Here is a 134,859-nt window from a genome sequence, read left to right on the forward strand (position 1 = left end):
AGTTGGTGACAAATAAAAATTGGTCGCCGTGGAATTATTTAATTATATTTGGTGCTATTATTTATTTGAATTCAAATAAGTTAATTTACTAAGAAATACACAATTTTCGGTTAAAGACGGGAAACTTAATTCATATGTCAGAATGAAATGATATACAAGTCTTGTCCTTGATTTATGTCTCATAAAAAAGGGGGACTTAGAAATTAGAAATAGCTTTACTAAATCATTTTTATTTGTCTTTATTAGGCGAAAAAATGTACGAGAACACTTACATTTAGACTTTTGAAAGCCATGTATTAATTAATATATGAAACTATCTGAAGATAACTCTACCGAAGCGGAATATAATATGTATGAATAAAGAAAAAAATATTTTTGTAATGGAATCGAAAAATTACGAATAGATATTCTTTTCAAGTGTGATAAACGTCAACCAAATTTATTCATAATGGGGAACGTCCTTATTAAAATCTGAGACAACTATAATAATCGTCGTCTCCCAACGTATATATATACTTAAATAACTATTTGATCAACGATGTTTAAAATTAAAAGACAACGAATTTAATGTTATCTTTCCCTATTTTTGAATGTTATTATAAGTCTGTTCAACTTGCAAGAATACCCCTAAAGCGGACAAATATCCGACAAGCAGTTTATTCTTTAAATTGCTGTCATTGAATATCAAGAAAGAAAATAAATCCCGAAATTGATACTCAATAGTTTTCCTAGAAAATATTCACATTCCTTGGGGATTATTAGTGTACGTCCAGTTGCATATATTTTACATGAATGTTGGAACAATTGTGATGATGACGAATTTCGTCCTTTATTCGAGAACAATTTAATTGATATATAAATCTGTGAGTTTACTATGTTCTTAACTTCGATGAACCAAAGCAAGTTATAAATTGACCTGTATTTAAATCAAATTGTTTCTTTTTTTTTCTTCTTCTTCTTTTGGTATACAATAGTCTATCGAATTTGTTGATTACATACTGTTGGCATACATGGACTAGTCTATTTACAAAACTTTTACCACAATTTACACAAAATGTATGTTTCTTTCTTATGTTCAATGTATACATGTATACATATTTTAAATTGCGCTACTGACTATAGTTCCGTAACTTTCTACCAGGCGTATGTATACACGAATCGTCGACAAGTGCGCACATTTTTTTAGATCAATAATTCTGGTATGTTCCAATCTGTCCTAAACTATTGACAACGAGTATATATTACATTTTCCCAAATAACCCTTGGAAAAATATGTAAATAGATTTGTATTTCTTCAATTATTTTTTTTTGTATTATTTTTTTTTTATAAATAATATTCTTTACACCAGAAATGTTATTTATAAACAAGCGTATGAGTTCAGTAATGACTAGTATATTATATCACTTTCGGACACGCAAGACAAAAATGTATATTATACATGCACCTGATAGTTCAAAATGGAAAGTTATAAGTAACGGTCGTGTACACTGATCACACCTACAGAAGTGAAACGATGCATGAACTTGCAAGCCCGCCGGACAGGAAATCGATTGAATACCTGGACGTGTCACCTTACACCCCTTCCAATACCTTTGGGAGTAATACCTTTAGCCATGCTGGTGATCAGATAAGGGAAGATCCGAATTTATTTAAATAAAGTTTATTACTTGAAAGAATTATGAACGAATTAGATTTTCGAAAACAATTTCCACGGAACACTTATTTATCATTTTATGATTTGAACTTTGACTTTTTAACTAATTACAATATTATCAGTTTAAAAATAACAGACTATATGGTTATTTAAAAATATAAGACCATTTTCCGTATCAAGTTAGTCAGTCAGATAAAACAACCGTACGATTGTCAAGATATCGACACGCAATTACGACTACATCGTTTACTGTAGATTTGTTCCTTTGTGGTTTATTGACATATCGGGATTTTTCATCGGAGAAGGTGACAAGATGGCGGAGAGTAGAGAGCTGATACTCAAAATTTAAAATCGATGGTGATCTCTTATTTAGCGGAATAAAACTTTAATATCTATAAATTTGAGCATTTTTATACAGAATGGACATAATATCAATTTTTGATTTTTTTGCGAAGTTTCCCTTTAAGAATTTCTAAATGCGACAAAGAATAAATAAAGTTAAGCTAAATTTAACAAAGAATGAATGAAGCGTCTATTTGTAACAAAACTTCAAAATGTTTTTCATTAAAAATAAAATTATTGCCATATAAAAATTCAAATATTAAAATAAGGCTTTTCTTAATAAAAATTCAAATAAGAATTTTTAAGCAAAATTACACTGTGACAGTATCATTGTCGGAAGGACAGTAAGACGAGTTTCTGACGTCAATTGTTTGCGTTGCAGCACGTTCACGTTTTCCTGTTTGCAGAATTCTAATGAGTTGATTCAGCTTTTAATTCCTGAGTTTTGGCAATATGGAGATGCAACATTTTTTAAATGATTAAAGTGTGTCCAAGGATTGAACGAACTGTTTCACAAAGAAAACAAACCGGAAAAAATCTTTTATTGACTCGAATTTCTCTTTCTGAAATTTCGTGCGATCTAAAAATTCTGGTATGTTCAATAACCACAGGTAAGTCAGATGGTTTTTTTTTAAAGGGAAAGACATATGATGAGCATGAATAGTGGTTGTATGAGGATCAAACATTATTTGGTGAAAAAAATCTACAAAATGAGTGTTGCGTTTTTAAAGCCAGTCAGTATATGTTGGAGCTGCTATACAGTCCTGGTATATATGATGAGTTTATTTATATGCAACCAGACACAATAACACTCAGTTTCGTATCGATTTAAAATAGTTCTTTAACTGGTACTCGAATACTTCACTTATCTGTTGTCGTCCATCATCGACACTTTTTGCAAATTCCGTTTATACTGTTCAAATTTGTGACAAATTCCTCCATATAGTGAATATAGTTTATTCATATTTTATTATGGGGCCGGATCGACGTGGGCCGGATCGACTTGGGCCGGATCGACTTTGGGCCGGATTGACTTGTGGCCGGATCGGTTTGGGGCCGGAACGACCGGATACCGGTATACGTATGTCGACATTCGATGATTTCATACTGTTGGCATACGTGGACTAGTCTATTTACAAAACTTTTAACCCAATTTATTCAAAATGTATGTTTCTTTCTTATGTTCAATGTATATGTATATTTTAAATTGCGCTATAGTTCGTAACTTTCTAACCAGGTGTATAAACGAATCGTCGAAAAGTGCGTACATTTTTTTAAATCAAAATTTCTGGTATGTTCCAATCTGTCTTTCACTATTGACAACGAGTATATATTACATTTCCCCAAATTCACCCTTGGAAAAAAAATGTAAATAGATTTTAATTTCATCAAATCTTATTTTTTGGGTATTATTTATATTTTTATGAATAATATTCTTTACCAGAAATGTTATTTATAAACAAGCGTATGGGTTTAGTAATGACAAGTAAGTCGGAGTTGTATATTATACATCTGATAGTTCAAAATGGAAAGTTATAAGTTATCGGCCGTGTACACTGATCAATACCTGCAGAAGTGAAACGATGCATGAACTTGCAAGCCCGACAGGAAATCGCTTGAATACCTGGACGTGTCACCTCACACCCCTCACAATACCTTTGGAAGTAATATTCCTTTAGCCATGCTGGTGATCAGATGACGGAAGATCAGAATTTATTTGAAAAAAGTTTATCACTTTAAAGAATTATGAAAAAATTAGATTTTTGAAAACTATTTTCACAGAACACTTATTTATGATTTCAACTTTGACTTTTTAACTAATTCAAATATTAACAGTTTAAAAATAACAGACCATGGTAATTAAAAAAAATTAAGAATATTTTCCGTATCAAATTAGTTAGTCGGATAAAACAACCGTACGATTAGATCTGATTGATGCCAGGCTACCGTACGATTGACAAGATAACGACACGCAATTACGACTACATCGGTTACTGTAGTTTTGTTCCTTTGTGGTTTATAGACATATCGTTGTTATTAATCGGAAAAGAAGACAAAATGGCCGAACGCAGAGAATTGATACTCTAAATTTAAAATCGATGTTGTCATGATCTCTTATCTAGCGGAATAAAACTTTAATATCTATGAATTTGAGCATTTTTATACAGAATGAACATAATATCAATTTTTGATTTTTTTGCAAAGTTTCCCTTTAAACCATTATTTCACAAGGAACAGAGAATTATCTAGATTAAGAGTTTTTTAAGAGTTCTAGAAAATGGAAAGGTTTAGACCATGGAATGTTACTCCAGTGTTGTCATTAGTTTTCTTCTGAAAACAGGCCTTCCGTTAGACATACATTATTTATTGTGACCATGATGTATAAAATTGAGAATGGAAATGTGGAATGTGAGAGACAACCACCAGACCATAGAACAGACAACATGGTTACATGTATAATTACACCCCTGCATGTATGGCCACACCACTGTGATCATGTATGTATGGTCACACCACTGTGATCATGTATGTATGTTCACACCACTGTGGTCATTTTTGTATGGTCACACCACTGTGATCATGTATGTATGGTCACACCACTGTGATCATGTATGTATGGTCACACCACTAGTGTGATCATGTATGTATGGTTAAACCACTGTGATCATGCATGTATGGTCACACCACTGTGATCATGTATGTATGGTCACACCACTGTGATCACGTATGTATGGTCACACCAGTGTGAGCATGTATTTATGGTCAAACCATTGTGGTCATGTATGTATGGTCACACCACTGTATGGTTACAACACTCAGGCTCTGTGGTTTAAATTATAATATTATGATCATGTGCATATACTATTATCTTTATAATACATTTTGTAACCCATCAGCTAAGACTTACCTTTACATCAGTTCTGCTCTTGATATGAGATATTTATATTCAATTTCATTACAAGGCAAGTATCAGTAATGACTTGTTACAGGTCACCAGTTGCATATAAAGGAATTAAAAGTACTTTTTCAGGTGTGTGTCACTTGTTGATGAACCCATTGAAAACATGAAAGGTTCAAATATTTACAGATAATATGTGATTATTGTCTCAGGATTGGAGATAATCTATTCATGTAATTCACCACCGTCTTGTTTCGTTGTTCACTTTTGAGTGAATTTAGATATGTTTATTTGTGATGTATCCTGATATATGTACTACACTAACAGTCCAGAGTTAGCTAAACCTTCTTATATAATCATTACAGGTACAAGAACAATAAGCAGGTAGTTCTGCATCTCAATCGTAACCATTACACTAGTATATGTTAGAATCAAGAGACAACACCTTAATTAAAATTGTTTGACAAGGCCAGGGATAAAACCGTTGTGTTCTTTTTTTAAATAATGCATTTCTGACAAGAAAATGTCTATATGAAACCAAGGATTTGTATAGTACTATACAAATCCTTGTTGAAACAAAGTTTGAGAATTTTCCTGTCCAAAATCTAGTACTGAAAACTAATTTGTAGTGTTTTCTGTGTACATGTTTTCCTTTCAGCTGTGCAATAATTGCAAAATTAGGTGTAACAAATCTGACAGTATACAGTGTGATCTCATCTATGCATGTCCACAATTATTCATAGAATAATTTAAAATGTTGAACATTAAGGATTCAGTATGTGTATAACGGAAATTTGTTATCCAATGTTGTTGATCATGTTGATAATATTGTTATTTTTAGTTTTAAAAAAAAAGAAGTACATGCAAAATTGTTAACAAAATAATAATAACGGCCACAAATCTGAATTTTGAGCAAATATACAAAATTTCGACCTCATTTTACTCAAAAAGTAGCACATGAAGGTATATTTTTTTTACATATTTGATTTAATCAGGTAACAAATAGCCTATATCCAAATTTTCACGAACTTGTAAATACAGGATCAAAACTGTATCGTATGCCCTTAATAAACAGCTGTGCTGTGGGTGCATGATACGCCTGCCACATTTTCAAGGAAGAAAATTCAATTACTTGTCAATGTTATATAAGAAATTTATGAAAATTAAAAGGAAGCTTACATTAATAGATAAACTCAATTCACTAAAGTTTCAAAAGAATTGCTGAAAGCATTTCTGAGTCAACACTTTTACACCCAAATAAAATTACAAAAAGAAGTATTCATTTCTTAAAATTTTAGTTCCATTCATCTATTTGTAAATATGTTTTAAATTTTCTTTCAGTTGTTTAGAGAGCTGCAAGGCATTACTGATGCAAACAGGACTTCATTTCTAACCCACAGTTATAACCATGGATTACAAAAAGGGGCAGTGGAGGTTAAAAACGCCAAAAAAAGAAACAAACTGCAACAGTGCTTTATGATGATAGCTGGTATCAATGACCTTGATATATGCAAAAGGCTGTACCCAGATGGTATAAGCGGAATAGAAAAGTATTTAGGTATGGACAGCATGTAATTCTAGAAATCTTTTGTCCAAAAAACTATATTTAACTGTTCCACCCATTTAAAAAAAAAACAAGTGACTATAAATTAATGTATGAAAATCAACCATCAATGACAACCTCATAAATGTATGCTCCTGACTTGATATAAACACATTAATAATGAGCAATGTTTTATGCTCAACCCTTCCCACTGTCATTATGTCAGAAATAGTGAAACAGCTAGTACAGAAGATGAGAAGTATAAAATGACAAAATCTGTTAAAAGGGACTGTTACTGAAAACTAGTTTAAATCCAATTTCAAGGACTGATACTTAAAACTAGTTTAATTGTCCAGTCAATCTAGCATAAATTTGACCCCAACCTGAAAGTAATTGCAACAGAAGATTTTTAAGTTTTAATCTTTAGCATTATACCCCAAATATACACAGACAAAAGTCCCATAAAATCTAACTGGAGGAAAACTAAAAAAATCACAATATTTAAAATTCCTATGGAGATTTGCATTGCAAAGGGAGATAACTCTTGCAAAAAATGCAGAAATTTCAATAAAAATTGATACAAAATTATAACTTTACCACTTCTATTCATCAGAATGTATTGAATCTTGATTTTTAGCGGTCTTTAGAGAATAACAAACAACTCTAAAGGTGTTTTCATATATTTTATCAAGCTATAATCTAGATTTCGTAATTCATTAGTTGACCATTTATTGAATTTTTCAACATGTCAAGGTAAAGAATCTCAAATTTAATAAAAATAATTAAGCATGTATTCCTCTTTTTGTGGTTTAAAGTTTCTTTAGATAAGTAAGTTGCTGAAAAAATATAATATACAGATGTAAACAATACCAAATTTTCACATTATTTTTTCAAAATCGTTACAAAGCTTCAAATTTACAATTTCTTAAATGAAAAATGCACGAAAAAATAAAACTACCCATAACACTTCGGTTTAGTACATTTCATGAGCAGAAGATTATATAATTTAGTCAAATACAAACTTATAACCCCATCAAAGTATCAAACTTTACATAAATTTCAAGAAAAACATAAAACAAGAGTGCACACACTGAAATGTCTCGCCTTCTTTAATAATCATTGATATTATGTTGATAGTCCTAAGTATAAAGCGTTATTACAACTGTCATATAAACTTAACATTAAACAAGATAGTTAAACAAAGACCAATGAACCATGAAAATGAGGTCAAGGTCAGATGAACTATGCCAGGCAGACATGTACAGCTAACAATGCTTCCATACAACAAATATAGTTGACCTATTACTTATAGTTTAAGAAAAATAGACCAAAACACAAAAACTTAACACTGTCCAATGAACCGTGCAATTGAGGTCATGGTCAAATAAAACCTGCGGGACTGACATATAGATCATAATATATTTCCATACACCAAATATAGTTGACCTTTGGCTTATAATATTAGATAAAAAGATCAAAACTTTAAAACTCAACTTTGACCACTGAACCATGAAAATGAGGTCAAGGTCAGATGACATCTGCCCCCTAGACATGTACACCTTACAATCATTCCATACAACAAATATAGTAGACCTATTGCATATATTATGAGAAAAACAGACCAAAACACAAAAACTTAACTATAACCACTGAACCATGAAAATGAGGTCAAGGTCAGATGACACCTGCAAGTTGGACATGTACACCTTCCAGTCCTTCCATACACCAAATATACTAGCCCTATTGCTTATAGTATCTGAGATATGGACTTGACCACCAAAACTTAACCTTGTTCACTGATCCATGAAATGAGGTCGAGGTCAAGTGAAAACTGTCTGACGGGCATGAGGACCTTGCAAGGTACGCACATACCAAATATAGTTATCCTATTACTTATAATAAGAGAGAATTCAACGTTACAAAAATTCTGAACTTTTTTTTCAAGTGGTCATTGAACCATGAAAATGAGGTCAAGGACATTGGACATGTGACTGACGGACACTTCATAACATGAGGCATCTGTATACAAAATATGAAGCATCCAGGTCTTCCACCTTCTAAAATATATAGCTTTTAAGAAGTGAGCTAACACCGCCGCCGCCGCCGGATCACTATCCCTATGTCGAGCTTTCTGCAACAAAAGTTGCAGGCTCGACAAAAAACTGACCAAAAAAAGAATCATTTTTGCAAGAGTTATCTCCCCTTCCAATGTTAAATTAAAAATATTGATTTTGTGTTTTCCTCAAGTTAGATTTTATGGGACTTTTTTCTGTGTATATAAAGGGCATAATGCTATAGATTAGAACTAAAACATTTTCTGTTGCAATTAGTTTGAGGTTAAATCTTAGTTTGACTGGATTATAAGGGCATATGATACAGTAACAGGGGAGGTAATGCCGTTGCTAACTTGAATTGTTATTTTTGCAACGTCAAACTATGACTTATCGGGAGAAGATTCAGTTTTCCACTGATTTTTATCATTCAAACATATTTGACTTGTAAAAGAGTTACTGGACCCCTCTTTTTAAAATGCAATTTGGTTTGATTACATATACAGCAAAAACTGATGATTTTTTTTTCTACAATTGTGATTATTTGATGAGTATGAGTTATTTGAAAAGAAAAAAATTGCACAAACTTAAAGGACACTTAAATAAAACAGAATTTTGAAATAATTTAACCCCAAAAAAAATTGTTTTTATCTTTTTTTTAAACAAAAAAGTTATCTATTTCTGTCGGATGGAAAAAGTATATATCCACAATTCAGAATTTTGAACAAATATATAAAATTTTTACCTCATATTACTCAAAAAGTAACACATGAAGGTCTATTTTTTTATTGCATATTTGATTTAGTCATGCAAAAAATAGCCTATATGTCAAATTATATACTTTCTATAAGTTTATATATATATATATTTATATGTTTAGCTACAACCAAAGAGATTAATGTAATAAAAATTTGTTTTTTTAATCCTTTCAGAACTTGAAATGCCTGGTGCACATATACCGCACATATTCATCGAGTATTGCAAGAAAGCAGTGGACAGCGGGCACATAGAAGTAGGCCCAAAGGATTTCCAACCTGTTATCAAGTTCAACATAAAAATTGGAAATATAGATAAATCTGGAGTCGGTGAAAGCTGTAACAAACAAATTGAATCAAAAATGTTTACAAGAATTGATTAAAAATAAAATGAAAATAAAAATAGACTTTAAGAATTTAAGTGAAAATGAGCACACACTGCAGAGGATATTTGCTATGAAATTGAAAATGATAATGATAATTTTAATTGTAGTACATGTAATGATAGTTTCAGAGTAGATGATTCTGGTCTTCCTGAATCTCTTGACATTTCAGAACTTCAGGATACTGACACTTCTATAAGTTCTATCACTGAGAGTAATTTGGAAACTCAGCCACCATGTAACCAATCCCAAGACTTGTTTTGAATATAAAAGTATATAGTGAATTTTTGTTTGTTTGTTTTTTTTGTTGCTGATAGGTTACTTTATATATAAATAGTATCAATGTAAAACAGTCTTTAAAAAAGAGAGTAATTAAGGACCATCCTTCAGAGTATTATACATGTATTTTCTTTCAAAGAAATTAAAATTTGCCTCATATATATGCACAAACTGCTATATTTGAAGACGAAGGTATGGAACATTTTTTGTTGATGTTAAATATAACTAGAGGCTCTCAAGAGCCTGTATCGCTCACCTGATTCTACTTGGGTTTTTGAAATCATATAAAAAAATATAAAATTTGGCTAAAAGTGACAACACAACCTTATTTATAAGGAAAGGAACATGTTTAATTTCATTCAAAAGTCCCCCACTGGCGGCCATCTTGGATGACGGATCGGCTACAAAGTAACAACACTTGGTCAGCACCTCATAAGGAACATTCATGCCATGTTTGGTTTTATTCCATTCAGTGGTTCTCTAAAAGAAGTCATTTGTATGCATTTCCCATAGGGTCCTATATTAAACTAAGTCCCCTGCTGGCGGCCATCTTGGATGATGGATCGGCTACAAAGTAACAACACTTGGTCAGCACCTCATAAGGAACATTCATGCAATGTTTGGTTTTATTCCATTCAGTGGTTCTCTAAAAGAGATCAAAAGAAGTCATTTGTATGCATTTCCCATAGGGTCCTATGTTAAACTAAGTCCCCCGCTGGCGGCAATCTTGGATAATGGATCGGCTACAAAGTAACAACACGTGGTCAGCACCACATTAGGAACATTCATGCCATGTTTGATTTCATTCCATTCAGTGGTTCTCTAAAAGAAGTCATTTGTATGCATTTCCCATAGGGTCCTATGTTAAACTAAGTCCCACACTGGCGGCCATTTTGGATGATGGATCAGCTACAAAGTAACAACACTTGGTCAGCACCACATAAGGAACATTCATGCCATGTTTGGTTTCATTCCATTCAGTGGTTCACTAGAAGAAGTGATTTGTATGCATTTCCAATAGGGTCCTATGTTAAACTAAGTCCCCCGCTGGCGGCCTTCTTGGATAATGGATCAGCTACAAAGTAACAACACTTGGTCAGCACTCCATAAGGAACATTCATGCTATGTTTGGTTTCATTCCATTTAGTGGTTCTCTAGAAGAAGTCATTTGTATGCATTTCCAATAGGGTCCTATGTTAAACTAAGTCCCCTGCTGGCGGCCATCTTGGATGATGGATCGGCTACAAAGTAACAACACTTGGTCAGCATCCCATAAGGAACATTCATGCTATGTTTGGTTTTATTCCATTCAATGGTTCTATAAAAGAAGTCATTTGTATGCATTTCCCATAGGGTCCTATGTTAGACTAAGTCCCCGGCTGGCGGCCATCTTGGATGATGGATCAGCAACAAAGTAACAACACTTGGTCAGCACCTCATAAGGAACATTCATGCCATGTTTGGTTTCATTCCATTCAGTGGTTCTCTAAAAGAAGTCATTTGTATGCATTTCCCATAGGGTCCTATGTTAAACTAAGTCCCCCGCTGGCGGCCATCTTGGATGATGGATCGGCTACAAAGTAACAACACTTGGTCAGCACCCCATAAGGATAATTCATGATATGTTTGGTTTTATTCCATTCAGTGGTTCTCTAAAAGAAGACATTTGTATGCATTTCCCATAGGGTCCTATGTTAAACTAAGTCCCCGGCTGGCGGCCATCTTGGATGATGGATCGGCAACAAAGTAACAACACTTGGTCAGCACCTCATAAGGAACATTCATGCCATGTTTGGTTTCATTCCATTCAATGGTTCTCTAAAAGAAGTCATTTGTATGCATTTCCCATAGCGTCCTATGTTAAACTAAGTCCCCCGCTGGCGGCCATCTTGGATGATGGATCGGCTACAAAGTAACAACACTTGGTCAGCACCTCATAAGGAACATTCATGCCATGTTTGGTTCCATTCCATTCAGTGGTTCTCTAGGAGAAGTTCAAAATGTAAATTGTTAACGACGACGACGACGGACGACGCCGGACGACGACGACGGACGACGGACGCCAAGTGGTGAGAAAAGCTCACTTGGCCCTTCGGGCCAGGTGAGCTAAAAATTAGATGGTTTTTAAATGATACTTCTACCACTGCACCAACAGAAATTTTATTTATCCTGATATTAGTCAATTGTTAGATGATTTGTATACATCTGTCACTAGATTGTCTGTCAGTCCTACAGTTCATTTGTGTCTATTTTTTTCTTAATATATTTAAATATTTAAAGTAGTTTTGATTTGGAAGAAAACAAAATGAGGTGGGATGAAATAAACTAGGGTTCTAGGTCCCAAGGTTATGTTTAAATATTGCTTCAGGTTCATGGCAGATTACTTTTTTGCAAATTTTACAAATTTCTTTTTAATAAAAGATTCAAGGTCTTTTTAGATGGGATTTTATGTAACTCGATCATTAAACCAAAAAAGCTGTCAGTTCAATTAGACCATGTTGGAGCCATCTTCATATTTCTAATGTTCTTAATTGCATTATGGTTATCCAGGAACTTTGTGTTTTGCAGAAAAAAATGTATCTTTATTGTTATGCTTTGTATATCATGTATATGTATAAAATAAGAATATATTTGTTTCTTATCAGTGTCAGTTACTGATTTAGAATCATAGCAATAAATTACTATATTGTTATTAAAACTCTTTGTGTTTGTTTTATTGCAATTAAAGTTGCTAGCAGTTACAAGTAGTTGAACGATTGAAATGATCATGTAAATACTGTGTAATCTGCCTTATCCTGAGTATTCCAACATTCTGCTGAAACCAACACAGTTTCATGTTCTGATCATATACCTATCCTTGTAGAAAAAAAACCTGAGTTTTCAAACACCCTGTTTAATCCAACAATTTGTTCTGGTCCCCCATTGTGTATACCCAGGTTTCACTGTACTAATTGGCTACTTTAACAGATATCTTTATCAATTAAAGTGATTGTAGATCCAGCACCAAAATCATATGCAACTTTTGCTTTGTCCAGTAATTTTAACCATGATTTGAGTGTTAGTTGAGACAATAACAACAATTAGTACTAGCAATTATCATCTATGATGTTCTTTTTATTTCATCAGAAAAAATAATCAATATATAGAATTCAATCATTACTCCTGGTATTAGCTTTACCTGTATATATATAACTAGTTGAAACAACATCAACATAAAAAGTCGCATTTCAATGGACATATCACACAACCTTATCAGTTATTGTTTCCTTCACTCTCAAAGATTCCATTCTGCATACACCAACAAACAAGTAAAAAACATATGGTATAACCTGAAAGACAGTGGTGTGACCATACATACATGATCACAGTGGTGTGACCATACATACATGATCACAGTGGTGTGACCATACATGCATGATCACAGTGGTGTGACCATACATACATGATCACACTGGTGTGACCATACATACATGATCACAGTGGTATGACCATACATACATAATCACAGTGGTGTGACCATGCATACATGATCACAGTGGTGTGACCATACATACATGATCACAGTGGTGTTACCATACATGCATGATCACAGTGGTGTGACCATACATACATGATCACAGTGGTGTGACCATACATACATAATCACAGTGGTGTGACCATACATACATGATCACAGTGGTGTGACCATACATACATGATCACAGTGGTGTGACCATACATACATGATCACAGTGGTGTGACCATACATGCATGATCACATGATCACAGTGGTGTGACCATACATGCATGATCACAGTGGTGTGACCATACATACATGATCACAGTGGTGTGACCATACATGCATGATCACAGTGGTGTGACCATACATGCATGATCACAGTGGTGTGACCATACATACATGATCACAGGGGTGTAATCATACATATAACCATGTTTTCTGTTCTATGGTCCCGTTGTTGTCTCCTTGACACATTCCCCATTTCCATCCTCAATTTTATACAAGGTCTTTTTTCAGAAGAAAACTAATGACAACATTAGGGTAACATCCCATGGTCTAAACCTTTCCATTTTCTAGAATTCTTAATTAACTCTTAATCTAAATAATTCTCTGTTCAAGGTTGTTTTAGCAATTTTCTCGAAAAGTAAAGAAGACAAAACGAAATTTTAACAGTATTAACCTGGAGTCAGTGTCACACTCCTAGAACATTGGGACAAGACTAGACACAATATTCCAGCTTTGAATTTGGAGTGTGGTTATATATTTGACAGGGCATAGGCTTGCAATGGGCATTCCCATGGGAAACAATTTTTCTTGTTGATTTGATCCATTTTTTCATATGAGGCTAACTTTATACAGGAACTTCTTAGGAAGAAAGTAAAGAAGTTTGCATTTTAATTTAATCAATGGTTTTATAAGGGCATTCTGGCTTCCTCCACCAATGTAGATTGTTATCCTCACTTCACTTTAAATCATAGTACCTTAACTACTTTGGAATCCTTATCATTTTATATCCGTACTTATTATAGTGATTTTGAGGGTAAAAGTGAACCCAGAATTGAAGTGTCATCAGATTGAAAGTATCCTGAAACAGTACTGTTAAAAACAGTACTGAATAAACAAAAAGTATAACATTACAAGTTTTCTGTCTTGCCGAACAGTACTGATATATACAAGGGTAGAAATGAACCAAATAAACGTGAGTAAATTCTTGGTAGTGTATAGAAATGATAGACATGTGTTCAGAATTTGTGAAAACCATGTAATAAAGAATCCACAAAAAAAACCATTTTTTTCCTGCATCCACAAAAATTGGTACCCATGGAAATAAAATTAATCCGCAGTACACAGGTAGTTTGCCATAAAAAGGATTTCATACAAAAAGATTCAACAACTTATATATTGATTTTGTATTAAATACATCATTTAACATTTTATATCATATTAACTGCACAAAATTACATAAATGCAGAAACAACACAACCATAAAAATATCAATATATTGGTACAAGGTAAGAAAGTAACTTCTTAAGTATCACAATGCAAGCATCATAAGCATTTAAGCATTTTAAAATTTGTCAGGTTAAAAAAATTGTTTTATATAAAAAATATTGGAATGTTTTGCTTACAATATTGCAATCAAAAACAGATCACAGAATAAGAAAAACATACATTCATTACAGCTGATTGCATTGAGTGTGTAGGCAAAGGTAGTATACTTGGTATGCTTGCTTGCTAGATGAACCATGAAGTCATTATTAGGTTAGGTAAACTTCCATCCTTTAAGAGTAAACTAGTCTGACAGATAACCAAATATCTGTCTCTATGACTAGGCTATTTCGAAAGGAGGGTAGTATAACTTGTCTATTAATGACTTCACTGTTCAGCTAGCAAACTAACCCAGATATTACCTTTTCCTACACACTCAATGCAATCGGATGTAAATGTGTACATAAAACTGCACATATATTTTGTAAAATGTAACAACCCTATACATTTTCTACAAAAATACGAATATACGAATATTTTATTCTCATAAACATACATAGTTACAGAGAAATTAGTATACAATTATAATATAATAATATAATAGTGCATGCGTAAATAAATATGGAAAAAGACAGTTCATTTAATTGTGTATGTTAAACACAATTTAACTAACCAGGAGGGACGACAATTGATAATACATGTTTAATGAATCTTGCTAGTTTTTCTAATACAATAATGTCAGTTGATGAGAATAACTGATTAAATTTTGCAGTATTTGCATTTTTTTGACAATATTTCGGTAACAATTTCTTTCTTTCTGAACTAAAAAAGTTACAAACTAAAATATAATGGTACTCATCACCTATTTCATTTGAGTTACATATAATGCATGTTCTTTCGTCTCTTTGAATTTTATGCCATCTGCCCGATTCAATTGGCAAACGATGACAGCCACATCTGAATTTACATATATAATACATAAGATATGTGGGTAATAACGATAAATAACGTTCAAAACAGAATTCATTCTTAAATATTCTATAACAAATTGTTTTACTTGAATTAAAAATGTCAGACGACCATTCTTGCTTAAATTGGTCTTTTAATCTAAGTTCTACACAGTTTTCTATCCATTCTGTAGAAAAATAAGACTGGGATCTCCATACATTTGATAGACCACAGTTATCAAAAATGCTTTTAACAAATTTCAACCATTTGTTTTCAAAGCCATAATTCTCAAAATATACAAACAGCAATTTGTAAAGAATTGAGGAGATTTTTTCCTCTTCACCATTTACTAATCTACACCAAAATTTTATCATTCGCATCTTAACTGTTAGCGAGATCGGAAATCGTCCGAGTTCTCCATAAATAATGCTATTTGGCGTTGTCTGCTTTAGGTTTAATATGAGCTTGCAAAAACGCAAGTGTACTTTTTCTAAAACATCTAAATTTTCAAAACCCCAGATCTCTGAACTGTAAAGTAATACTGGTAAAATGGATTTATCGAACATATCTAATTGACATTCAATTGATAAATTATGTCTTCGACATTTTTTTAATAAACTATACATTGCTTTTGTTCCCTGGTCTCTTAAATATTTTCTTGTGGTTAAAAAAGATCCACTTCTTGCAAAAAATACACCAAGATACTTGTAGTCTTTGACAATTTCTATTTCTTTATTACAAAAATAAAATTTTTCTTTTTCTGAAATTCTTCCTCTAGAAAATATAAGAATTTTTGTTTTTTCAATATTAACTTTCAGTTTCCAATTTTCACAATAATTTGAAAACGTATCCAACATAAACTGTAAATCCTTGCTTGATTCTGATAACAAAATAGTATCGTCTGCATATAAAAACAATAGAATTTTAAGATAGATCGTTAACTCATTTTCAATATCGCAACTGATTGATTCTAACCCTTTTATATTATGTTCTTCTAAATATGATTGAAGATCATTAAGATACAATGAAAAAAGTACAGGAGATAGATTTTCACCTTGTCTAACTCCTAGTTCACACTTAAAAAACCCTGAACATTCGTCATTATGTCTAATATATGATTTAATACCTTCATACATATTTTGAATAATACGTAAAAATCTACCATTTACATTATTTTGCAAAAGTTTAAAAAATAAAGAATTTCTATGAACAAAGTCGAACGCCTTCTCAAAGTCCACAAATGCACAATGGAGTTTTTTCTTTTTAAAACGCAATAGCTCAAATAAAGCATATAAAGAAAAAATGTGGTCATTTGTAGAAAAACCACTTCTAAAACCAGCTTGGTTTTGATGTAATAACATGTATTCATCAAGATAATTATTTAATCTAGTGTTCAATACCGAGGTAAATATTTTCCCCAGGCAAGACAACAAAGTGATAGGCCTGTAATTTTTTGGATCTAACTGGTCGCCTTTGTTCTTAAAAATCGGTATTATTATACCAGCAAGCCATGCTTCAGGCACAATACCTGTTTCAAAAATTAAGTTAAATAAAAGTACATATATGTCACTCATTTTCTCAAAAGACGATGATATATATTCATTTATAACATTATCTTCACCCGGTGATTTGTTGTTTTTTGAAGCTTGTATTGCCTTTTTTATTTCTTCAATCGTTATATTACAATTCAACATATCATTTTGTACATCATTTACATCATTTTGTATATCAAAGTCATTTTGACCATCAAACTTATTTTTATTTAAATCTTTGAAAAAATCTAGCAATACATCTATAGAAATATTTGTATTTCTTTTTCTTCGACCTTTGTTAAAAATTTTCCAAAACTCTTTGGGATTTTTTGATCTCATTTTTTTCATTTTTATTCTCATCTCTCTATTAAAATTAATAATATTTTTATCCAGAGTTCTCTTATATGCATTTTCTGTCAATTTCAATCTGCTCTTAAAAAGGTTTGAACCATACTTTTTGTATAATCTCTTTGCTTTACGATAATCCCTTCTAGACTTTTTGCAATCTCCGTTAAACCATAGTTTGCTTTCTTGACAATTACGTGTATCAATTACCGGCCTCTGTGTTCCTAAAGTTTGTTCTGCAGACTGCAAAAGTATAGAAGTGACTTCTTGTATAAAAGTATCAATATCATATTTAACCACAGTTTCAGTATCACTAATGGCATCGAGCAGATTTGAATGCAGAGATGCAAGTTTTTCTTGATCTATATTACTCTTGAATAATTCACTTTTTTCTTGTTTCCATGGTTTAATTCTTGGAAATGATTTTTTATTTGTACTCTTTTTTCCAGAAAAACTATCATTTAGACGTAATGTAAGTGCAAGTGGTGAATGTACATCTGAATAAAGCTTATTGAATTCAAATATTTCAAAATCATGTACAATTTGTAGCAATAAAGAAGTACCAACAACATAGTCAATTACACTGTTATTTTTACTTGTTGACATTCCAATTTTATCCTTTCCAACTCTACCATTAAAAATAAATAAGTTATTATCTTTGCAAAAACTTATAAGCTTTCGACCAAAACTGTTTATGACAGTGTCTGGGCTGTTTCTTAATCTTGACAAACCCATGTCATCTAAAATTGTAACGTCAGTAAACTCACTGATATCTAAAACATTTTGTTCAAAAAAATCGTCATTTGCATTTAAATCAACATAATCGGGCAAAATTCCCGTACGTGCATTCATATCTCCAAGTAAACAAATAAATTCAGAATTTTTATTTAATCTTTGAAATTCTAATTCAATTTCAGAAAAAGCATCAACTGATGAATAGTTACTACTCTCAGGTGGCACATAAATAATACCAAAAATTACATTTTCAGATGTCTTCAAAATTACTTTGTCAACACTGAACCATAATACAAATTTACATTCAGTATCAATAGGTTTTATAAAATCTTCTAAGTAACTTTTATAGCCTAAAGCTATGCCACCTGATTTATTTATAAATTTCTTTCTATTCTTATATTTAAAAACATAGTTATCTAACATTAAATCATCAAAGTCATCAAGTTTAGTTTCAGTTAGACAAATAATATCGAAAGTATTGAGTAAAGTTTGAAATTCTGGGTATAATAGTTTTGTTTTCAACCCACATACATTTAAAGACAATAGGTGTAGATTATTATTAAAGTCTGAGCTAAAATTTAAATGTTCATTTTCAAGGTCGTCAGTTCCGCGTGAGTAACTAAATTTACTAGAAGTTTCTTTTGATCCTCCACGGTTCACCTATTCACCGTTACCATTTTTCTTCTTTTGGGGTCCTCTGCGGGGAAAATGCTTCGGTTTGGCTCCTTGTTTCTCGTATCTTGTGTTTGCTGGGTTGTTATCTGTTTCCATGTTGTGGTTAGTTCTGTCGTCAGGAATAAATTCTTTGCCATCTATGAATAGTCTGTCGCGTTTAAAGTGTGCCTTCTTGTGTTGTTCCTTTGCCTCTTTAAAGTATGGCCATAGTACCTTGCGACGGTCGTTTACCTCTTTCGGGAATTGTTCACTAATCCCATAGTTTTTCCCTTTAAGTACGTTTGCATTTTTCCGAACTAGTTCTCTATCGTTAAACGATTTGAATCTGCAAACTATTGGCCTAGGTTTTTTGTCTGCTCTACCGAATCTGTGCGCACGGACGAATTCAATCGGGTTTGATAATTTAAGTTCTTTTATCATGAATTGTTTTAAGATTTCTCCCGTCTCTTCGCTTTCTTCGTTGTCGCTAGATTCTTGAATTCCCGAGAATATAAGATTTTCTCTCATAGAACGTGTTTGGAGATCTAGATGCCGTTCACGTAGATCGTTTAGGTCTGTAGTCAAGCGATTAAAGTTTACGCCAATCTCTTCGTTATATGATTTAATGTCTGAAATGTCAGTTTTCATATCAGCATCTTCTTTTCTGCCGGCCTCGTATTGCGCACCCAAGAATTCTAAGCTGTGTTCCATTTCACCTACTCGCTTTGTTACATTTTCTACCTTTAAAACCATAGCACTAACCGTAGATTGAAATTTGTCGATTTTTTCAGTCAAAGAATCTATTGAAGACAGTTTTTTGCACATTTCGTCAACTTTATTCGCCAGGTTGTCAATTTTCATACTATCTGTTGGTTGGTTCATAGTAGAGTTACAAACTGGTTGTGGAATCGGGCCTTGTGGGGTGTAAGGAATGCCATAGAAACCAGACATCGGAGAACTTGGATTTTGGATATTTTGAAATTGTTGAAGATTTCCACTTCCTTGCAGTACTGGGGAGCTAAAATTTGGTGTGAAGTTTGGTGTGAAAGAGTTCATTGCATTATTGTTGTTCATAATCAAGTCTTTCTCGGTACAAGTATCTTTGACTTTGTTTACCTTTTTACCTTTGATAACATTGTGAGCACAGTTCTGTTTACCAGGTTTCTCACTACTTGAATTTTGCACATTTGAATTCCTCCTTTTCCTTCCATCGTTTCCTTTCTTTTTCGAATTCATATATTAGTTAGTCCAAAATGTTCAAATAAAATGCATTGATAATTTCCAATAGCAACACGAAATGTCTTATTTTACTAGGTTTATCGCTCTAGAAAAAAACCCAACCATCTTTGTTCACACATGCGTATATAAAAAAAATTAAGGCCTTGATTCCATTAATCAATATAAATTTAATGAGTTTTGTCAGTGTTTGGAAATATTGTCAGATTGGCTTGGGTGTTTAAGGACCTTGCTGACCCTTAAGAATTTCACATGGTTGGTCTATATTGTCATATAACAAACATTTTTACCCATATGGGAATCCAGAAATATTGAAAATCGTTGACTTTAGTCAAGTAATCTATATTTTGCAGGCCACAAATAATTTTATTCTTTATTACAAAATTCTCATTTTCCATTTACCATAGAATTTGTACTTATTAAAGGCAATACATGTATTAACAACATCTATTATAAAGGATGTATGGACAAGAGGGTTATCTTTCCAACATGTGATATGAATTTGACCCCTGTTTTGTAAAATAATGATATGCTTGGTTGATTTTTTTTTAACATAATAGCTCAGAAAGTAACAGGAAGATTTGTAAACCAAACTGGATTCATTCTTTACTTTTAATCAATCCTAGAACACAAAAAGCTTGGCAGATAAGCAGCAATAAAAGTTTTTGAAAAACCCAACCTGGATATCGAATTGAAGATCTCAGATGCAAATATTTCTATGTTAACACTATAAATATGCATGCTTTCACTCAAAAATCAGCAGCAGTACTGCAAAGGGGATTTCATACAGCAACATCATAAATAGTATAAGGGAAAATAATATTTTAATTACTATTCCAAACTTGAGTAACTAACAAATGCAAAAAAATGGAGAAGACGTTACTAAGTTGTATAACTTAGGTCTAATCCATTTGTCATTTTGAAAAAAAAAATATGTTTAATCTAAAAAAAATGCCATGTGAAATAATCTCTCTTTATAAAAATATCTAATGTAAGGGTAGAGACCATATTGAAACTGGAATACAATATAATAAAAACTTAAATACAATATTTGAAACTAGAATACAACATTTGTAACTAGATTACAATATTTGACACTATAATACAATATATGATTGTCCTGTACATGTACCATGTGTACTGAGAGATCAAATATTAAAATAGAAAACATTAAAATAATATCTAAGATGTTTTTCCTTTCATTGCATAAATATATTTAAAATTTTCCTTTATCATAAAAGGTTGCTGAGTTGTAGTGCTATGATTCTTCAACAAGTTCAATATCTTTTTCCCATTCCGTGAGTAAGGTTTTAGAGACAACTTTCATATTCAAGTATTTTTCTAGCACATTTCTAATGTCAAACTATGCATCTGTTATTATTTCACAGTTAGAGTCAATTGTTCAATTATGCCAACTAACCTATGCTCAAACAGCTTAACTCATTCACAAAAAAAGACCTCTAAATTTGTCTATGGCTAGGAATCATTGGTAAAAAAATTCATGTTCAAGCAATAAACAAGTGTTGCTAGATATATATATTTTAAATATTTTAAATATATACATTAAAATGTATTTAATATATATAATATAAGCATATTTGAATTGAAGGTCACACCAAAAAGCATACAATTAGGAGATAACTGTATTGTATTTTAAGCTCCGACAGCATCAATTGGTAATTTGATGGTCGCAAATTAAGTTTACTGGTGACACGTTAGCAGAGACAGTAAACTGTAATTTGCGACCATCAAATCACCAATTTATGTCGTCGGAGCTTAAAATACAATATTGTTATCTACATTCTAATGAAACTGACAGAAAACAACATCAAAACATGTATTTAAAATCTGTCATATATCGGCTGCGTTTGCACATACATTCCATAGCATCAATTGTCAATTGAGGCCATGAAAATTAGTGACGTTATCCAATCAAAATGAACGTTTCAAACTTTGTTGCATTAGAATTGTCAACTATTAATTGGACATGCATGGTTTAAACAGTCAAACACTTTTTACAATTAAGGCACCATTTCAAAATTGCACATTTTCATCATAACAACAAACAAACATTTTATACTAAAATATATAATTTTCAAATCTAGCTTAAACTTCTTGCTTAACAACAATTTTCATGTAAATTCTGTATAAATAATAAATGTAAGAAAACATTTGATCCAAACTCTTAATACATCTCATCTGTACATGGTAATATCAATGTTTAAATAATGGAATCCAGTCACTGTTCAGGAGAAGTTTGTCTATAAAAAGGTATTTATAACAAAGCAATCAATTAGAAGAACAAAAACCATTTCCATACTGAATTGAAAATATCGAATATACTAAACTATAAATTAAAAAAAAAAATGTCATATATCAAGTCATATTTCTAGTCATGTATATTTTGAATGAGTAACTTTTTGTCATTTAAATGTCATTTTTCTTGTAAACATTTTTAAAACACTAGCAAAAAGATTAAAGTTACCTCAAAATTTGTTTTTTAAGGCAATAACATTTTACTATCAACTATTTTTATATATTCAATCTAACTTATAACCAATATGACCAAAATTACAAAATACATCAAAAATGCCAGCAGAAATCTTGGATGTAAAAATATATAATATTGTCATATTTTCAGAAAAATAGGGAAAATATACATATTTCACAATACTGGTTCAATTTTAACAAATTTGATATTAGATTGGTTTTGTCATTGCAGTATATAATGCCGGCTGAAATCACCAATATTTTTAGAGTTTCTTCTGATGTCATCTCTTCCTGAACAACCTTGAAGCAAGACAGACTAGTAAACATACACATATTGCCACTAAATATCCATATAACATTTTATATCTCGCTGGTGTCCATAAAACTGTATAGGACAATTCACCATTCTTTCCTGCAAAAATATTCAAATAAAATTGTATTTTGCTAAGCTAGTTAGTCTATGGATATTAATATCTACAGACTACTGTTTGTAATATTTTAAGAATAAAAAAGAAGATCATATATATGTATTGACTTACACCTTCTTTTTTTCAAGGTACATTTTTGTACAATGATAAAGTTTTATCCTTGCTGTTCATTATAAAGAATGGCATTTTTATTTTAACAGACAAAGATGGGTATCCTCAAATTCTGCGATCATAAAGTTAACAGAAAATTAATTGCTATTTGACTGTGTTGGGCATACCAATTTGTGCATTAGTTTAAAAAAAAATTGGGTGAATAAAGCTAAAGTTAAGTGTGGGGGAAAACTGGAACAGAGGAAAAGACAGTCAAGGGTAATACTTTTAAGTACTTGCATAAAAATGGAAATACATTAATGATTATAGTCAGTGTCTTCAGTTCGACAACAACACGTTAATATAGATGTGGGCTGCTTATATTTTGAGGTACGTTAGTTTTAAATTATATTAGCCTTCTTTCGAGGATCTTGGATATTCATTTCATTCACGATTATGAATGTAGTCTGAAGAGAAAGCTGCATGTTTACTTAAAAATGTGGTTATTTACAAGTTTCGCTGTCAGCATGATGTGGGCAGTCTGTTGAAACTTCCTTTGAATTAATTTTTCACGTTAACACTATTTTACTTGCTTATAAACAATCCAATCTTTATTAGCTATTGACTTTATAAAAATAGTTTCACGTCGACAGTTTGCAGACTGACCAGGGATGCATTCATGCCGGTCAAATGTTTAAATTTGGGATATCGGTGGTCAGAAACCATGATCGACCATGCAACGTAAGCAGTAGAATTTGTTAAAATGTCCGAACAACATGCCGGCTGAGGCCCGCCACCTTTCACCTATGCCTTTATCACCCCTCCGCCCTTTAATTAGTCTCGTATGCAAACACCTTAACATTTTCTTTAAATATCTATTAGGTATATTTGTACCTTAATCTTAAAATCGATCGCATGTTAAATCATTCCTTATTCCAATTTATAACATATTGTAGAAGTAAAACAAAGAATTATTCAAAATATATAAAATTGAGAATGGAAATGGGGAATGTGTCAAAGAGACAACAACCCGACCAAATAAAAAACAACAGCAGAGGGTCGCCAACAGGTCTTCAATTTAGCGAGAAATTCCCGCACCCGGAGGCGTCCCTAATTATTCAAAATATATGCATGCATGACTCTATGCATCATACTTATGCCTCAGTCTGTATTTAGTAAAATTGTGTAAGCATTCACATGAGATATGTTATATGTGAGAAATATTATTTTTTATCATGGCCATAATTTATTAACAACTTAAAGTTTTCATTTATGGTTTTAAATTTGATGCTAAGTCATTATAGTATTATTTTTAAATCATCCCTTTTAGTGTACATTTGAATTTTTTGTCCTATCTTTTTTTAATATATAGACATAAGACTAAATTACATATGTACTTTTAATATTGATTAACTATAATAATGTGTATCTGAAGTATATGTGTGTTTGTGTAAATCTTTTCAAATTTTGACACACTTGTTATAAAACAATTTACATCAACAGATCAATCTTAATTGTGTAATTATTGTAACTTCTTTTGCAGATTGATTTACAACTGGCACTAATAAGTTGACAGTTAATGCATAAAGAGTGTAGTTTCTATGATATAAGGTCTACACAATTCAATGTAAGTATTAATTGTATTATAATTAATGATTCCCTTCAGTTCTATATTTCATATACCATTTTGTATAATCTTTATCTGTTTTGCTCATTATTCTCTATTCTTTGTATTTCAACATACCATCATTCTCTTTTATTATCAGTGTTTTCTTAAACTTTAATGTCTCAGCCTTTAAATTTTCACTTTTGCCCATAGGGATTATTACATGATTGGTGTATCTATTCTGTAAACACCATCCAGACCCTCAGTTTATGTGAATATATATAAGTTATCTGGTGTCACACTCACCCAATCTTGATTAATTCATATTGATTATTAATAACAAATTGGCAAAGCAATGTGATGGGTGAATATCAGTTAAAGTAAGTTGTACTTACAAACTTTATTGTACTTTTACAGATAATTCATCAATTAAACTTTGTGTCAAGTTTTCTTTTAATTCAATAATAATTAAGGAATACACAAATGTGACAACTTTGACTGAAGTTTTCTATTTGTATCATAATATGAATACCAATTACTTTTAAATGCCATTAATGGTTTACATATTTTTTTCAGTACATGCATGAAGATGACTTGGAGGCAATGGTGTCATACATGTTAGTTTTAACTATAATAGCCTAACTGAAATTTGAAAAAAGTTATCAGAGAAAAAGAGTGACCACTTCTTTCTTATGAAGATCAACACACACAAGGAAATTATCAGACAATTTGTAACCAGATATATGGGGGCAGTTTTAGATATATGCATGAAAAGAAAGTGAAATCAATATTTTTTTTAGATAAAAGCTTGATGATATATAACAAAAATATTAAAACCGTGTTGAATATGAAAACCCCATGCCATGTCACATGTAACTTTTGGAATGCTGAAATTTTCAGTATTACAATAAAAGGAAGGATTTGATTACTGTTAAAACTGACTCTGGAACATTCAAGACAAAGAAATAAAGAAATAAAAACATGAGAGGAAATGACTGTGCACTTCTTTTTTGAAGGATCAACACACAAAAGGAAATATTCATATCATTATGCATCATGTGCAGTAGTTGAGATAATTTTGGATATATACATAAAGCTGTGAACTAAGTGATCATTATAATTCAAACATCATATGTGGTACCTGCATGTACTTATTGTACATATTGTAATTCACAACATTTTACATGGATATATAGGAATATTATTTGCATGATACATGTGAAATAAAAAAAGACAAGTATATGAATAAAGAATTATCTAGTACAGCATTATCATATGAAAACCAACAGGATGATACATGTATATATGTCCATACATTTATTATGGATCATGGAAACCTACAAGGAAGTATTGTATGCATTGTTATAAGGATTATTAGTTTAAATTCAATGTGACATGTGCAATTCAATGTGACATATGCAATGCTTTTTGTTTTAATTTTGAGCAAACTATTTGAAATGAATGAAAAATTAAGTTTCTTTGACATTGAAACCTTTAGCATAGTCATATTTGTATGTAATAGGCATGCAGATAATACTCATACTGAACTCAAGGCTTTCACATGCATACAACTTTATTGAATAAACAAATAGATTTATCTCAAGGAAATTTCTTTTTTTAATGTTTTTTTTTCTATAATAATTTACTGTTTTGTACTGGAAAAAGTGCAATCAATGAATGATGCACGTTCAAAAAATGAACATAGCTCTAGAAATTATTGCTTATAGCTGATATAGTTTTAAAAAAGACCCATTCACACATGTGATGTGAAAGTAACTGATCCTTATATTAATTAAAAATGTTTTTAAGTAAAAAACATTGAAAAAACTTTTATAGGGCTGAATAGATAAATATTTCTCATAAAACATGAGTTTGATAGAAGGGGCTACATACTACCATGCACTAGTGCTTGTTTTAAAAAGTGTTTTCCCTATCAGGAGAATCATTTTGTTTTAGAAATACTGTTATGTCGTTCGTCATCACGTTATTTCACTATGGCCTATGCTAAACCTTGGTAATCTAAAAGTCGTAAAGACCCTATGATATTCAAACTTAAGGAAGGAAGCAAGATAATATTATTTTCAATCGGCAGATATGACACACATATGTTTAAAAATGAACATTTGGTTACGAAAACCCTCACAAAGTATAACGTCAGAGTATCCCCCCTTTTTTCTCTTCGTATGCACGGTGATTCTTTAAAGATTCATGAACAACTCAAGTATGAAAATGTGGATAAAAAAACATTATTTTACATCTTTAATGTGTTTATCTCTAGTCAGAAACTATCAAAATGTCGATTATTTCTTTCCCTGCATTTTTACACCGACAAGGGGAATAATCGATCTGAATCAATTCAGTGTTTAAATGTCGCCGAGTAAGGACTTGAATATCATTCATCTATAAAGATCGCATTGGCACACCCCGTTAACATTTATTGATCTCTTTATAACTTGGCATATTTATTCTTGAAAAGCTCATGAATACGAAGATTGCTGTTTCTTGTTTTTAAAATGAATATAACATATCTAAAATTGGCAAAATAGTTGACTTTTGGTGGGGCCACGGTTGGATTGTATGTCACTTCTGTTATTTTTTATTATAAAAGGGCACATTTAAAGAATGAAACAGCTGTTACGGGAAAGATAACATATTTGTCAACCAAATACAACTTTATTTTTATTCATTTGCCTAGTTCTATGGGGTGTGCCAGGCTCTTGAAGTTGGACGTTCACATGCCATCTTTGAATGCTGCCCGTTACCATGGCAACCAGATGGAGGGTTCTGAGACACCAGAAATTAAAACTTTGGATAATATTAGGGATGATAAAAATAAGTTCTGGGTATGAAAGTTTCTAGACAAATTTCTAAATAATTTCAAATTTCATTAATTTTTTTATGAATAAATAGCCGATTTACTCTCGAACAGCATTAACCTATCTGCGTGTTACAGTAAAGAATTTTGGATTAAAACTAATTCAATTTATTGAAAAGTAAAACACAACCACGCAAATTATATGTAATTAGAACGGTCAACACATTAAATTAAATATTTTAATAATCCCTTTCATTTCATTATAAGAAAAAAACAGCACTTAAATATTATAATGTAACTCTAATTATTCTACAATCAGTCATGCCAGTTTTCATATCAGGACAGGTTTCAAAACAATTTATTTAAGATAATAAATTTAACTATTAAATTAAAAAGAATGTTGACCAAAAAAGCCCAAACTTTGCATTTCAAAAATTTAATCAATAAAAAAACATAAGTAAGAAGATGAGTTTTAAATGCAAATGACTCATTGTTTATTATTTTCAGTTCTCTTGTAGTGAAAACCTCCAAAATATGCTGATTTAAGATTTTTCTCATGTACTAACTGATTGTCCATTTTGATTCTTTTCACACTAATGATAGTTGGGATTTGACTAAAGCTATGCTGTATGGGTTTTGCGCAAGAAGCCATACAGTTGCCTAAAGTTGCTAATGTTCTAGGTATTTATAAATCTGGTCTCGGGTTGAGAGTAACTGTTGTCTCATTGGCAATCATATAATTTTTTCATATTATCCCTGTTGACATTTTCTAATAACATGGCTATAACGCATGCACATTGTTTATCAAATTTATCTACATTCTTATTTGAGTATCCTACTTCCATTATCAACTGACTAATTAAAGCCACACCATATCCTATATTTATCTACTTTTAAGTGTCATTTCCCCCATATTTACCTATTTTTTAGAGTGTAACTTTTCCTGTCTACTTACTAATTATAGCCACACCATATCCTATATTTATCTACTTATAAGTGTCATTTCCCCCATATTTACCAACTTTTTAGAGTGTAACTTTTCCTGTCTACTTACTAATTATAGCCACACCATATCCTATATTTATCTACTTATAAGTGTCATTTCCCCCATATTTACCAACTTTTTAGAGTGTAACTTTTCCTGTCTACTTACTAATTATAGCCACACCATATCCTATATTTATCTACTTATAAGTGTCATTTCCCCCATATTTACCAACTTTTTAGAGTGTAACTTTTCCTGTCTACTTACTAATTATAGCCACACCATATCCTATATTTATCTACTTATAAGTGTCATTTCCCCCATATTTACCAACTTTTTAGAGTGTAACTTTTCCTGTCTACTTACTAATTATAGCCACACCATATCCTATATTTATCTACTTTTAAGTGTCATTTCCCCCATATTTACCTATTTTTTAGAGTGTAACTTTTCCTGTCTACTTACTAATTATAGCCACACCATATCCTATATTTATCTACTTATAAGTGTCATTTCCCCCATATTTACCAACTTTTTAGAGTGTAACTTTTCCTGTCTACTTACTAATTATAGCCACACCATATCCTATATTTATCTACTTATAAGTGTCATTTCCCCCATATTTACCAACTTTTTAGAGTGTAACTTTTCCTGTCTACTTACTAATTATAGCCACACCATATCCTATATTTATCTACTTTTAAGTGTCATTTCCCCCATATTTACCAACTTTTTAGAGTGTAACTTTTCCTGTCTACTTACTAATTATAGCCACACCATATCCTATATTTATCTACTTATAAGTGTCATTTCCCCCATATTTACCAACTTTTTAGAGTGTAACTTTTCCTGTCTACTTACTAATTATAGCCACACCATATCCTATATTTATCTACTTATAAGTGTCATTTCCCCCATATTTACCAACTTTTTAGAGTGTAACTTTTCCTGTCTACTTACTAATTATAGCCACACCATATCCTATATTTATCTACTTATAAGTGTCATTTCCCCCATATTTACCAACTTTTTAGAGTGTAACTTTTCCTGTCTACTTACTAATTATAGCCACACCATATCCTATATTTATCTACTTTTAAGTGTCATTTCCCCCATATTTACCTATTTTTTAGAGTGTAACTTTTCCTGTCTACTTACTAATTATAGCCACACCATATCCTATATTTATCTACTTATAAGTGTCATTTCCCCCATATTTACCAACTTTTTAGAGTGTAACTTTTCCTGTCTACTTACTAATTATAGCCACACCATATCCTATATTTATCTACTTATAAGTGTCATTTCCCCCATATTTACCAACTTTTTAGAGTGTAACTTTTCCTGTCTACTTACTAATTATAGCCACACCATATCCTATATTTATCTACTTTTAAGTGTCATTTCCCCCATATTTACCTATTTTTTAGAGTGTAACTTTTCCTGTCTACTTACTAATTATAGCCACACCATATCCTATATTTATCTACTTATAAGTGTCATTTCCCCCATATTTACCAACTTTTTAGAGTGTAACTTTTCCTGTCTACTTACTAATTATAGCCACACCATATCCTATATTTATCTACTTATAAGTGTCATTTCCCCCATATTTACCAACTTTTTAGAGTGTAACTTTTCCTGTCTACTTACTAATTATAGCCACACCATATCCTATATTTATCTACTTTTAAGTGTCATTTCCCCCATATTTACCTATTTTTTAGAGTGTAACTTTTCCTGTCTACTTACTAATTATAGCCACACCATATCCTATATTTATCTACTTATAAGTGTCATTTCCCCCATATTTACCAACTTTTTAGAGTGTAACTTTTCCTGTCTACTTACTAATTATAGCCACACCATATCCTATATTTATCTACTTATAAGTGTCATTTCCCCCATATTTACCAACTTTTTAGAGTGTAACTTTTCCTGTCTACTTACTAATTATAGCCACACCATATCCTATATTTATCTACTTTTAAGTGTCATTTCCCCCATATTTACCTATTTTTTAGAGTGTAACTTTTCCTGTCTACTTACTAATTATAGCCACACCATATCCTATATTTATCTACTTATAAGTGTCATTTCCCCCATATTTACCAACTTTTTAGAGTGTAACTTTTCCTGTCTACTTACTAATTATAGCCACACCATATCCTATATTTATCTACTTATAAGTGTCATTTCCCCCATATTTACCAACTTTTTAGAGTGTAACTTTTCCTGTCTACTTACTAATTATAGCCACACCATATCCTATATTTATCTACTTATAAGTGTCATTTCCCCCATATTTACCAACTTTTTAGAGTGTAACTTTTCCTGTCTACTTACTAATTATAGCCACACCATATCCTATATTTATCTACTTTTAAGTGTCATTTCCCCCATATTTACCTATTTTTTAGAGTGTAACTTTTCCTGTCTACTTACTAATTATAGCCACACCATATCCTATATTTATCTACTTATAAGTGTCATTTCCCCCATATTTACCAATTGTTTAGAGTGTAACTTTGTCTACTTACTAATTATAGCCACACCATATCCCATATGAGGCACTCCCATTCTATAACTACATGTAGGTACCATGATTTCTGTGATGGAGAATGGTTTCTCTGTCAGATTTGTTACCATCCATCCTGTCATGTCTTCTATGTTTCTCTGTTTTACACTCCATGATGAGTCGTCATCTTTCATACAATCATTGCACAGAAATACAGTGGCCTGTAAATTTCAATCAGACAGTATTTTAAAATGTGTAGGTTTTTAAAATGAAAGAACCTTCAGTGAGAAAGCTTAAATATCCCATGCCCTACGTAATGTTGTACCCTCCCGAAAAAATGGTCTTTGTTTCAACCTTCTTATTTTTCTATTCATCAAGCTCAGTCATCATTTTGTGATGTGTTGTCACCTTCATTCATAATTGAAAAGAAACTGCAAAAAAAAATTGAAAGCACTACCATGGTAAAAACAAAATTATAACGGAAGGACTGATCGGATTGAAATCGTTATGTCATAATTAAACACAGCAATCAGAGTTCCTTTTATATTCTCCAAATACTGTTTGGGATTGTTGTCTTTATAAAAATACACCCCATATATGTTCCTTCTAAAAGTTTATGACAAAAACAGCAATGTTACAGCATTAAGTAAAATTTAATGATGAAAAGCTCATATAAAATAAATATGTGCTGATCCTGAATAGAAGTAAATAGAATAGTTACAAAGCATAAAAAATACACCCTTTTCCACAGACATCAGAATTGTATAAGGTGAGTTGCAATCAAAGGGGTATGGAAAGCAGCTGTCATATTTGGAGTTGAAACCTTTTTAAATAGGGCTCTCTCAGTTATCAAGAATCAACAAATTGAGGTTGCCTCGTATAACAGGAAATTGTTTCAAGATTTGATATGCAAACAAAACTTACATGGAAGTTAATAAAAAATTCACCAATAAAAGTAAATGTCAGGTATATGGAAACAAGACAGTGACCAAGTATTACCATTAACTAGAAACAAATAGGGAAACAAATAGGGTAACAAATGACATATTCTAAAACATATATGTATTGTATAAGCCATTTTATTTATCTACAAAGACTGGTGACAAGAGTTTTCTATCTTGGTATTACACCTTTATGATCATGTGTAGTTTGTATTTGTAAAGCAGTATTCAAATTGAAAATACTTTTCAACAACTTACCTTATGCCAGTGTCCTGAGAAAATCAAGTGAGGACGGACTTGTTGCAAGATCTACAAAATTAAGTAAAGAACTAATAATATTTAATTTTTAGAAACTATATACTGCTACATTGACAACAACTCTTAAGAAAACTGCATCTTTTATTGACAACCCTATAAAACATCTGGTATCCACTTAAGGGAACTCTACCTGCACAAAACATAAGAGGCGTTGGTTCAGCAGCTCTTTATTTATCTTTTAAGAAACTAGTATAAAAATTCTTCATCTTTTAAATTTTCTAAGTAAAATATCTTACATTAGTTTCTTATAAAACTATTAACATAATTAAACTTAAATTTGTTAAATATGTGATATAACGTCAAATATAAAAGCAACAAAATAGCTTAATAATAGAAACAAATATTACAAGAATATAAACTATTAAAAAAAAAATATTGACAAAAAAATAACGGTTGTGTTTTGGCAAACATAAAAGATTAGCATAGAAAATAAAACAAATTCTGTTTTCAACAAATTTTGATCAGGTAACGTGTACCGAGTAAAAAGTGAAAAAACTTCTAGTTATCCAAAAAATGTTTTATTGCACTGCTTGAAACACATGTACGTTATTTTGTAAAACGTTAGACAAATAACAAACAATTTTTATTGCAAAAAGTAGAGTAAAAAGGATTGTAGCAGTTTAATAACAAGCATAAATAATTTCAACATAGTTATCCATAAAAAGTTAGAAACACATGTATATTCTTATTTCAAACATTAGATAAATAAAAGATATCAGTAATTAACATTGAAGCATAAATATTTAAAAGTGACATGAGAAATGCTAAAATAACATAAAGCAGCATAAAATATGTAAATAATTATTCACTAAGGTAATTAATGGAAGCTCTGAAGATATTAGAATGTGCATTTTCAGTTACAAGACTTGGTGTTTTCCATATTTATGTGGTACTACAAATGAAAAGTAAAAATTCATGAAATCAAAATACTGTTTTCAACGCTTCAACTTTTCAACCGGATTAAAAAAAATCTGCACATTAACATTTAACTTGCACTTTTTTTTCTTTTTTTAAATAATTCCTAAGGGGATGCTTTCCTGCATATGATGTCAATGCAGACTAAGCAAACGGTAACCTCTAAAGAAAATGTATTAGGAAACAGTAACCCTTTATATTTACAGTCTACTAATGGGTTCCTCCGTGAAATTAAAGCAAATGAATAAAATAGATCTTAAACAAATCAACAATGCATTGTGATGTAGCAACATTCAACCATGCTTTCTATTCTTGAGAAAAACCTACAGGATTAACTCTCATTTTGTCTCTGACTAGAACAGATAAATGGCTGACCAAAACATGGACAGGGGAGGCTTTTCTTGGCCGTACCACCCACACCATATCTTCTGGATTCTGTAATTATATTGGTTCATGTTAAAAACTATCAATAAGAGGCCTTTTATGAACATGATGATAGAGATACTTGTAATGCAACAGTTTTGTACAATTATTTTAGGTCAAATTCATAGGGTATACTGCCAAGTTTATTTTAAATTTTGGAGGGTATCTCTGAAATTGAATTAAAAGGTAAAATGTTTTGAAAAATTTTCTTATCCAAAACAATTTATTATGATAAGTAAGGAAACTAACAGTTAACCAATCTAAAATATCACTGTTGCATTAGAAGTATGTCACATTACAATTGTATTACCTCAACATGTATTTTACAGGATTTTAAAGTTTTAATCAACTGGCAAATATACAAACAAAAATGATTTTTTTTGCATATTCACACATTATAAATACATTACTTATATGCATATTGTGGAAGTGAAATTATTCAAACATTTAAAAAAAAAAAATCATGTAAAATACATGCAGTGTTCTCCTTGCTGCTTTATGCTACAAAAAGCATGAATATGTTAGGCAAGTTTAGAATATAAAAGTAAGATGATTAGACTTGTTTTTGCAGCCACCAGATTATTGTTTACAATATATCCATTTTCACACATCTGAATATGTTTTTTTTCCATTGAGTTCAATTTTAAACAATTAAAATTTTCGAGACTAATATGACAATCGTTTAATTATTTAACTTGGTCAAAACTATTTTGACTGTTGATTCATTATTCATTCCATACTTTTTTCACTAATTTCATAGGTTCAGATTAACCTAATCTTAAAGTTCGATGAATGAAAATTGGTTTTTTTCAGACTTTGACAAAATCCTGAAATCAAACATCTGTGAAAATACTTGTTTCCCTCAATCCACAAAAAGATATTAATCCACAGTATTCAAATGTGTGAAAATTGATATCTGTACACATAACATACAGATTTTAAATAGTACTCAAAGACTTGAAACCTACAGAAATAACAAAAGGTTTATCTCTTGGTAAAATAGTGTTGTGTGTGAGGAAAATATGAATACCAGGACCAAGTTTGTTTCCAAATGATGCCGCAAGCATTCTTTTCTCAAGAAATCTTGGCTCAGGAAACTGCATATCTAACTGTAAAGGACAAATATAGATTTCAAAGAGTATTTGGCACCAACTATGTCAACTTAAATTAAACAAAGGGTTTTCATGATTTTAGAAATGCTTGCTTAAAAGAAATTTGTAAAGTTCTTTTGAGACCTATGAATCAGAGTATAATAAATCATTGAAAGGGATAAATAAAGTTGTAATTTTCAAAGAATATTATTAATATCATTTATATTTTTGAGTCTTTCATATTCTAAAAATATATATTTTTGAAAATTATAATTTTGTTTTTCAAGTTTGTTTACTTTAAGAGAGATTCAATGTTTTTATATAAAGTTGATTTAAGGAATAATAACATCAACTAGCAAATGATTTTATAAACTATTAAAAACAAATTCAGGGAATTAAAATATTTCATAGTACTAACAATGCCCAATGAAAATGAATGTTTTCCATGTACAAGTATTTAATAGGTGTTAATTCTGACATCACAAATTCAAAAAATTTGAAACAATGGAAATAAAGTACTTTCCTGAAGGGGAGATAATTTAAAAGAAAAGAATGAGTATTCCCCCCTTAATCATGTTGTTAAAAGGCCTATTTATCATTCTTAGCTTTGCAACACAACTACAATCAGCTTAAATAATAATGACCAAACAAAAAAATGTGACTATACAACCATACCTTTATGTAATCTATGAACCCAAAAGTAGACACACCAGTCATATTTTCAAAATGTTTTACAAATCTTTCCTCTTTTTTATGTGTTCTGAAGTCTCTGCCTTCTCCACCTATATCATTGTCACCGGGAATATATATCTTCTAATTAAAAAATAGAAAGCATGTAATATTAAGATACATCAAATTCAATTATATTGATCATATTTAAAGAAAAGATCAAGAGGCTCTTTAGAACATGTGCTGATCTCCTAGGTTATGCGCTTCTTCAATCTCCAACATTGCAGACTAGAATAGAATTCATCTAAATCTTTCTTGTTGATCTTGTAAATCTGATAATTTTTTCTGTTTACAATTTCATTCTATCTTCTTTAAATTTTGTCAAAAACACAAAAAAGGGTGAAAAACATTTTCATTTACGGACATTCACTCCTATTATATCCCTATTGATAATAGTAAAATTACTTTAGTCTTTCGTTTGTCTTTTATTTTATTGATAAATAAAAAGATTAATATAATCTGGAATCTGTACTAGAAAGATCACTTGTAATGTCGCAAACATGTTTTAGTAAACATGGTTTTAAGACAAAATAGATATGGGCAAAAGCCAATTAATTGTATACTGTCACTTCACTGTAAATTCAGAAATGTTTGCGAATTTTTGATTTTTGTGAAAAATGGGAGAGGGTTATAATCGCAATAGGTTAAACTCGCATTTTGAAATTTGTTATATGAATTAAAAAGGATTTTTCTCAATATCTCAAAAAATTTAAATGACATATTAGTCTAAAATGACAAAAATGCAATAATAAATGCATGCAATAATTTCTGAAATTACAGATCTTATACATGTACTTACTTTAGTATATTGAGCTGGTGAGAACACATCGTTAAATCTTTGATAAGCATAATAAAACTCCTCATCTGAAGCTGTACTACCCTCGTCAATCAAATCACCCAGGAATAATATAATGTCAGGTTTTACATGATGATAGACTAAGCCAAACGTTCGGGTTAAATATCTACAAAAAATGAGAATAACTGCTATACAAATTCAAGATTATGTTACATGTTGATGGCTTATACATGTAATGCACTGGTTTACAAGATCAGTAGAAAAAAATTGTGCCATTTATCAGTACTCAATAGATTACTTCTTTCTCTTAAGATTTTTCTATTTACAAACTTTGAAAAAGTTTTTTTTTATAAATCAATGAAGATGCAGGTATACTATTTTTTTTATCATCATTTCTTTTTTATCTTTAATATTTCAAATTTTGAGTTACCGATGTTTGTTCTACATGAGTAAGTTGCATGGCAATCTGAACTTTTCTGCAGTTGAATATTGGTACGGAATTGTTATATTATGTTTCCATGATTTAAGCTGCATAAAGATTTGTTATAACTAAATATCTTTAACACATTATTATATTGTGTAAAGGGATCTTAATATTTTTAACTAAATGTGTTTTTTTACTACATTTATAACATGTTTACTACATGCATAACTGATAACAGGAACAAATCTTTACCAATACCTGTCACCTTTTCAAAGTATCTAAGAGGACTGGGAATGATAATCAGGCCAATATGGAAAGGCCATATTTTAATCTGTTTACCATATACATATGTATATGTACTTCAAATGAATGAATGATGAAATATACCTAGACTCATTTACTCGTGGCAGCCTGGCCACTTGATATTGTATAACTTTACTATAGGTACATTAAAAAATTTGTTATATACCTATCTATGTCCCATCTAGAAAATGCTCCTATGGGAAACCTTGGTTCCATCTGGTACCCTTGTAGCTGTGGATCAGATACCAGTAAAATAACTTGCTCTTCTTCATAATTTCTTAAAAATAAAATTTTAAAACATTTTCAAATTCTGATATTCTAAGAGATATGGTTTTAAACGAGGACATACAAAGGGAGGGATGGACAAAGTGAATGCAGTACTGTATATTACCAAATCTGTGAGCAGGGATAAAACGAAAAACTGAAAGTTTATAAAGCATACATCTGTTCATCTTGTTCACGCAACTGCAGTAAAAAATATGTTTATTTTCTTAAAGATATGATCATGTCATTTATCAATCTAACATTTCAGAATTCTGACAACTTGGATGCTTCAATCTGGATGTCTAGATAGTGCAGCAAGTAATATTTCATTACTGACAGTGACTGTTGTATAAATAACACTAGAACACACCCGCGAAATCGCAGGCATTCAGTGCGTAGTTTAAAGTATGTGAAGTGTTGTTGGAAGAATTTTGTAACATACAGAATGACTGGAGAATTTCAGCAAAAGTATCATAAGTCATAGGTCATTGTGGACAGGAAAATGTTTTTTTCCCAAAGTTTCCAATTTTTGGTTTTCTATCAATTTCAATATGAACATTCATTTAGTATGTTATGAACATTTAAGTAAGGAGCCTGTTATTCAGTGGTTGTTTATGTGTTACATATTTGTTTTTCGTTCATTTTTTGTACATAAATAAGGCCGCTAGTTTTCTAGTTTGCATTGTTTTACATTGTAATTTCGGGGCCTTTTGAAGCTGAGTATGTGGTATGGGCTTTGCTCTTTGTTGAAGGCCGAAGGGTGACCTATACTTGTTAATTTCTGTGTAATTTTGGTCTCTTGTGAAGAGTTGTCTCAACATGGCAATCCTACCACATCTTCTTATTTTTTTGTAATCAATGAATTTTATAAAAGATTTAATGACTGGAGAATTTCAGAAAGGGTATCAAAAGTTCACATGAATAATTTTAGCGCTTATCTGTATATTATAGACATTCATTACTATATAAATAAAGCGTATTTACTTTCAATTATAAGTTTACTAATCGATCCATGGTGATCATTGATATAGTATACAGACCCTCTCTATTTAATAAACTATGTGACCGCCGTGGATAGTAAACTTAAAAATGATAGCAGATAAAATTCTGAAAATACACTTTATTCGTAGTATGAAATTATGTATGTTCAAAGTATACAGAAAAACGCAAACCGGAAGTCCAATCTAACTTAAAATTTCGTCCAATGACGGGACAATATCCGGATAACTTTTTTCTCGTTTTTCTCCTAAGACAACTCAATCTGAATAATCATATGAATGGATGACAAATGTGACTATGCACTGTACCTATAGGACACAGAGGTGTGTTGATTAATTTATTGTGGAAAGAAGAGAAGCGACACACAAAATGAGGTCTTCTCGTTTAATAGTATAGATAACTGTGAATTTACTTTTTTTTGACTTGATAGGTTACCATGAAGTACAAAGAATTTCCAGTTAAACTGGTAACAGCAAAATCCTTGCTAAATGTACATATAAAAAAGAAGATGTGGTATGATTGCCAATGAGATAACTCTCCACAAGAGACCAAAATATCACAGAAATTATCAACTCTAGGTCATCGTACAGCCTTCAACAATGAGCAAAACCCATATCGCATAGTCAGCTATAAAAGGCCCCAAAATGACAATGTTAAACAATTCAAACGAGAAAACTAACGGCCTAATTTATGTACAAAAAATTAACGAAAAACAAATATGTAAGACATAAACAAACGACAACCACTGAATTACAGGCCAGGCACATACATACAGAATGTGGCGGGGTTAAACATGTTAGCAGGATTCCAACCCTCCCCCTAACCTGGGACAGTGGTGTAACAGTACAACATAAGAACTAACTATAAAAATCAGTTGAAAAAGGCTAAACTCATCAGATGGATAAAAATACAAATACTACAAATAAATGTGGACATGGATGGGTACTTGTACATCCCAACAACAAAAAGACACTAAGTACAGATCTGAGAGTACTCACAACTACTGACAGCTAGTTCAAAGCCACTAACAACTAATAAAAAAATCATGCATCTAAGACTAAATGTACATAAGGGACTTGGTGTCAGAATAGTCAACAGAGAGGTTGTAAGTTAAAACCCCATAGCAGGTGTAAGCAACTTCTTATCTAAATAAACTAGGATTGCCAGTTTTCCTGCTGAAGTTTGTTGTTCTCTCTGGCTTCCTAAACCAATCAAAATTGACCACCTCCCCATATAACTAAGAGTGAGTAAATTGGTGTAAAACAGCATTAATTGATTATAAATGTACATGATGTACATCATATCAGTGATAATTAGATAGTAATCCATATATACCTGTAATCATCTAGACCAATATCAGGCCATCTGAAACTCTGTATGATGTAAATAAAACATTCATTGAACAACACAGTACCAATAACTATTGTCAATATAATAGATTTGGGTGTCCATTCACAGGCAAAATTCTTCCTTGCCATTTAAACCAACTGGACATTCTGTTAAACCATTGTTTGTGTATGTAATACCTAAAAAGAGAAGTAAATTCTTAAATTATATCTTTAACACCTCCTCATTGGTCTGTTGGTCAAAAGCAAGTTATGTGGATATAATGCTACCAAGTCATACACAAAAATGAAGTAGAAAGCGATCTATTTTGTTTATTTTTTGTATGTGTTCTTACTTGTCTTATACATTATGTCTTATAAAACTACTCTGAGTACAGACTTACCTGTGAATTTGGAAAAGTTTCCATGCCTAGCATCCACTAGATATATAAAAGTTAAATGCATTTTGTGTTTAAGAAAGATTGGTTTTTGATGGGCATTTTTTTCCTTTCTGCAGAAGGTGTAAAAATAAACAAACACCTGAATTATTTTGATTCTGTCCACTCACTGACTCAGATAAACTCTTTAACTCACCTGTAGTTGTGAAGATACCTCTTGTCCATGTCAATTAAGGACAATCACAACAATACAATCCGTTTTTTTACCTGAATGAGCATCTCAAAGTTGTACCACAACTTAGTTAATTTTCACACCTTATGCATGAAGGAAAAAAAATGCCCATCAAAATCCAAAAGAGATTTTATCTTTCTGAAACACAAAATGCATTTAAGGGCATACAATACAGTTTTGATCCCGTATTTACAAGTTGATGAAAATTTGCATATAGGCTATTTTTTACCTGATTAAATCAAATATGTAATAAAAAGTATACCTTCATGTGTTACTTTTTGAGTTAAATGAGGTCGAAATTATGAATATTTGCTCAAAACTCGGATTCATGGCCTTTTTTTCCCTTTCGAAAGAAAGACATAACTTTTTTGTTATAAAAGATAAACACAAATTGTTTTTTGTTAAATAATTTGTAATTTCTGTATTATATGAGTATTCAAAAAAATTATGCACTTTTTATTCAGAAATGACTCATATCTATCAAATGGTCATGAATTGAGAAAAAAACGTTAATTTTTGCTGTATATTTATCCAAATTAAAAAAATTGCACTATTTACAGTTTTATAAAATTTGGTCCACATAATCTCCGGTGTCATATGGTATTTTGAACCCCATGGTAAAATGACCCCGGGGTCAAAATACCGCTATGGTAAATTGAACCCCCCCATGGTAAATTGAACCCCCCTGTTATTTTAATTCTAGATGATTAATAAAACATTTAACATTGTATAAAAGCTAATCAAATATTAAAAATCATTAATACAAGAAGGGGAGGTCAATTTTCAATGATTGGTTAAAAGAAAAATATTTGCTTGGTATAAGTGTTCTGAAGTCTTAACCAACAAAATTTCAATCAAAAAACTTCTGAAAGCATTATAACTAGACCATGTAGCTTGGACACTTTAATTCTTTGAAATTTGTAATATTTATATAGAATGGTAGACTTAAGTTTTAATTCTCCATGGTAAAAAAAGGGGGAGGGGGTCAAATTACCATGGCTCAGTTAATCTAAAAAGTAAAATTTTCAAAACATCTTTTCAAGCTACTAAAATAAATACAAACTTCTTATTGGAGTACAATAAATATGGAAAGGAGTTACAGTAGCTAGATATTTTAGCATTAAAGGTCTTTAGATGTATAGTAGGGGGCTCAATATACCATGGTAGGGGGGGGGGGTCAAAATAACATGGCAAAGTTAAATTTTCGAAACATCTTTTCCAGCATGCTAAATACATACAAACTACTTATTGGAGTATTATGATTATGTTAAGGAATTAGAATAGCTAGAATTTTTGAAATTCAAGGTCTATAGTAGGGGGTTCAATATACCGCAGGGGGGTCAAAATACCATGGCTAAGTCAAATTTTCAAAATATCTTTTCCAGCATGATTAATACATACAAACTACTTATTGGAGTATTATTACTTGGTTAAGGAATTAGAATAGCTAGAATTTCTGAAATTCAAAGTCTATAGTAGGGCGTTCAATACACTGCAGGGGGGTCAAAATACCATGGCTAAGTAAAATTTTCAAAATATCTTTTCCAGTATGTTAATACATACAAACTTCTAATTGAAATATTATAACTATGTTAAGGAGTTAGAATAGCTAGAATTTTTGAAATTAAGTACATGGTAGGGGGTTCAATATACCGCAAGGGGGGGGGGGGGTCAAAATACCATGGCTAAGTTAAATTTTCAAAATATCTTTTCCAGTATGTTAAATGCATACAAACTACTAATTGAAATATTGTAACTATGTTAAGGAGTTACAAAGATTGAATTTTTGAAATTCAAGGTCTTGAGTAGGGGGTTCAATATACCACAGGAAGGTCAAAATACCATCATGGCTAAGTAAAATTTTCAAAATATCTTTTCCAGTATGTTAAATATATACAAACTACTTATTGGAGTATTATAACTATGTTAAGGAGTTAGAATAGATTGAATTTTTGACATTCAAGGTCTTGAGTAGGGGGTTCAATATACCGCAGGGGGGTCAAAATACCATGGCTTAGTAAAATTTTTCAAAATATCTTTTCCAGTATGTTAAATACATACAAACTAATTATTGGAGTATTATTACTATGTTAAGGAATTAGAATAGCTAGAATTTCTGAAATTCAAGGTCTATAGTAGGGGGTTCAATATACCGCAGGAGGGTCAAAATACCATGGCTAGGTAAAATTTTTAAAATATCTTTTCCAGCATGATTAATACATACAAACTACTAATTGGAGTATTATTACTATGTAATGGAGTTAGAATAGCTAGAACTTTTGAAATTTAAGGTCTATAGTAGGGGGTTCAATATACCGCAGGGGGGTCAAAATACAATGGCTAAAATAAAATTTTCAAAATATCTTTTCAAGCATATTTAATACATACAAACTTCTAATTGAAATATTATAACTATGTTAAGGAGTTAGAAAAGCTAGAATTTTTGAAATTCAAGGTACATGGTAGGGGGTTCATTATACCGCAGGGGGGTCAAAATACCATGGCTAAGTAAATTTTTCAAAATATCTTTTCCAGTATGTTAAATGCATACAAACTACCTGTTGGAGTATTATTACTATGTTAAGGAATTAGAATAGCTAGAATTTCTGAAATTCAAGGTCTATAGTAGGGGGTTCAATATACCGCAGGGGGGTCAAAATACCATGGCTAAGTAAAATTTTCAAAATATCTTTTCCAGTATGTTAAATACATACAAACTACTTATTGGAGTATTATAACTATGTTAAGGAGTTAGAATAGATTGAATTTTTGACATTCAAGGTCTTGAGTAGGGGGTTCAATATACCGCAGGGGGGTCAAAATACCATGGCTAAGTAAATTTTCAAAATATCTTTTCCAGTATGTTAAATACATACAAACTACTAATTGAAATATTATAACTATGTTAAGGAGTTAGAATAGCTAGAATTTTTTTAATTAAGTACATGGTAGGGGGTTCAATATACCGCAGCAGGGGTCAAAATACCATGGCTAAGTTAAATTTTCAAAATATCTTTTCCAGTATGTTAAATACATACAAACTACTAATTGAAATATTGTAACTAAGTTAAGGAGTCAGAATAGATTGAATTTTTGAAATTCAAGGTCTATGGTAGGGGGTTCAATTTATCGCAGGGGGGTCAAAATACCATGGCAAATTAAATTTTCAAAATATCTTTTCCAGCATGTTTAATACATACAAACTACTTATTGGAGTATTATAACTATGTTAAGGAGCTAAAATAGATTGACATTTTAAAATTCAAGGTCTATAGTAGGGGGTTCAATATACCGCAGGGGGGTCAAAATACCATGGCTAAGTAATATTTTCAAAATATCTTTTCCAGCATATTTAACATGTTTAATACATACAAACTACTCACCCTACTATAGACCTTGAATTTCAGAAATTCTAACTCCATTACATAGTAATAATACTCCAATAAGTAGTTTGTATGTATTAAATATGCTTGAAAAGATGTTTTGAAAATTTTATTTTAGCCATGGTATTTTGACCCCCCTGCTGTATATTGAACCCCCTACTATAGAACCTGAATTTCAGAACTTCTAGCTATTCTAGTTCCTTAACATAGTAATAATACTCCAATAAGTAGTTTGTATGTATTTAACATACTGGAAAAGATATTTTGAAAATTTTACTTAGCGATGGTATTTTGACCCCCCTGCGGTATATTGAACCCCCTACCATGTACCTTGAATTTCAAAAATTTTAGCTTTTCCAACTCCTTAACATAGTTATAATATTCCAATTAGAAGTTTGTATGTATTAAATATGCTTGAAAAGATATTTTGAAAATTTTATTTTAGCCATGGTATTTTGACCCCCCTGCGGTATATTGAACCCCCTACTATAGACCTTGAATTTCAGAAATTCTAGCTATTCTAATTCCTTAACATAGTAATAATACTCCGATAAGTAGTTTGTATGTATTAATCATGCTGGAAAAGATATTTTAAAAATTTTACTAAGCCATGGTATTTTGACCCCCCTGCGGTATATTGAACCCCCTACTATAGACCTTGAATTTCAGAAATTCTAGCTATTCTAATTCCTTAACATAGTAATAATACTCCAATAAGTAGTTTGTATGTATTTAACATACTGGAAAAGATATTTTGAAAATTTTACTAAGCCATGGTATTTTGACCCCCCTGCAGTATATTGAACCCCCTACTATAGACCTTAAATTAAAAAAAATTCAAGGTATTCTAACTCCTTATCATAGTAATAATACTCCAATAGGTAGTTTGTATGTATTTAACATACTGGAAAAGATATTTTGAAAATTTTACTAAGCCATGGTATTTTGACCCCCCTGCAGTATATTGAACTCCCTACTATAGACCTTGAATTTCAGAAATTCTAGCTATTCTAATTCCTTAACATAGTAATAATACTCCAATAAGTAGTTTGTATGTATTAATCATGCTGGAAAAGATATTTTGAAAATTTGACTTAGCCATGGTATTTTGACCCCCCTGCGGTATGTTGAACCCCCTACTATAGACCTTGAATTTCAGAAATTCTAGCTATTCTAATTCCTTAACATAGTAATAATACTCCAATAAGTAGTTTGTATGTATTAATCATGCTGGAAAAGATATTTTGAAAATTTGACTTAGCCATGGTATTTTGACCCCCCTGCGGTATATTGAACCCCCTACTATAGACCTTGAATTTCAGAAATTCTAGCTATAGATTCTAATTCCTTCACATAGTAATAATACTCCAACAGGTAGTTTGTATGTATTTAACATACTGGAACAGATATTTTGAAAATTTTACTTAGCGATGGTATTTTGACCCCCCTGCGGTATATTGAACCCCCTACCATGTACCTTGAATTTCAAAAATTCTAGCTTTTCTAACTCCTTAACATAGTTATAATATTCCAATTAGAAGTCTGTATGTATTAAATATGCTTGAAAAGATATTTTGAAAATTTTATTTTAGCCATGGTATTTTGACCCCCCTGCGGTATATTGAACCCCCTACTATAGACCTTAAATTTCAAAAATTCTAGCTATTCTAACTCCATTACATAGTAATAATACTCCAATAAGTAGTTTGTATGTATTAATCATGCTGGAAAAGATATTTTGAAAATTTGACTTAGCCATGGTATTTTGCCCCCCCTGCGGTATATTGAACCCCCTACTATAGACCTTGAATTTCAGTAATTCTAGCTATTCTAATTCCTTAACATAGTAATAATACTCCAATAAGTAGTTTGTATGTATTAATCATGCTGGAAAAGATATTTTGAAAATTTGACTTAGCCATGGTATTTTGACCCCCCTGCGATATGTTGAACCCCCTACTATAGACCTTGAATTTCAGAAATTCTAGCTATTCTAATTCCTTAACATAGTAATAATACTCCAATAAGTAGTTTGTATGTATTAATCATGCTGGAAAAGATATTTTGAAAATTTGACTTAGCCATGGTATTTTGACCCCCCTGCGGTATATTAAACCCCCTACTATAGACCTTGAATTTCAGAAATTCTAGCTATAGATTCTAATTCCTTCACATATTAATAATACTCCAACAGGTAGTTTGTATGTATTTAACATACTGGAGAAGATATTTTGAAAATTTTACTTAGCGATGGTATTTTGACCCCCCTGCGGTAAATTGAACCCCCTACCATGTACCTTGAATTTCAGAAATTCTAGCTTTTCTAACTCCTTAACATAGTTATAATATTCCAATTAGAAGTCTGTATGTATTAAATATGCTTGAAAAGATATTTTGAAAATTTTATTTTAGCCATGGTATTTTGACCCCCCTGCGGTATATTGAACCCCTTACTATAGACCTTAAATTTCAAAAATTCTAGCTATTCTAACTCCATTACATAGTAATAATACTCCAATAAGTAGTTTGTATGTATTAATCATGCTGGAAAAGATATTTTGAAAATTTGACTTAGCCATGGTATTTTGCCCCCCCCCCCTGCGGTATATTGAACCCCCTACTATAGACCTTGAATTTCAGAAATTCTAGCTATTCTAATTCCTTAACATAGTAATAATACTCCAATAAGTAGTTTGTATGTATTTAACATACTTGAAAAGATATTTTGAAAATTTTACTAAGCCATTGCATTTTGACCCCCCTGCGGTATATTGAACCCCCTACTATAGACCTTAAATTTCAAAAATTCTAGCTATTCTAACTCCATTACATAGTAATAATACTCCAATAAGTAGTTTGTATGTATTAATCATGCTGGAAAAGATATTTTGAAAATTTGACTTAGCCATGGTATTTTGACCCCCCTGCGGTATATTGAACCCCCTACTATAGACCTTGAATTTCAGAAATTCTAGCTATTCTAATTCCTTAACATAGTAATAATACTCCAATAAGTAGTTTGTATGTATTTAACATACTGGAAAAGATATTTTGAAAATTTTACTAAGCCGTGGTATTTTGACCCCCCTGCGGTATATTGAACCCCCTACTATAGACCTTGAATTTCAGAAATTCTAGCTATTTTAATTCCTTAACATAGTAATAATACTCCAATAAGTAGTTTGTATGTATTTAACATACTGGAAAAGATATTTTGAAAATTTAACTAAGCCATGGTATTTTGACACCCCTGCGGTATATTGAACCCCCTACTATAGACCTTAAAGTAAAAAAATTCAAGCTATTCTAACTCCTTATCATAGTAATAATACTCCAATAGGTAGTTTGTATGTATTTAACATACTGGAAAAGATATTTTGAAAATTTTACTTAGCCATGGTATTTTGACCCCCCTGCAGTATATAGAACCCCCTACCATGTACCTTGAATTTCAAAAATTATAGCTTTTCCAACTCCTTAACATAGTTATAATATTCCAATTAGACGTTTGTATGTATTAAATATGCTTGAAAAGATGTTTTGAAAATTTTATTTTAGCCATGGTATTTTGACCCCCCTGCGGTATATTGAACCCCCTACTATAGACCTTAAATTTCAGAACTTCTAGCTATTCTAGTTCCTTAACATAGAAGTAATACTCCAATAAGTAGTTTGTATGTATTTAGCATACTGGAAAAGATATTTTGAAAATTTTACTAAGCCATGGTATTTTGACCCCCCTGCGGTATATTGAACCCCCTACTATAGACCTTAAATTAAAAAAATTCAAGCTATTCTAACTCCTTATCATAGTAATAATACTCCAATAGGTAGTTTGTATGTATTAATCATACTGGAAAAGATATTTTAAAAATTTTACTAAGCCATTGTATTTTGACCCCCCTGCGGTATATTGAACCCCCTACTATAGACCTTAAATTTAAAAAATTCTAGCTATTCTAACTCCATTACATAGTAATAATACTCCAATAAGTAGTTTGTATGTATTAATCATGCTGGAAAAGATATTTTGAAAATTTGACTTAGCCATTGTATTTTGACCCCCCTGCGGTATATTGGACCCCCTACTATAGACCTTGAATTTCAGAAATTCTAGCTATTCTAATTCCTTAACATAGTAATAATACTCCAATAAGTAGTTTGTATGTATTTAACATACTGGAAAAGATATTTTGAAAATTTTACTAAGCCATGGTATTTTGACCCCCCTGCGGTATATTGAACCCCCTACTATAGACCTTGAATTTCAGAAATTCTAGCTATTCTAATTCCTTAACATAGTAATAATACTCCAATAAGTAGTTTGTATGTATCTAACATACTGGAAAAGATATTTTGAAAATTTTACTAAGCCATGGTATTTTGACCCCCCTGCGGTAAATTGAACCCCCTACCATGTACCTTGAATTTCAAAAATTCTAGCTTTTCCAACTCCTTAACATAGTTATAATATTCCAATTAGACGTTTGTATGTATTAAATATGCTTGAAAAGATGTTTTGAAAATTTTATTTTAGCCATGGTATTTTGACCCCCCTGCGGTATATTGAACCCCCTACTATAGACCTTGAATTTCAGAACTTCTAGCTATTCTAGTTCCTTAACATAGTAATAATACTCCAATAAGTAGTTTGTAAGTATTTAGCATACTGGAAAAGATATTTTGAAAATTTTACTAAGCCATGGTATTTTGACCCCCCTGCGGTATATTGAACCCCCTACTATAGACTTTAAATTAAAAAAATTCAAGCTATTCTAACTCCTTATCATAGTAATAATACTCCAATAGGTAGTTTGTATGTATTAATCATGCTGGAAAAGATATTTTGAAAATTTTACTTAGCCATGGTATTTTGATAGCACAAAATGATTTAGTTTTATTAACTGAGACCCATGTTGGTTATGAAAATCATTTGAAATTTGATAACTTTTTGTACTATCCATTCTGCAGACCAAAATCTAAAAATAACAGATATTTTGGTGGTCTAGGGATTCTCATACGTAAAGAAATTCGTAAAGGTGTAAATTTTTTGAATAACGGGACCTCAGAATACCAATGGCTAAAATTGAAGAGAGAATTTTTCAATTTAAACAAAGATATATATTTGTGCTTGATATACTATGCTCCCAAAAGCCAAACAGACCTACTGGAGATAATAGAAAAGGATATAACTGATAGTTATGGGTCTATGGGGGACATCCTGTTAGTAGGGGATCTTAATGCCAGAACTGGGTCAGAAAAAGACTATATTGATGGTGACAGCACCTCCCATGTTCCTTTATTTGATGAAAATTATGATGTAGACTGTTTCACAGAGGAAAGGGTCAGTAAAGATTTAATAACTGATTCCAGAGGGAAAAACTTGCTAGAATTTTGTATAGGTAATCAGTTACGTATCTTGAATGGGCGTATGTGTGGTGATAGCACGGGTAAATTTACATGTTTCAAACCTAATGGATGCAGTGTAGTTGATTATGCTTTAGTTTCTCAAAGCCTACTCCAGCAAATTTTATATTTTAATGTATCAGATTTTAAGGCAAATTTTTCTGATTGCCATTGCAAAATCACTTTTAAGATTTTAGCATCTTTCCAATTGGAGAAAAATAAAAGTCATATGAAAGACTTTCCTTTGAGGTATAAATGGGACACAGAAAGTATTCAAAATTTCCAGGAATCATTTACACATCCTGTCATACAAAATGAGCTAAAATATTTTTTAAATAATAAAATTATCTTAGACAAAAAGAATGTGAATGATGCCACATATAGTATTCATTCAATATACGAAAAAGTGTGCAAAGTATCACTAAAAAAGAAGAAGAAAAGGGTAAAAACATGTAATCATAAAAAATGGTTTGACCAAGATTTAAAAAGTTTGAAAAAACATGTTAATGATAAAGCTATATTAATGTCAAAATTTCCGAAAGATCTGATAGTGCGTGGCTCTTTTTTTAAACTTAATAAACAATTTGCCAAACTAAGGAGGAAAAAGAAAAGAGAATTTAGAGAAAATATTTTGGACCGTTTAAGCAATCTAGAATCAGAAAATCCAAAGGATTATTGGAACCTTGTCAATCTTTATTTTTTCTTGAAAATAATTCAGAAACTAAAAACAACATAGATGGTGACATTTGGTATAAATATTTCTCTGACTTGTCATCCATTCCTGAAAATGAACACATAAAGTCCAAGATAAAAGAGATAAAGAGTAAACTTGAACTATTAGAAAAGAAAAACTTTGGATTCAGTGAGATTGACTTTAAAATCACCCCTGGTGAACTCCAAAAAGCCCTGAGGCAATTAAAATCTGGGAAAAGTCCAGGTCTAGACACTATTACAAATGAAATGTTAAAAGTTTCACAGAGTTATATGCAAGATTGCTTACTAAAACTTTTTAATGCCATTCTTCTATCTGGCATTTATCCCAGTAATTGGTCTGAGAGCTACATTACTCCTATATTCAAATCTGATAACCCGCAGAACCCTGAAAATTACAGAGGTATTGCCATCAATAATAGTCTTGGCAAACTTTTCAATACCATTCTGTATAACAGACTTGATAAATTTTTATCTGATAATAATATCATAAACAAAACTCAAATTGGTTTTTCTAAGAAAGCTCGCACTTCGGATCACATTTTTGTACTAAAATGTCTCATAGAAAAATATGTTAAAAGAGGCAAAGGTAAATTGTATGTATGTTTTGTAGATTTTCGCAAGGCCTATGACAAGGTTATTCATATTGGTATATTATACAAATTATTACAGCATACAAATAATGGTATTTTTTATAACATTTTGAAATCTATGTATAGTAACGACAAAGTGTGTGTTAAAGTAGAAGACAAAATAACTGATTTTTTTAGATATAATGTTGGTGTACGACAAGGTGACATTTTGAGTCCCACATTGTTTAAACTGTTTATTAATGATTTGCCAGATATATTATCTAACAATTATGATGATGTCAATTTAAATGATGAAAAGATACCATGTCTACTTTATGCTGATGATCTTGTATTAATATCTGACTCAAAAGAAGGGCTTCAGAAGAGACTTGATACTTTGTGCACATTCTGCAAAGATTAGTGTATGGAAATAAATGTGAAGAAAACCAAGATTATAATATTCAATAGGAGTGGTAGACTCCTTAATGAAAATTTTAATGTAGGAAATAATTCTATTGAATGTGTTAAACAATACAAATATCTTGGCATAGTCATCCAAAATACTGGAAACTTTAATGAAGCCAGGAAACAATTATTCCAAAAAGGTCAAAAGGCCAGTTTTAAACTTTATAAAGATTTGAAATCATCTAATCCTCCTATTAAAACTCTTTTGCATTTATTTGATCACTGTATACAGCCAATTGTAACTTATGGTTGTGAAAATTGGGGTGTTATTAACATTACTTCTAAAAGGAAAAATTTGTCCCTTTATGACATATTTAAAGATTGGGAGTTTGAGAAGCTAAATTTAAAATTTTGTAAGTATATTATTGGTGTTACAAAGATGTGCACAAATGTAGCAGTCCTGTCTGAATTGGGTAGATATCCTCTTTATATAAATTTGCTAACACATATGTTTATGTATTGGCATAGACTAGAGAATTCTCCATCTGATTTATTGAAAAATGCTTATGCTGAGTTAAAAATGATAGAAAGTAAAGGTCAAACCAGTTCCAATAATTCATGGCTCTCTAATATCATTTTCTACAGTGAAAAATTGGGTATTGACCTAAATATATGTAAAAATCTAGGAAAAAATAAATTTAAAAACTTATTGAAAAAACAGCTCAAATCAAATTTTCAAAATGATTGGGAGAAAATGCGAGAATTTTATTTACAGAATCAAGGCAAATTGGACACTTATTTTTCATTCAAAAAGTCATTTGACTATGAAAATTATTTAGATTTAAAGCACCCACAAAAACATTTATTAACAAAATACAGACTTAGCAATCACTGTTTAAGAATAGAAACTGGCAGACATGAACGAATTACCAATGTATGTGGTAAATATGAAATATTACCTCGACATGAGAGGATATGTTTATATTGTAATACAAATTGTATTGAAAATGAAATGCACTTTCTTCTGGAATGCCCTATTTACAATAACCTCAGAAGAGATATCACTGATTATATAAAAAAATACCCCAGTTTAGATAGTTTAAATATAAATGATCTTTTTTCATGGATCATGATTAATGAAGATAGCAGATTTCTATCTATTTTATGTGCATACCTGGATAAAGGCCTGCAACTAAGAAAATCAGAAAATTAGTTAGATACTCTAAAATATATCAAAATTATCTCCCCTTGACCACTGATCCTTTCTTCATGCATTTGAATTTCAATTATTATTTTATGTTTCTTTAATCACTCTGTAATGTTTATGTCATGTTGTAATTAATGTTATGCTCTTAATGGGCCCTTTAATTTGGAAAATAAAAATATTGTATTGTATTGTATTGTATTGTATTGTATTGTATTGTATTGTATTGTATTGTATTGTATTGTATTGAACCCCCTACCATGTACCTTGAATTTCAAAAATTCTAGCTTTTCTAACTCCTTAACATAGTTATAATATTCCAATTAGACGTTTGTATGTATTAAATATGCTTGAAAAGATATTTTGAAAATTTGTTTTTAGCCATGGTATTTTGACCCCCCTGCGGTATATTGAACCCCCTACTATAGACCTTGAATTTCAGAAATTCCAGCTATTCTAATTCCTTAACATAGTAATAATACTCCAATAAGTAGTTTGTATGTATTAATCATGCTGGAAAAGATATTTTGAAAATTTGACTTAGCCATGGTATTTTGACCCCCCTGCGGTATATTGAACCCCCTACTATAGACCTTGAATTTCAGAAATTCTAGCTATTCTAATTCCTTAACATAGTAATAATACTCAAACAGGTAGTTTGTATGTATTTAACTTACTGGAAAAGATATTTTGAAAATTTTACTTAGACATGGTATTTTGACCCCCAGCAGTATATTGAACCCCCTACCATGTACCTTGAATTTCAAAAATTCTAGCTTTTGTATCTCCTTAACATAGTTATAATATTTCAATTAGAAGTTTGTATGTATTAAATATGCTTGAAAAGATATTTTGAAAATTTTATTTTAGCCATGGTATTTTGACCCCCCTGCGGTACATATTGAACCCCCTACTATAGACCTTAAATTTCAAAAATTCTAGCTATTCTAACTCCATTACATAGTAATAATACTCCAATAAGTAGTTTGTATGTATTAATCATGCTGGAAAAGATATTTTGAAAATTTTACCTAGCCATGGTATTTCACCTGCATATGGAATATACATTTCCCAACTTATTCGGTATTCAAGAGCTTGCAGCTCCTACTCAGACTTTGTAAAACGTCACCAGTGTCTGAGCAGAAAGTTGATGAACCAGGGGTATGTCAAAGAACGTCTCGTCCTTTTTCTAAAAAAGTTCATCGGAAGGTACCCAGAACTTGTTGATAAATATTCCGTATCAACTTCACAAATAATACACGATGGTCTTGAAGTATAGATTTTGCGTACTGACGTTGTTTATCATCTTAATTACGTGTTATATTATTCTTTTATTTGTCTTTATTAATATTACTTTTACTGTTGTCTGTTTTTAGAGATATCTTTTTGACGTAACTCTGTGCTTATGTATCCCATCATACTTTGAACGACAAAATTATTTTATGATGTGACTCTGTACCTATGTATCTTGTCATACCTTGAATGACAAAATTATTTTATGATGTGACTCTGTACCTATGTATCTTGTCATACTTTGAATGACAAAATTATTTTATTCATTAATATTACTTTTACTGTTAACCAACTTTTTTTGTGATATACATTTTACGTGACTCTGTACTTTTGTATCACGTCATACTTTGAACCACACTATTATGTTATTTATTATTATTACTTTAACTGCTAAGTCAGTGTTTGTTATATCTATTTTGCGTGACTTTATTTATGCATCCCGTCATACTTTGAACGACAAAATTGTTTCATGTCTACCTGTGCGAATTTCAAACGCGCAATTTTACACCAGTACCCATACCCTCCTTCCTTGATGGGTGCATTTTACATAGACAAATATAATCGTATAATATAGTCAAAATGAGGATGTTAATTTGATGTATGCCTTTTTGTGCTTCTTCGTTACATTTGTTGTTTTTAAAGTGATTAAGATGATAACACAATGTTGACTGCTGTACCCCTATTTTTGACATTTTTACCTATTATGTCTTATTGTTTTGTTCACGCATCGGTGACTATATAATGGAATTTGATGCGACTGTCATACAAGTGAGAGGTTTAGCTAGCTATAAAACCAGGTTCAATCCACCATTTTCTACATTTGAAAATGCCTGTACCAAGTCAGGAATATGACAGTTCTTGTCCATTCGTTTTTGATGCGTTTTGTTATTTGATTTTGCCATGAGATTATAGACTTTCCGAATTGATTTTCCTCTGAGTTCAGTATTTTTGTGATTTTACTTTTGACCCTCCTGCGGTATATTGAACCCCCTACTATAGACCTTGAATTTCAGAAATTCTAGCTATTCTAATTCCTTAACATAGTAATAATTATCCAATAAGTAGTTTGTATGTATTTAACATACTGGAAAAGATATTTTGAAAAATTTTACTAAGCCATGGTATTTTGACCCCCCTGCGGTATATTGAACCCCCTACTATGTACCTTGAATATCATAAATTCTAGCTTTTCCAACTCCTTAACATAGTTATAATATTCCATTTTGACGTTTGTATGTATTAAATATGCTTGAAAAGATGTTTTGAAAATTTTATTTTAGCCATGGTATTTTGACCCCCCTGCGGTATATTGAACCCCCTACTATAGACCTTGAATTTCAGAACTTCTAGCTATTCTAGTTCCTTACCATAGTAATAATACTCCAATAAGTAGTTTGTATGTATTTAGCATACTGGAAAAGATATTTTGAAAATTTTACTAAGCCATGGTATTTTGACCCCCCTGCGGTATATTGAACCCCCTACTATAGACCTTAAATTAAAAAAAATCAAGCTATTCTAACTCCTTATCATAGTAATAATACTCCAATAGGTAGTTTGTATGTACATGTATTTAACATACTGGAAAAGATATTTTGAAAATTTTACTTAGCCATGGTATTTTGACCCCCCTGCAGTATATTGAACCCCCTACCATGTACCTTGAATTTCAAAAATTCTAGCTTTTCTAACTCCTTAACATAGTTATAATATTCCAATTAGACTTTTGTATGTATTAAATATGCTTGAAAAGATATTTTGAAAATTTGTTTTTAGCCATGGTATTTTGACCCCCCCCTGCGGTATATTGAACCCCCTACTATAGACCTTGAATTTCAGAAATTCTAGCTATTCTAATTCCTTAACATAGTAATAATACTCCAATAAGTAGTTTGTATGTATTAATCATGCTGGAAAAGATATTTTGAAAATTTGACTTAGCCATGGTATTTTGACCCCCCTGAGGTATATTAAACCCCCTACTATAGACCTTGAATTTCAGAAATTCTAGCTATTCCAATTCCTTAACATAGTAATAATACTCCAACAGGTAGTTTGTATGTATTTAACATACTGGAAAAGATATTTTGAAAATTTTACTTAGCCATGGTATTTTGCCCCCCCTGCGGTATATTGAACCCCCTACCATGTACCTTGAATTTCAAAAATTCTAGCTATTCTAACTCCTTAACATAGTTATAATATTTCAATTAGAAGTTTGTATGTATTAAATATGCTTGAAAAGATATTTTGAAAATTTTATTTTAGCCATGGTATTTTGACCCCCCTGCGGTATATTGAACCCCCTACTATAGACCTTGAATTTCAAAAATTCTAGCTATTCTAACTCCATTACATAGTAATAATACTCCAATAAGTAGTTTGTATGTATTAATCATGCTGGAAAAGATATTTTGAAAATTTTACCTAGCCATGGTATTTTGACCCTCCTGCGGTATATTGAACCCCCTACTATAGACCTTGAATTTCAGAAATTCTAGCTATTCTTAATTCCTTAACATAGTAATAATACTCCAATAAGTAGTTTGTATGTATTTAACATACTGGAAAAGATATTTTGAAAAGTTTTACTAAGCCATCGTATTTTGACCCCCCTGCGGTATATTGAACCCCCTACCATGTACCTTGAATTTCAAAAATTCTAGCTATTCTAAATCCTTAACATAGTAATAATACTCCAATAATTGTTTGTATGTATTTAGCATACTGGAAAAGATATTTTGAAAATTTTACGTAGCCATGGTATTTTGACCCCCCTGCGGTATATTGAACCCCCCTACTCAAAACCTCAAATTAAAAAAAATCATAGCCAATAAATTGAAAATGAGATTATCTGCAATACTTTTTATCAAAAACAGGGGGTTCCCCAGATAGCAATACTTTGTTGGGCCAACATTGGTGATTGGTTGGCACAGTTGGTAAATAGTTGGCGTTGGCAGCACAACAAGAAACCGACGTTGGCCCAACAAAACTCAGCCAACAGTTATTTTGACACTATTGGCCCCTTGTTGGCCCAACAAAACCCAGCCAACAGTTATTTTGACACTATTGGCCCCTTGTTGGCCCAACGACTTTCCACCAACTGTCATTTTGGTGTTATTGGCCCAATGTTGGCCCAACATTTTCCTACCAACTGTTATTTTTAAAGTAGCTTGCCCAACGATATTTGACTTACGTTATCCATTGGTTCAGTGTAAGATTTTCTGACTGAAACTACTGAACCAATTTTATTCGAACTTTATTTGAATGATTCTATGTTATCATAGAGATTATAGATTGTGTTTGAAGGGCATTGAGGACTTAGTAAAAAATCAAATAATAAAGTCTTCCCAAATAGGGCTATTTTAAACCGTCTGTGCCAAGAGCTAGAAAATTCTTAGTATTTTGAATAATTCAAAAGTTTTTAAAACAGTATATTTATAAAAAAAATAACCATATCATTGATATTTCATGACAATATTGAAATATGAGCCAACAATATGCCAACGTATTAAGTTCTTATCTCCCCATATTATACCACAGATTTTTTTATTTTTTTTTAGATATTATTTCAAAGTGCAAACCAAAAAATGTGCTCTTCATTCTCTTTATCTAATATTTTCAAATCTGTGTAGTCATTTAAATGTATTTATCTTAATGATTGAATAATTTTATGCACAAACAAAAAATACTTAAAACCAGCCCAAAAAAACAAATAGAATTTGAATATAGTTTCTGCAAGTTGTTAAACTAATCATCTGAACTCAGCTGCTCATTTGACACGAGTGTAATATCACACTCTCCACATGACAGCCGATATTGACCTGCCAATATAATATACATTAATTATTATATATTAAAGATAAATATTTCTTAATACATAACATGAAATGCATGAATAACATGTTTGACAGACTGAAGCCATCGTTGGCATACTGCTGTTCGACCAACATTGGTCCAACATAATTTTAAAACTAGACGACGTTGGTAGACTGTTGGCAAATGGTTGACATTGTTGGCAGATTGTTGGCAAATAGTTAACCTTGTTGCCATACTGATGTTGGGCCAACAAAGACCCAACATGTTGGGCCAACTGAGGGCCGATGAGCAAAATGACGTTGGCCCAACATAGTTTTCCAACATTGGCCCAACAATGTTGCCAACGGAACGCCAATATTGGCCCAACACATGTTTGCTATCTGGGTCAATATACCGCAGGGGGGTTCAAAATACCATATGTGAAAAATGACCCCGGGGTCAAAATACCATGCAGTATAATGACCCCGGGTTCAATTTTTAGGGGGTTCAAAATACCATATGACACCGGGCAAAATGAAACAAAATGTCGTTTTAAAAAATAGGGGTCCATGCACTCGTTTTCAAGTGAAATCAGTTTAAAAGATAAATCAGTCGAAAAATGCATCTTTTCCCGGTAAGTCACAGTTTGACGTCGCGAAAATAACATTTTACGTTAGCAACGTCATTACCTCCCCTGTAACTGTATCGTATGCCCTCAACTTTTATATATTAGTGGATGCTAGGCATGGAAACTTTTCCAACTTCACAGGTAAGTCTGTACTCAGAGTAGTTTTAGGCATGTAAATACAGCCATATTTGTCCGTTTGTTATGAATCTGATATTATATGAACCTTGGGGTTCGTGTTGTTTATTCTTTAGTTTTCTATGTTGTGTCGTGTGTACTATTGTTTTTCTGTTTGTCTTTTTCATTTTTAGCCATGGCGTTGTCAGTTTGTTTTGGATTTATGAGTTTGACTGTCCCTTTGGTATCTTTCGTCCCTCTTTTAAAAAGCTAAGTTTTTCTTTTTTCACATAAAAAACAGCAAAACGACTATATTTCTGGGGGACAGTCTCTAATTTAAGGGATATACCACCTTGAGGGAAAAGAGGGGATTGCATTCCCATCCTGTTTACTGTTTAATTTAATATTGATTATACGGAGTGTGATGCGAGTACTGACTACTGATCACTACTGTCTACTGATCAAATTCGTGTGCCTCTACGTTAAGTTGTACCATATTGTTTTATAAGTACATTCCTATACTGCATTCCTGATTAAGCTCTTCTATCAAAAAGATGTGACAATATTTCTCAATTGTCCAATACCTTAAATTGTTGAGGAATGACTTTTCTTTCCCTTTTTTCAAAGTAGATTATTTCCCCTAACTGAACTAATTTTAGAAACAATAACGGATCAGATACGTCGGATAACTATGTATTTTTGCCGGAGCATTTATTTTTGTTCCTCAGTGTAAACGTAAAACATGGTGTTTAACTTTACGTGATAATACATGGTGAATGAAGTAGGAGAATATATTAATGGAATAAGAAAAGTTTGGATTGGTACTGGCAAGGAAAATCATCAATATATCTGAATGTGAACTTGAATTACTAATGATCTTGAGGGGGGCACTTGCTATATAATTAGTGGTACTGAGGGATGAGCCGCTTGAATAGGTCACTTTTTCATGCTCTATATAGTATATGAAAAGGGTGAGAAATTCAGATTCATGACATATAATATCAATAGCCATTAGGTTAATATTATCACTTGCTTGATTATATCATAAGTATCTGAAACTAATCAGATGTTTATACATTTATTTTTGATGCTTCTTAACAAAAACGTGATGATGAGCCGGACAAAAAACATCTATACAAATGTACCAGAAGATGAAAAATATTCAAATATATCTACAGGTCTTGTTTTGGTTAATTGATATATGACAAGGTATATATTTTTGATAAAGAAAATATATGAAAAGGGTGGGGTACTTGATGTCTCAGCTGCTCACCCCTACCAAAAAAAGTTTGACGTGCCCCCCCCCCCCCCCCCGAGTCTTGATTCCTTGATCTTCTTGTTTTGATAAGCTTCTGAAGGAAAATGAGAAGATGTTGACAGGGAGAGGCGCTCAGTTCGTTCCAATAGGAATGTCGGACGTTTGTAGCAGAAGTCTACCTCCAAATTCAACAAATATGTTGTTAATAAGAAACTCCAGCACACTGATCACTGTGTAGGATGTTTCCGACCTAATGATGTGGCAGATATGTTCAACACTAATCTTAATTGACTAGGATTGTCAGTTTTTCTGCCGACGTTCGGTGTTTCTCTTTTGCACTCTGGAACCCTCCACCAATAAAACTGACTGTAACGATATAATCAACAGTGTTTAAACACCAACAATCATTCAATCGATCTCTATGGTTTCTGCAAAAAATATAAAAAAAATCATGAGGGTTTGGATGGGGTTAAATGATTAAAGAATAATGCCCTTAAAAAATGAAGATTAGAGAATAATGGGCCAAAAAAATGAAGATTAGAGAATAAAGGGGTTAATTTTTTGAAGATTAGAGAAAAAGGGGTTAATTTTTTAAAGATTAGAGAAAAAAGGGGTAAAAATTAAATGTTTACAGAATAACAGACCCCCCCCCCCCCCATTCCAGACCCTCAATCATCTTTCAACTTGAAGTGAGCATGGTGAGGACAATAAATCTTACAAGGGATCAATAATAGATGATTTCTACCATCTTGATTAAGTTTTCTTTTCTTTTCTTTTCTTTTTTATTTCTATTTTTTTTTCTTTTAGTCGAAATCATCCTTAACAGATCGCAATTACTCATATAACAAGTTGTCAAGACAACTGCATGCAGCCATATTGACTTTTTGTAGATCTTGTTAACCATTTTTATCAGGATTTTTGGGACAAAAATGTCGGTTATTGATTTGGGGATGTACGGCGGGCGGCCGGGCGGGCGGCAATCAAATGTTGTCCGTGCATTAACTCATGAACCGTTCAACCAAAGCTTTAAAAATTTTAATATGTTATTACTGACAACTATACGAAGGTCAAGTTCAATAATGGCGATTTTGACTTTTACCGTTCAGGGGTTATGGTTCTTGAAAGATTGAAAAATGGAGTTTCCAGTCGTGTCCGTGCATTTACGCATGAACTGTTCTACCAAAGCTTCCCAAATTTTAGTATGTTCTTACAAGGACGTATAACTAACATACGTCCTTGGTTCTTACTAATGACAGAATGGAGGTCAAGTTCAATAATGACAAATTTGACTTTTACCGTTCAGGAGTTATGGTTCTTGAAAGATTGAAAAATGGAGTTTCCAGTCGTGTCCGTGCATTTATGCATGAACTGTTCTACCAAAGCTTCCGAAATTTTAATATGCTGTTACTGATGACAAAATGGAGGTCAAGTTCAATAATGACAAATTTGACTTTTACCGTTCAGGAGTTATGGTTCTTGAAAGATTGAAAAATGGAGTTTCCAGTCGTGTCCGTGCATTTATGCATGAACTGTTCTACCAAAGCTTCCGAAATTTTATTATGCTGTTACTGATGACATAATGGAGGTCAAGTTCAATAATGACGATTTTGACTTTTACCGTTCAGGAGTTATGGTTCTTGAAAGATCGTAAAATGGCGTTTCCATTCACGTTGTTGCATTTACTCATGAACCATTCAATCTAAGCTTTTCAAATTTTAATATGTTGATACTGATGACAAAATGGAGGTCAAATTTAATATTGACGATTTTCACTTTCACCATTCATCAGTAATGGTTCTTGTGATATTGCCAGGACACAAATAAATGTTAATAAATCCGGTTTGCTGTCGTTGTGACAGCCTCTTGTTATATCTAAATTTTCTCTCTATCTATTACAGTTTTCAAATAATAGGCAAAAATGAAAAATGATTTAGGACAACAGTTCAAATCAGAATTCTTGCGTAGTTTTTTGTGCCAATGAAGACAACCCCCCCTCTCCCCAATGAAGAATATATATATCTGGGCATATCTGCTTCGTAAGATTTTCTCTATTTACCAGAGTTTTCAAGAAAATACAAAATTAGCATTTTACCGCTGTGTTCTATTTAAAACCATGGCGAACATGTTGGATGGCAGGCACACAATGATGATTGTGGATGGGTTTGGATACATTTTAATAAGACTAGCAGTTTCAGATTTTTATTAAAAAAAAAAAAACGACGACGGACACCAAGGGATGAAAATGTATAATCAGATATCTCAGGGTCATTTCTTATAGCAAAATCATTAAAATTGACTTTGACCAAGATTCAATGATCTATGAAATTGTGAACATTTTTTTAACAATTGGGTCAAGTGTTACTATAATGATCATTCAGAATTCAAAACGAAATGCCGTGTTTAAGGAAATTGCACTTGGCAGATATCTCTTTAAGGATAAATGTCAAAAAATCGGTAGGTATAAAAAGAAGATGTGGTATGATTGCCAATGAGACACCTCTTCATAATAGACCACATGACATAGATATTAACAACATCAGGTCATCGTATGCATGACCTTCAACAATGAGCAAAGCCCATACTGCATTGTCATTGTAAAAGGACCCGAAATGACAAATGTAAAACAATACGGGAGGAGCAAAATAACTTGTGTCGTTTCCCGCCGATATTCTTTTCCAGTTTTTTCAAGAACGATAACCTTTATAATGTTAAAATCTCATGCAGGTTCCGTGTTCAACAAGCAGAATCGATCGGTATATATAATCGTTATAGCCAATAGTGTTCTCACAATTGTGGTTGGTCTTTCAAACTTGCGTTTTGTCTGCTCGGAACTCTCCATACGAGACCAAATGAGACAGAAATTAATAACTAAAGATCAACGTATGGCCTTCAACAATGAGCAAAGCCAAAACAGCATAGTCCGCTATGAAGAGCCTCGTAATAACAATTGTAAAACAATTTTGTGTCAAATGTGCATTCTGTGTCACATGAATGCACAATTGACACAGTTGTTAACAAACAATAAAAATATTGGGAAAGTTGCTATTATGAATTCCAATCTAAATTACTTTGTTGTGTATGAGGTTAACGTGGTTCAATGCAGTTAAATAACTTGTGTCATTGAAAACACTTTGTCCATAGATTTGCATAATAATAGGAAAGGAAATAAACATTTAAACGGTAAGAAATTTGTTTAAATCTAATTTATTCTTATAATCCAACAGATCATATAAAGAAACTTGTATCATGATAATCCGAAAATGTTCACACCTTAAGCAAAGTGCACTAGTATTGGCACATTTATTAAGACAAGTATATATAGCCGATACTAATTTATCTCAAGGCAGATAGAAAATTTTAAAACATGTATCATTGTCAATCATACCACATCTTCTTTGTTTTATATTGATAAGACCAGAAAAAAAATCAGTCATAATCAGAGTTTTGTATTTACAAGCGCTGCACTGAAAATCTGTCAACCACACCATGCAATCACTTAAATATGTACTTTTGCCTCATATTACTGAAAGAGTTCTAAATTATACGGATAATTTTTTGATAAAAGTAAATCTTTCGAGTTTTAATTCATGACTTTCCTCATTTATAACTATGAAGATCTCCAAGGAAATTATTAACATTCTTCTTTTAAAAATAGAGATGTATATTTTTTTTGTTCTGAGAACTTGACTCAGCATCCCACCCTTACCCGTACCAGCGACGAACATTTTGTTCTCGTCTGTCTTTTTGGGTCACGTCACTACAAGAGAAAGGCAAAAGATACCAAAAAGATATTCCAACTCATGAGTCGAACAAAAAATCTGACAACGCCATCATGGCCCATGGCTTGAAAATACGAACGACCGAAAGACAAACAATAGTATCCAACACACAACATGGAAAACTAACGACTGCACGAGTAATTCGAACCCAACCAACAACCGGGAAGGGGTGGTAATAGTAAAATTTCAAATGGAAGTCTTCAATTAATGTTTCTTTCTTTTTTTGTTCTTGAAATAAAATCGAATGCAAAACGTTTCTACATGAATTTCAAACATTTTAAGTTATATTTGTTTATGTTCAGTATATAATGATGTCACCATGATGAGCATTACTCAATAGCGAGTTAATGAATAGCGAGTTAATAAACATCACAGGTATTATAACATGGAAGATTATGGAGGAAAGTCGAGATTAATTCCGGTGGTATATCAACATGTTTACAGAAGAAATGGTGTCAGTTCTCAAAATGGTGTTAGTTCTCAAAATGGAAAAAGATTTTATGCAAAAGAACTTAGGACTTGTGACAATTATGCAAATCGAATTAGATATATTCCCAGGACTCAAGTTGGATATCAAGTAGGATATAAAAAGTATGTTTATAGGTATGTAATGTATATATTTCAAGATAGTGTTTTTGTAATTTGCATCCCGAACACAAAAATATGTCATTCTGAGCTGCATTTCGGTTTCATAATTGACTTTGCTTTACTTGTGCCACTCTTTCAGTTATATCTATAACTTGAGTCGACTGTCATACAAGTGAGAGGTTTGGCTAGTTATAAAACCAGGTTTAATCCACCATTTTCTACATATGGAAATGCATATAAAGTCATGCAGTTGTTTTCTATTCGTTAGATGTGCTTTCGATTTTCCCGTTTTGGGTTTCCCTTTGAGTAAGGAGTTTTTGTTATTTCACTCTCTGATAAAATATGTCACCATGACCCGCATTATTGTGAACAAGGATGTTCGGTGAAATATCATATGAACCCACCGTAATTGCATAAATTGACTCTTTCAAAGGCCTATAAGCTCGTGGAATACATGTGCATTTATGTGTTTATGTAATGTACTATGAAATAATAATAGTGTATTTGAATTAAAGCTAAATTGTTAAAAAAAAGTATTATAATGGGAAATAATTTCACAAATTATCATTGAAAACATTTCCTGAAATATTCAAGTAAATATCATTCTTTTAAAAAGAAAATTATCATGAAACATAAAAAAGGAACCAGAAGTAATTTCAAAGATCATAATATTGTGAAATACAGGTAAAAGTGAGTTGTTTTCAGATCTCAGTACAAATAGAAATAAACCAGATGCTCCGCAGGGCGCAGCTTTTTACGACCGCAGAGGTTGAACCCTGAACGATTGGGCAAGTATGGACACAACATTCAAGCTGGATTCAGCTCTAAATTTGGATTGTGATTAAATAGTTGAGACATCATAGGTTTCTGACACAGAATGAATGTGGTCTAATGAACTTAATTTTTGTTTTGCCTTTTGAGCAATTCACTATGCTGTTGAATATTAATCCTTTCAAAAAAATGTTTGAAGAAATTTTCTTTTTATTTATGAAATCTGAAATGAGCAAAATTGAACCCCCCCCCCCCAATTTTTTTTCACATGCCCCTTTCCCTTATTCCAAAACTGATCTCAATTCAAATTTCTAATGGAGTTTGCAACAATAACTACTCATTTAAATACATTATAAAATATGAAAATGTGAAAAAAGTGCTTGTTATCACTGAATGGTAAAGATTGTTTTTATTTATCAGTTGGTAGTAAAAGTAAATACATTGTATATTGTATAAAACAATGATTTAAGTAGATTAAACTACTATTCTGGACAAAGAGAGATAACTCCAATTGAAAATGTCTTGTTATTGCGCAATATTGTGCAATTAGATATTTCTTGCTATTGCGCAATACTGTGCAACTGAAAATACTTGCTATTGCACAATACTGTGCAATTGAAGATTTCTTGCTATTGCACAATACTGTGCAATTGAAAATTTCTTGCTATTGCACAATACTGTGCAATTGAAGATTTCTTGCTATTGCTAAATACTTCACATGCAATTGAAAAATTTTTGCTATTGCACAATACTTAATATAATGATTTTGGATCCTGATTTGGACCAACTTGAAAACTGGGCCCATAATCAAAAATTCTAAGTACATGTTCAGATTCAGCATATCAAAGAAGCCAAAGAATTCAATTTTTGTTAAAATCAAAGTTAGTTTAAATTTGGACCCTTTGGACAGACCAATTTGAAAACGGGACCAAAAATTAAGTATCTACATACACAGTTAGATTTGGCATATCAAAGAACCCTCTATTTACTTATACTAAAGTTATTGTGCGAAAATTAAGAATAATGCTTATTTGGGCCCTTATTTGGCCCCTAATTCTTAAACTGTTGGAACGAAAACTCCCAAAATCAATCCCAACCTTCCTTTTGTGGTCATAAACCTTGTGTCAAAATATCATTGATTTCTATTTACTTATACTAAAGTTATAGTGCGAAACCCAAGAAAATGCTTATTTGGGCCATTTTTGGCCCCTAATTCCTAAACTGTTAGGACCAAAACTCCCAAAATCAATCCCAACCTTCCTTTTGTGGTCATAAACCTTGTGTTTAAATCTCGTACATTTCTATTTACGTAAACTAAAGTTATAGTGCGGAAACCAAAAAGTATTCGGACGACGACGACGACGCTGACGCCAACGTGATACCAATATACGACCAAAATTTTTTCAATTTTTGCGGTCGTATAAAAAGTAAAGGTAGAAATATAGTTGCATTACTTCTGTTAACAGTAATGGAAGAATTTGAGTATGATGATATTTTTAACTATATAAATAGTTTTGTCTGGGATATATGATTATATGGAAAAATCAGATAAATCATAGCATGACAATATATTTGAACAAAAGCAATTTCAACAGCTGGATAGTATTTATCTGTAAAATATTATCTGTCTTTTAAATCATGTTGTAAGTCATCTTTTTGTTTAAATTAATGAATATATAAAAAAAAAGATTCAAGGAAAAATTCCACCTTGAAATATATTGAGGAATATATTATATTAATATATTACAATATTGGCCCGAGAACACAGTTATTTCGTAGTGCATTTCTTTTAGACAATAAATTCAAATTAAAAAAATTGCACCTGCACTTTCTCAAAAAGATTTTTACAGTATAGTGTACTACCAGTGAGACAAATAATATCAAAATTATAGAAACTTCTACCAGCTCTAACTCAAAATATTGACAATTCTGTGTTAAGGGGGTGTAAAATTCAGTTTGACAGCTTCAGACGTGATAAAATTTGACCTTTTTAAACTGGACCAAATCACTACTTAACATAAAGATTCAGCACCCATTTTTTTAACATGTGAATACATCCCCCTACTTAATATTTCATGCATTTAATATCAAGAAATAAATTGAGAAAGTGTATCAAATAAAACATGCAAGTTATACACTGTTTACACTAGGGACTATATTCGTAGAGGACGATAACTATAAGGGCCATATTGACCTGGTTTAACGGTATTAATGTTTCTTTTATTGTTGAAGAGTAAACCCTTAATACCCTTAATCAACTATCAAGATAAAGAACAGGATTAAATCTTTGTCCATTGACATTTGTATTTTTTCTATGCATTGGCTTTGCGTGAGATGATTTGATACCGGAAACTTGGTGGTCTTACTTTAATTTGAACCATGTCAGCATAATTTTTATCTACAAAAAAAGCCAGTTTTGTATTCTTTGATATCAAGTTCAACTCTCCACACAGAAGCGATCATTTTTTCTGTGTCTAGTAGCTTCGTATATTCTTACAATATGTTCTCGCACAATGTCTGGACATCGATAGACATCGGCAACAATGCAAAACCACACGTTTACAAATGAAAATCAACACGCAGACTATAGTCATAAAATAGGACAAAAATGAACAAAAGACAAACCAGGAACAAAGAAGTACAATTAATACACCATCCACTCTAAAAAGTAAAAGTAAAATAGAAATAATGATCACGAAAAACACGCAGGGCGGGCGACATCAGAGATTGAAGAAAACTTGCTTCTTGCAAGACACTTTCTGAGAAAACTATTTGAGATGACAATAAGACAATTTTTTGCTTCAGTTATTTTTTTTTTAATTTCCAACAAGAGGCATTTGCCTCGTTTGCCTCAATGTAGTTACGGCCCTGAAGGCGAGACATTTCAGTGTGTGCACTCTTGTATAATTATAGTCGGGTATATATTGATTGCGAGTAACTTACATAGTAGTTAATAAGACTCTATTTCACAAGGTTCTGTGAAATATAGTATGGCAAATATATACCGGTAAACACTATATATCCACATAACACAGATAGATTTTCACTCCTCTGGAAAAAATCTGCCTGTGAAATACCATGTCTGAAAAAAATTACTGGGAAAAATTACCCCCAGGATAAAATATCACGGAGGAAGAAATAAACCGTTACATTTACTTCTAATCTTGGAGAGTTACGCATTTCATTTCATTAAGACAAAATGCGCAACACTGAAGCCATTTTGTTAACAGCGGAATTAACTTAAATTAATTGGCCGATATTTTGGATATTACTTTTAAAATCATTTTTTACAACTCAGTGTTGGAATGCATCGGCATAAATATAAAAAAAAACATGTTGCATTCATACTTCAAGAGATAAAGTCAATAAAAAAAGCATAGTACCGTGACCGATATAAGACTTTGAAAGTTCATATCATTTGCACTCAAACGTTTTGCAGGTTCTGAATTGAAAGAAAAGTCTTATTTTTTTCTCCAAGCGCGAACGTCCTCGAAAGCACCCTCGGATTTTTCAAGGTTAATCTTAACTGACTGTATTTTATTGTAACTTCCGGTGCACTTTAATTTTTGCGCATGGCCACATTGTTATTTCCTGCTTATCAACCGTAAACACAAGTTTGTTGTTTATATTTAGATCTTTATGTTTAACTTATAAACTCAAATAGAAGTAAGTGAAAAAAAGAATTTAACATAATTAGTGTTATAACAGATAGAAAAGCTTTTTTTAATGATTGGCAAGAGCTACGATAAGGCGCACCATGTAGCTTTCACAGCTGTCGGCGAAACCTTGTTTTCACTTGCTCTACCATAAAATTATTTTACACTGGAACATGTGTACTATTTCTTACACCAGACCACAAGAGCAAGATATGTGGTTCTTCACCATTTGAATTAAAAAAAATCATGCTCCATATTTGATATAGCATAATTTCTGGTGGCAGTGGAAGAGTATCTCCAATGTTAGTCCAAATAATTATGACGTCTTGAAAGGCTATTATAATTTTTTTCTTTCGTCATAATTATTTGGACTACTCCAATGTGTGTATCCTTGTCTATACGAGTTTTTGTTCTATTATTATTAAGAAAGCTTTATGACGTCACGATTTCCATTGAAAAACCATGCAAAGTTCAAAAACATATGACATACGAAAAAACATGATCTGACCATACATCATAGTAGTACGTGTACACAATTACTACAAAAAAGTAGTATAATATATTCAATATTGTAATCACATGTAGCCCTTAATAAGTTAATTTCATTTTGGATTCTGTGTGCGGAGAGATTTTAAAACCACAATATTGCTCCAGACAAAGTAAACCAATAGGTTTTACATGCAACCATAAAATAGACCAATGCCAGACAAATTGTCTATGTACTAAAAATGTATGTCAATTTACTGAATATCAGAATAGAAAATGTATTTAAAGTCGTAAACATACTTTAAATAAAACCTCTATGGGGTCTATGACTCCAAAAGATTCATAGAAAAAATGCAGAAGGTCCAAATACACAGTTATCGTCCCTTGATTTTCATTGTCCACGAATATAGTCCCTAGTGTGGGCAGTGTGTTACTTGCCAATCTTTTTTTATACCCCCTCCAAATTTATTTCTTCATGTTTTATGCCTCAAATAGCAAGTAGGGGGATTACTTTTACACTGAAAAAAATTGATTCATGAATTTTAAGGTAAAGTAGTGATTTGTTCCAGCTGAAAAAGGTTAAAAATAAGTATTTCGAAAGCTGTCAAAAGATTTCAAGACCCCCTGAACATAAAATTGTCCATATTTTGAGTTCGAGCCGATGAAGTTTTTTGTAATTTTGATATAATTTGTCCCAAAAGTAGTACATAACACTGTAAAAATATTATTGAGAAAGCACAGGTGGGATTTTTTTTATTTCCATTTATTATCTAAAATAAATGCACTACGAAATAACTGTGTACTCAGACCTACATGTAAGACATGTAAGAGGTGAAATCATGAAAAATAGAATTTTTACTTTGGCAACTTCCCTGAATGATTAAATTGTTTAAAGATGTCAAATAACATGAAATTAAAGGATTTAAACTTTTATTTGATAGAAATTCTTCAAAAATGACCCATTTTGGCATTACATGGTCAAAATGAGCATTTTAAAACTTGCACAAGTGGCATTCTGACTTTATATTTGCAGATCTGACAGGTTTTCATGAGTCAATCTTTGCGTTTCTATAATTTAATCCAGTTGTATAACTCATTTGTGAACTCTCAATCTACAGAAAAGATGATTATCTCAGATAATGTGTGCAAAATGTGTTGTATAAATATTATATGTTTATAATCTGTACATATTTACACATATCACTATAATAAATAATTTACATACTTACTACAATATGTGTTTGTTCATGAAACGCAAAAATCATGGAATTTAATAGAAAACAAAACAACGGACTTAAGCGGGAGGGCTTAAATTAACATAATTGTCCTGTCTTCAAGTACATGTACCTATGACTTTTCAGTGGCAGATCCAGAATTTTTCATAAATGGGGCCCACTGACTGCCTAACAGGGAGCCCCGCACAAGTCATGCTTCAACGATTCCCTGTAAAATCAACCATTTTCTTTTTAGAAAAGTGTAGGGGCTGGCCCCTGAAAAACCCTCTGCAGTTTTTTTATACGCCTGTCAAAATTTTGACGGGACGTATTATGGTATACAAATGTCCGGTGTCTGTCCGTCCGTCTGTCCGGCGTAAATATGTCACACCGTAACTTGAGAACGACTTATCCAAATTTCATGAAACTTAATATAGTTGTTTCTTATGATGGTCAAATGATCTGTATACTTTTTGGTGAAAATAAGATTTAAACTTTTTGAGTTACGGCACTTTGTAACTAAAACAGGGGTGTGTTTTTTTTCACATGTCGCACCGTATCTCAAAAACATTTCTTGATTATTGCTTAAAACTTTACACACTTCTTAGTTATATTAATCTTAATATCTTTATACTTTTTGGTGATGATTCAAAATTTCATTTTTGAGTTTTTGAGTATTTTGTAAAAAAGGGGGAGTTTTTTTTTACATGTCGCGCCGTATCTCAAAAACGATTTATGATTATTGCTTAAAACTTTACACACTTCTTTGTTATATTTATCTCAAGATCTGTATACTTTTTGGTGATGACTCAAAATTTTATTTCTGAGTTATTGAGTATTTTGTAAAAAAGGGGAGGTTTTTTTTTTACATGTCGCGCCGTATCTCAAAAACAATTATGTAATTGTCATGATTGTATGTAATGTAATTAATTACATTTTAAAATTAATGTAATTGTAATTTAATTGAAAAAGAATTAGTATGGGATTGAAATGTAATTTACTACTTTCTCATGTACAAATGTTACTTACCTCGACCTGATCGGCCCAGTATTCAACTACTACATAGTTATACATTTCTTTAGTAACATTCCATTTTCAAAAGCATAGTGATTGAAGTATTTATGATGCAAGGAAATGTAATGAGACGAATAATTGTCCACCAAAGTAATGGTTAAAAATGGATGTGGATTGAAACTTTTGTTTATTGTAGGACACAATATACCTCCAGTAATAAGATGGATCGACAGTTCTCCAGGATGACCACAGCTAGTGCCCCAGGCACTCGTACCTCAAGTACAACTGGAGAGGGAAAATTCAATAAAGCTTCAAGGTACAAAGTAATTGATTGTAAATACACTGAGATAGTTTATATTCAGGACCATGCCTTTCTTATTTTCTACAAAATTAATAGTCTCAAATTTAATCTGTCTTATCCCCCTAAAATTAAGGACAATAAAGTATTTACAGTACAGAGACAGTAATCTAAAGAACATTTGTTAAACATTTAGTGTTTAGAAATTAAAAAATATTAGTTTTGATATGGTTGATGAAGTTTGTCTTTCCTAAATTTAACTATTTTTTTTTTTGAAATTTTGGTCTTCAATTTCTAACTGGATTTGATCTTTTAACATTTTTGATATGAGTGTCACTGATGATCTAGTCTCTAGCATGTGGTATGTGTGCAAAATTATAAATCTGGTATCTTTGATGAGAACTTTTTTTATAAAGAATATGAATAAAACTTGCACCTTTTGTATTTTCTTTTGAATATCTGAAATGCGATACACTTTTTAAAGGTGCAAAGCAGTATTATATATTTGATCAGATTTATATAAGTTTAGGATTTAAAAATCTATCCCGTAACTTGTCTGAAATAATAATTTTAAAAGGCTAATTCTTTACATGTAAGCATTGAACAGAATAATTCAGGATTTTGTAGGGAAACTAGCTGTATCAATTGTATACATTTTTGGAGGGAAGGAAAATTTGATTTTTGATTTTTTTAAACCGTATTTGAAGAAAACTTTTAACATGTTTAACATAATGAAATTAAATAGCCTGAAATAAAATTAATTTATTTGGGATTTGTAAGAAATCACAACTGTGTGATGACAATCTAGGAATTTATTTATTTAGACCTTGATACTGTAATATGCTCAAAATTTAACCTCCAATCCCTTCCGGGACAGCCAAATGAACAGAGTCAATCCATATTTTTGTCTGTTTTTTATGAAGAAATTTAATCACCATAACATTTTCCTTGCTTGGGATCTGAGGAAAATAGTACTTACATGTATGGTGCAATTAAGAGTTGCTTATAAAACTTCTGTTAATATATGTACAAATGTAATACGTTTTAACTATATAATAATGTGAAGAAAAAACATCAGGTACAACATGAGCAAATTGTTATACAACATGTAAGATAAGTCAGGTAAGCAATTGAAGCAGACACTAAACATGATCCAAACTTCACACATGAAGTACCAACTATAACGGAATCAATACAGTTACTAGCTGTGAAAGTTCTGTTTAAATAAAGAAAATTCAAGGTTTCTATGCGGGAGCATGTCAGGTGGAAATTGTTTACTTTTCTTTATAGATCTTTAATTTTACAGTATGAAATTATGTAATATTGATAATAGAATTTAAATCCATTGGCATTTAATCTGATTAAAAAGTAAAATGTATAATTATTTATAATTTTGCATATACATCGTAACTGAACATGATATATATATTTTAAACATTTACCTGGAAAGATTTACAACACTCCAAAAAAGAGTTTTGAACACAAAATGTGCATTTCTGCATGTAGTCCATGTACAATTCTTTATAACTGTGTTCTGTACTAAAAGCCAATGTGAAATTAAAAACATTGTTCTGTAACAAGTAATAAGGAGATTTCACTTGCCAATGAAACAACTATCCGACAAAGTCCAAATGATATTGATTTATTACATGTCACCATTCAGTCTTTAACAATAAGAAAAACTCATACCATGTATATAGTCAGCTATATCATTGTATATAAAGCCCCCAAAACTACAAAATGTGAAACAATTCATCAAGGTTTTAAACTAAAAAAAACCAACAGCTTTATTCATGACATAACTGTTAAGGAATAACAGATATAACATACTGTGGATTGGTTTATTTTCGTAGGTACCAATTTTTCGTGGATTAAGGATTTATCTGTTGTCGTCTTTCTTGTTATAAATTCAGTGTTCTCCCCAGGGTCCATTAGCATCATGACGCTGTAATGCTAAAATCTTTTGAAATAAGAAAAAAAATGTGTCTAATTCCTAAGTATTGAAGATGTTATATGAAATTTTGGGGGGACAAGACTATAATTATTTTTGTCGAGCCTGCAACTTTTGTTGCAGAAAGCTTGACATAGGGATAGTGATCCGGTGGCGGCGGCTTCGGCGGCGTTAGCTAACTTCTTAAAAGGTTTATATTTTAGAAGATGAAAGACCTGGATGCTTCATACTTTGTATATAGATGCCTCATGTTACGAAGTTTACGTCAGTCACATGTCCAATGTCCTTGACCTCATTTTCATGGTTCAGTGACCACATGAAAAAAAAGTTCAGAATTTTTGTAATGTTGCATTCTCTCTTATTATAAGTAATAGGATAACTATATTTGGTATGTACGTACCTTGTAAGGTCCTCATGCCCATCAGACAGTTTTCACTTGACCTCGACCTCATTTCATGGATCAGTGGTTATAGTTAACATGGTTAAGTTTTTGTGTTTTGGTCTGTTTTTCTCATACTTTATGCAATAGGTCTACTATATTTGTTGTATGGAATGATTGTAAGGTGTACATGTCTAGCGGGCAGATGTCATCTGACCTTGACCTCATTTTCAAGGTTCAGTGGTCAAAGTTAAGTTTTTAAGTTTTGGTCTTTTTATCTAATATTATATGCCAAAGGTCAACTATATTTGGTGTATGAGAATATATTATGATCTATATGTCAGTCCTGCAGGTTTTATTTGACCATGACCTCAATTTTACGGTTCATTGCACATACCGGTAGTTAAGTTTTGTGTTTTGGTCTATTTTTCTTAAACTATAAGTAATAGGTCAACTATATTTGTTGTATGGAAGCATTGTTAGCTGTACATGTCTGCCTGGAATGGTTCATATGACTTTGACCTCATTTTCATGGTTCATTGGTCTTTGTTTAGCTTTATTGGTTAATGTTAAGTTTATGTGACAGTTGTAATAAAACTTTAAACTTAGGACTATCAACCTAATATCAATGATTAGTAAAGAAGGCGAGACATTGCAATGTGTGCACTCTTGTGTTTAAAAGATGTTGGTTAAACACAAACAATATGCAGAACAAAGTAAATCATTTACTGCAGCCATTATGTAGCATAGATAAGACTTGAAGGTTCATAACATCAGATTAAATATAAGTTTGCTTACTTTATTTAATTTTTTGCAAGGAAAAAAAACTGATTTTAGAAGTGATTGTCAATTTTTTTTTTAATGCTTTCAGGAAATTAAAGAAAAGTTTAACAGGATTTTTCGGCTTAGACTTGGATGACGAACATGAAGATAAGAAACAAAGATGGAACAACAGACGAATGAGATTGTATAAAGGAAAAGTCAAAGATGATTATCTTCTTAAAGCAGAATCTGACGATTTATTTTTGGAGAATTCACACCAATTTAAATATATCCATGATCCGCTCCGTAGAGTACATCGTGATCGTCCCAGTGAAATGTCATCCAGACGTACCACACCCTTATCCAGTTCAAGTACTTATGCCAGGAGTAGACCTGGTGGTCCGAAAAGGTTACGTAAAGATTCTGTCATGCAGATGACGTGGAAAGGTCTTCGTACAATTGCAGTAAGTTTCAGTTTATTCAATTTTAAGATGTCCAAAGCTTTGATTAAGAATGAAGAATATACATGTAGAGTGAATAGTATTCAGAGCTTATCACAGAAAAATTCTGAAAATGGTATTTTGTTTCGCAGAAGTGCATCCTGCCATTACTAAAAGGGGTTGAGGTTTGGGTTCAAACCATATGTCTCTATTTAAAAGCATTGATCATAAAAAGAAGGGGGTTCCAATCACTGGTACCACCACTGGATCTACCACTGTTTCCACTTGCATTTATAAAGAAAGAATAACAAATAGAGCATATTAATTACCTTTTCAATATCACACATTTATAACACAAAGAAAATGTCAGGAGATTATCTGGTTGAGGGTTGAATAAATCCTTTGCAATAATGCAATATGACTGATATAGATATCAATATGAAGGGATTTTACAGCACAATTGCCATTGATGGCATAACACATACCATCTACTTATTTTTGATATAAGTATGAATTTTTACAACAATTTTCTAGCTACTAATTTGTTCATTTCTCTTCAGGCCTCAAGAAAGAAACTTAGAGGAAAATCCTACAAACATAGTGCAAGTTTTGATCCCGCTAGAATGGGCGAGGAATTTGGAGACGATCTCTCAGCAAGTTACGGATATGCGGTAAACAAATATTTTATAATTCCATATTGTGGATTCATTTATTTTCAAGGATTGTGGAAAATTGAACATACCAGCCTTTAAATTTTTTTTACATTTTTGATTAACCTTTTAATCCATTAAATCATCAAAAATATGTATCCCACCAATAATAATGAATCCACATTATGCTTAGCTTATGACAACAACAAAAAACTACCAAAAGACGCAAAACAATCTACATAACACCAGAAAACTTGAGACAGAGCAACATGAATCGCACTTAAAACTGTGGGCAACCTCAGATGTTAGATTATTCATACCTTGTGGTAAAAAAAAAGAATTCAAATATCAGTATACATACCTTGTGATAACAAAAAAATATTTTGAAATATCAGTATTCAAATCTTGTGATAAAGTCTGCTCTGACCATAAGTTTTTCAGAAAAGATTTGATTACATTTTCATTTAATTGCTTTGATAGTGAATGATCAAATAACAGAAATAAAAGAAGTGCCATTTACCTAAAATTCTGAAGTAACAATGAATTTATGAATTTTAGCCTCATCAAGAAGATGCAATAAGTCTTGTAGATGATGTATTTTACGATGAACCTATTGCTCCACCAACACACAAGATGTCCAGAGAATATGAGAACTTGTAAGATATCACACAAACAATTAGGTCAATGCTATCCTATTATGCACATGTCAATCATTGGCAGATGATTGGAATTATTTTAATTATGCCTGAGGATAATGAGCTGATATTTCGAGTTTTTTAAGTGTATAATTGTGGATTACAGCCTGAATTGGAATACATACTTTTCACTGAATTATGGCCCTTCGAATTTGGCATCAAACAGGGATATTCATGTCATTGCCACAGTCTAGTTTATTGGATATATGATAAAGGTTAAAAAAAAGTGTAAATCATAGGTCTATTAAGGATTCAAATTTGTTTCTAAAATCATCTTTTTCTGCTGAAGTTAAAATGACAAGTGCAATTTTCAGCAAGTCACATTAATGCAATAAATTTTTTTCAGATAGTTGTGTACATTAATCACAGTCAATTTAGAATTAGGTATACAATCATTCAGGAAGATAATATTTTGTTAAAACATTTGACTTCGTGGTTAATATTTACCAACAAATCCACAAAAACTAGCAACTGCAAATTATTATGAATCCACAGTATCTATAAATATCACTTACTAAAATTATTAGTTTATCTTTTCAGACCAGCAGGTGGATGGAGGAGGCAACCACCTCAAGGTCTACCTTCTACTCCATATGACGAACTTGACATGCCTGAGTTTTGCATGAGAAGAATCAACCCAGCAATCATGAACAACGAAGTTGGTCCAGAAACTAGACAAGTTGGAATGGGATTTGTTGGTAGACTATTTAACAGAAGTTTTAGAAGTGACAGAATGAACTCCAATATTAAAAGTCAGATAGCAAATGTTGATGATCATAGGTAAAGAAAGAGAGTAAATGAATTTTTTTGTTTGTGTCCGTTTTACTGATATCTTGGCTAGCTGTCTAGTGTGTTTAATAAAAACTTAATTATCTCCCCCTTGTAAAATATTTAGTATGTTTTTTCATTTTTAAGATTATTTGTTCTTGTCCAAGGCAAGTCAAGTCAAAGATCTATAAATTTTGATTATAAATTGGTTTTTTTAAAAGTATGTAGGTTTAACTTAAGCTTGTACAAAGCAGGATTTATTTCAATATCCATAATTCTAACATCCAACACAATTTTCTAAAAACTAAATGTTTCTTAAATACATTTTTGTACCCAAGTAAATTTACTATTTTATACACACCTATAATAGCGTTTTTTCTATGCATCAGGATTTTGCAAGGATGAATAATAGTATTCATGAGAAGTATTAATCTAGGTTAACCTTTTAAAGATGATATTTGTAAAGAGCATGTTCTTTCTACTTTTTTAGACCATACTTTACATTCTGGGTGACATTTGTTCAGCTTTTAGTGTTCATTGTCTCTATAGCTGTATATGGTATTGCTCCGATTGGTGTGTCAGAGAGAGTCACTGAAGAATCTGTAAGTAGAATTTATTTTTAGATACAAGGCTTATAAGACTTATCAGTTTTAATAAGTGCTTTGATTCAACATTTTATGAGCAACAGAATATCAATATAATCAAATTTTAGCGTCACAAAATCTTATGATGACATAAGTCTATACATAGATGCCAACTTTACTGATCCTATTGACATTTTCTCAAAATATCTGAAATGTCCTATTCTGTGTCCATTTCCCTAGCTAGAGTTGGAATCTTCTGTTATTCAGACAGCTACCAGTGCATTTGAAATTTGTCGTCACATATATATATATATAAAACACTGTGAGAGATCTAAGTGTGAAAATAGCAATATGGTCAATCTAATAATGGAAATTATTTGCCAGACATAAGTATCCACTTTTGTGGGTTAGAAAAATCAACATTTGAGTACAAAACTATGGTTAAATGTTCATTTTCCATCTAACAGCAAACCATGCTAAACCCAGGGCTCACACTACTTCAGAATTATAGGGAGAAGTGACTTCTCTTTTTGAAACTGATAGGGAGAAGTGGTGAGATTTGAAAGAGAAGTGCTCATTCGCGCGGGTGCGCTACAATGTTTGGATTTTACAATAGTATAAAGGGCCATATGTAAATAATGTTCTTTTTATGTTGTTCAATTCATATGAGTAAAAAATTACAATTAAAGTAACATTTGAAATTAAAAGTTGTTTAAGTTTTACTAAGGTTCTTGTGAGAAACTACCAACTAAATATCTAGCACTAAAAAAAAAAATTATTTTAAAAAATGTAAAGAAATTATATCAATTACAATTTAATTAAAAATTATGTTGTGTATGAAATTCAGTGTTTCTCATAAAAAAAATTATAAAAGTCATTAAGCTGGGCCATAATATATTGATATTAGTATAATAGTCTCAGAGTTAAGCAACTTTAATCAATAGTTTGAAACATTCATAAAAAATATAGGGAATTATATACACCAATCAATTAGATGTAACTAAAAGTCTCTTAATGCGTGTGGGATGCGTAATTTTTCCCTTTGGGATCAATATTCTTCTGTCAGCTGTTCCATCCGTGCGTCCGTAGTAATTATTGTAAAAGTACGGATTTCGGTCATAGCTGGTCCGGTTCAGATCCGTAGTTTAGAAATCGGTCAATGGCGGACAAATGCAAGAAAATTTACAAAAATAAACGATGTTTGACAAGTTATTTGGAAAGGAACATGACGGTTTTAATGCAATAAATGGATTAAACATTTACTTGAGGCAACTTTTATCACGTTTAAATGAAGTAACAAACTTATTTTGCCGCCGAAATTTAGGTTGATGTACGTTTTCGAGTAACAAGCACCGGAATTTGCGAAAATGCACGAAGTGATTAAAAAGTTGTATTTTTATCAAATAACCTGATACACACTGCGAAGACAATGCTTCAACCTCTTTTCTAAAGATAATGAATAGTTTATGTCTGAATTTCTTTAATTATCAGTAAAAAATTAATGTTTCATCAACTTGGTAAAAATTGAAAATCTTTCAGTCGCTTCCGTCATCGGACGATGACGGAAGCGACTGAAAGCGACTTTCGTCAAGAACAGGGCGACTTGTTTTCGCTTTTGGGGGTCGGGGAAAGCGAAGTGACGGTCGGGAGGGCGACTTCTTCGCCCAAGTCGCCTGGTAGCGTGAGCCCTGTAAACCTACAACATTAACTGTTCATAAACGGTAAATACAGTCAGATCTTTGCAACACAGTACCTTCACATTGTAGAAAAAGAAGAAAGCAAAGGCCACATTCTTAGTAATCAGATGCAATTCTTACATAATTTTACATATTTAAACATATTTTTATGCCCCACCTACGATAGTAAAGGGGCATTATGTTTTCTGGTCTGTGCGTCAGTTCGTTCGTCCGTTCGTTTGTCCGTCTGTCCCGCTTCAGGTTAAAGTTTTTGGTAAAGGTAGTTTTTAATGAAGTTGAAGTCCAATCAACTTCAAACTTAGTACACATGTTCCCTATGATATGATCTTTTTAATTTTAATGCCAAATTAGAGTTTTTACACCAATTTCAGGGTCCACTTAACATAGAAAATGATAGTGGGAGTGGGGCATTTGTGTACTGGGGACACATTCTTGTTTTATGATAAGTTCTACATAAACTTAAAAACAGTAGGGGAAACGAGAAGAACAGTTCAATATCCAATGTATATAAATTGTATTTTTCTAGGTCATGATGCCAAACCTCGCATTTGAGAAAGTTCGATTTTCTGAGGCTGAAAACTTATGGATTGGACCCAAACAGGTAGGATTTAATGCATGAACTTTAAAGTCTCACAACTGTTTAAATAATTATTTATGTGACTATATCACTGCACAGGTCATTGTTGTAGGTCTTTTTACAATATTTATTGAGTTATCTCCCATTTTGATATTAAATCTGATGTAAAGTAACTTGTCTAGCTACTTTAATAGTTGAAAGCTTGCTTATACATGTACAAACATATGGAATTCTGTCGAAAAAATGTAGTTGATTAATTGTCATTTGACAATACTAATCAGAAATATGCAAAGAAATGGGATATGAAATAGTTTTCACATTTTAAACAGAAATTTAAACAGTAATATGAGAGCTATTCCATTTAAAATAGAAGGGTAAGAAGGAACTTCAAATATTCCCCATGACAAATATACTTTCTTTAATTAATTGTTAATCAAATAAACAAAATATCTTTTATAAATGACCAACAACCAAGGTAAAAAATAAATCTCCCTTTCTTACCCTCTCTGGTACATTAATGGAATTATCCTAACCTTTAATTTTAATAAATAGTTTATACACCATATTTCTTTATTCTAGGCCGACTTGATTCATCTTGGTGCTAAATATTCCCCCTGTATGAGAAAAGACGAGAATATATACAATGGTATAGCTAAGGACCTAGTAGAAGAAAAGACCTCAGGATGCTGTATAAGGAATGATGGATCTGGATGTGTACAAAGTGTCAGGTCTAAATGTAGTGTAAGTAAAATATATATTAGAAAGAAAAACTTTGGATTCATTATTATTTGCGGGATACCAGTTTTGTGGACTTTGTGGGTAAAGATGAAACCACAAATTTAAATGTTCAACAAAGTACATAATTTGTATTGTCTTGAATATATACACTCTTGTGTAAAACCATGAAATCAAATATAAACAAAAATTCAATTTTTCCTCAATTCACAAAAGTTTTACCATCACCCACGAAAATAAAAGAATTCACAGTTGAAAGAATATTGAAACAATATATTGTACAAATAGCAGTGTGCTTCTTGTAAACTTCATTTAACATCCTGGTAATCACTGAATTTTAGAATACTATCAATGGCATCATGTTTGTAGAATTTAAAGCCTTACAACAATAAAATAATCTATAAAAAAATAATTTTAAGCAGAATCACATTCATACAATATAGCATCACATTACAATGATTTAAAAAGGCCTTTGACAGAACACTGAATAGGTCATTAAATATTTGGACCCCATAACAGAATTATTGTAAGACACAAAAATTATTCTTTTAAAGAAATGCAAAACACTACTAAAGATATATTAAAAAAAACTGCTCACCTTATCTAAAAAATTTCAATTACTACGAGTAGTTATTGAAACAAAACACCTACTACCATTTATAAGTAAGTCTATATTATGCCTAGCAAACTTGAAAATTCATTCAGACTAGAAAAAACTAAAAACAGGATGTACTACACAACAACATCGGTTAATTTAGGTACATTTTTAATACAGAATAATATTTACATTATCAACTTGACTATATTAGTTTTCTCTTTTGAATTGTTTTACATTGTCATATCAGGGCCTTTATAGCTGGCTATGCGGTATGCGCTTTGCTCATTGTTGAAGGCCGTACAGTTACCTATAGTTGTTAATGTCTGTGTCATTTTGGTCTCTTGTGGACAATTGTCTCATTGGCAATCATACCACATCTTCTTTTTTATATATAGTTTATTGAATCTATTTTTTTCATTGCAGACAACAATATCAGAATTTAAAAAGTATAATAGTACAAATCCAAGTAGCTTGGGCTTCCTGACCGGTGCTGTGTGTGGTCAAGATCCAAAGTATGTACTAAGGCCATAATAAAGAATATGTTTGTTTGCCCTAACCCTACCTTCCCAGAAAATAGCTGCCTACTCAAAATCTTTTATTGCCTTGATTAGAATTTTTTTTTTAATCAGATCTACATGACATAAAAAACATATGACACTTCCATTTCTCTTTTTCAAAATAAGAAAAAGAAACTGCCTTCCTACCTACCTACTGTCTCTACTTTGGGGTAGGGTTTGGGTAAACCAACATATTTTCAAGTGTGGCCTTATTGACCTAATATTGATAACAATTTGTGATCAAAACAAACACTTATAATTTTAATCAATTATATTTTGAAAATTATAAAAATATAGTATATACCAATACACATAATTAACAGCGCCTGGTGATGTTTGATAGCCTGACCGGTTTCGGTCCATAAAGGACCTTCATCAGAGACAGAATGGTGGATTAATGTTTGCACCCTATTTATATAGATATGGTAACCGGCGGTTGAGTTAACCGGCGGTTGAGTTGACCGGCGGTTGAGTTAACCGGTGAAAAATCCCAGTGGGATTTTCCATGGTTACAATTATCTATATTTAGCTAATGTTCATGTTACAGTAAACTTTTTGACATGTTACGGTAAACATTTTTACACTATATGGTAAACATGTGACCTGATGATATAACCATATTTGGGCTTTAGCATTGGATAAAGGGTGTTTTAATAATTTAAGAAGTACATAGTAATCATTTAGTCTTGATCTTTGGCTTATGATCCACCTAAATATCAAGTCTTGGAATAGTATTTCATGGTAGTTATGTGATCTTAATATTTGGCTTATGATACACCTAAATATCAAGTCTTGAAATAGTACTTCCTAGTAGTCATGCAGTCTTGACCTCCGGCTTATGATACACCTGTATATCAAGTCTTGAAATAGTAATTCATGGTAGTCATGCAGTCTTGATCTTTGGCTTATGATACACCTAAATATCAAGTCTAATAATAGTATTTCATGGTTGTCATGCAGTCTTTACGTTTTAGCTTGTGATACACCAAAACATCAAGTCAAAACTATTACCCCCCCCCCCCCCTAACCAAACAAAATTTGGTTTAGGGGGGGGGGGGTTCTTATTGAGAATGCTTCATTTAAGCCTTTAGTACTCCTTACAAGATCAAAGGTAGATGAATATTAATCCTCAGTGTTAAAAAGTTAACTCAACCGCCGGTTACCATATCTATATAAATAGGGTGCAAACATTAATCCACCATTCTGCCTCTGATGAAGGTCCTTTATGGACCGAAACCGGTCAGGCTATCAAACATCACCAGGCGCTGTTAATTATGTGTATTGGTATATACTATATTTTTATGCTTTTACATTTTTCTCACTGATACACATAGTTAATATGGCTTCTACTAACGAAAGCTCCATGGAGCTAATGTGTTTAGAGACTACTTGTGTCAGTACACCTTTCCTATATTGCCTATATTTTGAAAATTAATTGAATTATGGACATTTTTCTGGTGCATTGGATAAGGGATTAGTAATAAATGTGAATAAAAAATCCCAGGAAATACTATATGACTCATGTTATTTTAACATTTCTTTATTCTGCATCTGAATAGTTCCCAGAAGGTCTTCTGGAATAAATTACAGTTCTCTCCCTTACAGCTTAATTAAGACAGCTCATTTTGTTATCAACGGTAGTTATACAACCTGAATGTTCTCGGGAAAAAATTATATTTGCTGGTATTTTTTTTATAACAAATTGGAAATGAATATAATGAAATAAAGTATTAAATATTATCTGTTTATTACAATTTTATTTACAGATATTGCAGAAATCCAGCCTCAGTTGCACCATTTGAATGGAACAAAAATGACATAACAAACTGGCCTGTAAGTTTTTTTTTGTTTTTTTTTTTATCTCAATGAGATTGTATAGATGTATAAATTTATATTAAATGAGAAGTGTCCTTGCCATCACTGTAACTGTTGGCAGAGTTATATCATGAGTGACAAATGTCAATAATGATAAAGTGTTTTATGCAGTAATTAGTTGTTTTAAAATCTGACAGATGAAATGGGCCATGTTTTAGCAAAATAGTAAAAAAAATCTTGGTTCATTTCTTTCATATTTGATTTTTGTCTCGCCTTGACAGAGTCAAAAAGCGAGACATAGGTATGCTGTTTCCGGTGTCAGCGGCAGTGGCTTCAACAATTTATTAGTTTGTGATTAGGTCTAGTTTATGGTGAACCACAAGTGGTAGGTCAATCATATTTGGTATGCAGTTGTATAAGCATTGGCACATCTCATTTACATGGAGATTATTTGGCACTGCGCCCTCAGTCATAGTCTATTGACTTTGAAACTTTTGCTTATTTTACATGTATTAGTTTGTGATTAGGTCAGTTTATGGTGAACCACAAGTGGTAGGTCAATCATATTTGGTATGCAGTTGTATAAGCATTGGCACATCTCATTTACATGGAGATTATTTGGCACTGCGCCCTCAGTCATAGTCTATTGACTTTGAAACTTTTGCTTATTTTACATGTATTAGTTTGTGATTAGGTCAGTTTATGGTGAACCACAAGTGGTAGGTCAATCATATTTGGTATGCAGTTGTATAAGCATTGGCACATCTCATTTACATGGAGATTATTTGGCACTGCGCCCTCAGTCATAGTCTATTGACTTTGAAACTTTTGCTTATTTTACATGTATTAGTTTGTGATTAGGTCAGTTTATGGTGAACCACAAGTGGTAGGTCAATGATATTTGGTATGCAGTTGTATAAGCATTGGCACATCTCATTTACATGGAGATTATTTGGCACTGCGCCCTCAGTCATAGTCTATTGACTTTGAAACTTTTGCTTATTTTACATGTATTAGTTTGTGATTAGGTCAGTTTATGGGGAACCACAAGTGGTAGGTCAATGATATTTGGTATGCAGTTGTATAAGCATAGGCGCATCTCATTTACATAGAGAATATTTGGCCTCGCCCCTCAGTCATGGTTTAGTGACTTTGAAAATTATTGTTTACATATATTAGTTTGTGATTAGATCAGTTTATGATGTACTGCATGGTTATGTTAAGTCAATGATATTTGGTATGAAAATTTATTGGCATTTGCAAGTATCCTTTCCATAGAGATTATATAGAGCCCCACTCCCTCTTAATGGTTCATTGACTTTGAAACTTTTACATAGTTTTCAAGTTTATGTTTGTATTTAGGTTTGGAAACGACTCATAATAAGTCAATGGTTTTGTTATGCAGTTGTTTTAGCATTGGTGCATCTTATTTACATGGAGATTGTTTAACCATGTAACTAAGTCATGGTTTATTGACTTTGAATATTTGCATGATTTGTGTAAGATGTTAATGTATTGCTATTTTGATTTAAACAATTGCATAATCAAAATTACAAAAAGGCGAGACATATCTCTGTGATAACAGTTTATTCTTATATTGTTTAGTGATGAATTAGACCATCATTTTTCTCAATTGAACTGTTTCATATTTTTAAGGGTCTTTTATAGCGGACTATACAGTTTGGAATTTTCTCTTTGGTGAAGGCCCTAGGGTTGCCTATAATTGACTTCATCCACTTCATTCAAAATTTGGTGTATAGTAGTCTGATTGGCATTCATACCGCATCTCCTTATTGTTATATTAGTAAGCTTTTTAATGAGAAATGTTTCAAATAAAAATCATCAATTTATTTGAATGATAATTTCCAGTGTTAACCTTTTTGAAACTTTACCTAGCATTTATCTAGATCAAAATGTCTTAATTTTTTTTTACAGTTTTGTGAGGACACCAATGCACCATTAACTAATACCAGTTTCGTATCTGGAGAAGATCGTCATATGACCTGTGAACTTTCTGGCAGACCTTGTTGCCATGGGATACAAGGGGAATGCATGATTACCACAAGAGAACATTGTAATTTCATGCAAGGATATTATCATGAAGACAAATTCCTATGTTCACAAGTACGTTACAAGCTAACACTTACACAAAGCAGAGTACACAATGAATTTTAAATGATAAAATAGTTCCAGAAGAACAATATTTTGCATTTTATTGTGTGCTAGCCAGGAATGCCATTAATTTATCTGTTCTGTTATTAAGATGAATAAATATAGGAGTTTGTGATTAATTTATTGGAACATTTGAGAGGTTTAGCTTACTATAAACCCAGGTTTTATCCACCATCTTCTTCATAAGAAAATGCCTGTATCAATTCAGGAATATGACAATTGTTATCCATTTGTTTGATGTGCTCAAGCTTTTAATTTTGCCATTTACTAAGGGACTTTTTGTTTTGAATTTCCCTAGGAGTTTGATTAAATATTTGTGTCATATTTGTTATACTGGTAACTTAAATTCCATTAAAAATTAACGATTTCAAGTCTGACTTTATGATTGAATTTTTACAAAATTTTGCATATCCGTAGTTCCGTGGATAAGGATTTGAGTTTTCATATATAAATTACACACATTCATGGTTCAATGAATTGATATATTAAAAAAGTTCTGGTCAACACGACATATACCATTTTAACATTTTGACGTAATTTTTCTTTGAACAGGTGAAGTGTCTGAAGCAGATTTGTGGTATGATTCCATTCACAGATGACAATATTCCTGATCAGTTTTACAGACTATGGACATCAATATTCTTGCATGGAGGGTAAGGTGTCTATTTTTATAAAACAAAGAAAAGAAAATAAGAAAAGATAAAAAAATACAAGAGACAGCTTTATTTTCTTTATTTTCAAGGGTTTCAATTATTGTTTCAATTATTGTGGATTTAGGAAAAAGTGTATTTTCATTGTTATTTGTTAATTGATTTCTGTGGTTTAACTAAAGTCTGCATACATGCCAATAGATAATTTGTGCTGTTGAACATTTAAAATTGTGGTTCACATTTCACCAAAAAATTAAAAGAACAATTTTAAAGAACTAAAATTAGATCAGTTGAAGATTTTTAAACTTAAATGTCTTGGATAAATGGTTAATCTATAATTTCACAGAAAATCACACTTCATGAATCGTTTGCTGAAAATTTATTAAATGCTATGCACAGACGTATGTTAAGCTTAATATCAAAACTTTTGTCAAAGCTCAAATTAATATACATGTATTATGATATCTTTTTTTTTTACGTATTATATAACAGATTTCTCAATATAATACTCATTTGATATGTTACAGATTATTCCACTTGCTGATAACAATAGGCTTCCAGATGTTGATAATGAGAGATGTAGAAAAGTTAACTGGATGTATACGTATGACCATCATCTATGTAGGGTCTGGTATAGCAGGCAATCTGGCTAGTTCTACTTTCCTTCCATATCATGTTGAGGTAGGTCATTGGTTTATGTTCATAATGAGAAATGTAGATACTGGAAACTCAGATTTTTTTGTGAATAATGATAATTGGGTAAAATGCAATGGGATATATGTCTCTAAAAATAAAAACATGAATTTCTTGTTTATTTTTAGTTGAAATTGATAGTGGATATAACAAGAAATAGCAATGAAAGTAAATAAATGATAATAAAACTTGATCAATTTGTGTATTCAAGAAGCTTTTCAGGATTTAACTTTTCAGAAATGCTAAAATCTAACACTTGAATCTCAGGGGCATACAAATAGTTAGAAACAATAGGAGCTATGTGTCCAAAGGCACCTGAAAAACAAAAGCAAGTAATACTGAAGATCCAGGGATATATAAATAATTAGAAACATTAGGAGTTATAAAACCATAAGAGACACGAAAACAATAGTTAAATAGTTAATAAAGGAGGCAGGAAAACAAAGTTTTGGCCTTTTTTGACATTATATATATACTTGACTTTAGATTTAGACTTGGCCTTTAATAGATTTAATTTGACCTCTTATATGTATTTGGCCTTAGATTTGTACTTGACCTCAGATTTAGACTTGGCCTGAGATTTATCCTTGACCTTAGATTTAGACTTGCCTGAGATTTATCCCTGACCTTAGATTTATACTGTATATATTTTATGTTTTAGGTTGGACCAGCAGGAGCACAATTTGGTATACTAGCCTGTTTATTGGTAGAAGCTATACAGAGTATACAGATGTTAAAACGACCATGTTTAGAAGTAACCAAGGTTCTCCTTTTCATTGGTTTCCTGTTCTTACTAGGACTTTTACCATGGATTGATAACTGGGCACATTTAACAGGTTTTGTCTTTGGATTTTTGTTGGCATTTGCAATTCTGCCATACATCCATTTTGGCAGTTTTGACAAGACAAGAAAATGTGTAATGATTCTGTTTGGATTAGGAGGAGCGACCATTTTGTTTGTTATGTTAATTATATTATTTTATATCTCTCCTATTTATAACTGTCCAGGGTGTCAATACTTTAATTGTATTCCAATTACAGAAAATTTCTGTAAGAATATGGAAGTACAGATCGACAGAGAATCTACGTACACAGCCTATTTGTAGACATACACTTCAAGTCACATGGATTTTGCAATTTCCACCTGTCCATAGTGGGATTGGGGAAAACCTTTTGACAAACACTTCCAAGTTCAAGTTTACTATTTTTTTTAAATGTTATGACATGAACTTTCCCTGTGCCCACCTTTTACAGTGGACATACAAATGGATTAAGAATACCTTGCAAACAACAAAAAAAGCTTTTTGATCCATTTTTTTTACAAAAGTTTTCATGAATTTTAGTGGGCTTTCCATGGGGAATAGGTGGAAAATGCAAGATTCAACTGAACTGAAGTGTTTTTTTCTATTTTTAGAATATTTTCTTTTTGATAGATGCATTTATTAATTATTTAGGTTTATTATGTGTAAAAAATAAGTGCTGTTTATAATTTTAGCCAAAACAAAAAGATTTAGAGAATTTTTACATAGAACTATTTTTTTTTTGTCCATGCATGTTTTGATATTGTTACATTTGATATTAAATAACTCATTTTAGTTTCTTCATGATATTACAATTGACCACATGGAATACATATATTTTCATATTTATCTTAAAAATATGCAAGTTTTAAAATTTTCAATATATTTCGTTAAGCATTTGTTGAAAGAGGAAGTGCCTTCCAGTACAGAAGTTTTGACGGAATATTGAAATAAGAAATATTTTGTTTACACTGTCAGGTATATAATCCAATATTTAATTGACAGTTATAATTTGTTGATAGTGATGCAAAGAAACTGTAATATATTTGTTAGTTTTACTGCCTTGTTGATCATGACAAATTGTACAATATGTTGTAGGTTTTGAAATGAAATTCAACAAAAAACAAAAAAATTGCAATAAATCATGATTTCTGGAGATGATTTCATTTTAAATTGTGCATAATAACTAAATATTTACATCTGGTAAAGTGAGATTGGTACCTATTAATGCAATAAATATGTTAAAATTTGAAAATAAAAACATTTTTTTTTACATATTACATTTTTTGAAATATAACTGCAGTTGAAACATTATTTGTAGCCATAAAATTGTAATAATTAGTTTAAAATCATTTAATCTGTTTTCACTAGAGTATAGAATTATCATTTTTTCATTTTTTCTGAACTGTTGCTATCATGGTTCATTTTTGCCTACTTATTTTATGTATTTTTCTTGTTATTCATGACTGGAAGGTAAATTCTTCAGATATGTTGCTCAAATGTTTTGTTAAAAATTGTGTCTAGTTATTTCTAAAGTATTTAGATACTTATTAATGAATGTTGATTCTCTGTGACCCAGTTTAGGACAAATAGTTGTCCCAAGTCAACTGTTCTCAATAAGTTTTATCTAGGACACAAATAAGAATCAGTTGTTTTCTCCCCATGATTGACTCCCACTAGGGATGGCCTGAACTCTTTGTTACATAAAAATGTGTCAAGAATATAGCAATTGGATTGGTGCCCGCTAGATGAGCTAGGTATTAAGCTGATAGCTATAAAATATTATGTAAATCCAGAGTTTATTCTGAATAATTTATTTATGATTCATTGAGTAGGTTTACAGGGATAATGTAGCCATTGCAAAGCAGTGAAAAATAACGACTGAATTATTAAGGTAACACACATTTTTATGAAGTTTTTCAAATGGTGACTAATTTATAGATGTTATTTTGAGAGCGACTTGAAAAGAACTGTGTCTTCTTTTATCTGTGATATCTGTCTCATTGAATGTGATTGTTCTATTGATTGTAATTGTATATATATGTGTGTAGATGCACTATTACAAGCAGAATAATATAATGGATATCTATTTATGATAATGATCTTGTGATGGGTTTTTTCATGTCTGAATAATAGGTCCGAAAAATAAGGTTTATTTTTGATACAACGACCATGGTTTGGTTTGATCGTCATTTGTTGATTTTTCAACAGTTTGTATTGTACAAGCACATGTATGGGACCCAATTTCTAAACCTAACTACTTGAAGGCAGCATTCAACCATGTGATTATCTCTTGAAAATAGACATAAAATAAAATTAAAGTGACTACCACAGGGAAGGTTGTTTTTTTTAAGGACCCTGACTACCAATGAGAGTCTTGTCGTTCATAACTGTATTAAGCCTTAACATTTTGTAAAACTGGCCATTTTATTCATGTACTTATACATGTAGTGAAAATTCTTTTTTTTCTGAAGGAAATACATGTACATTAAATTACCAACCAAATACAGAAATTACAGATGGTAAAAAAATTGAAATATTGGTTAAAAATAATAAAAGAAAATGTTTTGATATATCAAAACTGTATTAAATTATTTTTTCTTTCAACATAGTAAAAAAGAAAACTAAGAATATAATGATTTTTTTGTTTGTATCTTGATTCTATGATTAGCAACTAATCAATTATTTATGTACCAGGTATGTTATCAAGTGATATCTTTTTCATATTTTTTTTTCTTATGTTATTTTTATGTTTCCTTGTGGCAGCTTTTTCTAAAATTGGATATTTAAAGAATAAGAAAATATATATGTTTACAATGTTTGATGTAACTTCATTTTTTTTACTGAATAATATATTATTCATTATTGTGTTCAATATTTGAATAATTTCACAAAAACTGATTTCTAGTAAAAAAATATGACAGCAATAAATTTATGTTGTTTTGGTTGTCAATTTGTGTATTTATCAAAATTGGCATCCTTGAATTAATATATTTATATCTGCATTAATAAAATCATAAGCTTATTTGCAATTTCTATAACTGCCTGTATCTAAACTTGATGATAACGGCAAAAAAAATATGACTGCATGTATTTTGCATTAAACATAGATTTCTATGGAGATACATATCATCTATAGATTTTCTAACTAGTCATCATATAGAGATGTGTCGATTTCTTATTCTAGATATATTGGGCACATAATTTTTAATTAGATTATACACAATTAATTTATCTTCCACAAGAAATATAATTTATGAAAACCAGATAATTATTATATATGCACACGAGCATGCACATGCAGACATGCGAAACAAATTACAGTTGCCTGGGATCCTGGCTAATCTTGTCAGTATAGCCAGGCGTGTATCAATGTACTGCCTGTCAATGATTGGTTTATACTAATTTTGTCCTCAATGTTTGTTCTATACTGTATCCAATCAATTCTTGTTTAACATCAATTAGTAAAAATTAGACTGTAATTATTTTTCTTTATGAATTGATGTATAGTGTTATCATATCTAATTAGTAGTATGATGATAATTAGTAAGCAGAAAAGGGTTAATTCTTATCAGCAATCGCCTGGTGAGAAAGTTAAAAGTTTAAGATTTCACATGTCCAAGGTGTCAATTGGATTCCAATTGTGCCGGTTTACATCAAACATCAAAATTTATGCAAATATTTATTCAGCCTCACTTTAGATTCAGAGTCAACTGGCACTGAATCGATCACATGGTATTTGTTCCCCACCTGGCCCTTACGACGCGCAGCTAGATTGGGCCGGATCCCAGGCTACAAATTACAGTTGAAGGTAAATAGATGCATTTTCCTGAAAAATTTAAAAACAATTATCTTTTTAAGAAAAGCATTCAGTTTGTATCTATAGGAGTCATGAGTAGTTCCTGGAATGTTGACATGTTATTGTGGAAAGGTCTTTTTGATCAAACATGACTGATAAAATTTAAGTCTATGAACATTTTAGATGTTGTTCTGTATTGAATAGTAGCTCAAATTTGTATTTAAACTGAATTAATGAATATTTTTTTCTAATATTTTTAGCATCATAATATATTTTGTACTTAGTAATGTCTTCATGACCAATGCATTATATATTTTTTTATTGATTATTAAAAAGAAGGGAGAGGTATTTTTTACTTTAAACTAAATTTCTCCTGCTGAAATTGGCATTGTAATATGTACATTATTAAGACTATGGATAAGTAATGAAAAATGGTTGTAATAAAAAGAATATGTACAAATAGAGTTTTTCATAATTGTGTGCCTTTTACTATTCAATATAAAATGAATTGCACAAAAAATTCAGGCCAAAAAAAAACTTTTGACATCCTGACTCAACTAAAAACTGACATCCATATCTATAATATTTATTTTTATATATTTTTAAGGATATTAAGTAACAAATATTGATGTCATGCATTCTACTAGAAAATTATCAAGCAAAATATTAATTAATTTCTTATTATTTATTTTTTTAAATGTAAGCAGCTTTAATTTGCTTAGCTTGTTAAAAACTAAAAAAAATACATAGTGCTACCTCAATAGAACAGTTCGAAAATAATTCTGAATTGGTTTTATTTAAATCAAGAGCAGATAATCAAAATAACTTCACAAATATTGTAAATTCTATAAATTATGTGATGTTATTTTGTCTTTAATCTTTTTGACTCATATATAGAAATAAGGACCTTGAAGTAGCTATTCACAAAGAATCTTTTTCCTTCATAACTTTCCTTAGTATGAAAATCATTCCTAATTTAAAAGAAATGTCTGACTTTGTTAATGTGTTTCGTTCATAAATATTTTTTTACAAGATATCAGCTTTCAAACTGAATTCTAGCAAATCACTGCACATTATGTGTGTGTCAGAACTATCACACAACACATGGTTACCTAAAACTTGTATCTGATAAACTGTGGATTCATTTATTTTCGTGGGTTCCAATTTTCGTGGATCAAGGAAAACTTACTTGTTCATGGATATATAATTTCTTGGTTTTGCCGAAGACTGCATACAAGCCTATACAATATATGCTTTTCGTTGCACATTTAAATTCGTGGTTTATTTGTAACCAGGAATCCACGAAAATTGGTATCCAACGAACAATAATGAATCCACAGAAATCAGTTGCTTAATAAACTGAGTCACAAGAGGATATTTTAAATACAGTAAAAATTTCCAGTTTTACATTCCTTTTGATATATTTCCATTCTTACAAACCTTGCTACCATCATGAATTATGTGATAATCATGATGCTTTCTCTCAACATTCCTTTATGTATAATGGACTGCAATAAAAAAAGAATTTTGAATACTTTTATGTTTTTTGTAAAGTTTTTTTTCAACAAAGATTAATGGGTAAAAATGCATAATACATAAATATGGCAATTTCTAATGTGTCTTCAATACTCAGGCTATTTTTATATATTTTGTTCTTCTGATGCTATTATTATTTTGTACTGTTTATATTGTGCCTTATATTTCTATCCATTTTGGTAAAAATAATGTTAAAAGTACATGTACAAAGATATTTTATTATAAGTAAGTGTATCTGTGTACTGAAAGTTTAAAGTAAAATTTAAAACAAAACATTTACTATAATGTAAAAAATATTAAAAAAAAAAATTTAAATAATGTTTTAAAATGATTTTGTTCACCTGTTTGAAATACTAACAATTTAAAAACACTTACATGTTTTTGAAAGATTTTTTCAGTTTTTTAATAATAAAAAAAATAAAAATGAACAAAGGTGCTGGTGCATTAATTCATATTAGTAATTTATTAATTCAAGTAATAGATTGGTACACATTTTGCAGGTACCAGTTTATTGGGTAATATTTTGCTTAACAATTGTCATTTATGTGTACTTTTGACCTAAATTTAATCTGTGTGTTATTGTGTTATCGTGTTATTGTGTTTCTAACAGTATAACTATTTGTTTTGTAACAATTTTGTCAATAGCCTCTCTTTCATATAAGGTGCAAAATAACTTTTTTGATAATAAACTTTTCTATGTATCCCTTAGGAGCATCATGTGATAAGACTTGGTCCAGAAATTTTATATTGTAAATTTATAGTGTTAACATATCATGTTGTATGTTGAAGGAACAATATTGAAATATTGTTGGAAGTAGTTTCATCCATTAAATAATTTATAAACTTTTCTTTCTGTGTTAGTATTAGAATGATTGTCAGAGTACAGATGGTGACATACATGTTTATGTATGGAACCACTTACAAAATCTATAATAAACCATGTGATTCCCTGTTTTGGTATTCATTGAATTTTCTCAGTCAACATTGTAAGAAAGACAATTTCTACCCACATTGGAGTTTTTTACCTGCCTTGACAGAGTGAAAAGTGGCTAGCGTCATCTATGTATAAGTTTGTGATCAGTTCAGTTTTGTTGGGAACCACCATTGGAAGATCAATGGTATTTGGTATTCAGTTGTATAAACATTGGCACATCTTATTTTCATGGAGATTATTAGGCACTGCCTCCCTCAGTCATGGTCTATCGACTTTCAAACTTTTGCTTAGTTTACATTTATTAGTTGGTGATTAGGTAAGTTTATGGTGAACCAGTATTTGTAGGTTAAATATATTTGGTATGCAGTTGTATAAGAATGGCACATCTCATTTCTATGAGATTGTTTGGGCCTATACCTTCAGTCATTTTTCATTGACTTCGAATATTTTTCACATTAAAGTTACATGTTAGTATTTCAATTTTGCATTTTACTAGTGAAATAACAAAAAAAAGTGAGATATATCTCTGTGTAAATAGTTTAAAAGTAGAAACTGCAATAAGTAGAGAGAAACTGTGAACAGAGAAAATGTCCAGTAAAGTAAGATCTCCAAATAAGTCAGCATGGACAAATTCTTCAATTTACCCCTTTATTGGAATTGAAAGACTGCTTTTACTCATGTTGTTTTTAGTTGTTTAGGTAGGTGAGAAAATTTCTTCTGAAATTATCAACAGAAATGTCAACATTGGGGAAACCATTGAATATTTGCCAAAGTAGTTTACGCCCATTTAATAATTGAAATTATTAAACTTATTTCACTTTTTCCTATTAACTCAAAACATTATTAGATATGGTAAGCTTTAAACAGTATAAATGATCATAGATGCAATATCTACGTACTAAAAAGTTCCAGATAAGGGTTTCAGGTTCTTAGGAACATCTTGTGACATAGTTTTTTTTGTGTAAAAAAGGCACTGCACCACATGGTAAATTTGATGGGTTTATTGGTCTAGAAATAATCCCAGAATCTAATTTTTTGCAGTTACATAATTGTCTTTTATAATCTGTGTATTTGATACCCAGTTAAAATAATACTGGTATGCTTTACCAAGACTATCTTCTTGCTGTTGTCTGCATCCACTTTGTTTTTCTTCACTCAAAAGACGGTTATGAAGTTGCCATCAGTCATATATATCTTTAAATGTCGTTGGTCTTATTTTTAGTTACAGACTAAAAAAACTTTGAGTTGGGTGTAAAGTGATTATTTTAGTTACCATATGTAATAGGACTTCTACTATATTTGGTAAAAAAAAACATTTTTTCATATGGAAAACTTGTATGCCTGACTGTGCATTGATTTAACATTTCCATATTTCCCTGCAGCAGTCTTAATTTCCTGCTGAGCATACCCAATGTAAAATGAAATCATCAAAGATACTAGAATTAACATGTTTTACTCAAGTGACGCATTTCATTTATAAACTACTCAAAAGTGACGCTTGAATCAAATAAAAAAAAAAAGAAGTTAAGATCATTGAGGACCCAAATCCGATGTATTCCGTAAACTGTTTGTTTTCCTGTGGAATATACAGCCTGCGACATGCAGATTTTATCACTGAAAGTTATGTAGTCAACATTAAACGAATCTAGATAGACGAAAGAGAGGTTCGTATGCACGTTAAATTGCTTTATATCCCCTTTTTGTGTGCCTGTACTAAATCAGATTACTAGTATTCAGATCATATATGCATATTGTTCGTTATTGTTTACCTGGTTTTCTGGGGAATCAGGCATAAGTGTTGTCAAACTGTCTGTTACAAATGGCTGCACGACTGATGTAAATATTGCTTACACGTTACAACTCAACAAATCAAGCTCTAGATCAAATATAAAAATGCTTTAAATGAATTTTTTTTTGTACATTAATTAGGCTGTTAGTTTTCTCATTTGAATTATTTTACATTTGTGATTTCAGGGTCTTTTATAGCTGACTGTGCGGTATGGGCTTTGTTCATTGTTGAAGGCCATACAGTGAGCTATAGTTGTTAATTTTCTTTAAATTCTTGAAGGGTAGCTTAAGTTAACAGATATAAACAATTCACCAAAGTTTCATAAAATTTTGTGAAAGTGATTATGAGTGATTGTCCGAAAACTGGAAAATCCCCCCTTTTTGAAGCATAAAAATTCATAACACGGAAACGTAAAATCTGAAAGGAGTAGGTCCGGTAAGGGCCTATTTTGGCCTCAAATTTCAGGTTCATTTAACGAAAGATTTTGGACACTTTTTAAACACTTAAGTGTCTTTTTCAATTGATTCGATTAGTTTTTGTGAAAGATTTTAACTGATTTAGTCATTGAAATCGCTCCGATTCAAGCTCTAATATGAAAAATCTTTCAAATATGCCAAAAAAAACGTCACATTTCAGATGGTTTTTGTCAAAAATGAAGGGGCCACATTTGTGTTCATCCTCAACTTTTATATATGTCATGTATTATCATCAAATACAACTAATATTTTAATATTATGAATGAACACGAATGCGGCCACTTTCATTTAAGACAGAAACCGTCTAAAATTTAACTAAAATGCTAAAATTGTGAAGATTTCAGTAATTTAGCATGACTTAATGATGCTAGTACCCGATATATGTGCATTGTATTGTCAAAAACAGCCCATATTTATGTAGCAGAAGCATTCTACTTTCCAGTAAATAGCTAAAAGGTTACATTTTTACAATTTTGTAAAACTGCTATATTTTGGGGGCCAAAAAGGAGTCTTAATGAACCTTTGTATTTAAATGGAATTAATGGAAATTTTTTGTAATATTTTTAGCATCATAAATTTACTTTGTAATAAGTAAGTTCTTCATGAGCAATGCATTATGTACTTTTATTGATTATAAAAAAAGTAGGGAGAGGTATTTTTACTTTAAACTGAATTTCTTCCGCTAAAATTCGCATTGTAATATAAATATTATTTAGATTTTCTATTCAAAATAAATTGCACGGAAAATTCAGGCAAAGAAAACTTTTGACATCCTGTCTCAATTAAAAATTGACCTCCTTATCTATAATTTTTTTTATATATTTTTAAGGATATTTAATAACATATATTGATGCTATGCATTCTGTTAGTGGATGATCATGCAAAAATGTTAATTAATTTCTAATTATTTTTTTTTTTTAGATGAATTCAGTTGCAATTTGATTAGCATTTTAAAAATACAAAAAAAAAAAAAACATAGTGCTACCTCAAAATAGAAAAATGATTCTGAACTGGTTGTATTTAAATCAAGAGCAGATAATCAAAGTAATGTCACAAAATTCTGTAAATTCTTAAAATTATGGGATGTCAATTTTCCCTTTATTTCATTAACTAACATATAGATATAATGTTATTAAACAGCTTTGTTGCCTGTTTGAAATACTAAAAATTTAAAAACACCTGTCATATGTTTTTAAAAGATTTTTTTCAGCTTTTTTTAAAAAAGAAATAAGGAGTGGGTTCTTTAATTTATATTGTAATTTATTAATTAAAGTAATAGATTGGTACACATTTTGCAGATTCCAGTTTATTGGCTTATGTTTTTTTCTTTACAATTGTCATGTATGTGTACTTTTAACTAAGTCTAATCTGTGTGTGCTATCGTGTTATTGTGTTTCTAACGGTATAACTATTTGTTTTGTAACAGTTTTGTTTATAGCCTCTCTTTCACATAAGGTGCAAAATGATTTTTTCAATAATACAGCTGTTTTCTGTGTACACCTTTAGAAGCATCATGTGATAAGACTTGGTCCAGACATTTTATATTGTAAGTTTATAGTGTTAACATATCATGTTGTATGGCGAGGATATTGAAATATTGTTGGAAGTAGTTTCATCCATTATATAATTTATAAATCTTTTCTTTCTGTGTTAGTATTAGAATGATCGCCAGAGTAGTTGCGTAAATGTCTTTAGTATATTGAAGTTTCTTCTAAATGACCAGTTGAGTAACTTTCTTCTAAATGACCAGTTTAGTGTTTATAACAGACCATATGGCACTTAAACAACCAGCAACTCTTTTCACATAAAAATTTTTACAGTAAAAGAATTAGTAATTCATATTTATGTATTTCAATATAACTAGCATTTGATTATAGTTTTAAGTCTTCGATTTTGAATATACATGTTCAACCCGTGGCTCAATTTACATTAAATCTTTGATATTTAAACAATAAGAAAAAGTATGCGGTTGTACATATTGAAAATCGAATCACAAATTGAATGTCTTTGGTTATTTGTCATTTTATTAACCTGTATCCCACATCTTTATTAAGGATTATGTACCCTTGTGTTGATTCAATGTTAAACATTTGGAAATTTTATAGAAAATCCACAGCCTTGTAATCTCATATTTGGCAATTTGATGACTGATAGATATTGGATTATTGCATGCAGTGCTAGCATTGATTTCCTTATAACAAGTTTATTGATGTAGTTATTGGTTAAAAAAACATAAATATGGACCAAATCAAGTACACCTTTTATGCTGCGCTCGACTTTAGTGACTCAGCACGAGGTATTTTGGAATTTACAGGTTGGTTAAAACTTTTTGTAAAAAATAAACACTAGCACATCATAGAAAAGCAAGTGAGTAATCTATGTTTTAAATTTTATAACAAAAATCTCTGTAATAAAGGCTGTGGATTTTCTATAAAAATCTTGGTTTGTTTGCCACAAAGTACTATTTTTCTATTTAATGTAATGAAATAGTAAATAATAATGCTTTGCATCAAAAAGTAAAATCACAAAAATACTGAACTTAGAGGAAAATCAATTCGGAAAGTCCATAATCACATGGCAAAAGCAAATAACAAAACGCATCAAAAACGAATGGACAAGAACTGTCATATTCCTGACTTGGTACAGGCATTTTCAAATGTAGAAAATGGTGGATTAAACCTGGTTTTATAGCGCTAACCCTCTCACTTTGATGAAAGTCTCATCAAATTCCGTTATATTTACATTGATGCGTTAACTAAACAGACACAATAAATAAAATAGTAAAAATATGGGTACATCAGTGCTCATAGAATAAAAATTTTAAAAGGAACAATTTAACAGAACACAAAAAACATCTATCTACAAACACATTCATTGATTTGTGTGTCTGACGTCAGAAAATTTTATACGTCACATAGATTTGTCGTTCAATGTGCATACAAACAATTTTAAAATTTACATAGGCAATGTTAGCGTATAGGGTTAAAAAATCAAAAGTATGTAAGAATAAATTTTAGAAATAGACCGAGATTGAAAATAGTCCAAAAATTATATTTAGAATTTATCGTATAACAATTTTAAAAGGAACAATTTAACAGAACACAAAAACATCTATCTACATACACATTCATTGATTTGTGTGTCTGACGTCAGAAAATTGTATACGTCACATAGATTTGTCGTTCATAGTGCATACAAGCAATTTTAAAATCAAGTTTCCCCTCGGTGTATGTACAAAATGACCCATCTCTATTATTAATTATATCTATAGTTTTGATACAATTGAAGTTTGAAAATTTCGTACAAAAATGGCTACAGAAGGGGTCATAAACCTTAAATAACTTTTAATTCACACATGCTGGATCTATGTGATCACTCAGGATTTAGAGATTGTGAACATCTTTTTTGACATGGGAATCAGTATGTTATGGACACATTCTTGTTTTTTCCTTAAATAAAGACAAGGTTGTGTGAACGTGTAGTATACATGTCTATCTTGCATGGCTCATCTGAAGTTGATCTTATTTTCAGTGTTTATTGGTCAGTGTTTAGTTTTCTTGGTTTAATCTGTTTCTTAGCAACTATAAGTAATAAGTCAACCATATTTGTATTGAATGACTATAAGGTGTACATGTTTTTCTCTTTTGGGTTATCTGACCTTAATCTCATTTCCTTGGATTATGTTGAGTTTATGTGATACGTGTAGTAAAGCTTTATATTTAGGGCTATTAGTATAGTATGAATGGTAAGAAGAGAAGCCGGACATTTCAGTGTGTGCACTCTTGTTGTTAAAATTTGCTCTCTTGTTTGATAGTTAAACTTTGCCACTTTTAAGAGTAATATATACTTGCAGAAGAGGAGCATTTCCAGATAACTCCTCCTACAGTTTGAATGCTAGGAAGTCTTCACTTTGCTGGCTGTTTGTACATACATTGCAGATGTGCATGTGGTCAGGGTTTTGATTTTCATTAATATTTGCACTTCTGGGAGATACTTGAGCTTTGTCATTTTGGGGTATAAGTGGTAAACTGTTTTAGTTATTTCAAAATAACACTTTGCATCTACGGGGGCATCGATTGTGTCTCACAGACACTATAATATCTCAAAGAAAGTCCTATATTGACTTTGTTATAATACAGTTACTTCAGATTGAAGTGCAGGGGCATCACTTTTTCTAGTTTGCAATGCATTGATATATTCTCGTTTATAATGCTATTTAACAGTAATTGGAATTATCGCAGCATTAGGTATTTGTACATGTATTTTTGAATACAGGAAATGTATTTTTATGAAGAATGAACACCAATTCAGATGAAATTCAGTTATTTATTTTGTTGTTGAGAAAGGGGATGTATAATACATGTATCTGGAAATTATTAAGCCAATTATTATTAATGGCATATAAAAATTTGCTACACATTTCATGATTTCCCTTCGCATTCTTGATATAATTATTGAATTTCAAATGTTTCTAAAAAGTAGATGTAAAAGAAGTCAACTGAAATACCAAAATAATTTGCATCAATATTGAAATTTCTCCATCTTTTGGCATTAGAATAGATATTTTATAGTGAAGTTATGGACATGAAGATTGAAATTATTGCAACAAAAATTGCCAGACTTGCTACAAAATTGACTAATTCACAACAGCCACGATGCATTGATTTTATCAATCTGCCATTAGACATGAAGATGAGACATAGCTGTTGTTTATTTTGACATCGATAACTTTGTCAAACTTGCAAGGGTTTTACAAAAACTAGGGTAAAATCTTTCAGTGGCTTATCTATGGTTGAATCATGTAATCTTAAACAGACAAATTTTGTATTAATATTGAATTTCAGAAATTTACTTACTTATGAATACTTGTTCAATGAAATCAGGAGTCAAAATGGTCTTTACAGTAGAAGTATTTTATCTAGGAGTTTGAGACTATTGCAATTAGATGTTCAAATGACTGACAAGTTCATCTGACATTGAATGCTCTTTTAACGGTGAAATGTAAGTAAAAAACATTCATGTAAAGGCAAGTTATCAATCAACAATATATTGTTGCAAGGAATATGTTGACCACCTAATTATATTTCACCTATGAACAATAAAACTAGTTTTTATACTTACGTTATATTTTTTTAAGTTATAGGTCAACTGTATTTGTTGTTTGAATCATTGTCATGTGAACATGTGTATTCTACTTTTTTAACTTTTTGGTAAACTATTGTTGAGATAATCGCGGGAATATAACGTTCCAACTATTGTACATGTCTATTGTCGACGTCGTATTGTCAGTGACGTCGCCTTGGGCGGAAATATGTACTTGTATATATTAAATGTAATGGCTGAACAGTTGTTGTAATATCGTCGCCTGAACTATCATCTATATTTATGGTGCCTTGACCGATGGATCTCGAAAAATTGAAAGGGTTCGCACTAACAAATGTAAACGACGATGAAGCCGTCAATCTATTAAAAGAGAGGTTCGGTCAAAAAGACAAAATCATAAATCCCTTCGCCTAGAAATCAACTAACAAGCTTACGAATTTTTTACGATACAATGGAAAGTTACGTCAGGGGATTAGAAGCTTTAGGTCAGACACAAGAAACATACGACACTCTACTTGTTCCAATTATTATGAAGAAATTAACCGAGGAAGTCAGACAACATCTCGCGCGAGAACATAGAATACAAACTTGGGTATTACGGGACCTCCGTAAAAGCAGTTTAGGTGAGATCAATATAATTGACACAGGACAAGAGATAGAATCGACAAACAATTTGCCCACAACATCGTCCTTCTTTGCCGGAGCAAAATCGGCAAAGACCAAATCTTACAAGAATATTGAGACTAGACCTTGTGTTTTTGTCATGGAATACACGCACCTATACAGTGCAGTAAAATAACCGACACAGAATCCCGTATGATGATAGTGGAACGTGAGAAGTTATGCTTAACTGCCTTGGTAAACACAGAATAAATGAATGTAAATCTAAACACACATGTAGCTATTGTAATAAAAAAACAACATACAAGCTTATGTAATGCACGTCCAACAAACAACATAAAACCAGTGAATGAGGTACACCATAGAAACGGGGTAGTTACTCAGCCCCTACGAATTTTCACGCGAAAGATAACCAGAGCAGCAACCCGTCAAATCCGCCATCGACAAATGTTCGTCTCGTAAATGACATTCATGATACAGAAGAAAATACTACCATTTTGTATTCTCAATCGACAGAATCGCTATCAAATGTACTTTTGAAAACCGCCGTAGCTCAAGTAGGGTCGAATCAGCTCTACATCGACACAAATATTCTCCTTGACGAAGGAGCACAAAGATCGGTTTTAACGCAGGACGTAGCGAATAAACTTAACTTTCAGATAGAGGGAACAGAAATTACAAAGTTATCAGCATTTGAAGGTAAAGAGAAAACCGCGAGACACTTAGAAAACACAACAGTCTACCTGAAAACCGATGCAGGACACGTATTGCCAATCAACGTACTGATAGTACCTTTCATCGTTTTTCCTCTACAGAATCAAATGAGTAATATTGATACGAAGTATGAATATTTACATGGTTTAAAGTTAGCGCACACGTTGACACAGCAAGATTCATTCGAGATATCGTTGCTAGTAGGCGCATATCACTACTGGGACATTGTAGACGACCACATAGTACGGGGAAACGGTCTGACCGCCGTGAAATCAACGATCGGATATTTGCTTTCAGGACCTACATACGGTAAGGAGATCAACACGTCAAATAATAACATGCTCAATGTTTACATTTCACACGTTGCAGTAGAATACAATCCAGAGAGAATTTAAAATTTAGAGTCTATTGGAATCAAATTGTAAGGAGATCGAAGAAGGTATAATGCATATATTAAAGCCTATCCGGACAGTTAATTCTGTTGGATACATCTGATAATAAAGATGTCGCTATGTTACCATGGAAAAAGACACTGATGAATTACCTACAAATCTAACCGTTACGAAGAAAAATACAGAAAACGTAATTACAAGACTCGCTAAAAATCCAGATATGTTGAAGAAATACGGAAACGTTATTCAAAAACAGCCATGATGGGCGGAATTCATAGAAAAGATGAACGGAACAACAGAACCTTCAAGAAAACTACATTACATTCCTGATCATCCAGTACAGAAGGAACCGAGCATCACCCGTTACAGAATTGTTTACGACTGCAGAAAAGGAAAAAGATGGAAATTCGGATATCTTACGCCGTTACTTAAATTTCTTAGGACAATCGGACAAAATGAACAATTAATAAATACAGGAGATGTCGTAAACAATTCACAACGAATGTCCTCGTATAAACTGGAAAATTGGAATCATAGCCGAACTGGCCAGAGGTAATGATGGACTCGTAAGATCAGCACGAATAAGGACCAGCACAGGCGAAACTACAAGACCGATCGCCAAATTATATCCATTGGAAATAACACAAACATGACAAACAATTCTAACGTTCCAATTGATGAGCAGGAACATTTGGAGTACAGATCTAAACGAAAAGCTCGACAGACCATACAGAAGTGGACACACCAGTGATGTTAGCGATGAACATTAACAATTACACGTTTAGTGCAAAATTGAATTTTATTTTTATTTCTTGAGTGACATTAATTGAATTTAATCGCTAAATGTAATTTCCGTTTTTATATGATTTGCTCAGCATTTCAAAGAAAAACACAGCGCGAGAGACAATTTCAAAGTGATATTACTGATAAATTTATTGATGGACAGTTATTTATCAGTGAAACGATTTATCAATGGACAATTGAGATTTTTATAAAATTATGATATTTTTTACCTTTTAGCGGCCCCAGTATGTTGTAATTATCGCGGAAACATCACGTTCCAACTATTGTACATGTCTATTGTCGACTTGGTATTGTCAGTGACGTCGCCTTGGGCGGAAATACGTACTTGTATATTAAATGTAATGGCTGAACAGTTGTTGTATTATCGTTGCCTCAACTATCATCTATAACTATATTTGTTTCAATCATTATTAGTTATCCCACAAATTGTACAATCAGTCTGACAACTCACTTATTAACGAAAAAGGTTTAAAACCCACTGAATAAAGGTTTGCGAACTCGCCCCACTTATAAAAAGATCTTGCTTCCTTTAAGTATGTTAAATAACTGTTAATTCGTATCTAGTTGTCCTGGTGTAGTGGTATGTGTCGTGGCTTGATATGCTTGATATGCTAAAGGTCTTGGAGTTCGAATCCCAGTATATACACTGACTTTTTTCTACTTGAATTTTGATAGATAGTCTTTTTCGTATAATTAATTATAAGTTTTATAGTGGATTTGACATTCCCGCCAAAATGTTACAGAACAAAGGAAAGCATGCATAACAAAGAAACTCAAACTTGGGTGATCTGGTAGGGGTGATCCCGCTCAGATCACCCCTGTAAGAACAAAGGAGCTGGGATGTAATTACATTGTAAGGTGAACTAGTCCTAAGGTGTACATGATACTAGTACACAAGTAACTAGAGGCCGATATTCTCAATGAAATATATAGTTCAGTCGTAAGTAGTAAAGCAGACAAACCATAGATAATTCGTCTATACATCAGACCAACAATCTTAGATCTGTTAATTTGCTTTCGCAATTGTTCAGTTCTTCCCTCGCCGGAATTCGAATTCATGCTACTGAGATGTCGTGGTACCAAATCGCCTTGCACTTTGTCCGACGCGCTAGACCATCGACCATCTATATGCACTACAATAATAAAGCGTTCGGTGGCCGAGTGTTATCTTTCATCGTCAGTTTTAATCTAGTGTCGTAATACAGAACATGATATATATAATGCACGAAGATGGAATTGTTACAGATCAGCTGAGTTATCTATTGTAAAGGATCCTACAAATTAATGTGAGATGCAGACACAGAAATAATTCAATTATAAGTACGTCTGAACCAGTGACGACTCTACAACAGATTTTATCGATCGGATCATTAGCAGTGATAGTGATACAAGGCTAAACATACATTCAGTATATATAATTCGTCTAAATATCAGCCAAACAATGTTAGATCTGTAATTTTACGTTTATATTTACAAATTTCCCATTATGGTGGCATGTCTAGACTAATCAAAGTGGCGATACAATACGGCAATTAAATTTTAAGACAAACAATACTTACTTATTCTCGCAAACGGACCAAGATATTTTTCAATATAAAAAAAGATCAAATCAAATGACAATAAATCATGCTCAACATCATTTATTTAGACATTAGACATTTTTTATTAACCAATCGAGTTCCCATGTCAGGCAAATGCAACAAAATGAACATCTGTAGTGTACATTTTAATTACGAATGGTAATTTATATAAACATATATGAGAATAAAAGTTATAATGTAAAAACACATAATCTGATAAAATATAAGCATTATATAATATTATTACAAAATTAAGTGCGTGTTGTACTTCATTGAAATAGATCTAACAAATGTTAAAGGAAATACTAAAACAAGTAACATGGTTTAATGGCCAGTATTTTTTCTCAGCATGGCAAGTACATATCCATAAGGAACTGAACATCATAACTGGAAATCATAATATTCCCTATTTGATATATCTAGAAAAGCAATTGATGTCTGCAGTGGCGAAAATGTCATTCATATTCAGGACGAGAAGAAATAAACTATTAATACATTGAGTAGGTACTGCAAGACTCATTGACCAGAAAGGAGGGTCACTCACGAACATAAGGAATGTTGTTTTAAGGGTCACTTAACGTACAAAAAATGCGGGCACACTCCCAATATATATATAACCCGTCTAAACATCAGCCCAACAATGTTAGATCTGTAAATTTGCTTTCGCAAATTTTTTGTTCTTTTTTCGAACTCACGCTTCTGTATATCGTGACACCAAATCGTCTGCCCTGTATCCGACCACTCGACCACCTTGGCTTCACAAAAAAACGCTTTCGATGGCCGGGTGTTACTTTTCTTCATCAGTTTAAATCTAGAGTCGTAATACAGTCCATGATATATAAGGCATGAAGATGGAGTTTATCCCTAATATTTTATTAACTGTATTTACATTCAGATAACGCAGATCAAATTTATTCGTTCATAGTGTATTAAGTTACGTTTTTTGATTGAGTTAAGCCTGCCAATTGATATTTTATCGTATGTTTTTCTATGTTGTGATGTTATGCTATGTTTCAGAAAAGAGAGAAGGTTTGGTACCATTAAAACGTTTAATCCCGCTGCAAATGTTTGCATCTGTCCCAAGTCAGGAATCTGATGTACAGTAGTTGTCGTCTGTTTATGTAATTTATACGTGTTTCTCGTTTCTTGTTTTTTTGTATAGATTGGACCGTTGGTTTTCCCGTTTGAATGGTTTTACACTAGTAATTTTGGGGCCCTTAATAGCTTGTTGTTCGGTGTGAGTGTTGAAGGCCGTACATTGACCTATAATGGTTTACTTTTTTAAAATTGTTATTTGGATGGAGGGTTGTCTCATTGGCATTCACACCACATCTTCCTATATTTATTGTTACAGATCAGTTGAAATATCTATTGTAAAGGAGCCAACAAATTAATGCAAGATACAGTCAAAGAAATAATTATATATATAAGTACGTCTGAACCAGTGACAACTCTCTCTCTCTCGCTTTCTCTCTCTCTCTCTCTCTCTCTCTCTCTCTCTCTCTCTCTCTCTCTCTCTCTCTCTCTCTTTCTCTCTCTCTCTCTCTCTCTCTCTCTCTCGTCGTGTGGTCTAGCGGGACGGCTGCAGTGCAGGCGATTTGGTGTCACGATATCACAGTAGCATGCGTTCGAATCCCGGCGAGGGAAGAACCAAAAATTTGCGAAAGAAAATTTACAGATCTAACATTGTTGGGATGATGTTTAGACGAGTTGTATATACATTATGTACACAGCCATGTATCACCATCATTGATGGCGATCCGATGGATACATCTGTTGTAAAGTTGTCACTGACTCAGACGTGCTTATATATATATATACAACTCGTCTAAACATCAACCCAACAATGTGAGATCTGTAAATTTGCTTTCGCAAATTTTTGGTTCTTCCCTCGCCGGGATTCGAACCCATGCTACTGTGATATTGTGACACCAAATCGCCTGCACTGCAGCCGTCCCGCTAGACCACACGACCACCTGGGCTCTTATATATATATATATAAGTCTAAATGGAAAACAACGTTCAAACCCAATTTTTATACGTGTGCATATATATCTGGAATATTAATTACTGTCAAACTTATAACAATCAACGTAAACTTCATATTGAGAAACACAAACACAAAGAGTTGTCATGAAGTATATTTTTTTTGTTAAGAGCTTCATGACACTTTGAAAGAATGCCTCAAAGAAAAACCAGTATGTGTGAATGTTTTAAATTTTACAATTGAAATTGAGATCGGTGTTGTTTGTCAAAATTATAAACTTAAACAATTTACATTCATATACTAGTCACGAGCAGTAATGTTTGCAAATATTGCAATGATTGTTAATATTTTGTTTTGTATTAAAGTTACAGTTATTAATTCTTTTCCAAGGTGGTTTTCTTGATTTAGTCTTAATTAAATAAAATCTAATACTTTAATAGACACATCACATGAATTAATATGATATAGCGTAATGCTAGTGCTTAACATACATGTCATAGACAAAATGAAAAATAATGTAAGTAACACATTGATAACAAGTAAAAATGTAACATATTTTTGAATAGTATTTTTTGTATAGTTCTTCCATAACTCATGGTAGATCAACTGATAACAGCCTGATAAAGAACTTCTAAAGCTCGATTCCAATAATTACATATTTGTTTTGCAGCATTAAACAAATTTACTTGGATAAAGTTAATATATAATTACTGATTTGATATCCAATTCTGGACAATTCCAACCTTCTCTCGAAGGTTTTTTGTATAGGGAACAATATGAATGGAAGAAATTGTTGATTGTAATAATTTCATGTTGCCCTTTGTAGGCCTATTCGTTATATGTTCTTAACTTTTAGATATTTGAATAAAAAAAACGCATTAAAATGCATATTTATGAAATAATGCAGACATATTTCATTCTAAAAATGTGCGTACGGTCAACGCTTTTACAACCCTATGAAGTTACAAAAAAAAGCATTCAATATTTATAATTCCTTTTTGTTAGCTAGGATCATGAAAACACGATTTTTATCAAGTTTTTATTTAATTACCTGTGCACTTTATTGTGGGACCTCGTGTCATCATGAATTATAAATTTCATTGTGTAATGCAATTGACTAAGGAATCACGCGAGATTACAGTGTAGCCAATCAGAATAACGTATTATAATGAAACATCTAATGTAATTATTTGATTATACATATTTACAACCAGAAGATGATAATGCACCAGATGGTTTACTAAACCGGCACGAAGATCCAAACTTTTTTAACGTACTAATTCATAAGGTAATAGTACACAAGAATACATCTCACTCTTCCCGGACACAATATTCTGACTCCGAACCGACCAATCTGTCCGTCCGTACCCGAGGCCAGCACGAAATCACAAGACCACCAGGATCATGAATAACGAAATAAACGTTATTATTATTTAATATGGTATCAGTAAATTGTAAAGCTAACTAAATTTAATTGTTATATATATATAAATATGCGTATTCACAGATCTAAAATATGTCGATACCTGTTTCATGGCATTGTACAAGGTCATGTTTTTCTCTGACTATTTATGACGTATTTGAACTAAACATTGGATATTGGATGTGTACTGATTGATAGTTTAGTCTTAGATGCATGCTTTTTCATTAGTTGTCATTGACTTTGAACTTGCTGTCAATTGCTGCGAGTACTCTCATATCTGTACTTTTTTGTTGCTGTGATGTACATTACCCAGTCACGTTCACTCTTTGTTTTTGTAATATGTATTTCTATTTTTATGACACCTTATATAAGAAAGCCGGATTTTGATAGGTTGATAGCCAGCTAATATTTTTTTCCTCATTTCAAACGAATTTGCCTGTTTTTCAACACTGCCGGTGAACTTGCCTCAAGTACCATGGTATTTGCCATTTTGGATATTCTATTTTTACCCTCTCGAGCATCTTCCCGCCAAATTTTTTCGGATATGACGTAACATAAAAAGGGCGAGCTAACGGGTATAAGTACATGAGTAATTACCGCGTTTCTATGATAATATCCTCTTATCTTCGATATTATACATAAACATGTTAATGAATTACAGCTTTCAAGTAAAAAAACATATATTCACCTGTACAGAGAGTTTCAATCCAAATCTATTCGGTGTATTTTAACAGATATATCATATTATGGAGGGGTATTTGCGGAAAATACCAGTCGAGGGACTGTAAAATTTCTATGCGAGGGAAATTCGGTCCTAAGACTGGTATTTTTCGCAAATACCCCTCCATAACATGATATATCTGTTCAGTATCCATATGAAGAGTTGTCTGTAAATTGCATAACTTAAATGCAAAACTTTTCATAAAACAATTTGTAAGCTATAGCGTCGAATGAAACATACTGACTCTTCCTAGGAACCTTGCGTCAGATAATTATGATTCAAGTCCAGAAGTAAACAAATAATTGTTAATTGTAATAATGTTGTATTTTTAACGATGCCTCATCAATTCAATTTTTGATAAAATTCTACGAAAAGATGACAAAGCAATATCCGATAGATGCCTCGGTGATCTATGTTTCTGCCTTTGATACACCGTTTACAATCCGTCCGGTTTAAAACTAATGTTTTAACCTTATAAATAATAAATCAAAAATGAGATTATCATTTCGCTTCGGATTTCATAATTTGAATTTTTTAAACTTAATTCAGATTCAGTAGCTTTTCAAGTTCACCTGCATCACACTAGCGGGTCTCACAAAAGGGAAAAATGAATATTGCATCAGGTAAATTTCATCGTGACCCCTCAAAACCCCCACTACCATCATCACGAGCAAAAATAATTCCTTTTACATTATATATTAGTAAAATAAGTTGCATTTTCTGTTATGTATAAAGTAAGATTTTATATTGATTTCCTTCAGAATTATGTTGCATTACACGATAGTAGAAAACTCTAGTAAAGTAAGTTTATTTTCTGATAGTATCAAAAGTCGATTATCAGAATCTAAAATCAAGGCAAATAAATATTCTGTCTGTATATGTTCTTCTACATTCAACTTTGTTAAAAAATTTCCTTCAGAATTCAAAATATGTATGAATTGATCAGTTCCAGCTGTTACAATGTTACCAAGTTTGGTGGTTACTATGCCAAATGGCCTGTAGCATCGCCGATAGACCCAAACCATATCCCCTTTATTGTTGTGATCTACAATTTTACTATCATTTTGACAACTTACACAAAAATGTCCATTGATATTTTCACTTATTCTAAATACATCATAAGCAGGTAATTGGTAAGTGTTTCCCTGACATCTGATTGATTTTATAAATTTTCCATCTCTTGTTAATTCAATAATATGGAGTGTAACTGAATTACCTAGAAAGAAATAGTCTGACCATGTAAGAATTATTATTCTATCATCTCTACAAACATGCAGAGCTAAAGCATTCATCCTCCCATTGGGTTTTTCATAGAATTTGTTTAGTGTACCCTTGTTGTCTAAAATGTCAATCGAACCTTTTTCTGTGTAAGCTATTAAAATACCCTTCGATTCCAAAAAAGAAACATCATACATTTTTTTGATGGGTCGAGAAGGATTTTGTGTCCCATTTGAGGTAATTTGTCCCAAACCGTTAGAATTACCAAACCAAATTGTTCCATCTTTGCTTACTGCTAAAGAACTATTACTATAGGAATTAGTTATATCAAACGAAGAAACTTTTCGAATTGATACTTCATCAAGTATTGAACAGTCTACTATATCACCTAGAGCCTTGTCAATAGCTTCATCACCGATTTCCTTTGGATTGAACTTTTTCACTGATCGTGATATTAGAATTGGAATATCACATTGTTTTGTATTGCTTTCAACTTTGTTTAAAAGACCCTTGATTTTACCTAAAACGTTCTTCAGTTTATCCTCGTTTTGTGTCTGAATGCTTTTCATTAAGTTTTGCTCCATTTCGTGTATTTCTTCTGCTTTAGTTTTTGAATTCTGTTCTATTTTTTCAAGCTGATGGTTATTCTTATATGATGTTATTCTATAATTCTGCAGACTATCTTCTAATCGTTGAACTACGTCGTGTGATCGGTCTGTAATCTTTCTTTTCAAAGCCTCCGCTTGCGTTAAAACTTTATTTTTTTCCTTTTCGAAATGTTCCACATGATAACTTTCAACATATTTCACTAAACGACCTCCTTCCTTGGCCTTTGATATCAAGCGTTTTTCAATGATCGATTTACATTTTGAAAGCTCTGTCCTTTTATTTTGATAAAATGTTTCAATAAACTCCAGTTTATGCCTTGCATGATTTTCATAGCGACACTTCGCGCAAATAAGCGTTACACACTCCACACATACGTCAGTACAATAATAATCCTTATGATATGCGCATCTAATTTGCGTAAATTTTTTGTCATCTGTCTCTTCTTTCAGATTCTGAATCAAGTTTGTTTTTTCATTTTTGTATGTGCTTAGATGTTCCGGATTTATATTCGAATGTTTTTCATTACATGACTCGCACATAAAGATATCGCAATTCACACATGTCCAATTTGCCGTTTTTTCACCTTCACATTTCGAACAAACAGGGCAAGATTGTGCCATAGTGAATTTTAAATTTATCTGTCACTTGCACATTTTCTTAGTTAACTAAACTAAATTTTATTGATCGTTTTATTTTATAGTTTCATGGATATTGATTTTCCATACCTGGCAGTTGTTCAAACAAAATATTGGTGTATATATCCGAGCGCACGATTGTTAGAAACAACTCATGTACAAGAAATGCAATTTCTATAAGTATCTACTTTTACAAGTAGTACTAATTTTCAATACTGTTCTTGCTGTTTCTGTTAACTTCATAAAACATAGCAGACTAATATCTGAAAGTCCGGATAAGATTATAAATCATTAATAGTTTTAGTTTTGTAAAACAAAATTTTTCATGTAATGTGATGTCACTAAATGAATACTTACTTTGCTTTTTCTGCACCTGTGTAATTTTGCTTTATGAAGCTGCTCAAATCAATAATACTAGAACACACCCGCGAAATCGCGGGCATTCAGAGCGTAGTTTAAAGTATGTAAAGTGTTGTTGGAAGAATTTTGTAAAATATTGAATGACTGGAGAATTTCAGCAAAAGTGTCATAAGTCATAGCTTATTAGGGACAGGAAAATGCTTTTTTTTTTATCCCTCCTCCTTTATTTCCAAATTCCTAATTTTTTGTTTTCTATCAATTTCAATATGAACATACATTTAGTATGTTATGGACATTTTTTAAGTAACGAGCCTGTAATTCAGTGGTTGTCGTTTGTTTATGTGTTACATATTTGTTTTTCGTTCATTTTTTTGTACATAAATAAGGCCGCTAGTTTTCTGGTTTGAATTGTTTTACATTGTCAGTTCGGGGTCTTTTAAAGCTGAGTATGCGGTATGGGCTTTGCTCGTTGTTGAAGGTCGTACGGTAACCTATAGTTGTTAATTTCTGTGTCATATTGTACTCTTGTGGAGAATTGTCTCAACATGGCAATCATACCACATCTTCTTTTTTTTGTAAAAGATTAAATGACTGGAGAATTTCAGAAAAGGTATCAAAAGTTCACATGAATATTTTTAGCGCTTGTCTGTGTATATTATGAAAATTCATTACTTATAAGTGTATTTACTTTCAATTCTAAGTTTACTAATCGATCCATGGTGGTCATTGATATAGTATACAGACCCTCTCTATTTAATAAACTCTGTGACCGCCGTTGATAGTAAACTTGAAAATGATAGCAGATAGAATTCTGAATATACACTTTATTCATTGTATGTTCAAAGTATACAGAAAAACGCAAACTGGAAGTCTAATCTGACTTAAAATTTCGTCCAATGGCGGGACAATATCCGGATGCCTTTTTTCTCGTTTTTCTCCCGAAATAACTCAATCTGAATAATCACATGAATAGATGACAAATACGACTATGCACTATACCTATAGGATACAGAGGCGTGTTGATTAATTTATTGTGAAAAGAGGAGAAGCGACACCCAAAATGAGGTCTTCTCGTTTAATAGTATAGATAAATTACGTAATTTGAAGTGCAATTTAAAACATTTATATGCATACAAAAATAATTTTGGAGTTTAAGAATTATCATCGGTAATCTCTGGTATAGGATTCTCAAAATTGACCATGCCAAAGAGCAGGTACTTGAAATGAATGAAAAAGTAAAATAACCAAAATACATACTCTAAGGAAAATTAAAAGCTGTCATATTCCTGACTCGGTACAAATATTTTTTCATGTAGAGAATGATGGATTATACTGAATCATACATAAGATGTTTTTTTAACTGATTATGATGTAGACCAGTTTACATCAGATATGAAAATGCTAACTCACAACCTTTGATGATTTGTTTATTGATTATCTGCTCAACGCACAAAACAGACTTTTAATCTATCATATATGTATATGTTTCTATTTTAAACAACATAACATAAAACTACACGCCTACGATATCACGGCCGACACTCGGCTAACCGAGAGATTGGTCGGTTAATCTATATTGAGTATGCGGCTATATCGGCGGTTGGTCTGTTAAACGGGTTGGCTAAAGTCTGTTAATCAGGTGTTATCGAGAAAATCATTGAAAGTTCGAATTCAGTATGTTTCATTGTATAAATAAAGGCAACATATATAACTTTCTAAATATATTTTCATCATAAAAAGTATTTATGTCAAACAAAACAATTCAATGTACTGAATTCAGTGGTGTAATTATTATTTTTCTAGCTTCGATGTACGATCTATAAAATAAAAAGGCGGGTTACTCATCAATGAATTTATACACATTTTACACACATAAAATGTACACAAAATGACACCGTGACACATTGGTTAAATATACTTGCATTCAATATTTTGAACATCGAAAAAAGAAAGGCATTATGTTTGTTAACCATATTGATATCAATGTGTGAAAAATCTACACGAAAATCTGTATTTTGGTGACATAAATCAATCTTTATTTAAAACCTGGTCTGTTAATGGGTCGGATGTATAAACCCGGTCTGTTAATTGGTCTGTTAAGAGTTATGAATGGCAATAAAAGTATATTTGTATTGCTATATAGGGTGTTATCGGATCAAATGAGTAGGCTCAAGACGAGCGGCTAAAATATACGAAAACAACACATGAGCAATGAAACATAACATATACGGAAACAACACATGAAATTGAAAATTGATAAAAATGGTTTCAAAAAGTGTAATATTAAAGTAATATTAATTTCATCCAAGAATGATCGCATATCATGTTGATTCTGTTTAATTGTCATCTACATTGGTAACCAGTATATAAATCAGAGATAAACGTCGTAATATGTAACTAAACGACAGTAAGTAGAATATATTGGGATGAAAAAATATGAAAAATAAAGAAAGAATAATGAGTAAGGTAAATAAAATGTAGACAAAACATTACATAAAAATTTAAAGAATACAGAAATAAACAATACCCTCTATCCGGACCCTCATGGTATACACGAGAATCTGGATGGAAACGCAGAATATAGAATATTATATAAGGACAGTAGATAGTGATACATTGCTGAAAACGAGAGAAAAATAATACTTGTTTAAGAATACACACACGAAACACCGATGGCTGTTGAAACAGTAACGGATTGCGATGTACTTATATTGGTGACAAATTCTAGAAGTTTACATGCGAACAACTATTGTGGCAGGTTAATGCCATTTTGTGTTTTAGGGCTTTAAATAGCGTTTTCGCCTTACATATTCTATATGGCGAAAACGCGAAACCGATTTCTCGTATTCAACTTTGCGTTTTCGCGTTTTTAACTTCGCGATTTCGCCTTTTCGCGATTTCACAAGGGAAGAGGGACGAAAGATACCAAAGGGACAGTCAAACTCATAAATGAATTAGTAATAAGGAAAAGAGCCAATTGGATGAGGCTGACGAATTAGAGTTTAACGTCCAGTGACAAATATCATGTTCATATGTGAACGAGAACACGTTATATGTACCGTGTGTTATATTAGAAAGACGCTTTCAGTCGGAATTGAGAACGTGCTACTTCGAACAGAAACAAAAATTAAGGCTGATTGAAAACGTCAATAAAACATTCATGCATATTCCAGAGGCCAATCAGCCATATCACGCTATATTGAAGTGACACATCCTTCAATAAAATGCAAAGAAAGTCAAAATAAAAATGCTCTTTCTAGGATACTGTGGCACCGTATTGTCACTTTTGTTTACTCGGGAATATCTCATTCTTAAATCTTTCTAGGGGAAAATATAAAGGTAGCAAAATTATTGTCGTGGCTAAATAACTCTTAACTGACACAATTTCAATTGTCTAACCCATTAGCAGACTTTATTCCCATAATTTTCACTAAAACGTGGTATTATTTACGTTATTTTACAATTATGAAATATTTACTAATGTCAATTTATTTTTTAGAACCACAGTACTATTTTTGTCCTTTAAATGATATCTAAATTTGTTTGTTTTGCCTTTTATTAAAAAAAATTCTATGCGTATAAGCATAAATACTACATACTTGCGCGACGCCTTTTAGTTTCACTGAAAACTGCGCAGACTAAGAAATGTTTTTACAAGTGCAAAATGTTCTATGATAGATATCATTTTGTCAGATACTTTTCTTTTTATGATTTGGTTCTTATAACATGCCAAAAATCTGTATATTTAATAGAGTTTAACATTAAATTAAGCGTTCTACTCTTAAGGTGGTATGGGAGTCTAAAATAAAAATGATAGAATTTGTTCATACTTTGCCAAAACGTTGTATCTATTGATACATGTTGAAAAATATAATAAAAATGATAGGTCGCCGCGAATTTTCTCAAGCTACAGGACGGGACAAAATGACACATTTTGTATGGATTATACAGGAAAAAACACCATTTTGTGATTAGAAACTAAACAAAATGATAGAATTGTTAAATACTTCAGGAAAATACAGCTTTCAGACACTGCTCTGAGAATATCAAAAGAAAAGATAGGGTCACCGTACGTTTTTTCCAGCTAAAATACAAAATAGGAAAATTCCATACAGAATCCTTCAGAAAATGCATTTGCAAAAATATCAATATTTAGAAGTTATATTCTTATAAATTGGTACTTTTAAATGAAAATGTACATTAAACATCTGCATTCCTGTATCAAATTTTGCTAACTTGATGGAAAATCTGGACCTTTGATTCTCTGTTTTTTACAATCCAAGATGGAGGAAGACACCCATACCACCTTAACAGACGTATAACCAACCCGATTAACAGACCAATCGCCCATATAGTCCTATACTCAATATAGATTAACCGACCAATCTCTCGGTTAGCCGAGTGTCGGCCGTGGATATATAATGTAGATTATATTCTCAAGAGACAAAAAGGCATACTATATAAAACTGAAAATCATAAGGAAAAAGACATGAACTTTACAACTGAATTTTTGCAAGTAATTAAGGCCAATTATGTATATTCTGATAGCCATTTCTTTTCTATGAGCAATATTATACAAAACATTACAGATCATGCCTTTAAGGAGTAACACAAACGCATAGTCACCATGGAACAACGCAAGCTTATAAACCTAAAACCACAATCAATTAATATCGTTGATACACTACAAGGAAAAGCAAAATAGAATAGATATTTTATATCCGATGGCAAATATCAGAAACAAAACTACAACAATAAAGCATATCTGGATCATTACATCTTAAAGCTTAATCAACAAAAAACCTGAGACAACTGCATATAACAATAAGAACTACCGAATGTACAACGGACTATTTTATTTCATAAATTTCCTAATAGAGAAGAACACAATTTATCTGTCAGTTGGATCAATAACATGTTATCAACATACATAACTCAATTAGAAATAAGAGGCTCTCAAGAGCATGAATCGCTCACCGGTTATTTGTTAGCTTAAATATTTCATCATTGATTATTTTTGCTTTTCAAAATATATTATTGAGTGGCTTAATAGTTATCAAAGGTACAAGGATTATAATTTAATACGCCAGACGCGCGTTTCGTATACATCAGACTCATCAGTGACTCTCAGATCTAAATAGTTAGAAAGTCAAACAAGTAAAAAGTTGTAGAGCATTGAGGACCCAAAATTCCAAAAAGGTTGTGCCAAATACGGCTGAGGTAATCTATTCCTTGGATAAAAAAATCCTTAGTTTTTCGAAAAATTCAAAGTTTTCTAAACAGGAAATTTATAAGAATGATCACATTATTGATATCCATGTCAACACCGAAGTGTTGACTACTGGGATGGTGATACCCTCGGGGACGAAACGTCCAATAGCACTGGCATCGACCCAGTTGTGCAAATAGTTATCAAAGGTACCAGGATTATGATTTAGTACGCCAGACGCGCGTTTCGTCTACATAAGACTCATCAGTGACGTTCATATCAAAATATTTATAAAGCCAAACAAGTACAGAGTTGAAGAGCATTGAGGATCTAAAGTTCCAAAAAGTTGTGCCAAATACGGCTAAGGTAATATATGCCTGGGATGAGAAAATCCTTAGTTTTTCGAAAAAATCTAAGTTTTGTAAACAGGAAATTTATACGACTGATTACATTATTGATATTCATGTCAACACCGATGTGTTGACTACTAGCCTGGAGATACCCTCGGGGACGAAACGTCCACAAGCAGTGGCATCGACCCAGTGGTCCAAATAGTTATCAAAGGTACCAGGATTTTTATTTAGTACGCCAGACGCGCGTTTCGTCTACGTAAGACTCATCAATGACGTTCATATTAAAATACAAATGTATTTATAAAGCCAAACAAGTACAGAGTTGAATAGCAATGAGGGTCCAAAGTTCCAAAATTGTGAGGGTATATAACCACAGTAGTCAATGTACTAGCATGAACATACAGATATCGTACAATTGAAATTCGCAGCTAAAAAGTTTGTGAATCATTTTCAATAAAAGTCATCTGAAAGGAGTTTCTTATAATCATAGTGTTATCAATAAAAGCAAAAGTATTTAATCGATTGAGAGAAAACAAATCTGAAGAACAAACTAAAACTGAAGGAAACACATCAAAATATAAGCGGAAAACAACAAAACAACATAAATACTAAAGTGCAATAAAAAACAAAACGACAATGCAACACACAGAAACGAACTATAATACAACAATTGCCATTTACTGACTTTGTACAAGACATTTGACAAAATTGTCAAAAATTGTTTATTGCCTTTTTTCGCATTTAAGATAAGCTTTTCAACACGTTTAGTAATGCTCTTTTATTTAATGAAAACATAATTTGTACTATATTCATGTCACATAGTGTTGTCATATTAACGATATTTTTATACATTGCCATTTAAAACCAGGTTCAACCCCCATGTTTTCTTTAAAAGTCCTGTACCAAGTCAGGAATATGGCAGTTGTTATCAGATAGTCCGTTTCAATGTATGTTAAAATTTGTGTTTGTTACACTTCATTGTTTCTGTTGTTTCGTTGTCTTCCTCTTATAAATGATGTGTTTTTCATGGTTTATTTTGTAACCCCAGATATGTTCACTCTCAGTCGATTCATGACTTTTAAAAGTGGCATACTGCTGTTGCCTTTATAAAAAGCAAAACTATCCTTGTTTTAAAGAATGCTTCACCTATGAGAAATGCAAAGTCTTTCACCCCGTGTATCACATCTTTAAAACCAAAAATTTTTGACTGCGAAGAAAGTAACATATGATATGAATTTATTTGTATGTGTAAGTGCAGATCATCGTAGCAGAAAGCAGTTTTTATCCTGAAACTTGCATTTAGACTAATAATCTGCACAGCTTACTGGAAATAGATTATGCAATATATGTTTAGCTTACCTTTTTGGGAAGCAAATTTTGTTATCATAGATAACCTATCGCTGTATGCAATACATGTGTTTGATGTTGTCTTTTTTTATCACCTACAACAAATATCACAGAATACAATGCATAGGGAGGACTACGCTGACAGAATTATCTTTTTGATTGATGCTTTCATCATTAATACAAATGATTTATAAATAAAACCTCTCTTTGTTGTCCTGAATCTGATTTTCATGGTTAAATGAATGCAGAAAAATCTATACTTTTATCACTTTGACATTGGTTCAAATCTCAATTGCGCATTAGTCAAACTTTTTGATATAAGGTTGGTGTCTTACATGTCATAAGTATTGGATAAATTAGTTCTTCGTATACAATAATTGTGAGGCCTACATGTCTGTTTGACAGGATTGATCTTCGATGATTTTTCTTAATAACGATTATCATTAAATGTGTTACTGACATGACTATTATGTAGCTAAATACAATGTATGTTAAACTTAGCAAAACTATTTATTCCTTGATAAAAAGTGTTTTGAAAAGAAAAAAACATGGTTCATGAGATTTAATGTCAAAATGTTTGACTGCCCAACTACAATTGTTATATACCTGTCATAAAATCATTTCTTATATCTTGTTTTTTATGTGAATATTTTGAATGTAACTTGAGTGAGGCAGATTGAAAGTGTAATGTGTAAACTGATCATGCGAATTGTAAGGGTTAGTGGATATACTTAATACAAATTTGTTTGCACAGTTAAATTTCTTTACTGTCTTGAGTTTTGAAAGTACTTTCATTCATAAGATTTAAACAAAACAAAATTTGAGATAGCTCAATCACACAAAGAAATAGATTAATATATGAGTTCAAAATATCAGTACTTATTAAGGTGCGAACGATAGTTTTTCTTTGTGTTTAAGATATAAAGAACGGGTGAATTTAATTGTGATTTTGATAAATTCCACGGTCAATTCATTTGATGATAGACTTTGAATGAATGACCACTATTCCAATAATTGATAAACACAGATTAGGTTTGATTGCCAACGAGACAACTCTGCACCAGAGAACAACTTTGAAAAAATCCATTTCGTATACAGCAAAAAACAACCACTGAATGACAAGTCCCTAACTTGGGTCAAACAAATATATAATGTAGCTGGGTGATATTGGTTTTCTGTCGCCAAACCCTCTCCATGACCTGGAACAGTTATGTAATATAACAACATAAAAACAAACTAAAAACATCAGTTAACAAAGGCTTACCTCATCAGATCTATAAAAAAGCACACACAATGTCTTGTTGTTCTATGAGCATAGCATTACGCACGAAAAAGTTTTAATCATCAAATCAATTATCTTCTATAATCTTTGGAAACAAAACAATGAAGTAAACTCTTGATTATCCGATAGAACTTTGCCTTGTTTGTGTATTTAGTTATACCATTGTAGCATATGTGATAAAGGATGACCGAACCCATCAACTGATTCCTTATGAGATTTAAAACCCACAAATGGAAGGTTATTCTAATGACATCCTGTCAACAGCAAAACAATCAAATAAAGATATTTCAACTTACTATCATCGCTACCAGCATTTTTTTGTTGGCGTTTTGTCCGATTGACTTTCAACTAAATCATCTATACGTTTCTTTTGGTATTTTTAGTCAATTGTGTTGTATGTCTATGGAGTTTCTATATACATATACAGAACTATAAACATCTGCCATACTAGTTGATGGTGTTGCTAGCTATATAGGTTAAACCACGTTAAATTCACATTTTCTTCTGGTAGTCGAATATTGAAAAGCCAAGGATATAAAGAAACCGTGGAAAAGCTATATAATCAAAAAGGACCTTCAACTTGTAAACATATATAGGTTTAGATAGCGGATACTGTTTGGCAATACACATAGATCCATTTGAATGATACAGATCTCTAGATAAAGGGCCTCTAGATTAAACTTCTGTTGCAGAGATATTTTAATAAACCTCTTATACATGTTATAGTGCAAAGCCACAGGATTTTGATTTCTTTTAAATATTCTGAAATGACAGGTAGTTGGTACAAGCTGCATGAAGTGACAATGCTTTGTCTGGCTATCTTCTACAGTTTTAGAGATACAGCTTAAATACTGTGTAGGATTTTCAAACACATAATGGATATTTGAATGGCCACAGATTTTAGATTTTTTTTCATATAATCTGAATGTTTGTTTGGTCAGAAGGGGGCATCGTTTGTGTCTTAAAATGTCAAGTAGTATGCCAACTTTTCTGTTTGTCAAATCTAAAATAGGAGAAACTATAGTAATGCTTATTGCGGGCAGTGAAGAAAGAAGGGCATTATCCAAATTTAGTTTCAATATATATATATATATATATTATTGATGGGTTCATTGCGTGTATAGTCTCGCATGAATTCGCACAGACCTTATCTTCCTGTTTAAAGAATACTGAACTCCGATGAAAATTCAAAACAGAAATCCCCCAATCAAATGGCAAAATCAAAAGTTCAAACACATCAAACGAATTGATAACAACTGTCATATTCCTGAATTGGTACAGGTATTTTCTAATACAGAAAATGGATGTCACATTAACTCCAAAACATATAAATGAACCAAAATCATCATAAAACTTACAAGACGAACAAAGGCCTAATGTTTGTCTTCTCTGATGAAACTACTAAGACAAATTTAACCAAACTTGGTAACAATCATCATAAGAGTATTTAGTTTTAAAAATGTGTCCTCTGACCCCACCTGCCAACGTTAACCAAAATGACTGCCATGGCTAAAAATAGAAGATAGGGTAAAATGCAGTTTGTGTCTTATATCTCTGAAACCAAAGCAAAAGTAAAACAGTTGCATTATTTCTTGCATCACTGGTTAACAAGATATCAGGTGAGCCTCTAGTTTAAAATCTGTAGCCATTTTCCTGTGATATAGGAAGGAAGGGAATAATAAACTTTTTAGGGTCTACAATCCTTTTTTATACTGCCATAAGTAGAAGATAAAACCTCCTATATTTGTTAGAAAAGCCTTAAAGGTGGAAAAAATTCAGCGAAACCTTGCTTAGAAACCATAAAGGATTTGTCAACTCCAATGCACATTGATCAATTCTTAAGACTACCGCACATGGCTTTCTTTTCTACATTTTTAAAAGTTTTATAATTGAGCCCTATTAAAACAATTTCAATTGTGTTAACTGATCTGGTTCACAAGGATTAAGACGTTGATGTACATGGACGTCAAGTTGGTTACTTATTCCCTATTCGTTACCTATTCCCTATTCCCTATTCGTTACCTATTCCCTATTCGTTACCTATTCGTTACCTATTCGTTACTTATTCCCTATCGTTACCTATTCGTTACTTATTCCCTATTCCTTATTCGTTACTTATTTGATTTTTAATATCCTTCTCCCTTTTTAATTGTTTATACTCTTATATCTGGTAATAGTTCTAAATTTGTTGAGGTAAAATGATCTTTTTATGACCTATTTATATGTGTTTGTGCTCAACCGATCCTTTTACTTTATGTTCGATACTCATTTGTTCCTTATTTGATTTTTATACGTTCTACCTTTTAACTGCTTTATGTCCGTATGCTTGAAGATGGATCTTGGTTCGAAGCGATGAAATCACCGTGTTAGCGCTTGTATAAAAAAAGAAGATGTGGTATGATTGCCAATGAGACAACACCCCACAATAGACCAAAATGACACAGAAATTATCAACTATAGGTCACTGTACGGCCTTCAACAATGAGCATAGCCCAAACCGTGTAGATACCTATAAAAGGTCCAGACATGACAATCTCAAACAATTCAAACAACAAAACTAACGGCCGTATTTCATATACAAAAAAAAAACGGAAAACAAATATGTAACACAAAAACAAACGATAACTACTTAATTTCAGGCTCTTGTCTAGGGACAGGTACAAACTAACATAATGTGGTGGGGTTAAACATGTTAGCAGGGTGTACATCGTTTCGGAGCATGCTATTACCTTGTTTAATTCGTTCCATCACTCGCTTATAATTCGCTTATAATACGTGTATCATACGTTGCACCTTTTAAAACATGATTTTCAATTGTTTTGTTGTCTCTGGTGGTAGATTTGGGTTCTTAGAGGTGATATAACTCTATAAGCGCATATGTACCCGTTCCAGCGCTCGGATAATACCCTGTTAAATATTCGTTACTTATTCGCTTTTAATGCGCAGGGTATACGTTGCACCTTGAAATAAATCGTTTTTTAATTGTGTTCATGTCTCTGGTGGTAACAATGTGTTCTAAGAGATGAAGTGACCCTATTAGCGCATAGGTACCCGTTCCAGCGCTCGATTAATACCTTGTTACCTTTTCGTTACCTATTCACTTATCATACGTTTGTTGTACGTTGCAACTTTTAGAAAAGGATTTTCAATTGTGTCCATGTCTCTGGTGGTAACAATGTGTTCTTAGAGATAAAATTACCCTATTAGCGCGCATCTACCCGTTCCAGCGCTCGGTTAATACCCTGTTACCTATTCGTTACCTTTTCGTTATCTATTCACTTATCATACGTTTGTTGTACGTTGCACCTTTTAGAAAAGGATTTTCAATTGTGTCCATGTCTCTGGTGGTAACAATGTGTTCTTAGAGATGAAATGACCCTATTAGCTCGTAAGTACCCGTTCCAGCTCTCGGTTAATACCATGTTACCTATTCGTTACCTATTCGTTACCAATTCACTTATCATACGTTTGTTGTACGTTGCACCTTTTAGAAAAGGATTTTCAATTGTGTCCATGTCTCTGGTGGTAACAATGTGTTCTTAGAGATAAAATACCCCTATTAGCGCGTATGTACCCGTTCCAGCGCTTGGATAATACACGGTTACTTATTCGTTCCTCATTCGCTTTTAATGCGCGGGGTATACGTTGCACCTTGAAATAAATCGTTTTTTAATTGTGTTCATGTCTCTGGTGGTAAAAATGTGTTCTTAGAGATGAAATGACCCTATTAGAGCGCATGTACCCGTTCCAGCGCTACACTGATACCCTGTTACTTATTCGTTCCTTATTCGCTTTTAAAACGTGTGTTATGCGTTGCACTTTAAAAAAGAAATATTTTTTGTGTCTCTGGTGGTAGCTGTCGGTTCTTAGAGGTGAAATAACCCTAATAAAACATATGTTCCCGTTTCAGCGCTCGACTGATACCCTGTTACTTATTTGTTCCTTATTCGCTTTTAATACGTGTGGTATACGTTGCACCTTGGATTAAATCGATTATCTATTGCTTTCATGTCTCTGGCGGTAATTGTGTGTTCTCTGAAGTGAAAAAGAAACGTATTAAAAGTGAATAGGTAACAAATAGGTAACAGGGTATTAACCGAGCGCTGGAATGGGTACATGCGCGCTAATAGGGTCATTTCATCTTTAAGAACACATTGTTACCACCAGAGACATGAAGACAATCAAAAAACGATTTATTTCAAGGTGCAACGTATACCCCGCGCATTTAAAGCGAATAAGGAACGAATAAGTAACCGGGTATTATCCGAGCGCTGGAACGGGTACATACGCGCTAATAGGGGTATTTCATCTATAAGAACACATTATAACCACCAGAAATATGAACTTAAGTGAAAATCCTTTTCTAAAAGGTGCAACGTACAACAAACGTATTAAAAGCGAATAAGTAATGAATAAGGAACGAATAGGTAACAGGGTATTTACCGATCGCTGGAACGGGTACATGAGCCTTAATAGGGTCATTTCATCTCTAAGAACACATTTTTACCACCAGAGACATGGACACAATTGAAAATCATTTTCTAAAAGGTGCAACGTACAACAAACGTATGATAAGTGAATAGGTAACGAATAGGTAACAAGGTATTAACCGAGCGCTGGAACGGGTACCTATGTGCTAATAGGGTCATTTCATCTCCAAGAACACATTATAACCACCAGAAATATGAACTTAAGTGAAAATCCTTTTCTAAAAGGTGCAACATACAACAAACGTATTAAAAGCGAATAAGTAACGAATAGGTAACGAATAGGTAACAGGGTATTAACCGAGCACTGAAACGGGTACATGCGCGCTAATAGTGTGGATTCATCTCTAAAAACACATTGTTACCACCAGAGACATGGACACAATTGAAAATCCTTTTCTAAAAGGTGTAATGTACAACAAACGTATTATAAGTGAATAGGTAACGAATAGGTAACAGGGTATTAACCGAGCGCTGGAGCGGGTACCTACGCGCTAATAGGGTCATTTCATCTCTAAGAACACATTGTTACCACCAGAGACATGAACACAATTAAAAAACGATTTATTTCAAGGTGCAACGTATACCCCGCGCATTAAAACAGAATAAGGAACGAATAAGTAACAGGGTATTATCTGAGCGCTGGAAAGGGTACATACGCGCTAATAGGGGTATTTCATCTATAAAAACACATTATAACCACCAGAAATATGAACTTAAGTGAAAATCCTTTTCTAAAAGGTGCAACGTACAACAAACGTATTAAAAGCGAATAAGTTATGAATAAGGAACGAATAGGTAACAGGGTATTTACCGAACGCTGGAACGGGTACATGCGCGTTAATAGGGTAATTTCAATCATCTCTAAGAACACATTATTACCACCAGAGACATGGTCACAATTGAAAATCCTTTTTCTAAAAGGTGCAATGTACAACAAACGTATTATAAGTGAATAGGTAACGAATAGGTAACGAATAGGTAACAAGGTATTAACAGAGCGCTGGAGCGGGTACCTACGCGCTAATAGGGTCATTTCATCTCTAAGAACACATTGTTACCACCAGAGACATGAACACAATTAAAAAACGATTTATTTCAAGGTGCAACGTATACCCCGAGCATTTAAAGCGAATAAGTAACGAATATTTAACAGGGTATTATCCGAGCGCTGGAACGGGTACATATGCGCTTATAGAGTTATATCACCTCTAAGAACCCAAATCTACCACCAGAGACAACAAAACAATTGAAAATCATGTTTTAAAAGGTGCAACGTATGATACACGTATTATTAGTGAATTATAAGCGAGTGATGAAAAAAATTAAACAAGGTAATAGCATGCTCCGAAACGATGTACACCCTGCTAACATGTTTAACCCCACCACATTATGTTAGTATGTACCTGTCCCTAGACAAGAGCCTGAAATTAAGTAGTTATCGCTTGTTTTTGTGTTACATATTTGTTTTCCGGTTTTTTTTTTTGTATATGAAATACGGCCGTTAGTTTTGTTGTTTGAATTGTTTGAGATTGTCATGTCTGGACCTTTTATAATAGGTATCTACACGGTTTGGGCTATGCTCATTGTTGAAGGCCGTACAGTGACCTATAGTTGATAATTTCTGTGTCATTTTGGTCTATTGTGGGGTGTTGTCTCATTGGCAATCATACCACATCTTCTTTTTTATACAAGTGCTAACACGGTGATTTCATCGCTTCGAACCAAGATCCATCTTCAAACATACGGACATAAAGCAGTTAAAAGGTAGAACGTATAAAAATCAAATAAGGAACAAATGAGTATCGAACATAAAGTAAAAGGATCGGTTGTGCACAAACACATATAAATAGGTAATAAAAAAGATCATTTTACCTCAACAAATTTAGAACTATTACCAGATATAAGAGTATAAACAATTAAAAAGGGAGAAGGATATCAAAAATCGAATAAGTAACGAATAAGGAATAGGGAATAAGTAACGAATAGGTAACGATAGGGAATAGGGAATAAGTAACGAATAGGTAACGAATAGGGAATAGGTAACGAATAGGTAAAGTGCGAGGTTTGGCATGCCACAAAGCCAGGTTCAACCCACCATTTTTTCCTTTAAAAATGTCCTGTACCAAGTCAGGAATATGGCCATTGTTAAATTATAGTTCGTTTCTGTGTGTGTTACAATTTAACGTTGCGTCGTTTGTTTTCTCTTATTTTTGAGTGTAAATTGACATTGCGATAAGACGTGTCACGGTACTTGTCTATCCCAAATTCATGTATTTGGTTTTGATGTTATATTTGTTATTCTCGTGGGATTTTGTCTGATGCTTGGTCCGTTTCTGTGTGTGTTAGTTACATTGTAGTGTTGTGTTGTTGTTCTCCTCTTATATTTATGCGTTTCCGTCAGTTTTAGTTTGTTACCCCGATTTTGTTTTTTGTCCATGGATTAATGAGTTTGAACAGCGGTATACTACTGTTGCCTTTATTTAACGAATAGGGAATAGGTAACGAATAGGTAACGAATAGGGAATAGGGAATAGGTAACGAATAGGGAATAGGGAATAGGTAACGAATAGGGAATAGGGAATAGGTAGAGGAATAGGGAATAAGTAACCAACTTGACGTCCATGATGCACATCGTGCTTCATCTTTTTCAACTTCCTCTGAACAATAAATGTTCAACTGATAAGCCATTTTATGAAGAAATTTATTCCACTGAATTTCGATCAGAAGACCTAGCTGGTGCACCTTAACTAACAAGAGAAATATAATGTTTAAAATAAGGTTGGTTATGAGTTTCATTGTTATTGTCATCTGAATATATATACTGAACCTATGATACTTATTTCATCTACTTGTGATCTTGAACAAACTTACTGTAATAAGGTCTTGTTTTAGAAGAATAAGGAATTTGGTCTTGTTTCAACTCTGTGTCAGTCATGGCACTTGGTGACAGCTATTTAAGTGGGGTCAGACCTATAATCCGACAGTCCCATAATCCGACAGTCCGATAGTCCGACAGTCCTTTAATCCGACAGCCCGATAGTTCGACAGTCCTATAATCCGACAGCCCGATAGTCCGACGCACGGTCACTTGTCTCTGAAAAGTATGCCTATATAGAGATGGAACCTTTATAAATTGGGATATTTTTTTACACAGAAAATTAACAAATCAGTCAATATGACGTCTTGTACAGGACCACAATAATCCCATACGAATCGGAAATGAACGGAATCCGAGTCCGTTCACCTTAAAACATGATCGCTCTCATTCAAATTCGCCCTCTTTTACTTCCACACCCTACATGTTCTTACCAAAAGTCCTGTTTGCACCCTATACGTTTGCTTTTGTTTATTATGAAAACAATGATAAACATATTTATAGCAATACTCTTACTGCCCAATTAATATACTAACCAAAACTCGATTTTTATTCATTATTTCATAATAAATTGACATTCTAAAAACATTTTTTTGTGTTGATAGTTTGGTTAGAGACTTGCAATGACTATATATTTTTTTCATTGTTTCAAAATGAAGAGGCATTCTGGCAACGGTTTTGTGTTGAATAAATCTAAATCATGTTTTGGTTAGTGTATTTGTATAGCTATAAAAACTAGAGGCTCTAAAGAGCCTGTGTCGCTCACCTTGGTCTATGTGAATATGAAACAAAGGAAGCAGATGGATTCATGACAAAATTGTGTTTTGGTGATGGTGATGTGTTTGTACATCTTACTTTACTGAACATTCTTGCTGTTTACAATTATCTCTATTTATAATGAACTTTGCCCAGTAGTTTCTGTGGAAAATGTTAGTAAAAACTTACAAATTTTATGAAAATTGTTAAAAATTGACTATAAAGGACAATAACTCCTTAGGGGGTCAATTGACCATTTCGGTCATGTTGACTTATTTGTAAATCTTACTTTGCTGAACATTCTTGCTATTAACAGTTTTTCTCTATCTATAATAATATTCAAGATAATAACCGAAAACAGCAGAATTTACTTAAAATTACCAACTCAGGGGCAGCAACCCAACAACAGGTTTTCCGATTCATCTGAAAATTTCAGGGCAGATAGATCTTGACCTGATAAACAATTTTACCCCTGTCAGATTTGCTCTAAATGCTTTGGTTTTTGAGTTATAAGCCAAAAACTGCATGTTACCCCTATGTTCTATTTTTAGCCATGGCGGCCATCTTGGTTGGTTGGCCGGGTCACCGGACACATTTTTTAAACTAGATACCCCAATGATGATTGTGGCCAAGTTTGGTTTAATTTGGCCCAGTAGAAACCAGGAGAAACCCCTCAGATATAAAAGCATACATCTAATACTTGTGACATATCACATTCAACCAGATTATACGTTACATCTTGGAACAGTATATTTAACAATATATGTGCTCCTGGTTACATGCATGCGCTTGCGCATGTACAAAATGTATGTAACCAGACATTCTCGTTATCAACATCGACATGATGATATAAGGAATCTTATATTAATTGTTCAAACAAGAAGGGGGGGGGGGGAGCAATACCTTTTTGTGTTAACCTGTTATGGCCCTTTTCAAGGTGTTGTTAACTGTTATCTGAGATCAATTTAAGCTGTTAACTGTTTTCAACCCACTTTGTTAACTGTTATCAGCATTTCTGCAGTTTTTGTTCACTGTTTTTGCCAAAATCGAGGTGTTGTTAACATGTTAACGGACCCCCTATTGCCCTCCCTCAAGAAGGGATTTAATTTAGTTAGGCTTCGTGTCGGACCATCGGATTGTCGGATTAACGGACTGTCGGACTATCGGACTGTCGGACTATCGGACTGTCGGACTACTGGACTGTCGGAATTTCGTGGTGTCGGATTATAGCTACGCTCCCATTTAAGTTGTATTTGAACCTGTTTAGCAATGAATTTGTTAAATTCAACTGCCTTATACAGCAAAACAGGCGTATTATTCTTTGTGTCCTTGTTATTCTTTATCCTATCAAATTTGGAAATGCCAACGCAGTCAGCAATTCAACGTCCTTTTTCCTGCCAACCTCCTGCACAGAAAGCTTTGAAGCTAAGGAAATTTTACTCCTGGTTTTATCCTACAGTTTTTAAATGTTTGATCACCTTTTACCATCCCATTCATGGCAAGTGTCACATGGGAAACCTTCATGACATAGTTAATGCAGAAAACATTCATCATGATTTTCATCCACATTCATACATGCGTAACATCTTATACAACTCTTATTAAATTTATTCTCAGGATCTTTATCTGAAACCGATGAATTTCATATTATCAATGAAACGATGATTTGTGAGGTTAATTTGAAATTAGACTGTAGCCATTAAATCTGCTAAAGTAAAGGATAAAGTGATCTTTGTGGAGATTGTTATGGGGAGATATTCTATAAAAGTGAGAAATATAGTGTTGGGTTATATAGATATGGGTATTTTAACACCCTGAAGTACACCATGAGGCGTAGCCGAAGGGTTACAGGGTACTGAAGGGTGTTAAAATGCTCATATCTACAGATATGAACGTAGATAACGAATTTATCCCCGGTCTTAAGGAAATTCGGGTACAAAATGTAACGTGAAACAACGGTTTTTTCATTATCTAACCAGATGCTCCGCAGGGCGCAGCTTTATACGACCGCATAGGTTGAACCCTGAATGGTTGGGGCAAGTATGGACACAACATTCAAGCTGGATTCAGCTCTAAATTTGGATTGTGATTAAATAGATGACACAGCATAGGTTTCGGACACAGAATGAATGTGGTCTAATGAACTTAAAATAATTTTTTTGTCTTTGAGCAATCACTATGCTGTTGAATATTAATCCTCTCAAAAAAATGTTTGAAGAAATTTTCTTTTTATTTATGAAATCTGAAATGAGAAAAATTACCCCCCCCCCATTTTTTTTTCACATCCCCCTTTCCCTTTTTTCAAAACTGATCTCAATTCAAATTTCTAATGGAGTTTGCAACAATAACTACTCATTTAAATACATCATAAAATATTAAAATGTAACAAAAAGTGCTTGTTATCACTGAATGGTAAACAGTGTTTTAATTTATCAGTTGGTAGTAAAAGTGAATATACATTGTGCATTGTATAAAACAATGATTAAGTTGATTTAACTACTATTCTGGACAAAGAAAGATAACTCCAATCAATTGAAAATTTCTTGCTATTGCACAATATTGTGCAATTAGATATTTCTTGCTATTGCGCAATACTGTGCAATTGAAAATATTTGCTATTGCACAATACTGTGCAATTGAAGATTTCTTGCTATTGCACAATGCTGTGCAATTGAAGATTTCTTGCTATTGCTGAATACTGTGCAATTGAAAATTTCTTGCTATTGCACAATACTTATTATAATATAATAATTTTGGATCCTGATTTGAACCAACTTGAAAACTGGGCCCATAATCAAAAATCTAAGTACATGATTAAATTCAGCATATCAAAAAAGCCAAAGAATTCAATTTTTATTAAAATCAAACTTAGTTTAATTTTGGACCCTTTGGTATTTAATGTAGACCAATTTGAAAACGGGACTAAAAATTAAGAATCTACATACACAGTTAGATTTGGCATATCAAAGAACCCCAATTTTTCAATTTTTGATGAAAGCAAACAAAGTTTAATTTTGGACCCCGATTTGGACCAACTTGAAAACTGGGCCAATAATCAAAAATCTAAGTACATTTTTAGATTCAGCATATCAAAGAACCCCAAGGATTCATTTTTTGATAAAATCAAACTAAGTTTAATTTTGGACCCTTTGGACCTTAATGTAGACCAATTGGAAAACAGGACCAAAAATTAAGAATCTACATACACAGTTAGATCCGGCATATCATAGAACCCCAATTATTCAATTTTTCATGAAATCAAACAAAGTTCAATTTTGGACCCTTTGGGCCCCTTATTCCTAAAAACCTGTTGGGACCAAAACTCCCAAAATCAAACCCAACCTTCCTTTTATGGTCATAAACCTTGGGTTTAAATTTCAAAGATTTCTATTTACTTATACTAAAGTTATGGTGCGAAAACCAAGAATAATGCTTACTTGGGCCCCTTTTTGGCCCCTAATTCCTAAACTGTTCAGACCTCAACTCCCAAAATCAATTCCAACCTTCCTTTTGTGGTCATAAACCTTGTGTTTAAATTTCATTGATTTCTATTTACTTATACTAAAGTTATTGTGCGAAAACCAAGAATAATGCTTATTTGGGCCCTTTTTTGGCCCCTAATTCCTAAACTGTTTGAACTAAAACTCCCAAAATCAATCCCAACCTTCCTTTTGTGGTCATAAACCTTGTGTCAAAATTTCATAGATTTCTATTTACTAAAACTAAAGTTATAGTGCGAAAACCAAGAAAATGCTTATTTGGGCCCTTTTTGGCCCCTAATTCCTAAAATTTTGAGACCAAAACTCCCAAAATCAATCCCAACCTTCCTTTTGTGGTTATAAACCTTGTGTTAAAATTTCATAGATTTTTATTCACTTTTACTAAAGTTAGAGTGCGAAAACTAAAAGTATTCGGACAACGACGACGACGCCAACGTGATAGCAATAAACGACGAAAAATTAAAATTTTTGCGGTCGTATAAAAAGGATTATTGAAATTTGGAAATTTTACATATTTTTTACAGGGTGTAGAAGACGAAGAAAGAGAAACTGGATTGAGTCAAATTTGGCTCTCAATGTTGTGAGAGTTACGTCATAGATGGTGTGACATCAACGTGAGTCATTTGCATAGCTAGGTCAGTAGTCCCATTCCTTGAAAATGTGGCAGTCAAGTGATGCATTTAATGAAATGAGTGTAAATGATCAGCATTATAGGACAAAATTGTTTAATTTTAAATTTTAAATTAAATTACAAACATCATGGATAATCTACAGAATTCAATATTTCACAAGGAGCAATCATGGAACTAAGGAAAACTTGCGTGAAGTTCCCCTGGATAATGGTTAGCAACGTCCAGGGATATGGGTTTGCAACACCCAGGGGCTATGGGTTTTGTAACGACGTGCATTAACCAATCAAATTCCTAGATATATACTCAGCTGGGGATAAAGGTGTTTAAAACAAAGTTTACTATCCAGGAGGGTATAACTTTGCCAACCCAGCATTTATATATGGATACAAATAAAATTATTTAAAATTTATATACTCTCAGTGTCTTTCCCACAGCTTTCAGTCTTTCCTGTTTTTTTTGGGTCTTTCCTGGTATAGTTAAAAAGGATTTATTGAATGCTAGCTTCTTTGTAGAAATTATGGCATCAAATTCATAATACAATCTATGAGAAATCATTTAGATAGCTTCATATGTTTCACTCATCTGAACTGGCTTTTTATCAATTTTCATCAATAATACTTTATAACAATAATGTGTAAATTATGCAAACTTTTCAAACCATGACTGAATGTATTAGGCAAAATTATCATCATGAAAAAAAAGATGCACCAATGCTAATGCAGCTGCATATACCAAATATCATTGACCTACCGAAATCAGTTCCTCATAAATGACCTACACTACTGCATCTCATTGTGGAGAGGGCTTACATAAGCTATGCTTGTTGCCCAATCCAATACAATTTATTTGAATAAAATACTGTTTAAACTAACTAGCTAATCACATACTAATACATTGTTGACACAACCTCCGCAAAAACAAAATGTTCTTCATTTATTCTAGTCAGAATCTCCTTTTGAGAAAATCAAGTGATATCTATTTAACAAAGAAGAGAAACAGCTGGTAATAATTTATTAGATAATATCTTTTTCAAAACAATAAATACATCACTAATTTGTCATTCATTATCTTTTAGGATTACTGATTGTAAACCTTAGATCTTTTATATTAAATCCTCTATTACTACTTTGTGTACCAGTCTTTTGTTTTATAGAGTGACCATCTTTCTTACTTTTCTTTAGTTTATCTGAAAAATATAATCAAGAAAATCCTTTATTACATGTAAATGTCTGCAAGTTAAATTACGATATTAATTCTATTGACTAAAACTGACATAATGTGAAACAGGGCCAGCTGAAGCATACCTCTGGGTGCGGGAGTTTCTCGCTGCATTAAAGACCTATAGGTGGCTTTTGACTGTTGTCTCTTTGAAACATTCTCCATTTCCATTCTCAATTTTATTGGAATATTATAATCACCAACTAGAAATTCTGAGTACAGGAAATTTTTTCAACATAAATCTACAAGGTTGATGAGTGCACAAAAAATTACCGTAATTTAACTTTGCAACATGTTGATGTCACATGGCAACCAACTCATCAAGTGTATTTCCTTAGTTGTAATTTCATGATATTTTTACTCAACCCTTTTCTTAATTCCTAAACTGTTCAGACCTCAACTCCCAAAATCAATTCCAACCTTCCTTTTGTGGTCATAAACCTTGTGTTTAAATTTCATTGATTTCTATTTACTTATACTAAAGTTATTGTGCGAAAACCAAGAATAATGCTTATTTGGGCCCTTTTTTGGCCCCTAATTCCTAAACTGTTTGAACTAAAACTCCCAAAATCAATCCCAACCTTCCTTTTGTGGTCATAAACCTTGTGTCAAAATTTCATAGATTTCTATTTACTAAAACTAAAGTTATAGTGCGAAAACCAAGAAAATGCTTATTTGGGCCCTTTTTGGCCCCTAATTCCTAAAATTTTGAGACCAAAACTCCCAAAATCAATCCCAACCTTCCTTTTGTGGTTATAAACCTTGTGTTAAAATTTCATAGATTTTTATTCACTTTTACTAAAGTTAGAGTGCGAAAACTAAAAGTATTCGGACAACGACGACGACGCCAACGTGATAGCAATAAACGACGAAAAATTAAAATTTTTGCGGTCGTATAAAAAGGATTATTGAAATTTGGAAATTTTATATTTTTTTTACAGGGTGTAGAAGACGAAGAAAGA

At 31.9% G+C, this 134,859-nt stretch overlaps 2 protein-coding genes across 7 annotated transcripts; one reads left to right on the forward strand and one right to left on the reverse strand.

Moving 5' to 3' along the window:
- Positions 1 to 22,858: 22,858 nt before the first annotated feature.
- Positions 22,859 to 58,593, reverse strand: LOC143045029 (metallophosphoesterase 1-like). Of its 5 annotated transcripts, none has more exons than XM_076217308.1 (10): positions 58,533 to 58,593; positions 39,815 to 40,005; positions 37,383 to 37,493; positions 36,493 to 36,655; positions 35,640 to 35,777; positions 34,842 to 34,982; positions 33,778 to 33,885; positions 32,476 to 32,526; positions 31,299 to 31,497; positions 22,859 to 23,246 (listed from the first exon to the last, which is right to left on the reverse strand). In XM_076217308.1, the coding sequence occupies exons 2-10, from the start codon at positions 39,955 to 39,957 to the stop codon at positions 23,116 to 23,118; spliced, it is 1,185 nt and encodes a 394-aa protein (XP_076073423.1). In that variant the 5' UTR covers positions 39,958 to 40,005; positions 58,533 to 58,593; the 3' UTR covers positions 22,859 to 23,115. The 5 variants fall into 5 exon arrangements, with proteins under 5 accessions (XP_076073423.1, XP_076073425.1, XP_076073427.1 ...); XM_076217310.1 differs by having other exon boundaries at positions 58,442 to 58,564; XM_076217312.1 differs by lacking the exon at positions 34,842 to 34,982.
- A 4,774-nt stretch (positions 58,594 to 63,367) lies between these two features.
- LOC143045028 (inactive rhomboid protein 1-like) lies at positions 63,368 to 93,717 on the forward strand. Of its 2 annotated transcripts, none has more exons than XM_076217306.1 (15): positions 63,368 to 63,588; positions 70,911 to 71,030; positions 74,214 to 74,568; positions 75,105 to 75,215; positions 75,753 to 75,850; positions 76,430 to 76,669; positions 77,148 to 77,259; positions 79,465 to 79,539; positions 80,095 to 80,256; positions 81,272 to 81,360; positions 83,172 to 83,238; positions 85,156 to 85,344; positions 85,945 to 86,045; positions 86,570 to 86,723; positions 87,397 to 93,717. In XM_076217306.1, exons 1-15 carry the CDS (start codon positions 63,371 to 63,373, stop codon positions 87,838 to 87,840), a joined length of 2,535 nt encoding a protein of 844 aa, XP_076073421.1. In that variant the 5' UTR covers positions 63,368 to 63,370; the 3' UTR covers positions 87,841 to 93,717. The 2 variants fall into 2 exon arrangements, with proteins under 2 accessions (XP_076073421.1, XP_076073422.1); XM_076217307.1 differs by having other exon boundaries at positions 63,368 to 63,576.
- Positions 93,718 to 134,859: the final 41,142 nt, after the last annotated feature.

This window comes from Mytilus galloprovincialis, chromosome 9 (assembly GCF_965363235.1).
Source record: "Mytilus galloprovincialis chromosome 9, xbMytGall1.hap1.1, whole genome shotgun sequence".
NCBI lineage: Eukaryota > Metazoa > Mollusca > Bivalvia > Mytilida > Mytilidae > Mytilus > Mytilus galloprovincialis.

Bases quoted from the DNA above. Each gene is read 5' to 3' on its own strand.
- LOC143045029 (XM_076217308.1), bottom strand. From the start codon at position 39,957: ATGGCAAGGAAGAATTTTGCCTGTGAATGGACACCCAAATCTATTATA. The intron at 31,498-32,475 runs GTAAGTTGTTGA...TGAAATTTACAG, and splicing joins TCTCAGGACACTGGCATAAG to GCCACTGTATTTCTGTGCAA. The intron at 23,247-31,298 runs GTAAGTAGACAA...ATATTTTTGCAG, and splicing joins ATATGGTGTGGCTATAATTA to GAAAGAATGGTGAATTGTCC.
- LOC143045028 (XM_076217306.1), top strand. From the start codon at position 63,371: ATGGAAGATTATGGAGGAAAGTCGAGATTAATTCCGGTGGTATATCAA. The intron at 77,260-79,464 runs GTAAGTAGAATT...GTATTTTTCTAG, and splicing joins AGAGAGTCACTGAAGAATCT to GTCATGATGCCAAACCTCGC. The intron at 83,239-85,155 runs GTAAGTTTTTTT...TTTTTTTTACAG, and splicing joins ATGACATAACAAACTGGCCT to TTTTGTGAGGACACCAATGC.